General features: G+C 49.6%; 8 protein-coding genes across 9 annotated transcripts in view; 7 read left to right on the top strand and 1 right to left on the bottom strand.

The window, feature by feature from the left end:
• Nucleotides 1–3,862, top strand: part of KRT6A (keratin 6A) — a 5,440-nt gene extending 1,578 nt beyond the window's left edge. Inside the window, exons 2-9 of the mRNA XM_042944552.1 lie at nt 171–385; nt 732–792; nt 950–1,045; nt 1,167–1,331; nt 1,820–1,945; nt 2,802–3,022; nt 3,243–3,277; nt 3,389–3,862. Of these exons, the coding sequence (XP_042800486.1) occupies nt 171–385; nt 732–792; nt 950–1,045; nt 1,167–1,331; nt 1,820–1,945; nt 2,802–3,022; nt 3,243–3,277; nt 3,389–3,642 (1,173 nt within the window). The 3' untranslated portion in view covers nt 3,643–3,862. The remainder of the gene's footprint in view (nt 1–170; nt 386–731; nt 793–949; nt 1,046–1,166; nt 1,332–1,819; nt 1,946–2,801; nt 3,023–3,242; nt 3,278–3,388) is intronic.
• A 15,102-nt stretch (nt 3,863–18,964) lies between these two features.
• On the top strand, nt 18,965–24,171 carry LOC122224587 (keratin, type II cytoskeletal 6A-like). The gene is made up of 9 exons (XM_042946627.1): nt 18,965–19,504; nt 20,734–20,948; nt 21,281–21,341; nt 21,499–21,594; nt 21,716–21,880; nt 22,370–22,495; nt 23,342–23,562; nt 23,783–23,817; nt 23,929–24,171. Exons 1-9 carry the CDS (start codon nt 18,965–18,967, stop codon nt 24,162–24,164), a joined length of 1,695 nt encoding a protein of 564 aa, XP_042802561.1. The 3' UTR covers nt 24,165–24,171.
• An 18,032-nt stretch (nt 24,172–42,203) lies between these two features.
• On the top strand, nt 42,204–52,871 carry LOC122224586 (keratin, type II cytoskeletal 75). Its single transcript, XM_042946626.1, has 9 exons — nt 42,204–42,767; nt 43,283–43,497; nt 44,621–44,681; nt 45,037–45,132; nt 45,978–46,142; nt 48,029–48,154; nt 48,297–48,517; nt 49,865–49,899; nt 52,287–52,871. Exons 1-9 carry the CDS (start codon nt 42,270–42,272, stop codon nt 52,523–52,525), a joined length of 1,656 nt encoding a protein of 551 aa, XP_042802560.1. The 5' UTR covers nt 42,204–42,269; the 3' UTR covers nt 52,526–52,871.
• A 1,749-nt stretch (nt 52,872–54,620) lies between these two features.
• LOC122223574 (keratin, type II cytoskeletal 5-like) lies at nt 54,621–67,160 on the top strand. Its single transcript, XM_042944551.1, has 9 exons — nt 54,621–55,131; nt 56,936–57,144; nt 59,869–59,929; nt 60,999–61,094; nt 63,122–63,286; nt 64,060–64,185; nt 64,861–65,081; nt 65,643–65,677; nt 66,958–67,160. Exons 1-9 carry the CDS (start codon nt 54,652–54,654, stop codon nt 67,158–67,160), a joined length of 1,596 nt encoding a protein of 531 aa, XP_042800485.1. The 5' UTR covers nt 54,621–54,651.
• A 3,695-nt stretch (nt 67,161–70,855) lies between these two features.
• KRT82 (keratin 82) lies at nt 70,856–81,782 on the top strand. The gene is made up of 9 exons (XM_042946625.1): nt 70,856–71,260; nt 73,232–73,440; nt 75,729–75,789; nt 76,471–76,566; nt 76,924–77,088; nt 78,849–78,974; nt 80,521–80,741; nt 80,965–80,996; nt 81,541–81,782. Exons 1-9 carry the CDS (start codon nt 70,856–70,858, stop codon nt 81,780–81,782), a joined length of 1,557 nt encoding a protein of 518 aa, XP_042802559.1.
• A 9,097-nt stretch (nt 81,783–90,879) lies between these two features.
• KRT84 (keratin 84) lies at nt 90,880–98,294 on the top strand. Its single transcript, XM_042946624.1, has 9 exons — nt 90,880–91,431; nt 92,612–92,820; nt 93,425–93,485; nt 93,970–94,065; nt 94,997–95,161; nt 95,333–95,458; nt 95,563–95,783; nt 96,238–96,269; nt 97,951–98,294. Exons 1-9 carry the CDS (start codon nt 90,880–90,882, stop codon nt 98,292–98,294), a joined length of 1,806 nt encoding a protein of 601 aa, XP_042802558.1.
• Nucleotides 98,295–110,353: 12,059 nt separating this feature from the next.
• Nucleotides 110,354–117,326, top strand: LOC122223573 (keratin, type II cuticular Hb5). 2 transcript variants are annotated; one of them, XM_042944549.1, is made up of 9 exons: nt 110,354–110,773; nt 113,007–113,215; nt 113,789–113,849; nt 113,978–114,073; nt 114,787–114,951; nt 115,213–115,338; nt 115,760–115,980; nt 116,699–116,730; nt 117,133–117,326. In XM_042944549.1, the coding sequence occupies exons 1-9, from the start codon at nt 110,354–110,356 to the stop codon at nt 117,324–117,326; spliced, it is 1,524 nt and encodes a 507-aa protein (XP_042800483.1). The 2 variants fall into 2 exon arrangements, with proteins under 2 accessions (XP_042800483.1, XP_042800484.1); XM_042944550.1 differs by having other exon boundaries at nt 116,699–116,734; nt 117,140–117,326.
• Nucleotides 117,327–123,554: 6,228 nt separating this feature from the next.
• LOC122223572 (keratin, type II cuticular Hb5-like) lies at nt 123,555–134,831 on the bottom strand. Its single transcript, XM_042944548.1, has 9 exons — nt 134,409–134,831; nt 131,510–131,718; nt 129,956–130,016; nt 129,270–129,365; nt 128,358–128,522; nt 127,997–128,122; nt 126,915–127,135; nt 124,424–124,455; nt 123,555–123,715 (listed from the first exon to the last, which is right to left on the bottom strand). The coding sequence occupies exons 1-9, from the start codon at nt 134,829–134,831 to the stop codon at nt 123,564–123,566; spliced, it is 1,485 nt and encodes a 494-aa protein (XP_042800482.1). The 3' UTR covers nt 123,555–123,563.
• Nucleotides 134,832–139,726: the final 4,895 nt, after the last annotated feature.

The raw sequence follows: 139,726 nt of genomic DNA, 5'->3' as shown, positions 1-139,726 counted from the left end.
TGAGGTTGGAACGAAATAGGGTTGGGGGTGCAACACTGTCAGCCTGACCCTCTGTACGTGGTCTGTAATAGCCCAACCTGGGCGACTACCCAAAGTGCGTGGGCACCTGTCAGGTTACATCTCTTTCTCCCTGGCTTTCTCTGGCAAATAACAATCTTGTCTTCTTCCAGGTGCGATTCCTGGAACAACAGAACAAGGTCCTGGACACCAAGTGGACTCTGCTCCAGGAGCAGGGCACCAAGACCGTGAGGCAGAACCTGGAGCCCTTGTTTGAGCAGTACATCAACAACCTCAGGAGACAGCTAGACAGCATCCTGGGGGAGAGGGGCCGCCTGGACACAGAGCTCAGGGGCATGCAGGACATGGTGGAGGACTTCAAGAACAAGTGAGCACAAGGACAGAAAGGGCTCCATTCCCTGAAGTGCACACATCAAGACTATTGGGTGACTAGGTCAAGATGTGGGCCTGATTCCATAGCAAAACATGTGCATGGAAATGAAACTCACAATTGTTGCCGAAAACAACCCAAAATAGCAAAAAGGCCATAGAGGTGCATGGGGAGGGAAAAAGATAAAAACAATTTAGGGACCCCCAAAAATCATTTTTGTGGCTCACTGGCAGGAGGCTCTTTTTGGGTATATCTCTTTTATGGAAAGTTGGGATTCCAGGACACTTTTTCTGTATCATCCTTGCCACTGGCTCAATTATGTCTTACCCTCTTCTGTGTCTAGATACGAAGATGAAATCAACAAGCGCACAGCAGCAGAGAATGAATTTGTGACTCTAAAGAAGGTGAGCTGCTGAAGATCAGGGGTTCATGTTCCTTTCTAGAAAGAAAGGACTCTTGGCCCCTGCACACATCCAAGAGGGGAGTAGATGGGGAGACTAAAAGGTGTTCAGACTGGGAAGGAAGGCTCAGCTGACTCCAAGGTGTTGGCTTGTTCCCCAGGATGTGGATGCTGCCTACATGAATAAGGTTGAATTGCAAGCCAAGGTAGATGCTCTCATGGATGAGATCAACTTCACCAGAGCCTTGTATGAAGCAGTAAGCATCCCCACTCCTCTTTTTTTGTTGTGATGGGGCTCTGCCAAGGGTGGAGGATCCTGGAGTGGGGTACATCTGTAAGGCCAAGGGAAAGATGATCTGATGATCTTATGCTCTGCAGGAACTGGCTCAGATGCAAACCCACATCTCAGACACTTCCGTGGTCCTGTCCATGGACAACAACCGTAACCTGGACCTGGACAGCATCATCGCTGAAGTCAAAGCCCAATATGAGGAGATCGCTCAGAAGAGCCGGGCTGAGGCTGAGTCCTGGTACCAGAGCAAGGTGAGCCTTGAGTTGACAGGTGCCCAGGATTGCCTGTGTCCTCTTCCTAGACACCAGCAAGCCTACCCCCTTCGCTGGGAAAATCACCTCAAGGAAGCTGATGATTTCTCACAGGTGTGAACCCTGCACTCACAGAGCAGGCATTCACAGAATTTATGTGCTTTTTGAGTAAGTCAAAGAACCCCGCTGCAGGAGGCTAGCTACATAGATAGGGATCCTTGCTTTTGTCTTCACCCTGAGTTGGCTCCCTTGGAAACATAATACAGAATATTGCTGGCCTCCAACTGAACTAGGCAGCCAGCATTGCATGAAAAAGAGGGGCTGTGATCAGTGTACAGTATTCAGTGACCTTGCCCTGTCAACTTTCTCTAAAATGCCTTGGTGAGAAGTCACTAGCTCTGGGTGTGTTAAATGCCAGATTGAGAAGTCAGGTCACCATTAGCATGTGAAAACCCACATGCACCACCTTCTCTCCCTCTGGACTCCAGTATGAAGAGCTGCAGGTCACCGCAGGTAGACACGGGGATGATCTGCGCAACACCAAGCAGGAGATTGCTGAGATCAACCGCATGATCCAGAGGCTGAGATCCGAGATCGACCATGTCAAGAAGCAGGTACGGTGGGGGCTTCTGGAGAAAACAAGCATCGCTTCCTCACTCAACCACCAGGCAGCCATCAGCCACCATTTGGGAAATTCTGGGAATTGGGGGAAGAGCAAAGAGAGGGGTGCATGTGGCTCCCACCCTCAGTGAGTTCCCACATATGAGGACAGATGAGTGCTAACCCTACAGAATGACACAACCGCATGACAAGAGCAATCCCAATTAGTCAGAGTGTAGAAAGATCATCCAGGGACTTTTGAAAGAGATTACTTAAGGAGAATGCTTGGTTTAGGAATACAAGAAACAAGTGGGGAAAGAAAAGGGGAGGTCCAAAGGGGGGGGGCAAGATTGTTCTAAATCTGCTCAACATCGAATTGAAACACAAGTTGAGCAGTGACCCAGGATGAAGATCGGTGTTGCCCAAGCATGTTAGAAGACCTTAGGAGTGAGGAGGACAAGATCCCAATGGCCAGAAATGAAACTCATAGCCTTAAGTGAAGATGTTGGTAATTTTGTATAAATTAGGGGGCATCCCCATGAATCATGAGAATAGGTTCTGGTCTGGCTTTGGAGACAGCACTCAAAACAAACTGAGTGGGTCCATTTCTTTCAACTATGCTGGTATTTGGTCCAGTATAGGGTCTCTCACCCAGCCCTCAGAGAAGGTGGTTTAAAAAAGGCATATATGTCCTCATGTGCCTCCCAGACTAGATAAATTGTGCAGAACAGACAAAGACTGGGAAAAAATGTGGTAGAAGTCCCTTACCATCGTATCTGGGCTCTGGAACTGTTCCTCACTAGAAAGAAGTATGGCTACTCTCCTGGAGAACTACATTACGAGTTCCTTCTGCCTATCTTCTTGCTCTAGTGTGCCAACCTGCAGTCCGCTATTGCTGATGCTGAACAGCGTGGGGAGATGGCCCTCAAGGATGCCAAGAACAAGCTGGCTGATCTGGAGGATGCTCTGCAGAAGGCTAAGCAGGACATGGCCCGGCTGCTGAAGGAGTACCAGGAGCTGATGAATGTCAAGCTAGCCCTGGACGTGGAGATTGCCACCTACAGGAAGCTGCTGGAGGGCGAGGAGTGCAGGTGAGTAACTCACACAAGCTCCTCAAACCTCTGAATACATGTCCATGATGTCTGGCCATGAGCACAAGTTGAAGGCATTCTAGTTATGGCCACAATCATGACTCTCAGAGAATCTTAAAAGGCAGTTTGCTCATGGGTTATCCTCACATCGAGGCTTCCCACTCTGGTCCAGTGGTGGCTGTCTGAGGTCTCACGGTCCCTGTGTTTTCTCCCTTCCTAGGCTGAGTGGGGAAGGTGTTGGACAAGTGAACATCTGTAAGTACTTGGCTTGCCCCTCTCCCTTGCCCTTAGCCCTTCTGACGAGACTCAGACTGGCAGAATGAGCTCACTGTGTCCTGTGTGTCCTTGTCTCCCTCCCCTTCACAGCTGTGGTGCAGTCCACTGTCTCCGGAGGCTATGGCAGCGCTGGCGGCTATGGCAGTGCCAGCGGTGTGGGCAGTGGTGCAGGCCTGGGCGGAGGCAGCGGCTACTCCTATGGCAGCGGCCACAGCCTGGGAGCTGGCTTCAGTTCCAGCAGCGGCAGAGGCATTGGGGGTGGCTTCAGCTCCTCTGGGGGCAGCAGTTCCACCATCAAATACACCACCACCTCATCCTCCAGCAGGAAGAGCTACAAGCACTAAGTCCTGCCATCAGCTCTTGGTCCCACGTTGTCCCATCTGCAACTGGATTGCCCTCTCTCAGGCTGCTTCTCCTCTGCCGTCTCTGGTTTCTTACTCTCTGACTCTGAGCAGAAACTGCTGAGTGCCTTCATTTCTCATCACTGCCTATACCTGCTCCACCTGAGCTTCCACTGCTCACCATCCAAAGGTCACTGCCTGGGTCCTACTCCAGGACACAGCAACTTCTTCTTGCTTCCACGGGCCCATGAATTCCCCATCTCTCAAGTAGTGAGGCCTTCCCTCACAGTGCTTGTGAAAGCATAAGTGATCAGCTCTGTGATAAACAGGGTTTGTGTCCCTGTCATGTGTTCTTCTCCTTGCTCTCTTCCAATGCAATAAAGCAGATTTATAATATAATTCATGGTGGAGTAGTGACTTGCTTCATTACCTTTGGGTCCTGAGTGTTTTCATCAGACAAATGCCTTATCATGTGAAAAATACTCCCAATCCCCAGTACTTACTCCCATCCTCTAGACTGCTTCATCAAACCTCAGTCTCGCATCCTGATGTGCAGGATTCCTTGCCAGATTAGATTCCATGTAAATGCTTGTCAAGTGGAGTGGCAGGCATCTGGTCTACCATCAATGTAAAGTGTTTGCACTGCCTGTATTTGGGAGTAGCATCTTAGCCTCTTTGACTTGGTCTGTAAGATTCTCTGCCACCTGCCCCAGCAGCCACCCATAATTCCCAGAGAAATATAGTACTGTCCAGTTAGAGCCAAAGAATAGCGACAAGAGAATAAGAGATTAAATTTGACTTGCAATTGCCTTCATGACCCAGAAACGTGCCTGACAATAGCAATTAATATGTGTATACTGCTGAACCGGAAGTATACTTCTAGAAATGTATCTTAAGAAACTAGTACAAATGCAGGAGGTTATATGTACACGGATGTGAATTCCAATAATCTTCACAACACGAAAAACTTGAAAACACTAGATTGGAGCAATTAAGGATCTACAAACTCAGGCACAAATCTTAGATGCTGACCTCTTGAAGTCTGAAGACAAAACAAGAATGGAATCTCCCTATTCCTTACCTCCTAGACCTCTTAACAGAGGCTCAAAGAAGTCAAGTTCTGTGCTCCGATGAGGTGATCTTGCATCCCCTCTAGCTGTGCCCTGGCCTGCTCTGGTTTCTAAGAATGGTTAAGGGAAAACTCAGGATACAGTGCAAGGATGGTCTGTTAACTTCTGCTTCCCAACCACCAGTCACCGTTTTCAGTCCCTGTTTTCCCCATGCCCCTAGCCCCAACTCAGCACAAGGGAAATTCTCATGGATTGGCTAATTTATAAAGATATTTCTGGATCCTACTGTATCAGTACCCTGTTGTGTTCACTTGTAACCATTCCCGCAAGGAACAGTGTCAGCCTTCCATTTTGGCACTAACTTACTACACAGAATTTATTTAATATCAGATATGTGATCCCAGATCATGGATATGAAGGGCACCAAAGTATCATCAAATTGAATCCTACAGTGTATAAAAAGAGTTCTACACCACAATCAATGAGATTTAATGCATATAAGCGAGGCTAATTCAATATCAATTCAATATCAATCAATTTAATCCACAATTTCAAATGGCTAAAGAAGAAAAAATCATATGATTGTAATAGTTTATGCAGAAAAAAATTAAATAACATGATCCAATATCCATTCATGATTAAGTGAAAAACTCACCAAACAATGAATAGAGGCAAATTCCTCATATTTGAGAATAATATTTTTTAAAAACATGTAGCTAACATCACACTTACTGATGAGAGACTGGACACTTCACTTCTTTTTGTTTATGTTTATTTATTTTTGTGTGTGAGAGAGAGAGAGAGTGAGCATGAGTAGGGGAGGCGCATAGAGAGAGGAAGACACATATTTCAAAGTAGGTTCCAGGCTCTGAGCTGTCATCACAGAACCCGAAATGGGGCTCCAATCCACGAACCCTGAGATCATGACCTGAGCTGAAGTTAGACACTTCACCAACTGAGCCACCTAGGCGCCCCTGGACCCTTTAGTTCTGAGGTCAAGAATAAGATTAGCATGTGTTCTTCTCTCCACTTTTATTGAACAGTGTACTAGAAGTTCTAACTACACAATAAGATGAGAAAAAGCAATATAAGTTATACAAATTAGAAGTGAAGAAATAAAGCTGTCTTTATTCTCAAATGACATGACAGTCTATGTAGAAAATCTGAAAACCTCTTCAAATAAACAAGCCAGTATAGCAAAGTTGTAGTACACAAGATTACTACTTAAAAAGTCATTTGCTTTTTTATTTTTGTTTTGTTTTGTTTTAATATAATTTATTGTCAAATTGGTTTACATACAACACCCAGTGCTCATCCCAATAAGTGCCCTCCTCCATGCCCGTCACTCATCTTCCCATCTCCCCCAAACCTCACACACCCTTGGTTTCTGTATTTAAGAGTCTCTTGTGGTTTGGCTCCTTACCTCTCTGTTTGTAACTAATTTTTTCCCCTTCCTTTCCCCCATGGTCTTCTGTTAAGTTTCCCAAGATCCACATATGAGTGAAAACATATGATATCTGTCCTTTTCTGACTGACTTATTTCACTCAGCATAATACCTTCCAGTTCTACCCATGTTGCTGCAAATGGCATGATTTCATTCTTTCTCATTGCCAAGTAGTATTCCATTGTATATATAAACCACATCTTCTTTATCCATTCTTCAGTTGATGGACATTTAGACTCTTTCCATAATTTGGCTATTGTTGAAAGTGCTGCTATAAACATTGGGGTACACGTGCCCCTATGCATCAGCACTCCATATCCCTTGGGTAAATTCTTAGCAGTGCTATTACTGGGTCATAGGGTAGATCTATTTTTAATTTTTTGAGGAACCTCCACACTGTTTTCAAGAGCAGCTGCACTAGTGTGCATTCCCACCAAGAGTTCAAGAGTGTTTCCATTTCTCCACATCCTTGCCAGCATCTGTAGTTTCCTGATTTGTTCATTTTAGCCACTCTGACTGGTGTGAGGTGGCATCTCAGTGTGGCTTTGAATTGTATTTCCCTGATGATGAGTGACATTGAACATCTTTTCGTGTGTCTGTTGGCCATCTGGATGTCTTCTTTGGAAAAGTGTCTATTCTTGTTTTCTGCCCTTTTCTTCACTGGATTATTTGTTTTTTGGGTGTTGAGTTTGGTAAGTTCTTTATAGATTTTTGGATGCTAGCCCTTTATCTGATATGTTATTTGTAAATATCTTTTCCCTTAATGTTGAAATTTTAAAAAATTATCATTTATAAGTAGTACCAAAATATTAAATATACTTAAGCATCAATCTAATAAAATGTGAAGAGAACCTATTTGTGGAAAATTATAAAATATTGATATTTATGAAAGATACTGCATATTCATGAGTTAGAAGATTTGATATTATTAAGATGTCAATTTTTCCAATTTTGCCTTATTGATTCAACACAATCTCAACTGAAATTTTAGCAACCTGTTTTTTAGATTATCAATTAGTTGATTCCAAAGTTTATAGGGAAAGGCAAAAGACTTTTGCAAGGTTAAGTAAGTGTACACAGAAGGACTTTAGTCCTGTTTGATACTGCAATGGTGTATTCATGAAACTCTGAATTTGTCAAATCTCACAGAATTTTGTAGCATAAGACTGAACCTTAATATGTGAAATTAAAAAGGAATAATTCTTAAGATTGAGGAATCCTAGGTTGGAAGGTAGAATTTAAAAAAAAACTACTGTATTACAAATGTTTGAAACAACCTCACGGAAAGGAATGGGGATAAAAAAGGCTGACCGAAGTAACTTTGGAAATGAGTGGAATCTGTAAGACTAAAGGCAACAGGAACTGTACACAAACATTGTAGTTGATAAGGTTGATTCCCACAGAGGTATGGTGTAATACTTGGGATACCACTATACACATACACAGTGATTGGAAAATCAAGTAAATGGATGGCAGATGGTTGGAGCCTGGTTTCTCACTGTTGGTGCAAGTTTACATATAAGCAAAAGTTAAAAAGGTCCTTGTGATATTGAATTGGAACTGTAGACATCAACATGAGCTTATGGCTAGTTTAGGATAGATACACATGGTTTTACATATGGTCACATTTAAAGATGTGTGTATACACAGGGAGGGGCTAGAATATATACATCGGTTTTTTGCTCTATCACCTAAGGGCACCTAGAAACAATGACACTCCAGGAGCAGTGAGCACATCTAGCACCCAGATCTTGGTTTCTAATACCATGACCCAATATTAGTGTGATGGTTAATTTTATGTGTCAACTTGCCTAGGCCACAAGGTAGCCAGTATTTGGGCAAAAATTATTCTGTGTGTTTCTGTCAGGACTTCAGATGAGATTATCATTTACATTGGTCCTTTGTGTAAAGTAGATTGCCCTCCATATTGTGGGTGGTCCTCACCCAATCCGTTGAAGACCTGCAGAGAACAAAAGGCTGACCCTTCCCTAAATAAGCAATTCTCTTGTTTTGATGGCCTTCGAAGTGGGACATTGGCACTTCCTGGCCCTGCAACAGCCTGGCTGCCCTCAGACTTGAACTGGAACACAGCTATGCAGATTTTGGACTTGCCAGCCTCCATAATCACACAAGCCAATGCCTTAAAATAAATTGTTTTTTGTATATATATACATGCATACAAAGGAAATATATATATATAGTTATTTATTATAAATATTCATATTTATTATAAGGAATGTTTATGTATTAGAAGATTTATCATAAGTAATTGGCTCACCTGATTATATATCATATATATAAAACTATTTATTTATTATAGATTTATGATATATAATTATTATGTATTTATATGCTATTATATATTGTATATATTATAAATCCATGGATGTTTATATATATATAAATACATATATATATATGCACATATATGTGCATATAAATATATTTTCTTGTCTCCTTGGTTCTTTTTCTTTGGAAAACCCCAAGTAATACAATTAGGAACGAAGAAGTCTTCCTGGAGAAATAACTGATTGTAGGACTGGGGTGGGAAATATACAAGATAACCCTACTGCATCATTCAGGGCCAAATTTAGGAAATAATCAAGAAGCTCACTGAAAGAGTTCCAGTGGCCAAACTGGAACAATTTGTGCCAGTAGGAAGGAAGGAAGGAAGGAAGGAAGGAAGGAAAGAGGGAGGGACAGAAGAAGGAAAGGAGGGAGGAAGGAAGGGAGGGAGACTGGGTTGTGATGCAAAATATAAAATAAATATTCATAAGCCCATATTGATATGAATCAATGATTAGATTTATTAGTGAAGGAAGTTAGACTACTCTTATGCAGAAGAATTCCCAATTATTTTCCTACATGGTCCACCCTCCAGCAGGTAATGAATAACTCCTCCCCTCCCAAGTGGAGACTGGGCATAATAACTTTGTTCCAAAGAGTATAGAGGAGGAAATGGGTGGAGGAAGATGGCGGCGTAGGAGGATGCTGGGCTCACCGCATCCTGCTGATTGCTTAGATTCCACCCACATCTGCCTAATTTACCCAGAAAACCACCAGAAGACTAGCAGAATGCACTCTCCAGAGCAAAGCGTAGACGAGAGGCCCACAGAAGAGGGTAGGAAGGGTGGAGAGGCAGTGTGCACTACACAGACTGGCGGGAGGGAGCCAGGGTGGTGGAGGGGCAGCCAGCCCACCTGGCAAGGCAGAGCCCCCAAGTTTGGCTTGCAAAAGCGGAGGGGCCGGACGGAGTGTGTTCTGACAGCCAGTGGGACTTAACATCTGGAATGTTGTAAGTCAACAGCTCTGCTCGGAGAGCAGGAGGGCTAAAGGACAATGGGAGGGAGAGTTGTTGAGCCCCGGAGGACAGAGCTCAGCTTGGCAGGGAACAAAGGCGCTGGGAAGTGCCATCTCCCTTGCCCATCCCCCAGCCAAAATCCCAAAGGGAACCAGTTCCCTTCACGAACTTGCTTGCACCGCGCAAACACCCAATGCTGTGCTTCTGTGGATACATCCCTCCGACAGGTCTGCCTCCCTCCCGGTGCCACAGGGCCCCTCCCAAAGCGCACCACCAAAGGCAAAGCGAGCTGAGCCTGTGCCTCCTGCCCCTGTGCACCTCGTGGTTCCACCTGGCTAATACGCCAGATCCCATCGAAGCAGTGCCACAAGCCTGGCAGTGTGCAAGTAGCCCAGACAGAGGCCACACCACTCCACAGTGAGTCCTGCCCCTGGGAGAGGGTAAGATAAGGTACACACCAGTCTGGCTGTGGCCCCAGCGGTGGGCTGGGGACAGACATCAGGTCTGACTGCGGCCCCGCCCACCAATGCAAGTTACTCCAAACAGCACAGGTGAAGTTCCCCCGCCACTCCAGGGATTATCCAAAATGACAAAACGGAAGAATTCTCCTCAAAAGAAACTCCAGGAAGTAGCAACAGCTAATGAACTGATCAAAAATGGTTTAAGCAATATAGCAGAAAGTGAATTTAAAATATTAGTCATAAAATTAATTGCTGGGCTTGAAAAAAGTATAGAGGACAGCAGAGAATCTATTACTACAGAGGTCAAGGGACTAAGAAACAGCCAGGAGGAGCTAAAAAAATGCTATAAATGAGCTGCAAAATAAAATGGAGGCGACCACATCTTGGATTGAAGAGTCAGAGGAGAGAATAGGTGAATTAGAGGATAAAATTACGGAAAAAGAAGAAGTTGAGAAAAAGAGAGATAAAAAAAAAATCCAGGAGTATGAGGGGAGACTTAGAGAACTAAGTGACATAATTAAACGAAATAATATATGCATAATTGGGATTCCAGAGGAGGAAGAGAGAGGGAAAGGTGCTGAAGGTGTACTTGAAGAAATCATAGCTGAGAACTTCCCTGAACTGGGGAAGGAAAAAGGCATTGAAATCCAAGAGGCACAGAGAACTCCCTTCAGACATAACTTGAATCGATCTTCTGCACGACATATCATAGTGAAACTAGCAAAATACAAGGATAAAGAGAGAATTCTGAAAGCAGCTAGGGATAAACGTGCTCTAACATATAAAGGGAGAATGATAAGGCTAGTGACGGATCTCTCTACTGAAACTTGGCAGGCCAGGAAGGAATGGCAGGAAATCTTCAATGTGATGAACAGAAAAAAAATGCAGCCTAGAATCCTTTATCCAGCAAGTCTGTCATCTAGAATAGAAGGAGAGATAAAGGTCTTCCCAAACAAACAAAAACTGAAGGAATTCATCACCACTAAACCAGCCCTACAAGAGATCTAAGGGGGATCCTGTGAGACAAAGTACCAGAGACATCACTACAAGCATGAAACCTACTGATATCACACTGACTCTAAACCCATATCTTTCTATAACACTGAATGTAAATGGACTAAATGCTCCAATCAAAAGACACAGGGTATCAGAATGGATTAAAAAAACAAGACCCATCTATTTGCTGTCTACAAGAGACTCATTTTAGACCTGAGGACACCTTCAGATTGAAAGTGAGGGGATGGAGAACCATCTATCATGCTACTGGAAGTCAAAAGAAAGCTGGAGTGGCCATACTTATATCAGACAAACTAGACTTTAAATTAAAGGCTGTAACAAGAGATGAAGAAGGGCATTATATAATAATCACAGGGTCTATCCATCAGGAAGAGCTAACAATTATAAATGTCTATGTGCCAAATATAGGAGCCCCCAAATATATAAAACAATTACTCACAAACATAAGCAACCTTATTGATAAGAATGTGGTAATTGCAGGGGGCTTTAATACGCCACTTACAATATTGGATAGATCATCTAGACACTTGGTCAATAAAGAAACAAGGGTCCTGAATGATATACTAGATCAGATGGACTTGACAGATATATTTAGAACTCTGCATCCCAAAACAACAGAATATACTTTCTTCTCAAGTGCACATGGAACATCTCCAAGATAGGCCACATACTGGGTCACAAAACAGCCCTTCATAAGTATACAAGAATTGAGATCATACCATGCATACTTTCAGACCACAATGTGATGAAGCTTGAAATCAACCACAGGAAAACATCTGGAAAACCTCCAAAAGCATGGAGGTTAAAGAACACCCTACTAAAGAATGAATGGGTCAACCAGGCAATTAGAGAAGAAATTAAAAAATATATGGAAACAAATGAAAATGAAAATACAACAATCCAAACGCTTTGGGATGCAGCAAAGGCAGTCCTGAGAGGAAAATACATTGCAATCCAGGCCTATCTCAAGAAACAAGAAAAATCCCAAATACAAACTCTAAGAGCGCACCTAAAGGAAATAGAAGCAGAACAACAAAGACACCCCAAACCCAGCAGAAGAAGAGAAATAATAAAGATCAGAGCAGAAATAAACAATATAGAATCTAAAAAAACTGTAGAGCAGATCAATGAAATCAAGAGTTGGTTTTTTTGAAAAAATAAACAAAATTGATAAACCTCTATCCAGGCTTCTCAAAAAGAAAAGGGAGATGATCCAAATAGATAAAATCATGAATGAAAATGGAATTATTACAACCAATCCCTCAGACATACAAGCAATTACCAGGGAATACTATGAAAAATTATATGCCAACAAACTGGACAACCTGGAAGAAATGGGCAAATTCCTAAACACCCACACACTTCCAAAACTCAAACAGGAAGAAATAGAAAGCTTGAACAGACCCATAACCAGCAAAGAAATTGAATCAGTTATCAAAAATCTCCCAACAAATAAGAGTCCAGGACCAGATGGCTTCCCAGGGGAATTCTACCAGACATTTAAAGCAGAGATAATACCTATCCTTCACATGCTATTCCAAGAAATAGAAAGGGAAGGAAAACTTCCAGACTCATTCTATGAAGCCAGCATTACTTTGATTCCCAAACCAGACAGAGACCCAGTAAAAAAAGAGAACTACAGGCCAATATCCCTAATGAATATGGACGCAAAAATTCTCAATAAGATACTAGCAAATCAAATTCAGCAACATATAAAAGAATTATTCACCGTGATGAAGTGGGATTCATTCCTGGGCTGCAGGGCTGGTTCAACATTCGCAAATCAATCAATATGACACATCCATCACATTAATAAAAGAAGAGAACCATATGATCCTTTCAATCAATGCAGAAAAAGCATTTGACAAAATTCAGCATCCTTTCTTAATAAAAACCCTCGAGAAAGTCGGGATAGAAGGAACATACTTAAACATCATAAAAGCCATTTATGAAAAGCCCACAGCTAATATCATCCTCAATGGGGAAAAACTGAGAGCTTTCTCCCTGAGATCAGGAACACGACAGGGATGTCCACTCTCACTGCTGTTGTTTAACATAGTGTTGGAAGTTCTAGCATCAGCAATCAGACAACAAAAGGAAATCAAAGGCATCAAAATTGGCAAAGATGAAGTTAAGCTTTCACTTTTTGAGATGACATGATATTATACATGGAAAACCCGATAGACTCCACCAAAAGTCTGCTAGAACTGATACATGAATTCAGCAAAGTCGTAGGATACAAAATCAATGTACAGAAATCAATTGCATTCTTATACACTAATAATGAAGCAACAGAAAGACAAATAAAGAAACTTATCCCATTCACAATTGCACCAAGAAGCATAAAATACCTAGGAATAAACCTAACCAAAGATGTAAAAGATCTGTATGCTGAAAACTATAGAAAGCTTATGAAGGAAACTGAAGAAGATATAAAGAAGTGGAAAAACATTCCATGCTCATGGATTGGAAGAATAAATATTGTTAAAATGTCAATACTACCCAAAGCTATCTACACATTCAATGCAATCCCAATCAAAATTGCACCAGCATTCTTCTCGAATCTAGAACAAGCAATCCTAAAATTTGTATGGAACCACAAAAGGCCCCGAATAGCCAAAGTAATTTTGAAGAACACCAGAGCAGGAGGTATCACAATCCCACACTTTAGCCTCTACTACAAAGCTGTAATCATCAAGATAGCATGGTATTGGCATAAAAACAGACACATAGACCAATGGAATAGAATAGAAACACCAGAACTAGACCCACAAAAATATGGCCAACTAATCTTTCACAAAGCAGGAAAGAATATCCAATGGAAAAAAGACAGTCTCTTTAACAAATGATGCTGGGAGAACTGGACAGCAACACGCAGAAGGATGAAACTAGACCACTTTCTTACACCATTCACAAAAACAAACCCAAAATGGATAAAGGACATCTCTTTAGGGGAAAAACCTCTCTGACCTCAGCCGCAGCAATTTCTTACTTGACACATCCCCAAAGGCAAGGGAATTAAAAGCAAAAATGAACTATTGGGACCTCATGAAGATAAAAAGCTTCTGCACAGCAAAGGAAACAATCAACAAAACTAAAAGGCAACCAACGGAATGGGAAAAGATATTTTCAAATGACATATCGGACAAAGGACTAGTATCCAAAATCTATAAAGAGCTCACCAAACTCCACACCCGAAAAACAAATAATCCAGTGAAGAAATGGGCAGAAAACATGAATAGACACTTCTCTAAAGAAGACATCCATATGGCCAACAAGCACATGAAAAGATGCTCAACGTCGCTCCTCATCAGGGAAATACAAATCAAAACCACACTCAGATATCACCTCACGCCAGTCAGAGTGGCTAAAATGAACAAATCAGGAGACTATAGATGCTGGAGAGGATGTGGAGAAATGGGAACCCTCTTGCACTGCTGGTGGGAATGCAAACTGGTGCAGCCGCTCTGGAAAACAGTGTGGAGGTTCCTCAAAGAATTAAAAATAGACCTACCCTATGACCCAGCAGTAGCACTGCTAGGAATTTACCCAAGGGATACAGGAGTACTGATGCATAAGGGCACTTGTACCCCAATGTTCCTAGCAGCACTCTCAACAATAGCTAAATAATGGAAAGAACCTAAATGTCCATGAACTGACGAATTGATAAAGAAATTGTGGTTTATATACACAATGGAATACTACGTGAAATGAGAAAGAAATATGGCCTTTTGTAGCAACGTGGATGAAACCGGAGAGTGTTATGCTAAGTGAAATAAGTCATACAGAGAAGGACAGATTCCATACGTTTTCACTCCTATGTGGATCCTGAGAAACTTAACAGAAGACCATGGGGGAGGGGAAGGGAAAAAATGGTTAGAGAGGGAGGGAGCCAAAACATAAGAGACTCCTAAAAACTTAGAACAAACTGAGGGTTTATGGGGGTTGGGAGGGAGGGGTGGGTGGATGATGGGTATTGAGGAGGGCACCTGTTGGGATGAGCACTGGGTGTTGTATGGAAACCAATTTGACAATAAATTTCATACTAAAAAAACCCAAAGAGTATGGAGGAAAAAGGGTAAAAGAATAACTTTATAATAACTTTCCAAAAATCTGACAAACACTCCCTCAGCCAGGTGATCAAGGTTAACAACAATAGTAATAAGACACATCAAAGCATGTACCCTTGATACGATGTGATGAGAATGGAATATTACCTCTGTGGTCTTCCTTTCAAAACCCTGTAACTCAGTCTTATATTGAGAAATCATCAGATAAGGCCGAAATCTGAAATTCTGGAAAATATCAGTCCACTGCTCTCGAAATTTTCAAGGTCATCAAAACAAGGAAAACCTGACAACGAGCCTCAGGAAACAAGAGTTAAGGAGACATAATGACTAAACGTAATGTAGTATCCTGGATGAGAGCCTAGAACAGGAAGAAAAAAAAAAGAACATTGGTAAAAGCTAAAGAAATCCAAATAAACACAACTATTACTACTATATTTGTATTGGTTCCTTCATTGTGCCAGATGTACCATACTAACATGAGGTATTAATAAGAGAGAAATTGTGTGAGGTCTACAGGACCTCTCTGTACTACTTTTAGAAACTGTTTGTAAATCTAAAACTGTTCTGAAATGAAAAGCTTATGACAAAAACTGCTTAAGGTGTGGGGCTCAAAGTGACAGCCATATTTTTAACTAATACCAAATTTGTAAACAAAATTATACAACAACTAAGGTAGAGAAAGAGAGAGACAGAGACAGAGAGAAATAAATGAAGGACATATGCTAAAACAATATTGGTTATTTCAAGTTGTATTTCTTTTAATTTGTGCACTTTCTCAAAAGTTATCCCAAAACAAGAAGAACAAGAAACATAAAACCAAACTCCACCTTCAACCACTAACATGAAACAATCTAAAATCCATTAAAAAAAAAAAAAAGGAGCACCTGGGTGGCTTAGTCGGTTGAGCATCCGATTTCTGCTCAGGTCATGATATGGTTTGTGAGTTTGAGCCCCACATGGGTCTTGCTGCAGCCCAGAGCCCACTTTGGATCCCTTGTCCCCTTCTCCCTCTGCCCCTCCCCCTCTTGCACCCTCTCAAAATATATAAACCTTAAAAGAAATAGAAGAATATTCTCACAGACATAGAAAAATGCAAGACAGTTGTTCAGAAACTCAGAGAGAAGATGCCCACAGTTGCAAATCTCAGGGAAGAACACTCAACACCAACAAATCCAAACCAAACAACTCAATAACCACGAAGGAACACCAAACAAAGCCAACACAGGTTTTCCTACGTGCCAGACACTGTTGACTCACTGCACTGCTGCTAAGTCCCTGTAAAGGACACTTCATCAGGTGCACATCCAAGAATCCCTTGTTTGCAACAATCAGAACTGGGTGTGTGGGCTGGAGGCAGGACCCCATTTGTCATGAAGTTTCACAAAACTGTGAAGGCTGGGCTGAATAAGGAATCCGTCCAGGCTTATTGGCAGCATTTTGTTGGTGAAGCAAAGAAAGCAGAGACAAAATTGTGAGCCACTCTGTGGTGACCTTTGTTGGCTTGTCAGAGTTAAAGCTTAGAGGAATTATTCACAGAGCCCTGTGTCATAATGAGAAATCCTATTTGCCTGGATATGGCCCTGGCCCCCCTCCCAGAATACCTCCTGCAAATGGCAGGGCCAGAAAGGGCTTGCTTCATTCACAGATGAGCACTGGTCAGAAAGGAACCATTCCAGGGCTCCTGGGTGGCTCAGTTGGTTAAGCGTCCAACGTCAGCTCAGGTCATGATCTCACGGTTCATGGGTTCCAGCCCCGTGTTGGGGTCTGTGCTGACAGCTCAGAGCCTGGAACCTTCTTTGGATCCTTTGCTTCAGATTCTGTGTCTCCCTCTCTCTCTCTCTGCTCCTCCCCTGCTTCTTCTTCTTCTCTCTCTCTCTTCTCTCTCAAAAATAAATTAACACTCATTAAAAAAAAACAAAGGCAGAGATAAAGGAAGCATTCCAGGATCACAATAGGCACCTTCCATTAAGTAACACAGGGACAAACAAGAGGCATGTGAAAAACACTCAACAGAAAAAAATTCGAATAGTATATTTCCCAAAATTCAATGAAATAGACAACATGATAAAATCAGAGAACAAATGGGGCAATTGAATGAGATAATAAAGGAGAAAATGAACTGGAGGAGCTCAGAAAAGGAGCCAAGAAACAAGACAAAACCACACTAGAAATGAAGGCCATGCTGAAAACAGACAGGGAGGTGAAGGCATTGCTGAATGGGCAGTAATGGACATGGAAAGGGAGGTAGACAGAGGGGGAGAAGAGCTTGCAGGCATGAAACAGCCATCACTGAACATTAAAGGAGGACGAGGAGAAAACACATAAGAAATACATTAAAGGAGGACGAGGAGAAAACACATAAGAAATACAACACAGGCGTAACTGAAAAGAGGATATAAAGGTGGATATTATACAAACATGGATATGCATAAAATATATACTTTTTAACAATATGGGCACCCTCTGTACATATACACTCGCCCCAATATCTCTCTCCATCTCTTTCTTCTCTCTCTCTCTCTCTCTCTGTCTCTCTCTTTCTCTCTCTCTCTCTCTCTCTCACACACACACACACACACACACACACACACACACACCACATACCCCAGGAAAAACACAGAAACACCCAAATGAGGATACTACAAAGATACACAGGAACTGAGAACACCGCTTGAATCCATATATAGGAATTGGCTGCTTGGGGAATGACCTTGAATGTATATTTTATTCCTTGAACGTCTTCAACATTCTCCTTCAACGTCTAAACATTGAAGCAAGTGTGTAAATAACAATATTCAATATATGAGTAGGCAGTCTATACATCTACATCTGGAATGTTTAAACAGATAGCACATTAAGTTTCTAGCTTTACCTATCACTTTACAGGATATACAAAGGACACAGTAAGATGTTTAATGAGGCACCATGAACACGCAACTAGAAAAATCCAAGGAATGAAACACTGCACCTGACAAAGAACCAGTCTCTTTAACAAATAAATTGTATGGAAAAAATGAAGAAGAATATACTGACTTAAATGATTTAGAAGATATTATCTAAAAGACATTTCACACACAAATAACAGATATAGAGCATATTTGGATCCTGATTCTGACAACCAAAATAAAAAAATAAATAACACCAAGAGGTATATTGAAGACTGAATACATACCTGCTGATGTTAATGAATATATACATTTTTAATATATGAAAATGGTACTTTGGTTATATTTTTAAGTGTCTCTCATTCGGACATAAATACAGAATTATATACAAACAAGACAATATGATCTCTGACATTTGTTTTCCAATAATTTACAGTCGTCAAGGAATAGGGTAGGAATATGGAAGCTGTCATACTGGTTTTGAGATAATGACTTTTATAAAGCTGAGTGATAAGAATAGAGGGACCGATTATGTTGTTATGTTACTCCTTTATGTGGGTGAAATTTTACATAAGAGCAAAAGAAAAGTCATATTTAACTTCTGTAATAATGAAAAATAATGAGAATGTTACTATGAAGGCATATGAAATAGATTATTTCAGTATCCTATCTCTGCTGGGTACAACACAGGTGGAGAGGAGTGCACTTAATTTCTCATACACGAGCATAACATGCAGAACTTTGAGACAGTAACTACTCCTACCTCAGTGAATTGAGAATAGTCACGTTATACTGAGATCAAGTCAAAGCTGGAAGACTGGAGATATTTTCCCTGACTAAAGGAAGCCAAAAATGAAATTTTCATTATTTCATAACTTTTCTAATATACAAGATGTGACATTATTGTTTGTAAATGCCCAACCCTTCCCAATCTACAAGCTCACCTTCCAGGACGGAGCCCAGCCCATTTTCACCATATATAAACTGCTGCCGAGAGGCTCATCTCACAGATCTGCTCCTCTCAGCTCTACCCTCCAGCCTCTCACGCTTTCTTCAGCCTTCCCTCTTCAGGAATCATGTCTAGCAAATCCACCGTGAGGAGCCAAAGCGTCAGCTACCGTGGCTTCAGCACCAGCTCAGCCAGAGTCCCAGGGGTCTGCCGCTCTGGCTTCAGCAGTGTCTCTGTGTCCCGCTCCAGGGGCACTGGTGGCCTCGGTGGAGTGTGTGGAGGAGCTGGCTTTGGGAGCAGGAGCCTCTATAGCCTGGGCGGCTCCAAGAGGATCTCCATCGGAGGGGGCAGCTGTGCCATCAGTGGCGGATATGGTGGCCGAGTTGGAGGTGGCTTTGGCTATGGAGGTGGAGCTGCCAGTGGATTTGGTTTTGGTGCCACAGCTGGTGGTGGCTTTGGGCTCGGTGGTGGAGCTGGTTTTGCTGGTGGCTATGGGGGCTCTGGCTTCCCTGTGTGCCCCCCTGGAGGCATCCAAGAGGTCACCATCAACCAGAACCTCCTCACTCCTCTGAACCTGCAAATCGACCCCACCATCCAGCGGGTGAGGACTGAGGAGCGGGAGCAGATCAAGACCCTCAACAACAAGTTCGCCTCCTTCATCGACAAGGTGAGCCAGGAAGACCTGCCTCCACTGGGATGGCAGGCTCCCCAGACTAGACAATCAGTGAATGTCCTACTGGGGTGAGATTCAGGAAGGAGGGAGAAGGGGACTCAGAGGAGCTCTCCCCTGGGATGTCAGATGGCCTCCATGTTGACAACAGGCAGAAGGCGATGGAAATCACTTGAAACCACTGGGTCTCTTAAATGTCCTTCAACCCAGCCAGGGAACAATACTCAACTTGTGTTATCCATGAAGCAAAATATGGCAATGAGAGAATAGAATTGGTCAGCTTTACCTGCTGAATATTCTAAGAGATTAAATAATAATTCCAGTGGAAAACTGTTCTAGGGCTCTGGACATGAGGAAAAGGGTGAAAGAATAGAAAAGAAAAGAAAAGAGAAGAGAAGAGAAGAGAAGAGAAGAAAAGAAAAGAAAAGAAAAGAAAAGAAAAGAAAAGAAAAGAAAAAGGATTTCTGGCTGGATTAGAAAAAAAAGACTCAGAAATGTTTATATATCATAGAAATACTAAATGTATAGAACTAGAGCATGACCATTAGGACATTTGTTGTACAGGAAAATCATGCACTAAAGCAGAAGTTAATGGAATCCAATCATTAACTGAATTGGATTAAATCATTAGAGTCTGCACATTTAACAATCCCTTAACTGAGGTAAAATTTAAAAAAAATAACTTTGTGCAGTGGAATAGGAAAATAATATTTTTAATCTTTGTTTGTTTGTTTATTTATTTATTTATTCATTCATTCATTCATTCATTTATTTTGAGATAGAGCAGGAGAGGGGCAGATCAAGAGGCAGAGAGCCTAGAGCCCAACAGAAGGCTCAATCTAAAAACAGGGGGGGTCATGACCTGAGCCAAAATCAAGAGTCAGACACGTAACTGACTGAGCCATATAGCCACCTGGAGAAATACTATTTTTAACTAGATGTGTGGTTGTGCTTTTCAATAGAAAGAGAAGAAATGTTGAAAGTCACTGATGCGCTATATAGCTTAGTCAGTGAGAAGACATCATAGGTCTCTGGAAGAATTTCACACTAGGACTGCTAGGGTGGGAAGGAAATAGGTTTGGGGGTGCAACACTGTCAGCCTGACCCTCTGTACATGCTCCGTAATAACCCACCTGGGTGACTACCCAGATATGCCTGGGCACCTGACAAGTAACATCTCTTTCACCTTTGCTCTCTCTGGCAAATAATCATCTTCTCTCTTCCAGGTGCGGTTCCTGGAGCAGAAGAACAAGGTCCTGGACACCAAGTGGACTCTGCTCCAGGAGCAGGGCACCAATACTGTGAGGCAGAATCTGGAGCCCTGGTTTGAGCAGTATATCAATAAGCTCAGGAGACACCTGGAGAGTTTAGAGGGGGAGAAGGTCCAACTGAACTCAGAACTCAGGGACATGCAGGACATGGTGGAGGACTTCAAGAACAAGTGAGTTCAAGGAGAGAAAGGAGTTCAGTTCCCCGAAGTCTTCAAGATTATTGGGTGACCAGGTCAAGATGTGGGCCTGATTCCATAGCAAAACACGTCCATGGAAATGAAAATCACAATTATTACCTAAAACAAACCCAAAAGACAAAGGGTCATGGAGGTGGATAGGGAGAGAAAACAATTTAGGAACCACAAAAAGTCATTTTTGTGGCTCACTGACAGGAAGCTCATTTTGGGTATATCTCTTTTATGGAAAGTTGGGATTCCAGGACACTTTTTCTGTATCATCCTTGCCACTGGCTCAATTATGTCTTACCCTCTTCTGTGTCTAGATACGAAGATGAAATCAACAAGCGCACAGCAGCAGAGAATGAATTTGTGACTCTAAAGAAGGTGAGCTGCTGAAGATCAGGGGTTCATGTTCCTTTCTAGGAAGAAAGGACTCTTGGCCCCTGCACACATCCAAGAGGGGAGTAGATGGGGAGACTAAAAGGTGTTCAGACTGGGAAGGAAGGCTCAGCTGACTCCAAGGTGTTGGCTTGTTCCCCAGGATGTGGATGCTGCATACATTAATAATGATGATCTCCAAGCCTACGTGGAGGCTCTGAAAGAGGAGATCAACTTCACCAGAGCCTTGTATGAAGCAGTAAGCATCCCCACTCCTCTTTTTTTGTTGTGATGGGGCTCTGCCAAGGGTGGAGGATCTTGGGGTGGGGTACGTCTGTAAGGCCAAGGGAAAGATGATCTGATGATCTTATGCTCTGCAGGAACTGGCTCAGATGCAAACCCACATCTCAGACACTTCCGTGGTCCTGTCCATGGACAACAACCGTAACCTGGACCTGGACAGCATCATCGCTGAAGTCAAAGCCCAATATGAGGAGATTGTTCAGAAAAGCCAGGCTGAGGCTGAGTCCTGGTACCAGAGCAAGGTGAGCCTTGAGTTGACAGGTGTCCAGGATTGCCTGTGTCCTCTTCCTAAACACCAGCAAGGCTACACCTTTCGCTGGGAAAGTCTACTGCAAGGATGCTGATGATTTCTTGCAGGATATGTAACCTGCTCTCATAGAGTAGGCATTCACAGAATTTATGTCCAAGTTCAATTAAGTCAAAGAACTCAAGTGCAGGAAGGTAGCTACATAGATAAGGATCTAGTGATTCTTGCTTTTGTCTTCACTCTGATGCTGGCTCACTCAGAAACATAATATAGAACATTGCTGGTCTTCAACTGAACTAGGCAGCCAGCATTCCATTAAAAAGAGGGTCTGTGATCAGTGTACAGTATTCAGTGACTTTGCCACATCAACTTTCTCTAAAATGCCTTGGTGAGAAGTCACTAGCTCCAGGTGTGTTAAATGCCTGGTTGAGAACTCAAGTCATGAAAGCCCATATGCACCACCTTCTCTCCCTCTGGACTCCAGTATGAGGAGCTGCAGGCCACCACAGGCAGACTGATGAATGATCTGCGCAACTCCAAGCAGGAGATTACTGAGATCAACCGCATGATCCAGAGGCTGAGATCTGAGATCGACCATGTCAAGAAGCAGGTATGGTAGGGGCTTCTGGAGAAGATAAGCATTGCTTCCTCACTCGACCACCAGGCAGCCATCAGCCACCATTTGGGAAATGCTGGGAATTGGGGGAAGAGCAAAGAGAGGGGTGCATGCGGCTCCCACCCTCAGTGAGTTCCCACATGTTAGGACAGATGGGTGCCAACCCTACAGATAATACAATCACATGACAGGAACAATTTCAATTAGACTGTAAAAAGATTGTCCAGGGACTTTGGAAAGAGATTACTTAAGGAGAATGATTGGTTTAGGAGTATAAGAAACAAGTGGGGAAAGAAAAGGGGAGTTCCAGAGTGGGGCAAGACTGTTCCAAATCTGTTCAACATTCAATTGAAATAGAGTGTTGAGCAATGACCCAGGATGAAGACCCATTTCCCAAGCATGTTAGAAGCCCTTAGGAGTAAGGAAGACAAGATCTCAGCAGCTAGCAATGAAACTCATACCTTAGGTGCAGATGTTGGTGATTTTGTGTAAGTTAATGGGGCATCCCCATGAGATAATCAGAAAAGGTGATGGTTTAGCTTTGGAGACAGCACTCAAAACAAATGAATGGGTCCATTTCTTCCAAGTATGCTGGTATTTGGTCCAACATAAGGTCTCCCACCCACCCCTCATGGAGGGTGGTTTAAAAATGGCACAGGTGTTCTCAAGTGGCTCCCAGTCTGGGTCAGTTGTGCAGAACAGAAAAAGACTGGAAAACATGTGGTAGAAATCCCTTACCATCGTATCTGGGCTCTGGAACTGTTCCTCACTAGAAAGAAGTATGGCTACTCTCCTGGAGAACTACATTACGAGTTCCTTCTGCCTATCTTCTTGCTCTAGTGTGCCAACCTGCAGTCCGCTATTGCTGATGCTGAACAGCGTGGGGAGATGGCCCTCAAGGATGCCAAGAACAAGCTGGCTGATCTGGAGGATGCTCTGCAGAAGGCCAAGCAGGACATGGCCCGGCTGCTGAAGGAGTACCAGGAGCAGATTAATGCCAAACTGGCCCTGGACTTGGAGATTGCCACCTACAGGAAGCTACTGGAGGGTGAGGAGTCCAGGTGGGTAACTCACACAAGCTCCTCAAACCTCTGAATACATGTCCATGATGTCTGGCCATGAGCACAAGTTGAAGGCATTCTAGTTATGGCCACAATCATGACTCTCAGAGAATCTTAAAAGGCAGTTTCCTCATGGGTTATCCTCACATTGAGGCTTCCCACTCTGGTCCAGTGGTGGCTGTCTGAGGTCTCACGGTCCCTGTGTTTTCTCCCTTCCTAGGCTGAGTGGGGAAGGTGTTGGACAAGTGAACATCTGTAAGTACTTGGCTTGCCCCTCTCCCTTGCCCTTAGCTCTTCTGACAAGATTCAGACTGGCAGAATGAGCTCACTGTGTCCTGTGTGTCCTTGTCTCCCTCCCCTTCACAGCTGTGGTGCAGTCTACCATCTCTGGTGGCTATGGCAGTGCCAGTGGTGTGGGCAGTGGTGCAGGCCTGGGCGGAGGCAGCGGCTACTCCTATGGCAGCGGCCACAGCCTGGGAGCTGGCTTCAGTTCCAGCAGCAGCAGAGGCATTGGGGGTGGCTTCAGCTCCTCTGGGGGCAGCAGTTCCACCATCAAATACACCACCACCTCATCCTCCAGCAGGAAGAGCTACAAGCACTAAGTCCTGCCATCAGCTCTTGGCCCCACGTTGTCCCATCTGCAACTGGATTGCCCTCTCTCAGGCTGCTTCTACTCTCCCGTCTCTGATTTCTCTTACTCTCTGAGCAGAACCTGCTGAGTGCCTTCATTTCTCATCATTGCCTATACCTGGTCCACCTAAGTTTCCATTGCTCAGCATAGAAATTCAACCTCTGATTTATACCTTAATACAACCACAACTGGGGCCTCACTTTGTTACCAAAACATTACTCTTGCCTCTTTGTTTCGTTAGTAGGCTGAGCATTAGTAGGATATTACCTCTGCCCATTTTCATTACAGAAACCTGCCTGGGTCCTACTCCTGAACAGTGCACTTTCTCCCTGTTTCCATGCACCCATGAATTCTCCCATATTCTCTGTTTTGGGCACCTCCTCTCTTGTAGTGGTTGTGAAAGCACAAGTGACTAGTTCTACAGTGTAGAAATCTGTATCCCTCTGACATTCCCTCTGCTCCTTGCTCTCTTCTAATTGCTAAATAAAACAAATTTATTGTATAATTTATCATTTTGTTGTCTTGATTTGTCATCAGTTGTTCTTGAGCTCTTTCAGTGGACAAATGTATATTCATGTATTAAAAGATTTTCCCAAAACTGGTGGCACCTGGGTAGCTCCTTCAGTTGAGCATCCCACTCTTGATTTCAGCTCAGGTCATGATCTCACAGTTCATGAGATTGAGCCCTGTGTCAGTAAAGTGACAGCGTGGAGCCTGTTTGGGATTCTCTCTCTCCTCTCTCTCTGTTCCTTCCCCACTTGTGCATACATACTCTCAAAATAAGTAAATAAACTTTAAAAAATAAAAATAATAATAATAAAGACACTCCCAATCCCCAAGTACTTCACTGTCTTCCTTGAGAGAGGTGCAAAAGCCTATAGTTTGCCATCCTGACACTCAGATTTTCTTCCTAGATAAGATTACATTTAAATGTTTGGTAAGTAGAATGGGAAGAATTTGGTCCACCATCATTGTATACTCTGCTTTTTATTGCCTGTACCAGAGAGTAGTGGCTTAGTCTCACTTCCTTCATCTCTAAGACCACTTTACTACATGGCCTGGAGATGAACTCTAAATTCTCAGTTGGGGAAATATATTTCTGGCTGATCAGAACCAAATAACATTCAACAAGGGATAAGATATTTGATTTTTAGCTTGAAATTAGCTTCATAACCAAGAAACTTGCCTTACAAGGTGTATCAAGACAAATTAAAGTATACATACTTCCAAAGTGCAATGATACTTCTAGAAATGTATTGCAAGGAAATAGCACAAATGTCAGAAGTTGTATGCACATGGATGTGAATCCAAACAATCTTCACAACATGGAAAAACTGAAAATACTACAGGTTCTCAAATTAAGAATCCGAAGACTCAGGCATAAAACTCATATGCTTATTTCTTGAAGTGTAAAGGTAAAACAAGAATAGAAATTCCCAGGTTGTCACATCCTAAGACTCTCATGGAAATGGATGAAGCTGAGTCCTTGGTGCTTGGAAGAGATGTTTCCACATCTCCCTTCTGGTATGCCATGGCCAAGTTTGACTTCTATGAATGGGAAATGAAAACTCAGGATATGGTGCAAGTTTCATCCTTCAACTTGTTCTGCCCTTGGCCACATCAGTCCCTGTTTCTCTGTGAGTGATCATTATCTTCCTGGCTATCAGCCTCTCACATCACAAGAGAAAATTTCTTCACTTCAATAATATATATAGGGTGCTTCTGGATCCTTTTGTATCAGTATCTCCTGTGTTCTCCTCTGAGTATTCCCCCAGCAACATGGGCAACCCTAACATTGACACCTACTCATCCTCTGACTGAACTTCCCAACAACAGATAAAGTGATGACTGGGTTTCAAAATCTAAGCCCATTTAACTTTCATATTATCATGCACCCATGAGGAATAATGGAAAGGAAACAACTAACCTGGAAAATTGTATAGGATAAGCATCTAACAAAACATCTTGCAAAAACAGTATATATACATGGATTTATTTAAAATCTTACTGTACAGGTGATGATAACAAAGTGGCAGACTGGAAACCCCAATCTCTCCTTCTGCCCAGAAACATCAAAAAACAACCAGAAAATATCTGAGTAAACTCCGTGGGAGCTCTAGGAAACAGTCAAAAATTTACAACAACCAAACAAATGCCCAATCAAGAATATGCACCTTCAAAATTATAGCCAAGTTTTTCAACATTTTTCTTAGCACTTGCCCTACACTCTACCTGTTTAAATTTTGGTCTTGAGTAGGCAGTAGCCTGTTCCTGAATTCTTTCTCAACCCCACTCCTACCCTTCAACCCTCTGCTTACTTCCCACCCTCTGCCTCTAGCCCCCTCAGCACATATGCCTTGAACCTGACAGAGCAGCTGTAGACCCTATGCAAGACCCTGCACAAGTCTCTTCAAACATGACTGGAGGATTTCTGAAGAACTAAGGCAAGGTTCTTTTCTTTGTTTCACATAAATCCAAATGTAGATAAGAGAAGCAAGAGACATAGCAAGGAAAAACTGCAAGATTATAACCCACAGAGACCTGGAGTGAGAGACTATAGGAGGAAACACACAATGGACCATCTAACAATCTGATGTCTAGCGGCTAAGCTGGAATGAAATTCTTTGGAAAATTAGGACAAATTTCCCAAAGTAGCTCTGTGTGTGAGAGAATTTAGCAAGTCATACATGTATCCAGGAAGACACATGCTCAGAAAAGTCTTGAGAAGATTTTGGGTATTCACCTCGTGCTGATTTCTAGGTTCAGAGTAAGCCTAGCTAAGTGGTAAAGGAGTGTCCCATCTCAGCGACAATAGGCAAACATCAAGAGATGAGGTTTTCTCAGTTTTGTTATTTTGGTTTTTTTATTGTTGTTATTTGTTTCAGCTCCTGGAACACAAAATATTATCTGTCAAAACAATAGCTGAACACAAGCTAAAGAAGCAGCCTGATGTTGAAGTTCTATTATGTGCCAGGCACTGTTGACTCACTTATCATAATTAAGTCAATGTGAAGGATAAGTCATCAGTGGCAAATCCAAGAATCCCTTGTTTGCAACAGTCAGAACTAAGAGTGTGACCTGAGGCAGGAAGCTTCAAGAAGCCTTGAAGGTAGAACTGAATAAAAAAATCAAAGACAAGGGGCACCTGGGTGGCTCAGTCGGTTGAGCGTCCAACTTCGGCTCATGTCATGATTTCATAGTTCATAAGTTTGAGCCCACATTGGGCTTAATGCGGCCAGCCTGTCAGCACAGAGCCTGCTTTGGATCCTCTGTCCTCTTCTCTCTGCCCCTCCCCCACTTGCACTCCACCGAAAATAAATAAATTTTTTTAATGTTTTATTTATTTTTGAGACAGAGAGAAACAGAACATGAGAAGGGGAGGAGCAGAGAGAGAGGGAGACATGGAATCCAAAGCGGGCTCCAGGCTCTGAGCTGTCAGCACAGAGCCTGACACAGGGCTTGAGCCCACAAACCACAAGATCATGACCTGAGCTGAAGTCAGACACCCAACTGACTGAGCCACCCAGGCCCCACAAATAAATTTTTTAAAAAAAAAAAATCAAAGACAAGGCCTATTGACAGTATTTTGTTGGTGGGGAGAAAAAAAAGTAGAGAGACTGGGAACAAGCCACTCTGAGGTTGTTGGGTAGGGTGTTTTAAGGAGTAAGAATTATTCATCCAATCTGTTAGCCTACATATTGCCCACCCCATTCCCCCAGAATACTTTCTATAAATGACTGGTCAAGAAAGAGTTCATCTTATTCATGGATGAGCTGTAGTCAAAAAGAGACCATTCTAGGACCCCAAAAAGATAATACATGTTCAAAAATGAAATGAATATGGAAAACAAAAGGCAGATAATGATCACTTATCAGAACAAAGTCACTATAAAATGTTGCCAAAATTAATAAAATAAACCCTTTTTAAAATTTGAGAATAAAAGCCATATAATGAGAGGATAAGAATTAAAACATTACTTATAGAAGTCAGATATGGGATACCTGGGTGGCTCAGTTAGTTGAGCATCCTACTTTTGATTTCAGCTCAGGTCACAATCTCAGTTATGAGATTGAGCCCTGTGACAGCTCCATGATGAGCATGGAGCCTGCTTGAGATTCTCTCTCTCTCTCTCTCTCTCTCTCTCTCTCTTTCCCTCTGGTTCTCTTCCCCACTCATGTTCTCTCTCCATCTCTCTCTTTCTCCCTTCCTCTCTCTCTCTCAAATTAAAAAAAAAGAAGTCAGATATGAGACAGAGAGAAAAATAAAACCACAATGCAAATGAAGTCCAAATTAATATCAGTACAAAAGGCAATAGGTGTGCTAAACGCACCATAAAGAACAAATGGGAGAATATTGAGAAAACAGAATAGCATGAACTGAGGGGTCAAAGACAGTTAAAGGAGAGTCAAGGATGTGCAATAAAGGATATACAAATAAAGAAGCCAAGCAGGTCCAACACAAACATAATTGGAACACCCAAAGGAAGTGTGTACACACACACACACACACACACACGCACGCACACACACGCACACACGCACACAGTCCCTCCAAAGCACAGAAATATCTTCAGTTACATGGCAGGGGACTTGTCTTGAGCATTTCTTTTTTTCTTTTTTCTTTTTTTCTTTTTCAATTTCTAAGTGGTTTTCAAGTTGGACTTTTTAAATTTTTGCTTAGTTAACATACAGTGAAATATTGCTTTCAGGAGTAGACTTCAGTGATTCATCACTTACATACAACACCCAGTGCTCATTATAACACGTGCTCTTTTTAATATCCATCATTCATCTAGCCCATCCCTCACCCACATCTCTTCTTCAACCTTCAGTTTGTTCTCTATCATTAAAAGTCTCTTGTGGTTTGTTTTCTTCTCTCCTCTTTTATTCCTCCTTCCCTCACATTCATCAGTTCTGTTTCTTAAATTCCACATATGAGTGAAATCATATGGTATTTGTACAGTGGCTGCTGGAAGCCACTTCATGTTCCTCCTCCTCTCAACTCCACCCTCCAGCCTCTCACACTTTCTTCAGCCTTCTCTTCAGGATCCATGTCTAGCCAAATGAGAAAAAATATATGAGGTGCACAAATATTTATAATCTATTAAAAATAAACTTATTCTAGAAGCAGGCATTGGCCATCTATCAAGAATGTTTTAAAAGAGGGTCATCTGGGTGGTTCAGTTGGTTAAGCATCCAACTTCAGCTCAGGTCATAATCTAACAGTTCATGAGTTTGAGTCCCGCATCAAGCTGTTAACAGCTCAGAACCTGCTTCAGATCCTCTGACCCCCTCTCTCTCTGCACCTCCCCTGCTCTCTCTCTCTCTCTCAAAAATAAATAAACATTTAAATAAAAAAGAATGTTTTAAAAGAGATACTTGCACTAAATGGAAGTTTAGATTAGAATTGAATCATTAGGTAACATTCAACATCCCTCTACTGACATCTTTGTAAAATAGAAGTTTTGAACAGTGTATCAGATAAAAACTATTTTAAATTATATTTGGGATTCTGCTTGTCAAGAGAAGGAGAAGAAGTGATGGGCATGGTAACTTTTAGGGAAGGAACGTCTCAAAAGTCTGTTGGGGGAATTTTATCAGTGAGATCTGTGGGTTGAGAAGGAAAAAGATTGGAGGGGAACATACTTCCCAAACTGAGCCTCTCTTAGTAGAGAGAAAACTGAGCATTGTCTTAGTAGCCCAATACCATAGAGACCACCCTGGCCTGTTTGGAAATAGGATTGGTCTAAGAGAAATAATTGTATTGAGAATTGCAAAGGAGCAAAGGGAAGGAAAGGCTGGCCATAAGAGTTAAGAAAAGATGCTGAAAATCTGCTCATGATTCAAGAAAAGAGGGAGGAAGGAAACAAGAGAACAGTTCTCCCCAAAGTATATGTAATTATGAGGTAGGAGGAGGGCAAGGTTTCAATAGTCTCATGGAAAGTTCACTTTTTCAATGTACCATATTTGTAATGTGCAAATTTGGTCATGCCAAACACAGCTGTCTGTGGTCCAGATTTGACTTTGGAGATAACACTCAAAAACAACAACAAACTCAGTTATCCATTTCTTCTAATGTGTGGACTGTAGGGTTCTGCATCAGTCACCACCCACATTCTCATGCAGGTGGTGAATACAAAATGTGTAGGACTTTGATAACCGGCTCAGAGACTTGAAAAAGTAAGCAGATAGTCAAACATCTAGACAGGAAGATTCAGAGTTCCCTCTCCATCAATTCTACACCCTAGGACTCTTCCTCACTAGTCTCCCCTGGAAGTCCAGATTGGAAGTTCATTCTGTCTATTCCCCTTCCAGTGTACCAGCCTGAAGCCCACCATTTCTGATAGTGAGAAACATGGAAAGATGGCCCTCAAGGATGCTAAGAACAAGCTGACTGATCTGGAGGATGTCCTGCAGAAGGCCAAGCAGACACGACCCGGCTGCTGAAGGAGTACCAGGAGATGAATGTCAAACTGGCCCTGGATGTGGAGATTGACACTTACAGGAAGCTTCTGGAGGGCGCGGAGTCCAGGGGAGTAACTCACACAAGCTCCTCAAACATCTGGATGCATGTCCGGGATATCCAGCCATGAGCACAAGTTGAAAGCACTCTCGTTATGGCCACAGTACTACTCTCAGAGAATCATTTAAAAGGTAATTTCTCCATGGGTTATCCTCACATCAAGGCTTCCCACTTTGGCCCAGTGGTGGCTGTCTGAGGTCTCATGATCTGTGTGTTTTCTCCCTCCCTAGGCTCAAAGGGGAAGGTGTTGGACAAGTCAACATCTGTAAGTAACTTTGCTTGCCTCCCCTTCTTGCCCTTGCACTCTTCTGACAGGACTCAGGCTGGCAGAATGAACTCACTGTGTCTTGTGTGTCCTTGTCCCCCTTCCCTTCACAACAGTGGTGGAGTCAACCATCTCTGGTGGCCATGGCAGTGCCGGCAGTGTGGGCAATAGCTTAGGCCTGGGTGGAGACAGTGGCTACTCCTATGGCTTGGCTATATGCTAAATAAAATGCAAGAAAAACTTCCACAAGAAAAACAATAACCAATGCTGTTCTAATAATATTTTGCTAATTTGAAGCCATGGCAGAGACCCATCCCCCTGGGTCATGAATCAAGTGGCAGTCTAGCCTTATTCCATGGTTGTCCACAGGTGGGCAATGGTCTGGCTGCTGAACATGTTGTTAGGCAGAAGTTTTGTAACTGGGGGAGGCTTCTGAATATCAGTTACCTCCCTACCACTCTATTATGCAGCTCTAGAGTTTGAGGACAAGGACATGATGGAAGAAAAACTTAGGAACTGCCATGCTACAGTTCCTGCAAAATCCCAAAAGCTGACAGGGAAACTTCCCAATGAGCCAGGCTCAGACTCTGGTTCTCCCTCCCCATGTGAGAAGTTCCGGGACAGCAGTTACTTACAGGCCTCCTTCACACCCTTGAGTAAAGACCAGACGAGTCCCCGGTTCTATAGAGGCCAACTATATGCTAGCAGGCATTGTTATTCCAGTCGCCTATGAGTAGGCCACGCAGACAAAATACACAATATACAGTTAAATTTTAATTTCACGTAAACCACATAAAAAAATTTAGTATAAGGTGGCTGAGTCGATTGAACATCTGACTCTTGATTTCAGCTCAGGTCATGATCTCATGGTTTGTGAGACTGAGCCCTGCATCGGGCCCTGTGCTGACAGCATGGAGCCTGCTTGGGATTCTCTCTCCCCTCTCTCTCTCTCTCTGCCCCTCTCCTGCTCATGTGTTCGCTCACGCTCTATCTCAAAATAAATAAAATAAACATTAAAAAATGTTATAACTATGTCTCAAATATTACATGGAACATACTTATGCTAAAAAATTGTTTGTCATTTATTTAAAATTCAAATTGAACTGCACATCATGTGTTTTTATTTACTAAATCTGGCAACCTTACCTGTGAAGTAGATCTGCCATTATATTGAATTATAGACAAGGGCACTCACTAGTGGATGGGTTGCTGTTCTGAATTTCTACTGTAAAAGGGCAGACAGTAGGTGAGAACCAAACTTTAGGCCTTTCCCTCCACCCTACCCTCTCCTTGCCACCTCAGGCTTGGGCTCCAGGCTGCAACTACCCACCAACCCCTATAATCAGCTCAAGTAACTTCGGGCCCTCCCTGGGCTTTCTCACAGTTTTTGCAATTGTCATTGGTAGTTCTTAGTATCCATGCCTTCCATGTGTTTCTATAATTTCTTAGCATTGATCCTGAGGGAGAGAGACAAACCAGGACCAGCTGGTTGGCCATCTTAGCAGGACCTTGAGTCATGAATTGTTTTTAAAGGACACTGCGTTTATTTATTATGTATATGATTTATTAAAAGATGTTAACATGGAGGGCACCTGGGTGGCCCCAGTTGGTTAAGCATCCAACTCTTGATTTTAGCGTGGGTCACAATCTCATGGTTCATGAGATCGAGCTCCGCATCGGGCTCTGTACTGACAGCACAGACCCTGCTTCGGATTCTCTTTCCTCCTCTCTCTGCCTCTCCCCCCACTCTCTCTCTGTCTCTCAAAATAAATAAAACACATTAAAAAAAGATGTTAATGTGGAAAAAAGGATGAAAGCAAGTAAGTTAAAATAATAATAGTGATCGATTCTAAAAAGTGGGAATTTGGTAATTGCTCTTTTCCTTTTTGTACTTTTCTGCTACATGAAGATAAACATCCTCATTCCCACTCACACATATTTTTTAAATAAAGTAAAAATTAAATTTTACTTTATTTAAAAGTGAAAAATACCATTTTTATTAGATGCTTAATTTATACATTTTCTCTTCTGGTCATTGGTCTCTTTGTATGACCACACCACTGTAATTACTAACGCTTCCTATTCCATGATGCTTTCTAACCCAGCAATTTCTACTCTTTGTGTATTGTTTGCTTTTAATGTTTTCTGGTTATTCTTGAGCATTTTGTTTTATTGTAACTGTTACTGTCAGGTATCCCTAGGTACCTCCAAGTTTTTGTGATGAATGAGAACCCTTTCTTTTCTGTCATATTTTCTAATTACTGAAAGGCAGTGCATGAGAATTACTGATTTCTTTACTCACTTACATCACTAAACTTTATCCTGGTTATAGTGATGACGTTAAATGAGTAAGAAGTAGAACCAGCATCCAAGGAACGACCTGCCCCCTTTCAGAACCTGTCTCTTCGCTGGTGTTAGGGAGGTACGTGCAGTCTTGCCCAGGACTCCAGCTCCATCAGTTCCCCCTCTGGCCACAGGGACAGGTGCAGGAAGGGAGGAACCGACCTGGCATTCCCCCACCACTCCAGCCCTTCCTTGCTTTGCTCGCCCTCTGGTGGGGGTGCAACTACCCTGGGGTGCTGCCTCACCTAGTTGGGGCATCTGCCCCCATCTACCATATGATGACATCAGCTAGTGACATATTCACAGGCTGAGGGCAAACACCAAGCAGTGCTGCCCTTGAGCTTGAGAATCCCAGCCCACATTGGAAGGAAGAGGAATGACTGCTTTTGCCCAAGCTGGCAAGCTTACTGGTCTCTCCTCCCCCAGCTCTGGACTCCATCCAAGCTTTATTTTGCCTTGTCTTTTCCTGAGAGCCCTTACGAGTCTCTAAAGCATTATGTCCTCTACTCAGACTTTTCATTCATTCTTTAGTGATGAGGGAGTGATGAGTGGAATGTGACTGTCTTTAGCCAGTGTTACCCTTGCCTCAGATAGTGTCTTCCAAACCGTATATATGTCCCATGTGACTCAGCAACCCAGCAAAGTTACCCAGCCATACAGTTTAAGATGATCTGTGGCATAGCTGGGTTGTAGACGCTGCAAATAATTTTTAAAAAGGCGGATACACATTAAGTTCATGTTGGATTCAATGGAATTGTGTGCTTACCTTTCAAAAAAGCCCCTCTTACTCAGAAGAGAGAGAACACCTCCCCCCCCACACACACACACGTGCACACATGCACACACACACACACACACACAAACCAGAAGGCAAGGACAATATGTGCAAAGTATGAAGGTGTGTGAGCCATGGCAGATCCACTTTGGAGAGGCCAAGTGGAGGTCGGTTCCTTCAAGGGGGAATTTTTAAAGATGTAGGAAAATCATATTTTAAAACTAAATCCTTAAATACCATGATGTCTAAAGAATCTTATCAGGGTACAGAGTATAGGTACTCATCTTATAGAGACATCAAATGCTTCGAAAACTAAACAAAACAAACAAAATTCCATTTGTTGCAGAATCACACCTTCTAAATCATTCCAGCAAGAATCTACAGAAACCTCACCCCTTCTCTGGAGAGAGGATTTCCCTGTTTACCATCAAAGCACAGAGGCCCTTTGATTCTGAGTTGAATTCTTCTCACTGAGGTTTAAGTGTATTCACTGGTGGCTCAAACAACAACCAAGAAACTGACTGGTCTCCTACCCTGATGTCCTTCCCTGATCCCCACACCTCCCATTTCCCAATTCCCTGCTCATATTCATTAGACTCTGGGCTCACTCCAAGTTGGTCAACTCTTGCTTAATAAACCAGTCTTCACGGGGGAAGGGGAGGAGGGAATGAAAAGCACTTTGGCACATTCCTTTAAAGGAGTTAGTGTCTCTCATTGGCCCCATGGGAGCATATCCAGAATACCTACTGGAGGAAATCACTTGGAGGCCGCTGAGACACCTGCCTGTGAGGTCACACCCCTTTTCAGTCCTTTTCCAGGAAGGGAGGTGACAGCAGTGTCCTGGCTGCATCACACACGGTGCTGGCCCATTCAGTGGAACCTGCTTCATCCCATTGGATTCCAGAAATCTGCCTGGTTTTGCACCCAAGAAGCCCCTCTGCAAAGCTACATATCAATCCATTGCTCTTTGAGTGCACACAAAGAGAGCCAGCTAATTCAGAGTCCTCCGCTGAGTGGCTCCTCAAAGAGATGAATTCTTTTGTAATAATGAGTCATTAATTGGGCCTAAATTTTCACCCCCTGTCTCTGGGCTTTTGAATGTTTACCCCTCTTAAAACAGAGCACAGAGAGATACCCACTCTCCAGTTTACCTTGAGTCAATCACTCCCAGGTTAATGGCTCTCAGTTTCCCGACATCATCATCATTGTCACTGTCCTCATCATCCGTGTGTGCTCACGTGGGGCCCACAGGTCAGCTGGATGTCAGGCAGCCCAGCATGACACACATCATGAGGCAGGGACACCTAGGCCACAGATGGATGCACCATGGGCCCGGCCCTCCAGAGGATGGTGGAAAACACAGTCCCACATCCAGAAGCTCCTGCCCATGGAAAGTCCCAGGTAAATGATGCATCAGAGATGTCTCAGACAGGAACACAGCTTTACAGACAAGGTGGGTGTGTGTTCAACAGATAAATGCAATCCCACCTTAAGTATCCATGGATGGATTCACTCTGTGATTTATCCATGAGAAATGTTAAACCAAGCCAGTTCCCCCAGCCTCTCCCTTCGTGCTCAGGCTGTATCCTCATGTGTGTGTGCCAGAAACGTGGCCTTTGGAGCCAACAGGGAGAGTAAGGCACATGTGAAACCCTCAAGGTCCATCCTGCGATCGATCAGGACACTCACTGTCTGGACCGCATTTTTTTAAATATAATTTAATGTCAACTTGGCTAACATACAAAGTGTACAGTATACTCTTGGTTTTGGGGGTAGATTCCCGTGATTCATCACTTACATACAACACCCAGTGCTCATCCCAACAAGTGCCCTCCTCAATGCCCATCAGCCATCTTCCCCTCTCCCCCACCCCCCATCAACCCTCAGTTTATTCTCAGTTTTTAAGAGTCTTCTATGGTTTGCTTCCCTCCCTCTCTGTCTGTAACTATTTTTCCCATCCCCTTCCCCCACGGACTGCATATTTTAAATTCTGTTATATGGCATCTAAGACGACTTTCACTGTGCCATATGTGTCCATCTTACCTTTCTCACAGCCCGAATTAAAATATTGTCTCCTGGTTTTGCAAGTTATCCCAAGAGGTCAAAATTTTATTTAAAAAATATAAACAGGGGCGCCTGGGTGGCTCAGTCGGTTAAGCCTCCGACTTCAGCTCAGGTCACGATCTCACGGTCGTGCGTTCGAGCCCCACGTCGGGCTCTGGGCTGATGGCTCAGAGCCTGGAGCCTGCTTCCGATTCTGTGTCTCCCTCTCTCTCTTCCCCTCCCCCGTTCATGCTCTGTCTCTCTCTGTCTCAAAAATAAATAAACGTTAAAAAAAATTTTTAAAAATATAAACAGATTGAAGATATTGTCTCCTGGTTTTGCAAGTTATTCCAAGAGGGTAAAACTTTATAAAACAATATAAAAAGAATGATCTTCCTTGAAGCCCAGCAGGCCCCTGGGGGTGAGAAGCATACAGAACAAGGACTGTATGTTTGGCACACAGGGAGCATTGTGGCCCAAGCTCTGTGCGGGGGGCAGGAGACAACAGTCTCAGCTCCAGCTTTACTCTCAATTCTTTATGGGACTCTGGGCCTCACTCTCCTTATCCAGAAATAGAGAACCTCTTTAAGGTGCACTTTGTGAGCTTTTCTGGAGCTGAAGGTGAAGAGCAAGGGCCTGGGATCTCAACCCCAGATCACACCTGGCCTCTGAGGAAGACGTGTCCCTACCAGGTGTCTCTGAGCTCCCCATGCACATGCTGCACCTACTCGTATGCATATGGTAACCCTCTGTCATAATGGTTTATTTCCCTGAAACAGTGCTGATGATGGCGCCTCCTTCACGGTCCTTTTCCAGGACCTCACACATCGTGGGTCCCCATGAAGATTTGTTGAACGAATAAATGAGCAAATGAACAGATGTATGTTGTATGAAGTCTCCAGTCAGTAGTGCCTCCCAGGGATCACTCGGGGTAAGAGAATGACACTAGAAAGCAAGAAGGAGGGAAGAGCTTCTGTAATGTCCAAGTTTATGAGATACAAAGGTGATGCCAAGCCCGGTATGGCTTCTGGCTGCTACTGCCCAGCAGATTACACACACCCCAGACCTCAATGGGCACCCCCGAGCCCTGGAAGGAGCCAGAGGATGGTGTCAACAGCCTCCCGCCATGCACCAGTATCACCCAGACCACCCAGCCTATGTCCACAGGCCAAGGCTGCAAGCCATGTCCATCTTGCCGGGGTCTCTAGGTATCGAGTTCTCTGTTCACAGAGGCCCAGGAAGAGCTACAGGGGTATTCCTTTTGTCCCCCACTTTCCTCTCGCAATAGTGTCCCTGTTTGGAGGCTCCTCTTCAGCACCAGCCAGAGAGACTTGGTGAAGCACCCTGATCCTGGGAACAAATGAAGCCATTAAAGTGGTCGGAGGCAGCTGGCCAAGACACACCTGAAGCCGTTCTTGTCTAAATCCCTTCACCTGCTTTCTGCGGGGGCCCACGGCGGGGGGGTGGGGGCCCTTGAGACGCTGGCATCACACCACTCCCTCCCTCCAGGAGGGACCCCAAGTATGCTTCCCAGGCAACAGGTGATTTTTGCACTGGCTATGATGTGAGGGAAGCTCCAGGCAAATGTGAGCGTCCAAAGGAATCAGAATTCCAGCCTGGGTACCAAATGGCTGCATGGCTTTTGACAGTTCTTGCCCTGGGTTTCCTTCCTCATCTCTAAGGTTCCTTCAGGCCTCAAATGCCTGACTCTGCCCCTTCATGTCACTTCTCTACCCAGATGCACCCAACTGCCGCCATGTTGCATCTAGACCGTTGTTTTGTGAACATTCTTAAGACATGTGTGTCCATGTGTCCATGCTTTGCATGTCTGTTGGATGTGCCTGAAGAACTTGATTGTGGAGGGAAGGGGGCTGATCCATCTTCTCTCAGCCACAAGCTTGAATGAAAAGAACACCCCATTTTCTTGCTAAAATTGACAGAAGGGGACTTGAGGGCTGCCTGCCCACCTGCACAAGGCTATGCATCTGCCCATCAAACCACAGCCCGGTTATGTTGGCAGAAGGGAGCAGGTCAAATGAGTTTTTGTCCCAAGTGGATGTCCCAAGTCATGAATCTTGGTGATTTCTTAAGATTGACTGCCACATGCAGTGCCCTTTGGAGAGCAATTATTGCCACTGAATGCAGGAGCAAAGGGAGCCGTGGGGTGGAGGGTCTGACCACCTTAGAGGCAGGTCAGGTGGTGCCTCTTAGAGGTACCAAACATGAAGGAAGTCAGCTGCCCTGGCATGCATGAATAGCTAAGGTGGGAAAGTGTTCCTGCTTGCTTTGTCTCAGGCACTGCGACAACAGAATTATCTTTTCTCCTCTCAGCCCCTGGGGGCTGTAACTGGCAGAGCCACCTGTGACTGCCCCTGCAGCCTCAGCTCCCCTCTCTGCCTCAGTGTATACTCCAGGAAGAAGCGATTGTGCCTGCTTTGTTCACTGATGTACCTCCCATGCATCCGGCACGTAGTAGGTACAGGGAGCATCTGGCACGTGGTAGGGACTAATAAATAGTCATTAACTAAAGGTGAGACTCCCCAAGATAGTGGGAGTGGTCCATCCCAGTGTATTGAGCCATGGGGGCTGGGTGGCTTGGGGCCTGGGTCCTCTGATACTGTACGCAGGGACTTGGCTCTGTGCATCAAAACAGTCTGCCCTAAGGAATGACTTAATCCTCTCTGTCCCCATGCAGCCTGCCCTTCTCTGACCTTGGCCTGGTTGGAAGCCAAAGCTCCTTGGGGTGCCCCTCTCCCCACTCCTTTGGCCTTGGGAGGCCTGCCTCCATGTCTTCCTCTCCTTCTCTACCCAACTCCACAGCCCAGGTTGCCACCCCAGCCCAGTCTCCTTGAAATTCACCACAGCCAAGGGCCTCCGTGTCACCCAGGGGATGGGAGAGACCACCCTGAGCAGGATGGGCAGGGAACAGGGAAATCAAAGAGTTTGGCCTCCCAACCTGGGGCACCAGAGCACACACCATAGCTCTTGATCCAGCACTCCCAAAACTTCAAGAAAATTCCTCCGGACAGACCCAGTAACATTGAGTTGGAGAGACCCTGGAGAATCACAGAACAGAGACAAATATGTAGCTCTTCTCTAAACTAGAGAACCTAGGGGAGCCTGGGCAGTTCAGCGTCTGACTCTTGATTTCGGCTCAGGTCATAGTCTCATGGTCATGAGATCAAGCCCTGTGTCGGGCTCTGTGCTGACAGAGTGGAGCCTGCTTGGGATTCTCTCTACCCCCCCCCCCACCCCTCTCTTTCAAAATAAACTTTAAAAAATAAAAATAAAAATAAAAAAACTAGACAACCTAGCTTGGGTGAACTTCTGCCACATTCCATTTAGGGTGCTAGGAGGCAAGTTGGGGAGAAAGAAAAATACCCTTAACCCTCAGAGGTAAACCAGCCCCCAGATCACCAGAAAACCATAGCAGTGGAAAAATACACTGACCTGCAAGCCAAGCACAGAAGGTCTCAGGAAACAGGCATAAAGGGGTCAGTACTTGGGTGCAGTTTATCTGAGAAGCCTTCTTGGGGGTGAGTTTTGGGTGGAATTATAAACGAAGTGAAAATCAAAACAGAAAACTTCCCTTGGCAGAAAGGAAAGAAGACGGTATTAATAGTCTCAAGTTCTGAGGCTTTAAAGGGGACGGTGACGCAGGCCGTCAGGGAGTCCGGGGTGTCCTAGGTATTCATGACAATGTTGTTCACTGGGGAAAAATGTCACACTGAAGGTCAAAGGTCATAGACAAGGGAGTGAACCAGGAAGAGAAGTGAAAGACTTATCCATTTCCTTCTATGTCACCAAAGTCAGTGAGCGAGACAGTCCAGCTCTGGAAACAACAGTCCGAGTAGAAAAATTAGAGAGAGGAGGAAGAGAAAGAAGTGGGCAGCCCTGGATGAGAGGCAAATGGAAACAAAATGTGAGGGCAATGCCTGGGAATAGGGCTCCCAGGAGAGAGCATGGGGAAGAAAGGAATGATCCAGGAAGGAAGGCAGATAGGAGTCAGCTCCCACACAGGAAGCGTGATGGGAAAAAGCGGTGGTGGGACCCGTTCCCATGGGCATGGGCTAGGCACTCCCTAAGCCCTGACCCTCCACCGGCCTTTGTTCCATGGAAAGCTCTAGCTCTGAAGGGCTTACTCAGCACAGGTCAAGAAACAAATGCCTCTTCTCTGGGAGAAAAATTATCATGCAATGAATACAGAAAACAAAGACAATTATTTTTTCCGCCCCAGATGCGTGCACCACCCGGCTGGGACCTAGGCACACTGGCAACCAGGTGAGAGAGCGCCTATGCTCCTCTTGCCCTGTATCAACAAAAGCTATGATTCATAGGTTCCCTGTGGAAACTGAGACTCTCAAACAATCTCTCGATGGAGGCGAGCCTCCCCCCCACCCCTCCCGCCTCAGCCCCAAGGAGGAAATAGCTCAGAGAACAGAGAGCCACCGCTCCAAGTGCCAAGCTGCCATTCCAGGCAGGTGAGAGTCTGCCAAGCCATCATCCCATGCGTGTCTCTGGAAGGACACCTGTGTGGGAAGATCATGGAATCTGGATCTGCTTCTCCATAGCTAGGCACCACAGGTTCTGCTCGATTTACCATTCAGGGGCTCAGTTTCAAGCAGACTGAATGCATTTCGTTTCCTCTCTCGCTGTGCTATCTCTCAAAACCACTTCAAGTAGCAAGAAGCCAGCAAGATCAAAGAAAATCGAACAGTTTCTCTGTCTGGCTTCCCCCTGCGGTAGAGGCAGGGAGATGAGGCACAGGAAAGGAGGAGATAAGGAGCTTGGAGACTTCCTATTGGTTTAGACTGACGGGGAGGTGCAGCTCGGTCAACAAGATGAACAGGGGAAACAACACAGGTGTCTTGGGCCCCCTCCACGCTGCAACCACTGGAGCTCTTCTGGTGAAGATTGAGTGCCAGGGAGCAGGGGCCAGTCTGGGAGGCTTCTGGAATAAGGCAGCCTCAGACAGAGCTGGGGGGGGTGGGTAGAGCTTTATAAACACCTTTATTGAAAAAGCACCTTTTTATACATTAATGTGCTTCAGTTCTGTCTTCCCAGCAGGACCACGGGCCTGTTACTAAAGAAAAAGAATGTATATTGTGTTCCTTTTGAATCCCCACCAGAATTGCCATGGGATGGGCTCTCCTCTCATCTGTGCTTGATGGTCCCAGAGGGAGAGAAGACTCACCAAGCTTTCACTCAGCATTTGCACGCCCCTAGGCCTTGCAGAAGCTGTTTTCGCACATGAATCCTCATCACAGACCCCACTTCACAGACATCAGCACTGAGGCTCCGAGGAGGTTCGTGACTGGCCCAGGGTGTCACAACTAGTAAGTGGCGGGCGGGATTCAAACCTATCTCGGTCCACCCACAACCTTCCCCAGCAGACAGAGGGTCTGTTCCCCAGAGCACCATAATGGAACAGACAGGACGTACGTGTGCGTGCACGCACAAGCTCCTGCTCCAGAAGGTCAGGTGTGACCTGCACAATGGAGAGGGCAGCTTCTGAGGAAAAGAAAGGGGCAATCAAAACCGGGTGCCTTCCCAAGAAAGATGTGTGCAGTGGGCCTTTCAGGACCTGGAAGGCCAGCTGCGGGAGGGGGCGCAGGCGGTACTTCCCGAGGAAATGCTCAGGAACAGGACACCGGGCCAAGGAAGAAGGCCTGGGAAACGGGGAAGGGGAATCGCAGTCACTTGTTTTGACACACAATGTTTGCACAGGAGGGAGTGGGTCCCAGGCCTAAGAAAGCGGTTTAGAAATGAGGTGGTGTTTTTAAAGCCCATTAGGAGATGCATGATTAGGACATGACTGAAAGCAATTAGCGTGCCTCTCATTCGTCTGCTGATCAAGTTGCGACTGGAAAGCAGTTTCCACGTGGGGGAGGGATGCCAGGGGAACCAACCAGTGGCCTTGCCGGCGTTTCCGAGGGGCGCTGAGGGTGAGCTCAGGGTTGGCGAATGCCTGGGGGATGCCATCAGAGGCCTCCATCAGCAGTGCCCGCCCCTCCCCGAGACCCATAAAAGCCCGGGCGGCCCGGGGAGCCCCAGATGCCCGGTCTCTTCCATCCCCCTTCACGCGCACCCGTGTCGGGAGCTCTCGTTGCCAGCCTCGCTCAGCCACCATGTCCAGGCAGTCCAGCATCACCTTCCAGACCGGCAGCCGCAGGGGCTTCAGCACAGCCTCGGCCACCACCCCTGCCACCGGCCACTCCCGCTTCAGCTCCATCTCCGTGGCCCGCTCCACGGGAGGCAGCACGGGGCTGGGAAGAATGAGCAGCGCTGGGGCAGGCTTCGGGAGCCGCAGCCTCTACAACCTGGGGGGCACCAGGCGGGTCTCCATCGGGGGGTGCGGCGGCAGCTTCCGGAGTGGCTTTGGTGGCAGGGCCGGCAGCGGGTTTGGGGTCGCCAGTGGATTTGGCAATGGGGGCGGAGCCGGAGGAGGCTATGGGGCCTCGGGCTTCCCCGTCTGCCCCCCTGGAGGCATCCAAGAGGTCACCGTCAACCAGAGCCTCCTGACTCCCCTCAACCTACAAATCGACCCCTCCATCCAGCGGGTGCGAAAAGAGGAGCGGGAACAGATCAAGACCCTCAACAACAAGTTCGCCTCCTTCATCGACAAGGTGAGGCGGGGGGCTGCATCTGTGCCATTGGGTCCGGGTAGCAGGAACTCTTGGACAGGCCCCCACCAGCACACCCTATGGAAGAGCCGTCCGCTGGACAGGTCCCGTGCGAGTGGGGCCAGATCACCCCACAGGTCCTTGTGGAAATTTCCCTCATCCTCCCTGGGAGCCACCTGGCTGGTTCAGCCAACTCTGAAGGAAGAGTTAACTTGTTCTCCACGTGAAGTTTCCACTGAGCAAACTAACCTAACCCAGAGCAAGTATTGTCCAGACCCTCAACCCAAGAGTAGAGTCTCCCCAAAGAGACCTCTGAGCTGAGCACACCAGTTCTATGGAAGCCCCAGAGAACTGTGGGGGTAGCTTCAAGGGCTCTCTCATTTCCTTTTGGAGATGTCAATTATATAGCTGACAGATGGGTATCAGGTAAAAAGCATATTTTTCTTCTCTCCCTTATTAACTGGAGGGTCTGGCTCTGCCTCCCCAGTTTCTCAAGATTTCCTGCTCCCTCCCTGCAGGTGCGGTTCCTGGAGCAGCAGAACAAGGTCTTGGAGACCAAGTGGGAGCTCCTCCAAGAGCAGGGCTCCAAGACGGTGAGGCAGAACCTGGAGCCCTTCTTTGAGGCCTACATCAATGACCTCCGCCGGCAGCTGGACAGCGTCACCACTGAGAGGGGCAGGCTGGACGCTGAGCTGAGGAATATGCAGGATATTGTGGAAGATTTCAAAGTCAGGTAAGTGGGAGATGGGCTCCTGGTCACACACAGTCATCCCAGGGCTCCTTTTTATAAGGACCAGCTGGGTGCAAAGGAGCCAATGCCAGTGCCAGCAGGGTGATTTGGAACCTGCAGTCAATATCCCGTGAGATGAAGACAGCATGGTGTGGGATAACAAATGGACTCCCATCTCATGCATCACTATTAACAAGAAGTCTATTTTAATCTGTCCACATGACCTCAAAGGGATGTGTGCATCATCAAACACAACATTGCTACTCTGGAAAGCATAATACTATTTCACAGCCAGCATATTCTTTAGTTCTGCTGGATGTGGGCTCTACTATTGAAATGGTGCATTTCCAGGGCAAACGCTTTTGAGTGTAAACAAGGCGATCCTCCTGGGGGAGGCAAAAGTTCACTGGCCATCATCCAGGCTGCAGTACTTGAGGTATCCAACAAAAAGGGATGATCCTCCCTAACCCTTTAGCTGGCTTACCCTTGGCTTCCGAGGTGGAGCTACTACTCTACTTACTAAAAGCATACTACTTACACAGCTGCTCTGAGGTTTGGTGAAGATTCATCAGAATCTTCCAGAAGTTTCCTGAACAGACAAATTTTACCTCATAAAATTAATTTTTTTTTTCTTTCAGAGAGAGAACAAGCAGGGGAGGGGGCAAAGGGAGAGAGGAGAGAGAATCTTAAGCCCGACGCGGGGCTCCATCCCACAACCCTGGGATCGTGATCTGAACTGAAATCAAGAGTCAGATGCTCAACTGACTAAGCCACTCAGGCACCCCTACCCCACAAATTGTTTTTAAATATTGGAATTGTGCATCTCTAAGACGATGGAGTTGCATAAGTACACATTTCTGTTCCTATAAGTTCCATGCTCACCTTCTAGTCTTACAAAAGAAAGAAGAAAAAAAACTTCTGGCAGAAGAAATGATTTCCCCTTTTATAGAAGGAGAAATAGAGGTTAAGTGAATCACCCGAAGTCACACACAGGTCAGTGGAAGAGCTGGAAAGGCTTTGAGGTCTCTGAACTCTTGCTACACCAGAAGCAAGGGAAGATTTCAGCCTGGAAGAATTCAACCGAACACTTGCTCAACATCACGCCTCCTCTTCTCTGTGCTTACAGGTACGAGGATGAAATTAACAAGCGCACCACTGCTGAGAATGAGTTTGTGGCCCTGAAGAAGGTAGGTGGAAAAGTCTCTCAAAGGAGAAGATTCGAAACTGAATCTTGGAGTGTGGGGTGACTCAACCCTTGGGACTCCCAAGAAATGTCCCATAACCCTTGACAGTATCTGGAGAGCTCAAACCTGCCAAAAGGCTCCCTCTGTATTTATGGTCCCACTGACCCTGCTTGGGTTTCTGTGAGCTCAGGGAACTCAAGCTCCCATTCTCTGCAGTTGCCCACCCCAACCCCAAACCCCAGACTCAGAGTTTGCTAAAATTCAACCTGGAAGGGCCAGGGAGGAGTCCGTCCAACTTCTTCTGGACTCACTGCTTGGGGCCGTGGTGTCAGAGAAGGATCCTGTGCTGTTGTTCTAGGATGTGGACTCAGCCTACATGAACAAGGTGGAACTGGAGGCCAAGGTCAATTCTCTGACAGATGAGATCAACTTCTTACGGATGCTCTTTGAGGCGGTAAGAGCCTGCAAATGTTTTTGTCCCTCCTAGGTCTGGAGCCTGGAAAGAAAAAGATGCTGCAGACAATGTTATCTATATAGGGACTCCACCCAGCATCTTGCCCAGATACTCTAAGATGGGGCTGGGGTGATCATGGGGACCTGGGAGAACTGCTTGAAATCTTGCCACCTTAAACCCTACTCCAGCTCCAAGGCTTCAAACCTCCACCCCATAGCATAGCAAGGAGGGAGTGCCAATTCTCGAATCCCAAGTCCCTGGGTAGCATTCCCACAGAATTAAGACCACCTCTCCCTCTCCCCTCCCAAAAAAGTTCAAAAATGCCAACTGCCCCTCAGCTCATTGGTCAGGGTGCTTCTTGCCCTCTGAAGATGCCTCATTCTCAGCACTGCCACTGTGAAGGCAGAGACCTGGGTCTTTAAAGGGGAGAGAGAAGTAGAGAGTGATGAAGTCACATTGTATGGGGGGCAACAGGGTCCTAAACCTCACTCTATCCTAAAGAAACATTTTATGCTGGCATATCAATCAACATGTCATATTCAGCTTAGTATAATTTGGACCAGAGAACACTGAGCCACCCTTCATGCCCAAGGAAAACACACAGGTAGGGGTCTTGGGAAGCTATGCTGGGGGACACACCCCCATCACACTGATCTGTGACCCAGAAACTTCTCAGCGATTGGCATAGGAGTCCATAAATAGCTGTGAGTGCCCAGGGAAGGGTTGGAAGAATCCCTGCCAGGGATGCCAAAGAAAGGATTCTTGACCTAGATGGGTAGTCAATTGTGTGATTTCAAGATCCCTCCTTTTCATGCCTTGGTGACGCTGAGTTTACTGCTCTGCAGGAGCTGTCCCAGATGCAGACCCAGGTCAGTGACACATCTGTGGTCCTGTCCATGGACAACAACCGCAGCCTTGACCTGGACAGCATCATCGCTGAGGTCAAGGCTCAGTATGAGGACATTGCCAACCGCAGCCGGGCCGAGGCTGAGTCCTGGTACCAGACCAAGGTGAGTGTGGGCACCTCTATGATAGGTTCCGGGACTAGTATTATCAGAAGCCCCAAATGAGCATGTAACTATTAGCCACAAACCTCGGGAAATACATGAGCATTTCTGTTCATTTCAACATGGCAGATGTGTCTGGTGCTATGCAAAGTCAACTTGAAATGCGTATGGAAACCCAACCATACACATTAATATGTGGCCAGGCAATGTTGAGTGCTCAGGACAGCCATCGTCCCCACGTCACTTATGATTTTGTTGGGGCTGGGTGAGACTCTGAAACAACCAAGAAATAGTCATAAAGCTATTTCTAAATGGCTTATTCATTCGACACATGTATGTCAAGTAGGGTTACAGAGTTGTAACTAAATAAACTGCAAACAGTTTATTTTTGGTGTGAGAGACCATGAAGTAAATGGAAGGGGGGGCGTCAAGAAAGGGAAAAGACCATGTTAATAAAAAGCCTCCAAGAAGAGGTGGGTCTTCAGTCCATTTGGAAGCATCCAGGGACAATAGCTTACCAAGGACGGAGATGGTATTTAAGGCTGAATAAGCAGTCCTGTGGGGCTAGAAGGCAGAAATGGGCACTTAGCCAAGCAAGAGAGGTTGTATCAGGAAGAGGGGTGTGGGGATGACCATGGAGAGCTACTGTCCAAAGTCACAGATGGCCAGAAGAAGGTTTGGCTTTGGAGGGTGTGGTAGACTGGATAGTCCAATCCATGAGATCAGCTCCCTGACAAATCCAGACCCCTTTCAGACTCAGGAGCTCACTTGCATGTGGCATTCCATCTTTTGCCACGCTCAGTGCACTGCCTTAGCCCCTATCCTTGCAACATGGTAGGAAGGAAGGAAGAGGGTGTCAGGTGCCACGTGTGCACAGAGTGGAGGCAGAGACAGACAGTGAGTGGAGGTGGGATGCGCTTAAGCTGAAATTCATAGTAGCTGATTTACAGTGAACAATGCTCTTTGGGGGCGGGGCCTGTTGTTCCCTTTAACTGTGTATATCTAGAAACAGAGCAGCTGGGCCACTCAGCGCTTTCAAAGCCAGACAGATCTTCCTTCCAGCAGGGACTCTTCTTCCTTGGTAAAGGTGTGGGCAAGAGACAGGGGGCGTTTGTTTCTCCTAAATGACTGCATCCTGGATATGCACCACCAGATGGAGAGCTCCCTCAGATGCGGGATTTTGTTATAAAGTCTTCAGAACTGTGCCCCCCAGCCCGGCTCCATCCAACACGGATTCCCTGCAGCACACCCCTGCTCCCCCAGCACTGACATCTGGAGGGCTACCAAAATTCATGGTCACATTGGTCTGGATGTATGCCCCTTGACTGAAAGCCCCAAGGACAGTGACCAAGTCACCTTCCCACTCCTACAGTTCACCATGCTCTTTCCTGCTGTAGGGTCTTCACACAGGCTATTTCCCCTGTCTGGAATGTTTTCTCCCCAGCCTGTGACTTAGGTCACCCCTTCCCATCTTCCAACACGCAGCCGGAGCACCTCCATCTTTGGAAGGACTTCCCTGGGCCCATCCCCACAACTTCCATATCTGGGTCAGATTCCTTTGTTACACTCCCCTGTTCACTTCCTAAGGGGAACTTATCCCAATTTGGAAATATCAACTCAATAATATGCTAATTTATTTAAGGTCTATCTCCCCCAATAAACTCTAAGCAAGGATCTGATTATGCTGTCTTTGATATTCCCAGAGCCTAGCACATGCCTGGCAAGTAGATGTGCCTAAGAAGTAGCACCTCAGTGAATGAGCGAGGGAATGTGTGAATGATTAGTGAATGGGTGGGCCTGCTGGTGGCACTGAGAGCCAGGCTGTGCACACAGGGAGTGCCCAGCCCAGGCGTCCGATGCAGTGACTGAGTCTGCTCTAATTCCATCAGTACGAGGAGCTGCAGGTCACAGCAGGCCGGCACGGGGATGATCTCCGCAACACCAAGCAAGAGATCTCGGAGATGAACCGGATGATCCAGAGGCTGAGAGCCGAGATCGACAGCGTCAAGAAGCAGGTGGAGTTTGGGCAGAGCCAAGAGCTCCTTGCACACTCATTTCTCCTGGGTCGTTCTGCCATGCTTCCAGGACCCCTGCCCAAGAAGCACTGCACCTCCAGGGGCTGTCAGTAAAGCTCACGGCTTCCTCCTTTTCTTATAGTGTTCCAGCCTGCAAACGGCCATTGCTGACGCAGAACAGCGTGGAGAGCTGGCCCTCAAGGATGCGCGAGCCAAGCTAGTAGAGCTGGAGGAGGCCCTGCAGAAGGCCAAGCAGGACATGGCCCGGCTGCTGCGGGAGTACCAGGAGCTCATGAACGTGAAGCTGGCCCTGGATGTGGAGATCGCCACCTACCGCAAGCTGCTGGAGGGCGAGGAATGCAGGTGGGGGGCTATGCACCTGCTCTATTCCAGCTGCCGGAGCATTTCTAGGGGCTCGGGTTGCTGTGGCCCCCTTCCCTCCTGGAAAAGGGAGCAAAATGCAGGTGGAACTGGACTATGAGAAAGAAAAAGAAAACAGGCATAATTTCTTTCCAGGCCAGTAAATCATTATTTTAAGTACAACTGCTTTGGGCACCCTGTAGAAATCTAGGATCTGATCAGGTCCTAGGTAATCAAATTCTATCAAAGGAGAATTTGGGTTATGTGGCAGGTCTGGATATGTGGTATGAAAGGCTCTGGGCTGAGAATAAATTGTCCCGGGATCTGGGTGTACAGACCTACCACAAACTAGCTGCATAACCTTAGGGAAGTTAGTATCCCTTCCCTGGTCCTCAGTTTATTCAGTGATGGAATAAAGAGGCCAAACCATCAGAGCCCCAAAGCTCGGTGGGACCTTTGCGCTCTGCCGATTACCAGCTGTGTGACCGAAGGCAGATTACTTTACCATTCCATTCCTCACCTGTAAAATGAGGACAACCATGGTTTCTATCTCGTACGTTATTCAGAGGGTTGAAACAAGGAAATGCACATAAAGTTCTTGGAACAATGCATGGTACATAGTAAGTGTTGAGAAAATCTTAGCAATCAATCAGTTTAGTGGCCGGAGATACGGCTTTGGACCCAAATGAGTCTGGCTTCAAAACTGGGCAACTTTGTCAGCTTCTCTGTGCTTCCATTTCCCTATCCATCAAACTGAGATCATAATACCTACTTAATGGGGTCACTAAGAGAATTAAACAGCATAATGTAGGTAACAGGTCCTTTTAATGTTCTAAGTATGTGTTTATGAATGAATGCCAGTTCTGTCCTTAGCATGGTAAAGCAAAATTACTCTAGTTGCTACAATAATAGGCTGATTATTGTTATTGTTATGTTTATGACTCAAACTCTTCTCCACACCTATAATCACTTCAGCACTGCCCAGTGCATGACAACAGTCCATTGTTGAGAGAAAAATCTCCTTGTTCCTTAACAAGCCCTGCCTTTCCAACTGACCCTAGTGTATGATTAGCTTTAATTTTCTCCAGGTGTCTACCTAGTTTGAACCAAAAAAATGTGTCTTTGAGATTACAGGGTTTACTCCTAAGAACCTCAAACTCCACATTATTTCATTCATTAGATTATTGTTTTCAATACTACTAGTATTTAAATAATTTCAACCTCCATTACTTCTGCAATAAAAATAATAAAGGGTTCTTGAATGCGCTTAATTGCAGAAATGTTGTTTCAAATGCCCACAAGCTGCTGGACGTAATAGTAACCTTCCTTCTCCCCCTTCCTCCCAACCAGGCTGAGTGGTGAGGGTGTTTCTCCAGTTAACATCTGTGAGTATGACATCCTCTCACGTCATTCGGTGTGCATGTGGTTGGGGACAGGCATCGTGTGGGAGGGTGGAGGGCGTGCATGTGGCATTGGAGGGGAGCCCACGAATCAGGTTCATTTTGAGGTCTGAGGTCTTAACTTCTTTAAAATGAGAGCCATATTGGGAGTCTTTTTTTTTTTTAAGAGAAAGTGTGTGTGAGCATGCAAGGTGGGGAGGGGAGGAGAGAGCAAGACAGAGGGTCCAAAGCGGGTTCCCCACTGACATCAGAGAGCCCAGTGTGGGGCTGAACTCCAGAACCATGAGTTAATGACCTGAGCTGAAACCAAGAGTCAGATACTTAACGGTTTGAGCCACTCAGGCGCCCCTGCAATTTTTTTTTATACTTATTTATTTTTGAGACAGAGAGAGACAGAGCATGAACGGGGAGGGCCAGAGAGAGAGGGAGACACAGAATCTGAAACAGGCTCCAGGCTCTGAGCTGTCAGCAGAGAGCCCGACGCAGGGCTCGAACTCACGGACCGTGAGATCATGACCTGAGCCGAAGTCGGACGCTTAACTGACTGAGCCACCCAGGCGCCCCTGCAATTTTTTTTTTAAGAGAGAATCTTTGATGTCCCAAGTCTAACCTCTTTGCAAGTGAAAGACACCACAGAGAGGGTGATAGGAGGTTTGCTGGAACTCTTCTGCATGGGTTTAGAAAACACACAGCTTCCACCCCCCACCTCCCGGGATTCCACACCTTTCTTGCTGGGGGTGCAGGTCTAGCTCAGAGATGAGCATTTAGCACAGACGGAATTTATGAAACCCTGGTCTGCCCTTGGCCCTCAAAGGGAGCCTTCGCACTGGGTCCAAGGTCCTTGCTGTAAGGCAGCCCCTTTCCGGAACAGTGTAGAGAGAAGCCCTACCACTCAGTTATGCTCTGCAGAGGATAAACCACAGAAGGTTACCAAGGTTTTCCAAGGTAGCGAGAGCACATAAGACAGGGCATTTGGGTGCCACTGCTCAGGAACAAGGAAGGGTGTTGGCAAGCTGGAATGGCCCGGCAGTGTGAAGAACACTCATTCACAGAGCTCAGTGCTGGCATTGTGAGGCTAACAGACATGACTTTCACAGTGTATGAGTGAGTTTGGTTTTCATTGATGCGGGATTCACAAAAGCACTGATTATTGTAACCGATGATTCTAGAAGCCAGAGCCCTCTGAACTACCCAGGTGTGCTCCCTCACTGATACCCTTGGCTAGTGGCTCCAGAGACCCCCAAAGCCAGTTTTGGGGATGAATGGTGTAACCTCTAAAGTTTCTTTTCTCTTGAAAGCACCTGAAAGTGTTTGTTATCTAGGGCTGCAGCACAGTACCACAAACTGGGTGGCTTAAAACAGAAATGTAGGGTCTCATGGTTCTAGAGACTAGCAATTCAAAGCGGAGGTGTCAACAAGGCCTTGCTCCCTCTGACACTTGGAGGGGACTCCTTCCTCACCTCTTCCTAGCTTCCAGAGGTGGCTGTCAACTCTTGGTGTTCCTTGCCCTGCATCATTCTGATTGCTGTCTCTGTGATCACCTGACCCTTTCTCTATGTGTCTGTCTTCACGTGGATGCCTTTCCTCTTCTTAGAAGGACACCAGTCATACTGGGGTAGGGCCCTCCCTAATGATTTTCTCTTAACTTGATTCTGTCTGCAAGGTCCCATTTCCATATAAGGTTTCATTCACAGCCATTGGGGTTAAGATTTCAACACATTTTTTTGGAAGACACAACTCATTCTATAGCAGAGTCCATTTTTATTTTAGTTTCCCTTCTGAAGAGCCCCAGATAGGGTACTGAATATTGAAGGTGATTGGGTGGTTATAAAAGTTAGGAAAAGACAGGTTGGGGGTAGAATGGGAGCAGAGTTGGCCAGCCAGTGGCTCATCTGTCCCTCAGTCTATCAAGATGACTCCAGCCCCACTCTGGGATTCAGGGTGTGGGGGCTGGGGACACTAAGGGAGGCATGTACATGCCGTTGAGAAGGAAAGGAGACACCAGAGCCAGGCCCACGGAGAGAGACGGGGACAGAGCCACAGGCGAGTGTGATGGGATAGCGGCCTGGAGGACAGAAGTCTCCATTAAGTTCTGGAAGGAAGCGAGGCACCAAAGTAGCAGAGGGGAGGCAGGAAGCCATTCCAGACTGGAAGGCTGCCTGGCATTACAGCCCAGGGAAAACCGGGCTGAGCACAGGACAGAGATCTCACCAAGTGGGCAGGGAATAAAGCAGCCGCCTGACCAGACAACCCTATCCCCACCCCCACCCCCACCCCACCCCCCACCCACAGACTTAAGGGCACAGGCCCTGACACCCTAGGTGTCTTCTCTCCTGCCCTTGATTCTAACTATGTCTCCTCTCCTCTGGCAGCTGTGGTCACCTCCACCGTTTCCAGCGGCTACGGCGGTGGTAGCAGCACTGGAGGTGGAAGCCTGGGTCTAGGTGGGGGCAGCGGCTACTCCTTCACCACCAGCACCGGGCACAACTTGGGTGCAGGCCTGGGTGGCTCCAGCTTCAGTACCAGTAGCAGCCGGAGCCTCGGGGGCAGTGGCTCCAGTGTCAAGTTTGTCTCCACCACATCCTCCAGCCGGAAGAGCTACAAGCATTAAGTGCAGCCACCTCGCTTCCTCACCCCTGCCCTGAAGCCTGCCTGCTTGCAGACCTGGCCTGCCTGCACTCGTAGACAGGATACCTGGGTCCTTCTCCTTCTTCTCCCCTTCCACAAGGCCTGCCCGTGCTGCTGGGAAGGAAGCCTGGTGCCCTGGCTAAACCCCATTCCCCAACTTAAGCCAGCCTCTGCCCTCCTGGCAGTCCCCACAGTGCTCCTGTCCCCTCCCTGTGCCACTGCCCGCCCTCCTTCAAGATTCATATTCAGCTTATCATGCAGAAACCTCCCCCGCTTCAGCTCCTCCTTCCTTCTCCCTACCTTCCAGTTGCAGAGTTAGGGAGTCAGTGTTTTCCAGGCCATCTCAATGCCAGGTTGTCAGCCCCACCTGTCTCATGGTGCTTATGAGCTGCCTGCTGGGAGTGAGACACATTCCCTCCCTGGAATGTGTCTATTAAATGCATGTGGAATGTGTTCGGTGTCCAGCCCTCTGTTTGGAATGGGGATGCAGTCCCCAGTGCACATCAGACCCTCCCCATTTCCCTCAGAATGGAGAATGCTGGACTCGGGAGATGGGAGGGATGGAGGGGGCACCAACTGCTGGCTAGACTCCTTCCTGGTCTTTCTGCCCACTTCCTCTGGCCTCATGCTGGGATGCCTTCCTTGAGAAGCCCAAGCCCCTGGGCAGAAGCTGTGTCCATCCTCCCTACTCTGTATGTCATTCAAGGTGATACTATCCCCTCCCAAAACCAGACTGTTTTCTGAGGACACTGACGTAGGGTGGGCGGCCCAGCCCTCCTCCAGCAAAGGGGCTGATTGTTCCCTGACAGCTTCAAACTTGCAGACCTGAGCAGAGAAATAACAGGCCAGGAGAGGAGTTAAAAGTCAGCCCTGGGGGCAATGCTTTCACCAAGCAGGGGAGCCATTTAGGCCCATAATTGCAGGCAGCAGTGAGACATCCAGGATGTCTAACCCACATTCCTGAGTTTAGTCTGCTGAACCCCTCCCATAAGGCCTGAGCCCGGCATCACCCAGACTAGGGACAGCCCATGTGGGCTCAGAGGAAGTGGGCTCCAGGCTCAGGACCACGCGAAGGACTGGTGGGAGCTAGGAACTGGGAGTCTGAACCACAATCAATGAGGGTGCTGTGCAAGAAGTTAAGTGGCAGGAGGGGAGAGGCCATGAACCAAGACAAGAGAAGACGAGTCTAAAACCAGGGGCTAAATAAAATCAGGAAGGGCTGGGAGGGATGGCAGGAAGAAGAGAAATGACTCTGAGGGCAATTGTTAAATGTCCCTGGTCCTCACGGACGAGAGAAGACAAGGGGACAGGAATGTGGCAAGAAATCCTGTGCCTGCTACCCTCAGATAAGCCATCTCTCTTCCACCAGTGTCAGGTGCAAAGATCCAGAGTAACCTGCTGTCAGACCACTGCGCCCTAACATCGGCTCAGCAGGCATGAGCCACGTGACCTCAGCCAAGTTTCTCAATGACTCTATGCAGCTTCATGAGCAAAACAAGAATAATAACGGCTACCCCTGGTGCTGCATGGTGATTAAATGAGAAGACAGGTGTAAAGCAGCCACCTCTAGCAGCTGCTCAATACACATTGGCAATTATTACTCTTGTCATCCACACTCACAAGGTTATTATGAGAATCAAGTGACATAACGCTGGCAATGACCAACCACGTGGCCTGGCACAAATGGAATCCTCAGTAAAGGAGGTTTCTTTTCCTTTCCCAGTGACAGGAAGGGCCTAATCAAGTTCAGAGTCTAAGACCTGGGAATCCAAAGAGAGGAGCAGCTGGGAAAGAGTGGGAGTGTCTGCAGCGTGAGCCTGAGAACCTGGGTGGGTGGGGGGCTCGGGACCTGGTCCTGAGCAGGACCTGGACCAGGCCTGGTCCTGCCCTGGGTAGGGTGTTCCCCATGATGATTAGGGGGCAGGAAGATGGGCTGTGACCAGACATGCCATTGAGATGAACTCAACAGAGTGGTCTTTGATGTTCTCTGGCCAAGCCCAGTTCTCGAAAGGCATAAAAGTGAAGGAGAGCCTGGGACAGCTAGACTTGGAAGGCTCCTCGTTCCTTTGATACTTTCGCTCCTCTGCCTCTTTGGCACCAGCTCCCACCATGACCCAACGATCTTCTGTCACCATCAAGTCAGGAGGCACTCGGAACTTCAGTGCTTCCTCGGCCAGCCTCCTCCCAGGCTGCCGGCCCAGCTTCAGCTCTGTCTCTGTCTCCCAGGGTGGAAAGAGCTTTGGGGGTGGCTTTGGGGGTGGCTTCGGGACCAGGAGCCTCCACAACTTTGGAGGCAGCAAGAGAATCTCCATCAGTGGAGGCTACCGCTCCAACCGGGCCAGCGGTGGGGGCGCTGGCTATGGGCTGGGTCTCGGAGGCATGGGCTACAGGGTTGGGGGAGCCTTCGGTGGGTATGGATTTGGAGCCGGGATGATGCCTGGCTCTGGGGGCATCCAGGAGGTCACCGTCAACCAAAGCCTCCTGACCCCCCTCCACCTGGAGATAGATCCCTCTCTCCAGCGGGTACGAAAGGAGGAGAGGGAACAGATCAAGACCCTCAACAACAAGTTTGCCTCCTTCATTGACAAGGTGAGAGGCAAGTGGTCCCCACTGGGAAAGTTGCTGGTACCCAGGGTATGTGTCTTTTCTGTGCTTTTCTGAGGTCTACTGTGACTTGCCCAGGACCTGTGATCCTGGGGGCTGGGGAGACTGCCGGCCAGATGAAGGAGGGAGTGATTTCCCACCCTGTTGTGGTGGGAGCAGAAAAATGTTCATCTCTGCACTCTAGAGCTGTCTGACCTACTGCAAGGACATTGTTCTTTTGATGGATAATGAATGTGTACTTGGCTTAAAATTAGACAGCAAAAATGGATCGTTTTGAAGGGAAAAGGACAAAGGAAAGAAAGGTTATGAGTTCAGCTCATGGAAGTGGGCTGGGGTCACTTTATCCTGTGCAGTTAATAGAGGCAGTTCCTCCTGTGGTGGCCTCCCTGGTGATTTGGGTATGTCTGTGACTGGCGAGGGGCCGGCTTTCCCACTTTTCTTCTGGTGAGAGCTAAGCTGTGATATCAGCCCTGAGTGCACCCTGCTGGATGCCTGGACTCTTAGGGGTTTCCCCAGGTCCAGGGAAAGAAGCTATTTTGTTTTGCACCACCACTGGTTTACATCTGAGCTGGTTGCTTTTGTTTGGGAAGAAGCCGTTCAAGGGTCTGGAAAGAAGAGTGCCAGACTCTTCCAGCCCAGGCTCTACTGCTAGGAGAACGTTCCCTAACTTCTTGGGCCTCAGTTGGGTTGGACAGACAGACTCCAAGGTGACTGTGCAGGTCTAACAGGCTATGAAATGCTTCATCATATGGTCCCATATCTAACCAAAGGGACTGTTGAAGCAGTGCTTCTTGAGTTTTATCACCCATCCCAGCCCACTTGGCCTGGGGTTTGCACCAAAAGATGTGAGATTTCCAGGAGGCCGGCTCTTAAGGGAACCGTGGGCCCTCCTTTTCTTGGTTTATCTGGAGGATAGTGGAGAAAAAGGGATGTGCTATGGAGGGACTTGGAGTCAGGATTGCCCTCTGGCCTGTGATAAAGGAAGAGAAAGGTGGGAAGGGGAAGTAGGGTGTTTGTTAGAGGCTCTCTGTAGGCACACTGCCATCTTCTCTGTTTGGGAGGCTCCTCTGTTCCTTCATTCTGAGACTGCGTGTCATTCCAGCTGCTCCCAAAGGAAGGACTTTGTTTAGCGAGAAAGTATTCACATATTCACAGGACTGCCTCCCAGACAAAGGAGCAGATGAGTGCAACTTAAGAAAACCAAATAAGTAGCACAAGACCACAAGGGACCTAGGTGCAGAGGGGGCTTGGCAAGGCCACACAGCTGGCTGTCGACATGGCTGGGATTGTGCCCAGTTCCCCTTAACGCGACGTTAGAGTGACCCATTTCAGCATTCTTGGACTGTATGGGCAACTGAGTTCAGATTCTAGATCTAGAGAAATCACGTAAGAAAGGAAGTGGACAGATTACACTTTCTGCCAAGAACCTCCTGCCCATTTAAGGGGAATCAAAATCCCACCCAGGAACATGGTGGTGGAGTGTTCTTTCCTTTAGCTACCACACATCAGCATGATTTGGTGTATATGGATGATTTCTAGCCTCTCTGGTCCTGGTCTTACTTCTCCCATCTCCAAACCAAGCCACCACCTGCCTCCCAGGCCATTGCACCAACATTTGGGTGGCTTTTGACATTCCAGGCTCCTTCCAGAATGAAGAAGAGGAGCCTGCTACCTGGACTCCAAGGTCTTTCAGGGCCTCTCTGCACTGTTGGTGGGTCCTGTATCCCAGAGCCCTCTGGGGAGGCTGCACAAGGCAGCCCTCACAGTTTCTCTCCTCTGGCTGGGACAGGTACGGTTCCTGGAGCAGCAGAACAAGGTCCTGGAGACCAAATGGAGCCTCCTGCAGGAGCATAAAACCACCAGGGCCAATATCGAGCCCATGTTTGAAGCCTACATCAGCAACCTGAGGCGGCAGCTGGACTGCCTGGGTGGAGAGCGGGCACGGCTAGAGACGGAGCTCAAGAACATGCAGGATGTGGTGGAAGACTTCAAGAACAAGTGAGTGGACCCTCCACCAGCTTCTGGGAGGTCCCTGCTCTGAGGCTCCTGGGAGGCCCTGCTCTCTAGAAGTGTCCAGCCCAGCAGAGAAAGGGGACACAGGCTCAGGGCAGTGAGATGGAATCAGAAAAAGCAAGGGGACCCTGTGGTCAACAATGTTGAGGCTCTGGGGAGGGGTGGGGCTATAGAGGGTGGTAACTGACATGGTCACAAACAGCAGGATTTGAACAACAATCTGGTAAAGTCTGCAGACAGGAAAGTAAGGCTCTGAGAGAGCAACTATTTCATCCAATGTGATACAAGTGGCAACTCATGAGTTAGGACTTAAACCTCTAGAATCTCACCATCACATTTGTTCCACTTAGTCCCACGGCTAACTTGCACAATGTTTGGGCATCCACCCCAATCCTGGCCAAGACCAGGATCAAAGCAAGAGGAGACCTATCTTCTGCCTCCTCCACGGAACCACACACACACACACACACACACACACACACACACCCCACTAAACATGATGGCATGCTCATGCCTATACATTCAAGCAGCTCCTTATTTTTATTGATTTCATTTATTTCTGATGTTCTTTGTCCACACAAAATAAGTAATTTCATAAGCAGTTTCGGTTACGCTTTGTATAATGTAATGAGAGTTCAGGTCTGAACTGAGTTGAAATGGTAGCCACTACCCGCATGCAGCTATTTTAATTTAAATTAATTAAAATTAAATAAAATTTGAATTTAGCTCCTCAGTCACACTAGCCACATCTCAAGTGCTCAGTTGCCACACGTGGCTAACGGGCCCCGTAGCAGATGCAGATATAGAGCATCTCTATCGTCGCAGAAAGTTCTACTGGACAGCACTATAGACTCTAGAGTCAGTGGATTTAGAATCTTGGCTCAACTGCTTACTAACTGAATGACCTCAGACTCTCTGAACCCAGGTCCTTTGTCTGTTAAAGAGGATATTAATAGTGCCCACCTCATAGGGATTGAGAATATTATATCAAAACTTGCATATGAAATACTTGGTAGGGTGACCAGTGCCTGGCACATAGTAAGTGTTAACTATTTTTATTATAGAGATGATTAGGTATGTAATGATGCAGACATAGGCAAGAGAAGCAATTGTAGATGGCTAATTTATAACATGTATGCAAACACGAGGTAACCGTGTTTCAGTCCAAGAAGGCTTCCCGGAGGAGGAGATAGAAAGGTGGAGAAGGAAAGAGACACAGGGGAAAACTACTGGGGCGGGCGGGCTGGGGATCTGTTGAAGAGCATGCTCCCGGCTGATGGACAGCCATGTTCCTATGGCAGGAATCTAAGAGGCACATGAAGGGAGAGTGACTGTGAGCTGGAAAACACAGAAGACAAGGACAGTTGCGTGGAGTTAGGTGAAGAAAACATGTTCAGGGGCACCTGGGTGGCTCAGTCGGTTGGGCAACTGACCTCGGCTCAGGTCATGATCTCACAGTTTGTGGGTTGGAGCCCCATGTCGGGCTCTGTGCTGACAGCTCAGAACCTGGAGACTGCTTTGGATTCTGTGTCTCCCTCTCTGCCCCTCCCCTGCTCGTTCTCTGTCTCTCAAAAATAAATAAACGTTAAAAAATTAAAAAAAAAAAAAGAAAACATGTTCAGATTTAATTAAAAGGCAGCACGAGAAAGCAATAAGGAAAACCACAACAGTTCTCCCAGAGGACTTGGGAGAAGGCATAGTATTGGAAATTCAACGGCAGGAAAGAGCTTCCCTCAGATCCTACTGGACAGCTGAGGCAACATCAAAGCGGGGAGATTCTGGTTATATACATAAGGCGGGATTGTGCTTGGTGGTTTTAAAAAAATAAGGACAAGCCATTCAAAGATGAGAAAAAACCTCTGAGAGGTTAAGTGACCTGCCCCTGGTGACTCAGCTGGTAGGTGGAGGAGATAAAGCCCCAACCCCAGCTGCCCAGAGCTGCTAAAAAGGGTGGGGTTCACTGATGCTCAGGAGGGTTGGGAGGAAAAGGATCACCTAGAGCAGAAGGGGAGCTTCCTTCCCAGAGGCCAGTGTCCCCAGGGGGCGGGGCGAGTGGGGCTGCTCTCGAGGGCCAAACTGAAGAATGAGAAACCTGGGCAGCTGCTGGTGGGAGGGACTGCTTCCTCTCCATGGTTCAGTGCAACTAAGAACAGAGTGGCAAGGCCACATGAGGGCAACACAGGCCACAGGAGCCAGCCAAGGCCTGGGACTGTCTGCCCTGGGTCAGACCATCCTCTCTGTTCTCTTCTGTTTGGCTTGGGGCAATACCAAGGGGGTGAAAAAGGAGGCATGCTGGCCCCTTTATGCAGCCTCAGCCCTCTAAAGATCAGAGCCCTGAGAAATGCAATCTCAGGAGGAATGAGGGGGTGACTCTGCTTCATTGTTGTCTTGGGTTTGAGTTTTGTTTGGGCAGAGGTGGTTGTGTGATTGATTTGGGATGGGAGTGGGGCATGTGTAACACAGGAGCTATGCTTCAGTAGCACGTTCTCCATGTCCGTTCTGGAGACCCACACTATCTACCCACCTACAGCCCCCACTGTTTGACCTCACTCCCAGAACCCTGCTCCTAACACCAATCCACTTTTTTTAATTGATTTATAATTAGTATACAATATTATATTAGTTTCAGGTATACAACATGTTAATTCCATATTTTTATATGTTACAAAATGGTCACCTTGACAACCCACTTCTTGATCCTTCCCGCAGGTACGAAGAAGAAATCAACAGGCGCACGGTAGCAGAGAACGAGTTTGTGGTGCTCAAGAAGGTAAGGGGACAGGGTTTCTCCCTCCTGGCGCTGAAGCCCAGGTAGCCCCTTCTGGGAGTGACAGCTGCCACTGAAGCCAGTGGCCTTACAAGTTTTAATCTGTGCAACTAATTTTTGAAGCAGGTTTTACTTCATTTTTTAATGTTTTTTAAAGAGAGGGAGAGATTTTGTGTGGTGTGCACACTCATGGTTGCGTGTGCACGCACGTGTGAGTGAGGGAGAGGCAGAGAGAAAGGGAGAGAGAATCTCAAACAGGCTCCATGCTGTCAGCGCAGAGCCAGATGTAGGGATCAATCCGACCAACTGTGAGATCACGACCCGAGCCAAAATTAAGAGCCAGACCCTTAACCAACTGAGCCACCCAGGGGCCCCAAAGCAGGTCCTACTTTAGAAGTGAGAAAACTCAGGCTCAGGCAGGTTAAGTAAGTTGCCCAAGTTTACCCAGATCATCAGCAGTGAGTCAGGATCTGGGACTCCAAAGTCCCAGCTGTAAATCATGACACCAGCTCCTCCCCATGTGGAGTCCCTGTGGGGAGAAACAAGCAAAATGGACCCTGTGCTGAGCTGAGTCTCCAGGACATCAAGTCAGGCTCAGGAGGACAGGGGCAGGACAGGGATCAGCTCCATGGAGTTATGGATCTTCCTGCTCAGCGGGGGCAGGCAGAGGGAAGGGATACCAGCCAGAGCAGGGAGAATGGAGCAGCGGTGTGTAAGGTGCAGGGAGCTGCTGAGAGTGTGAGGAAGGGGGGAGGCCACGGAGGGCGTGGGGAGAGGCTGAGAGAGCCCAGAGGCAGCAGAGGCCCAAGGAGCCAGGATGGAGTTGACCTGATCACATGCAGGTGACAAAAGATATCTGTTCATGTGGCACCAGCTGATGAGTGAGTGGGCATTCCCCAAGAGCCCTGGTCCCCACAGAGTATGGGCCCTCCTGCAAGTTCCACTCCATATCCTGGAACAAAGAAACACCCTCATCCCCGGAAGATGAACTTCTCCAGCCTAACTCCCAGTCAGAGAGGCTGGCTGACCCACGAAGGATGGGATTCAGAGTGACAGCATGTTCTGTGCCCAGGACGTGGACGCTGCCTACATGAACAAGGTGGAATTGGAGGCCAAAGTGGATGCCTTAATGGATGAAATCAACTTCCTGAGAGCTTTCTATGATGCGGTAAGCAGTGCCAGGTGCTCTCCCCACAAGCGTTGGAGGCTGGGGTCCTGGGCTGGGCACAGAGCCTGACACCTCCTTCCTTCATCTCCTCTCTGCCCTCCACCCCATCCCTGGGCTGGAATTCATGGAACAGATGCTGCCTTCCCTACTAAGGAACAAAATGAGGTTCCCTAGGGCAGCTGGGGGCTCAGATGAGGTGAGAAATTCCACCTTGACCATTTGGACCAAACATGTCTGTTGGTCAGACAAAAAATCCCTATCATTGAATTATACGTGATTTCCACAGACATATCTGAGCAGCCAGGCTCACCCAGTCCAGCTCAGACTTATCAGCTACTCTTCCTAGAGAGGCTGTAGGGTGATGCAATTTCACAAACCAGGTGGCAATTAATGAGCCCTTGGGTGCTTCTAGAAGCACACAACACAACTGCCTGGTTCTTCTGAAGACACATGTTGTCATGCACTGCTGTATGCCAGATACTGTTCTAGGGGCTACAGGGGCAGTGCTGAGCAGACACAACAAGGCGCCTACATTTTTTGGAGCTTCTGTTACAGTAAGAGAGACAGGCAGCACAGAGAGGATCGAAAACTATACCATTTAAGGCATAGCAGGGGCAATGGAAAGAAACAACAAGGAACCGTAGAAAGTAGGAGGTGGGTGATAGTTGAAGAGAAACTGAAGAACTGAGGATCAAAGAATGCCAAGAGGAGGCCATGGTGGCTGGAGGAGAGTGAGTGAGGTAGAGTGGTAGAGATGGGGTCAGTGATGTCAAGGCAGGGGTGCAGGGTGCATTGTGTGCCTCCAAGTGGGCCTGGTAAGGACCCGTGATATGCCTGTGCATTGCATATGTTTGGTGCCCAACAGAAGTTGGTCATGTTCTGGGAGCAGAAACATGGGGTCCATGTATTTGGACAGGCTCAATGACCACCCTGCAGCCCACATAAGGCAAAAAGGCATCATTTTTCTCTTTTTTTTACTCACTTCAATGCTGACAGCTGCAAGCATGTGGGCTGAGACCCCCTGAGCTAGGTCAGCTATCAGAAAACTACTTGGGAAAAACAGATTGTGAAACAACAATGAAATAATAATTTCTTAAAGCAGGAAATACATGAGCGGGGAGAATGGAGCAGTGGCGCTGTTTAATAAACAAAGGAAAGGAATAGTTTCACTTAGATTTCTGCTTTGGACCGATGACTTTCAGGTTTCAAAGTGTGTCAGAATCTTCTAGACATCTTGTTAAAACACCAGTTCTGATTCAGTAAGTCTAGGGTGGGACCCAAAATGTTGCGCTTTGAGCAAGTTCCCAGGTGATGCTGCTGCTGCTGCTGCTGCTGGTCTGAGGATCCCATTTTGGGAACCACCACCTTAGATGATCCTGGAAAGTGATCGTTAGCAAACTGATTGTGGTTTACCTTTTCAAAAATCGTGTTATGTGGATATGAGTTGATTTAATCCTCACGGAAAGCATATGAAGCAATTCTAGGATGAGCCCCTCTGAGACTCAGAGAAGCCATCTAACCTGCTTGGCAGACCTGAGACTCGAATGTGTTGTTCCGGTGCCCTTTCAGCTGTCTCGAGCTGATTTCCATTTCCCATCCCTGAAGGAAGGAGCCAAGTTGGGAAACAGGATTGAGATGCAGCAGAGTTTCTGGCTCCTCCTGACTCAGTGTTCTGTCATGAGAGGATTTCTTTATCTGGTGTGAAAGGCTGTGTTTTCTCAGAACATGAGACATCCTGGCACTGACAGGTCACAGCAAGGTGCACTCCCTTGATAGTGGGAGTGACTTCTGGAGGATGCTGGCTAGAGTTACTGTGAGGCTGCTCTCTGTCTGCAGATGAGGTGATGATAAGGCTATGGCATAAACTCAGCCATCTCCCTAATGTCCCTCCCATCCCTTCGGGCCTAAACAAGGTGCTGCACCCCAACAGTGCAAGTGAGGTCCTTGATGCCGGGGTCTGTTCCCCTGGCCACCATCTCCCAACACACACACCCTGCTTCAGCTCTTTATTTTGTCCCCCAACACAGGAGCTGGCTCAGCTTCAGGCCCAGATCTCAGAAACCTCCGTGGTGCTGTCCATGGACAACAACCGCAAGCTGGACCTGGACAGCATCATCTCTGAGGTCAAGGCCCAGTATGAGGACATCGCCAACCGCAGCCGGGCCGAGGCCGAGTCCTGGTACCAGATCAAGGTGAGGGGTCAAGGCCAAGTCCATGAAATAATCTTAGAGAACTGGGATTTCAAAGGCGAATTAGGTCAACAGCCTTGTCCTCTCAGGTGTCCCAGTCTGATGGGGTCAAAGGGATAGGCGTTCAGCCTGGGGCTGTCCCTCCATCAGGAGCACCCCTTGGGCAGCACTGTCAGGACCTGAGGGAACAGCCAGATGAAGGCAGGAGGCAGTCAGTCCTCTTCCAGGGAGGAGGATAGACACACCTCCAATGCCCTGTGGAGGACAGCAAGGGACAGCTGGATGGTACCACCCATCAGCGCCAGCAGGAGCAAGACAGGCAAGATGGGAACAAGAGCAAGGCCTAGTCTCCTGGATCCAGAGAAGAGAGGTTCAGCTGGCAGTGGCTGAGGGACTGGGAGCAAAGGCTGGACATGGGCTACACAATAAGATCTTCCAGGTTAGAGCTGGGTGGGGGTCACAAATGTGAAAAAAGCTTTAAAATCAGAGAGTGACAAGCACCCCTGTATGCTGCCGAGCTTCTGAGGATAAGACCTCTGATGTGGAGGGTCTTCCAGGCACAGACAGGAAGGGTCCAGCTGTGGGCTGGAGCCCGCGGACATGGAGAGTAAAGGACAGAGCCAAGAGACCATGCAGATGGAATTAGATGGAAAGTAGCAGTGGGGGCAAAAGGAGGCACCGCCAAGCAGTGTGCTGGAAGCTGTTGGGCCCTGAGAAGCCACGGCCATGCTTTCTCTGGCCTGACGGCCCCTGCCTCTTGACTCCCCTGCCCCCAGTACGAGGAGCTGCAGCGGTCTGCTGGCCGCCACGGGGACGACCTCCGCACCACCAAGATGGAGATCTCCGAGCTGAACCGTGTGATGCAGAGGCTGCGCTCTGAGATTGATAACCTGAAGAAACAGGTAAAGCTGAGCTCCCAGAGGACAGTCTATTCATGTACCTGCCCGCCGGCAGACCTGGGCCTGGTCCCAATTCAGCCCATGCACAGAGAAGCCTCCCCAGATACGTGACTGCCCAGGAATGTAACTGTGCAGTCTTCCACCACTCCGGGGATGTTGGGCCCCCCTCTAGGGAAGAGTCTGTCCTCTGGGGGCATACAAGACAAAACTATCCAGAGAAGTGTGGCATTGGAAAGGACCCCCCCGCCAAATCATTTTATCCATTATAGCTAAGTCTCAGATTATCCAAGGAGGACAGAGATTGCTCTCATTTTTATTTTTTATTTTAATTTTTTAATGTTTATTTATTTTTGAAAGAGAGAGATAGAGCATGAGTGGGGGAGGGCAAGAGAGAGAGGGAGACACAGAATCCAAAGCAGGTCCCAGGCTCTGAGCTGTCAGTACAGAGTCCAACACGGGGCTCGAACTCACAAACCACAAGATCATGATCTGAGCCAAAGTCGGACACTCAACCGACTGAGCCACCCAGATGCCCCAATTATTTTTAAAGATGATGAGGCTCCCACTTCCTTTCCATGAAATCCATTTCAGGAAATCCTCCCATATTTTTAACCTAAAACGCACATCTTACTGCACTGTCTGTGGGCGAGCTCACAAACCCTTGTGTGCTCCTGGCAGTGTACCACGCTCCAGAACGCAATCGCTGATGCCGAGCAGCGTGGGGAGCTGGCCCTCAAGGACGCCAAGCACAAGCTGGCCGAGCTGGAGGATGCCCTTCAAAAGGCCAAGCAGGACATGGCCCGGCAGCTGCGGGAGTACCAGGAGCTCATGAACGTCAAGCTGGCCCTGGACATCGAGATCGCCACCTACCGCAAGCTGCTGGAGGGCGAGGAGTGCAGGTGAGAGGCTCAAACAGATGCCACTAGGGCAACAAACACCACAGACACCAAGAGCCCTACAGTGTCGGCCCCAGACAGAAAGTGCAAGGGCAGAAACGAGGTTAAAATGCAGCTGCTCCCCAGAGGCACCCTGCAGTCTCAGCCATTCCCATAGTTCCTTTTGGACCCACGGCAGAGGGTCGAGGAGACAGGTGTCGGGGAGAGGTGGCCCACGACTACCTAGAAGGCCATAAGCAGAGCCGTTCCAGCCCACACCCATGACAATGACGCCACACAGTCATTGAACCTCAGGGGCTCTGTGTTTGCCCAGAGATACCTACAATCTGACTGTCCCTTTCTAGTGAACACATGTCCTTCCCCATTTCTCTATGTACTTTCCCTTGGTCGGTCTTCTAGATTTCCCTCATGGATTCATATTAGCTAGATGAACAAAAGGCTTGCTAAGCACAGGGCCTGGCACACAGAAAGCACTCCGTGCTGACAGCTATAAATGCAAAGAGGCCAGGGCTCATCAGCTTCTCAGCAAATTAAAATGTCTCTCTCTCTTCCCCCCTGCAACAGACTCACTGGGGAAGGTGTCGGACCTGTGAACATCTGTGAGTAAATGTCTTGGGATAATAGAAAAGTGGGAGTCAAAACAGAAAGCAGTAGCATCAGTACCAGGGATTTGGTGATAGATGTGGGCAGGGATGCCTTTAAGACCCTCTCAAGGGCTCTGTGAAGACCCCTTTCTTCTTTGGCCTTTCCTTTCTGGGGGGTCAAGAGAGACCTGTGGTGATACCTCACCCCCCAGGGCCTGTCCCAGTGTGGTCACGTGTCCACAGGAAGGACTCTACTGTGGTCTCAGAGGACCTGAGCTACAGGACAGGACAGACAACTCGCAGAGTGGTGGCTTAGCTAGTTCTGGCAGGAAATCAAACGCACCCAGCTAACAAGAGGCTACCAAGCTGGTTAAATGGAAGGAGGCATATCTAGAATTGAAGCAAATTCACCAAACAAGTAGAGCAGTGACTGACCCGGCTCAGCCTCAGCTCGCAGAGGGGAGAGCAGGAAGAATCATCTCACGGAATAGTCCAGCAGGATGAGGGGACATTCAGGGAGCACTGAGTCCTGGGCACGAGAATTAGAGTCTCCTTGGGCCCCGTGTGGCTCAGACCACCAAGGGAGGCCAGAAAGCCAGGCTGGGGAGAGCTCAAACCCAGCTGATAACAGGGACGGGTTTGCTTCACCTGGAGAAATGGGCACACAGAGGGGAGGTCAAAGAGGCATCTTCAAATGTTTGACAGGCAGTGGAGAGCCACATCCCAAGGTAGTGAGCTCCCCATCACTGAACATATTTGAGCAGGTACTACAAACCATTGACTTTCAGTGATGTGGCAGAGGTGATTCCAACTGGGGGAGGTGCATCTGGATGGCCTTTGGGCCTGTTCCAGTGGGGAGCTTAGGATCCCGCCTAGGAGAGGAGAACTCGTGCTCCATCCAATAGGAGAGGCCCGTGGAGAGGAGGAAGGAGCACAGAGCAGGTGTGACCCTGGGCATGCTGCCTGATGTCTCTGCACCTCCGTTTTTCCTCTGTGGCACGGAGGCGATGGGAGTAATAGTGTCCTCTCGGGCACGTTGAGATCAACGTGCTCACAGCTGTGAAGGTGCTCTGAAAACTGCGCAGTCCCTCAATTGGAATGCTCAGTGTGGAGCAGCGTGTGACGGGGACAGCGAGTCCGTGCCCACCCTCTCTGACCCCTGCCCCGGGTCCGAGGAGTCTCCTGTTCCCTAAGAAAGCACCGCAGGAGGGAGCCCACCTGGGCTGAGAGCCAGGGAGGGGGGTCTTGGGGACTCGGAGGAGAGTGCCAGCGTGCCCTGTGCCTTCTCTCCACAGCTGTGGTCTCCTCCACCGGAGGCACAGGCTACAGTGCAGGTGGCGGTGGCCTCTGTGTGGCCGGAGGCGGCTACAGCAGCAGCCTGGGCTACGGCGGGGGAGGCGGCTTTAGCTCCACCAGTGGCCGCAGCATGAGTGGCAGCAGCTCCAGCATGCGTATCATCTCCAAGACGTCATCCACCAAGAAGAGTTACAGGAGCTAAAGGGCCCCGCCAGCCTCGGCTGCCCCCTCAAGGTCCCCAATGCCCAACCCTAAGGCCTGCCGCTTTGCTGATGCTCCATGCACACAATCAACAGCCAGAGGCGAGGGGAGTGGTCTGTGAGGTCTAAGGTCACCTTGCCCATCCCTCTGTCTCAAGGAGGTACTCCCCTTGCTCCTCATCCCAGAGCCCTCCAAAGTCCCCAGGCATCCAATCCAACTAACGCTGACTCAACTGCTCTGTGCCAAGACCCAGGCTAGGACTTTGCCCGTCGGTGGCTTCCAGAGCAAGGATGAAGAAGTAGGGTCTTCCTCTCCCCATCCAAGCCGAGTCCACTGCACCCATACTCCTTTATGGGGGAGGGGTGAGTTTAGGATTGACCTTGGTACCCCCAAAGAAGTTGAGTGTAATCTCGGCCAGAGTTCACACGTGTGTGCTCTCTCACCGCACACAGAACCGTCTCCTGCATGCCCCCCTCACACCAGGGAATGTTGCCAACCTGGCCGGCATATTGTGTCCTCACCTCCTGCCTTCTTGTCCCCACCCAGCCACCAGCCACTTCCCCTGACAACTCCCACCATCAGAATATTGGAATAAGAAATCAACACCACACAAAACATTACCAACTCAATTATTCATGCTAGAATAGAATAATTTTATCAAGAACCCAAAAGTTCTCCATGGCCTAGGACTATGTTCCATGATCGTTCCTAGCCAAACGCCTTCAAATCAGCCTCATTGAAGCCAATATTAGAATTACTGCCCCACACAGAACCGCCCTGCTGCTGAGTGGGAGGGAGGCAGGCTCACGCCAGGCTGTGGGAAGGCAGCGAGGCAGAAGGTGCACCAGGTAAGGGAGTCCAGTTGGCCTGTGTTAGAACTGCCCTGGGAGAATCCCCCTGCAGAATAATCCTCCGGGCTCAGGAGTCTTTCTCCATCCTCTGTGGTAGCCATGTCCCTTTTCTGGAAAGTTCTCTTTCCTGCTTACTTTTCTCTTTCCACCTTCTCATCCACCCTCCCTCCTTATTCTCCTCCTTCCCCACCATATGTGACTCCTCTCCCGGTCCCTCCTCTCCGCCCCTTTCTTTTCTCCCTCTCCCACTCATCCGTTTGGCAATAGATCTCCTGCTCCCTCTCTCCTGACCTTTCTTTCTCTATCTCCCTGTCTCTGAAATATCTACAGTGTGGATTTTCCTGTCCCCAGCCTTGGCTGCAACCACAACTCTTAAGGCAATCCACCAAACCCCCTGCCCCACAGGGAAGACCTAAGAGGGCAGACACGGGAGAGGGGCAGTCCTCCCCCTGTGTCTTTCCTCACTCTCAGAGGATGCTTGCTCGGCCTGTGAAGGAAGCAGAGGTAGGGGAACAGTGAAAGAGGGGAGCCACGTAGGCACAGAGATCTTTCCCTACTTGAGGAACTGTGAGCCTTCCCAATACCTGCCACGTATTCAAGACCAAAATGCATTCCAAAAGCAGGCAGGGACTGGCTGCCAGCTGTAGACATGAAGACAGGAGAGAAAAAAGTCACCCTGCTCTGATCGTCTCAAACCCTTCTGAACTGCCTGCTCCCCATGCCTGCTTATTTCCTAAAATCGCTTCAATAAAGTGTCACCGAGCTCTCTAGGTCTTGGTGGAGTCTGTGTCCTATCTCACATTCTGGGCAACATTGGACCTGGTGTTATCCTGGAGCACTTGCCTTCCACCCACAACAAATCCAGGGAAGCATCCTACTCTCTGTTCCCAAGCTCTGGTCCTGGGCTCCAGGGAACCCAACGCATCATGGCAACATAGTCTGGTCTACCTAGGGGTGGAGGGGGAAGGCTCTCCAGTCTGGCTTCTTGGTGTCTTCAGCACTGTCTCCTGGGCCCACCTCTGGGACTCTTACCCGAGGGTGGAATGGGAATCCCCTTTTTCTGACATCATGCAACAAGACCCACCCCACCCCACCTCTGCCTCCCACCATTGCCCACAGCCCCTTGTTATACCCCTGACATCCCCAAGCCCTGCTTGCCCTCCCCATCACTCTAGGACCCAAAGTTAAGACTATGAAAAAAGGAACTGTGTGAAATGTCACAGTTAAACCAAAACTGTGGGGTCCCAATCTCCTAATTTACAGGTGGAACCAAGAAGTCATAGGCATATTGGCAGGAGCCTGCATTCTTTTTTTAAATGTCTATTTATCGTGAGAGAGAGAGCACATGTGGGGAAGAGACACAGAGAGAAGGAGAGAGAAAATCCCAAGCAGACTCCATGCTGTCAACACAGAGCCCCCATGAGGGGCTTGAACTCACAAACTGAGATCATGACCTGAACCGAAATCAAGAGTGGGACACTTAATTGACTGAGCCACCCAGGTGCCCCAGGAGACCCCCATTCTTAACCAGGCTTCTCTCCACCAGAGCAGCAGAGCATGGTGATGTCAGAAAGAATAGGATCGAATCCCAGCCTACCACAGATAAGCTGTGTGGTTTGGGGTACTTTAATTAAGTCCTTTAATCACTCGGCTCCTTATTTTCCTCATCAGTAAGGCAGAAACTGCTTCACGACGTCATCATACAATTAAATGAGATAATGGATGTAAGGCTTATGGTGGTCCCAGCAGACAGTAAGCACCCCAATAAGTTGCTATTATTATTGTTGGCTTGATTTTGACCTGGAGAACAGCCAGTGAGGGAGGGAAAGACAGCTGGCCCCAGCGGAGGTCTCACTGATGGAACTGACAGAAAGGGAGGAAGGAAGAGAATCGGGGGGCATTTCAAACATCTCCAAAGAGCTGTGACCTGGGTGCTGGGGAGAAAGCCTGTATCCCGCATCCACTTGAACAATTCCTGAGGGCAACAAATGTCCCCAGAAATGTCCTCAGGCCAGAGCAGACTCTGATCTACCTCAGGGAGGCCAGGGACGGTGTGAGGAGAAAAGGCAAAAGAGTAGTGACACAATAGTATTGATCTGATGGTTGACCACAATGCGTCCTTGAGGGCCCAGAGATTCTTGGGGAGAGCATCCCTTCCTCTCCCCTCCTCAAGCACAAAGCATCTCCTCTGGAGTCCCCTGTAGGCCTTTTTTTTTTTTTTAACTAAATGGGCCCAAAGACAAGAGTCAATGTCAGGAGCCCTCGTGGCACTGAGTCGGAACCAGTACCCGCCTGGCCTGAGCCTGTTTGTGGAAGCTTCCCCCACCCCAAATCCTCCCTCCCAGAAAGCCTCTAGGATCACCTAGGAGCCCATGATGAGCCTTGCACATCAGCAGAGAAGCAGAAAAGCAGCCTTGGGGAAATAGAGCATCCCCAAGCATAGTTAATTTGGCCTCTAGTCCTGGGGCAACCGGAGGGTATAATTCATCCCCCACATATACCATGAAGTGACGTAAAGTCCCAACTCTCCCTTTCCTTGAGGCTGAGACACCCAATATGCCCACCGTCTGTCTGGCTGGCCCCTTTCATCACCCCCATAAACGAGGAAAGGGGACACCAGCACTGCCCACTGGCTCCCTCCCTTTGCTCTCTGCTACCCTAATTATCCACCTTGGTACTTAGCTGCTGCCAACAGCCCAAGCTTATAAACCTGTTAATGGTGGTTTGGGCTTTGACCCTGCCCAGCCCTCCATCTCCCACCAAATAAAAGGGCAGAAGCTGGGCTGACTTGGTAACTCGCACCACCCGCTCTCCGGGCCAGCCACCTCTCTGCCTCTGTCCTGCCATGTCGTGCCGCTCCTTCCAGCAGGGTTCCAGGTGTGGCAGCCGGAGCTTCAGCTCGTGCTCAGCTGTCCTTCCCCGGATGGTCACCCACTACGCAGTGAGCCAGGGGCCGTGCCGGCCCGGGGGTGGGGGGGGCCTCCGTGTCCTGGGCTGCCTGGGCTCCCGGAGTCTGTGCAACGTGGGCTTCGGGAGGCCCCGGGTTGCCTCCAGGTGTGGCCTGCCTGGCTTCGGCTACCGCACAGGGGCCGCCTGTGTGCCCTCAGCCTGCATCGCCCCCGTCACCATCAACGAGAGCCTGCTGGTCCCGCTCGAGCTGGAGATCGACCCGGCCGTGCAGAGGGTGAAGAGGGATGAGAAGGAGCAGATCAAGTGCCTGAATAGCCGCTTTGCATCCTTCATCAACAAGGTAATAGGCAGGCCCCACACTCTGGGGCTGTGGGATGCAGAGAGCACCTTGTGTCAGGTCCAGGCAGGCAGGGACAGACCGGTGATGGAGAAGCCACAGTTGATTGGCTCTCCTGAACTGTATGACCGCTAATCGTTGAAAGCTGCTTACATCAGGCTCAGCACTAGACATCTCTGCCTGCTCGCTCGTTCTTTTTTCACGATGTCATTTCTGTCTCTGAATATTATCTGGTAACATCACCAAGGCTGCCTGAGGTCAGACTACAAGAGGAACTTCCAAACAATGACAGATACTGAAAAGAAAAACCAAGGAGGTAGATGAGGCTTTAACAATAGAGCCACCTTCTGGGGCACGTGGGTGGCCCAGTAGGTTAACCATCTGACTTCGCCTTAGGGCATGATCTCCCAGTTCATGGGTTCAAGCCCCATCCTGGGCTCTGTGCTGACAGCTCCGAGCCTGGAGCCTGCTTTGGATTCTGTATCTCACTCTCTTTCTGTCCCTCCCCTGCTCACACTCTGTGTGTGTGTCTCTCTCTCACACTCTCTCTTAAAAATAAATAAACATAAAATTTACGAAAAATACAAGAGAGCTGTCCTCTGAGTGCCTGAGCTGGCGCGAGACCCTTGGGCCTGGATTTACCACCAGCAAAGGCCCAGGGTGAGGAGAAGACGGAGAAGTCAGAGCTGGGAACACAGGGAGCTAGCTGTCACCAAAGCCTTGTCTCTTTCGTCCTCAAAGCCACAGCTCTAGAAGACTACAGGGAATAATGGTGTGCTGCCTTTGAAAGGCACTGAACTGACCAAGTGGAAGTTCATGCAGCTGCCTCCGTACCTGTCCACATACCCCAGGGAGGCTCTCGGGATGACGATACATGCCAGGGGCTGAGCCAGCGTTTCTGCTGACCCCAACGTGTAGGGCAAAGAATCCTGGGTCAGCAGTCGGGAGGCCAGGGCCCTGGTGTCGGCCCTACTCCCGCCTGACCCCCTGAGGCCCCGTGCAAACCTCTCACTTCCCAGCCTCAGGGCCCTTGCTGCCCAGCAGGGAAGGGGGCCGTGATGGTGGAGAATCAAAGGTGGTAATACACATAAAAGTGCTCCAAAAAGAAACTTATTTCAGTAAATGGGAACTGTTACACTTACAATTTTATCTTTAAACCTCCTTAGGTTCTGGGCTCTGAGCTTCAGCAACATCACTCTACCTTCTGTAGGTCCGGTGACCAGAAGTAGGGCAACATTTCTTCCTCTGCAGGTTTCTTTTGAGGATTGGATGCCGTCTTCCCTCTGCCAATGGCTAATGGGGTGGCAGTGATCAGCTCACCCAGCTCCTACTAATCTTGGTTTCCAAGCCACCAAAAGGGAGAAGCTGAGCCAGCAGATCTCCCCATTGCTGTGACAGGGACACTTTTTGGATGCAGCCACGCAGGGTGCAGCAGAGTCGGGGAAAAGAGCTTAGAGCCCTAGAACGAAGCCTTTAATCTGACCTCCCTGAGTGCCCCTGGGCTGTGACCAAAGAAAGCCTGAACTCCGAAGCATAATGTCACCAGCTGACATTAGTAGGAAGATTTCTGAAGTGCTTCCCATATACAATACCAAGCAGGAAGCTTAGGACCAGGATGTCTCAGCCAAGGTTACCAGGCTAGTGGGAGATAGGCAGGCAGGGCTGGAAGGGGGACCTGTCCCAGGCCTCTTGGGACAGTAGCCCTCCCATGACAATATGCAACCCCTGGGTGGAAGGTGGGGGGGGGGGGTGTCCCATAAGCTCCCCGAGGCAGGGGAGAGATGGAGATATGCTGTGGTGCCAGTCTACGCGGAGAGCCTCATCTGAAAATGTTAGCACACTGGCAGCAGTGTGTTGGGAGTAAGAGCACACGCTGATCCCACTGCCCATCCACCCCACCACCACCGCTGACTCTCTCCCAGCCGTGGTCCCCAGGCTCCCTGCTCTCCAGTGATAGCCTGTTCTTGGCTACAGGTGCGATTCCTGGAGCAGAAGAACAAGCTGCTGGAGACCAAGTGGAACTTCATGCAGCAACAGAGGTGCTGCCAGAGCAATATAGAGCCCATCTTTGAGAACTACATCAGCACCCTGCGGAGGCAGCTGGACTTTGTGGCGGGGGACCGGGCCAGGCTAGAGTCAGAGCTCGGCAGCCTGCAGGACGCGCTGGAAAGCTACAAGAAAAAGTGAGTATGGCCCACTTTCACCCTGCCAGGGGACCTGGAGCAAGCTACATAAACCACCTGGGCCTCAGTTTCCCCATCCACAAGATGAGAAGCCTAAAGCTTAGTTGATTAGGTGGAGGAACAGTGCAGTGGATAAGACAGGCAGGGCATTTAGACACGGCAGAAGCTCTGAAATGGTGTTTGCCTTCACCACCCTTCCCACCACCTTCCCTCAGTTAGGCCCTCCTCACGTCTATGTGATACAAGCTCTTTCTCCTGCCTTCTTCCCACGTTTCAGGGCTCTGTTCTACCACTCGTCCTGCCTTATCTTCCATCAGTCCCCATTCAGATCCGGAACTACTTCTTATTCCCCGAACAGGCCCCCAAACCCTCTTCCCTCCAAACTTTTCCTCCCGCTGTCCCTTCCCCCTGATAGGCCCCTCTCGGCATCTCTTCGGACCACATCCAAGCTAACGCAGCCCACAGTTCCTCTCACTCCCCGACACTCAGCTCCCGGACTTCCTGCCCACAGCTGGAAGCCACCACCCATCGGGGCTCCACGTCCCCAGTTCTTGTGGTCAAGGTTATGTAGACCTGCTACACTCGCCCTCCCTGAGGGCAGCTCCTGGCCTGACTCACAGGAGAAGGCAGCTGAGAAGCAGATGTTAATTAAGGGTTTGCAGGCTACTAGGTCCAATGCCCGCAAGAGGCTTGAGGCCCAGATAAACTGCCTCACAGGTCCTAGGTGGGTCTATCCAGGTCTAGGGTCCCATGGGACCACATGTTGGGGGGAGGGGGGTTGAGAGAGACACATTTCCATAGACAAGAGGCGGTGAAAATACGCTCAGAGCAATGGTTCCTAAGGGATGTGGATCAGTGGAACGGAGCCACATGGGGGACACTTGTGCTACAAGTGTCAGTCATATGCTTACTTGGTGCCAGATGCTGTGCTGATCTGGCTCCTTCCCTCATGATACCCCAGTCCGGCACAGATCCCCATGCACCCCCACCCACAGCAACAATAGGGTACAAGGCAGAAAGAGAGAGGAATACCCAGAGAGTGAGAGAGCAGGCAGGGCCCAGGGAAGCTTCCCAGAGAAGGTGCCATTTGCTTGGGGCCTTGATGAAGTTTCATTCCAGTTGGGTCTTCCAAAATGGGAGTCCAAAGTAGACCCTAGGGAAGGGGAAGGGACAGGAGCAGGTGATAGGAGGACCAGAGTGTGCCAAGTGACACAGGACAACTCAAGCAGACTGTGACAGGTGGGACATGGCAAGGCCAGCCCTCTCAGCAGGAGCAGTGCCTTTCTCGGTGGGTAAGACACAAGATGGTCAGGAGACATGGTTTGCATCACAGGATGAAGACTTTGGATTGGGAAGGTGGGGAAGCATAGGAGGAGTTAAATGGTGTTAACTCACAGCAGCTCTATGAGGCCGCACAAGTGTTCCTCTCTTGCTGTACGTGATGAATGAGAGGCACCAAGAGGCCAAGTCCCTTACCCCAAATCACATGACTAGCACCTGACTGAGCTGGGGCTCACACCCAGGCAGCAGACTCCAGCTTCCGGTGGCCGTGCTAAGGCCAAGCTCTGCCACCAAAAGGAAGGATGGGCGTCAGGAAGCAACGTGAAGCTTTTAATGGATCAGTGTCGCTCATCAGACTGAGTCATTCCAGCCAGACTGAACCTAACCCTGATTCCACTGCCCAGGGGGGCACTGAGTGGGCGAGGAGCTCCCTGGGAGCCTAGAGGAAAAGGTCAGGCTGTCTCTCCAGCTCTGGTAAGTGGGTCATTGCTACCTCTGCAAATGAGCTGCAGGTAGAGGCCAGGCTCCGAACTCTCCTGGAGGGGAGGGGCCCCGGGTCGGCTGCAATTTCAGTGACTGTAGCCAACCCTCAGAACAACTGAGAGAGGACAGCAGAACCAGCAGCAGACAGCCCAGTCTGCACCACCTTCCCAGAGGAAACAACTCTGGGACAAAGTGGGCTTCCTTAGCAGCAAGATAGAATGCAGGTAGCCTTAAGAAGGACTTCCCAGAAGATGACTGATCATAGGAACAGGCTACTGGGGAGCAGGGAAGGAAGTAAACATGCAAAGTGGCTAAAAAGAGGCTATGATAACAACCATCTGTTCTGAGTGGCTGGAAGAGCCAGAGGTGTCCAGTGACAGGGACTGGACCTGGCGGTTCCTTAGGGGATTAAGCCAGTGAGAGGCAGATCTGTCCCAAAGTCCCCCTCCCTCAGGCTGGATGCCCAGGCGGCTTCCGAACGGCCCCAAGACAGACTAAAACATTTCTTCCTGCTCACCCGCCAGGTACGAAGAGGAACTCTCCTTGCGGCCTTGTGCTGAGAACGAGTTTGTCGCCTTGAAGAAGGTGAGGGAGGGCGGCACAGGGAGAGAGAAGGCCCCCGGAGCTGGCCCAGCCGGCCTTGCCACACTCGGCCCCTGACCGTGTCCAAACATGCCTGCAGCCCACCCACCCACCCCCAACAGGGTCTCTCATCCCTCAGCCCCCGGGGGCCATCCCCAGTGACCCTGGGAAACAGGAAGGCCAGCCCCCACCCACTTCTTGCAGAAAGGCAGAGATTGACCTGGCCTCCACCTCCCAACTCATGGGGGCCCAACCTGGCTAAGGGTTGTGTCTACACCTGCCCAAGAAGCTGGAGATATGACGAATGCCAAATCAAAAGCAAAACAAGAACTCTGCCTCTAACCACAAAAGATAAAAACAATAGTGATGGTTTTTCAGACAGATGCCTAGGTACTTTATGGCCCATGCCCTGCACAGTGGGCTTTGAGAAGCTGCATTCAGGGCTCCTTCAAAATGCACTCCCTCAAATCCTTCACCCTCAGGGTGCCGGGCCCAGGCATGGGGTCCTGGGACTGGGACCCCTCCCCCTATCCTTGGCTCTGTCCCCTTTTCACTTCCACGTGGGCCTACACATGGATCCCACACTGCCACCAGCTTGCCTGGGAGGTGGCCCAGTTGGTGGACGGGGTGGCCTTCGCATGTTCCCCCGGCCCCAGGTTATGGCTGTCACTGCTCTGGCTGCAGGACGTGGACACAGCCTTCCTGATAAAGGCTGATCTGGAGACCAACGTGGAGGCTCTGCTCCAGGAGATCGACTTCCTGAAAGGCCTGTATGAGGAGGTACCCACAGCCCCGCTGCCCGCAGGTGCTCAGTCGGGGCCAGTTCCGTGGGCAGGACAGAGTAGGGGAGCTCCAGCAGGGACGGCCCCGGGCTAGCTGACTCCAAAGTAAGATGGGGAGGAATCAAGCAGACAGCTTATGAGACCCCCAGAAGACACAGGGCCGAGACCTTGGCTCTTAGGTCTACGTAACTAGAAGGGGAACAAGGAACACGTCGGTGATAGAAGGCTCGGGACAGCCTTTCAAAGGGCTGTGCAAATCTGCTATGGGAGGATCGGAGTTGCTTCCACCTCTCCCCTGCCCCCACCTTTATCCTCAAAACGCTCACACATTCCCATCTGGGGCCCCTACCCCCAGGAGATCTACCTGCTGCAGTCTCAGATCTCAGAGACCTCCGTCACCGTGAAGATGGACAACAGCCGGGATCTGGATGTGAATGGCATCGTGGCTGAGATCAAGGCCCAGTATGACGACATCGCCAGCCGCAGCAAAGCTGAAGCCGAGGCCTGGTACCAGAGCCGGGTGAGGCCCAGGCAGGGCGAGGCCGGGGGTGGGGCTGGGGGACCCCAGACCCCCTCTCCCCCAGGAAGTGAGTGAGGAGATAATGAAGGCAGAGGGAATCCCATAAACCCAGTTCCTGTTGTTCCTGCCAGGCCCCAGGCCAGGGCCCTGCAGAGCGTGTGGGAGGGGACCTCACAGACAGCCCAGGCCTGTCATCAGGGTGTCAGCGCACCCCAGCTTTACCCACCCACGGACCTACTGCAATGTTCCTCTAAGCAGCATTCAAGAAACGCTAATTGGCAATGACTGCAAAGAGGGGCTGTGGGCACTAATGGCAGGGCAGGAGCCGTCATTAAGGCGGCCCCAGACTTAGGGAATTAGGGGCTGGCTGGGAGGGAAGGGGATGCCCCCAAGGGCAACTTGACTCCACAAATATTTTCATGTCTTTCTCACCTGCCCTGTCTGAGAAAGGCACCACGCACTCATTCACTCATTTATTCATGTAGTAACTTTATTGCCATGCACTGCTCTAGATGCTGGATTTCAGCAGAGAACAGAATAGACAGCAATCCCTGCCTTCATGTCACATTCATCCCAGAGGCAGGGGCGGGGTGGCGGGTGCAGACAAGAAATGAGGTGAGTAAGTACAGTGGATGTACGTTAGATGGTGATGTGTGCCATGGCGTTACTGAGGCACGTGGCACCAGGATGATGCTAAGAGTCACACCATCCCTGTCCTCAAAGAGGTTACAGAAATAGACCATCCACAGGTGACACGGAGGCTCTATGTTGCCATCAGGAACACAAGCTCCTTCTAGCTTTTTATGCTGCCACCCTTAACATGGCTTTAATCCTCACTGTTGCCTCATGTCCCAAGAAGGCTGCCGTAGTGCTAACTTCACATGTTCATTCCAAGGAGGAAAAAGCACACGGCAAAAGAAGCATGCTGAATGAGTCATCTCTCACTTTAAACAGCTTTCCTGAAAGTATTACCCATAGAATTGATTATGAAAGGGCCAAGAAATACTCTCTTAACTGGGCTCACTGCCACCCCAAACAAAAGGAGAGTTCTGCTTGAAGAAGAGGAGAGTGGATATTTTTTAGACAGCTGCGGGCTTTGTCACAACAGCCAAACAACAAAAGAGCCAAAAGAGAGTGATATGTGCTTATCACTTGTTTTGCCTTCTCTATGCAAAATGCTCCCATCCATTATGTGCAGAAAATCTAAAGTTGGCTGCTTTTTTAATCTATAGGTGTAGTCGATAAGACATTATTCAGAAATTGAATTCAGAGTTGCATAGGTTTAAAAAAAAAATGTTAAGCCAAAGTAGGAAGTAATATTGCATTTCGTCTTCAATTGTTTTGAAGGAGAATAGACAAAAGTACTCACCTTGGTGGTCTGTCCTCACTCCCAGATGTGTTAGGCATCCCAGGCTGAGCACAGAAACCCCTTCTCAGGTCCAGAGGGAAATCTAATAGGGAAGGAGCCCTCAGCAGACCCCCGGGGTGGGGGGAAGATGAGCCACAGAACAGCTAAAGAGAGAAAAGGAGAGCTTGGAGAAGCATTTAATAAGGCTGAAGGTTCAGGGCTGGGGAAGGAAATAAGGAGAAGCCCAGAAAAGGGCCAGAAATGGAAAAAGGAATGGGGGAGAGAGCAAGCATAAGAATCCAGAGAGCCCTGAGCTAGGAAACCACTGGAGAGACTCAGGACAGTGAGAAGGGGGGCTGTGAGGCGCTACAGGGTGGGTGTTGTGGCGTTCTGACCTCCCCGGTCCCGGCAGTATGAGGAGCTGCGGCTGACAGCGGGGACCCACTGTGACAATCTCCGCAACCGTAAGAACGAGATCCTGGAAATGAACAAGCTGATCCAGCGGCTTCAGCAAGAAACTGAGACCGTGAAAGCCCAGGTGAGGCCAGAAAGATCTTGTTTCCAGACCCCCGTTAGAGGCTGCCCTGCTGGCTGGTCGGGGGGGCGGGGTGGGGGGGGGGGTGGGTCCACTCTCCCTGGGAGCATCTCAAAGAGGCCATGAACTTGTGCCACCCTCGCTTAAGAGGGAACAAGCTCTTTCCATGAAAGCTGACCGACAGCAGGAACAGCCTCGGGAAACAGCGAGTTCCCAGCATAGGCTAGGCAGCCTTTGGTCACAGATGAAATAGCAAGGGTGCTTCACTAGATGGGGGCTTAGAAAAGATGCTCGCCATGGCCCCTCCCTACCCAAAGTCTCCAGTCCTAGGATCCTACAATTCATGACTCCCAGGAGTCCATACACGTGGCCCCACTCCATTCTCCTAGGCTGGTGAAGACCAGCCAGACACTCCAAATCTATTAGCCTCTAAGAATTCGCTCGGATCTCCTTGAGGTGTTATAGATGGAACTGGCCCCAGTTCTCTGGAGTTCAGCTGTCACAATCCTAAGACGAAACGCACAGCAGCTGTGAATCTGGCACATCACCATGACTGAGAAGGAAACCTCCCTCCTCCTCCTGTGTGTCCCTTTTACTGTCACATTACTCCCACATGCATGAAGTTGCTCTCACAGCCAATTCAGCCACCCCAGCTAGTGCCCAACAGTTCCATTCAACTCTGACACTACCTACCTGGAGAGAGGGTCAGATCCCACAGGGTTAGGGCTCAGTCCCACACAACTGCCCTTGTTTCAGATGCTGATTGTGGGTCCAGGTTGTCCCCTGTGCTTCTGATCCATCAGCTGTAACTCGGAGGTTCCCATGACCCCCTCTTCAGGTTCCATTCATTTGCTAGAGTGGCTCACAGAACTCAAGAAAACAGCTTGCTTATGTTTAGCAGTTGGTATAAAAGGATATGACAAAGAATACAGATGAACATCCAGAGGGAAGAGACGCACAGGGCAAGGGAGGGAGGTGGGAAGGATCCAGAGCTTCTGTGCTCCTCTCTGGGCACGTGATGCTCCCTATACCTCCTCACGTACACCAACCTGGAAGCTGCGTGAACCCCATACTTCGGGGACTTTTATGGAAGCCTCCTCTCGTAAGCATGATCCATTATTAACTGCATTTCCAACCCCTCTCTCTTCTCCAGTGAAGGCAGGGGGGAGTGGGGCTGGAAATTCTAAGCTTCTAATCATGGCTTGGTCTTTCTGGTGACCAACCCCCTGTCCAGGAGCCATCCAGGACCCACCCAGAGTCACCTCATTAGAACAAAAGACATTGCTCTCATCCAGGAATTCCAAGGGACTCGGGAATTCTGTGTCAGAACCAAGGGTCAAAGACCAAGTATTAGAACAAAGGATGTTCCTAATGCTCTTATCACATGGGAAATTGCGAGGATTTAGGAGTTTTGCACCAGGAACTGGGGCAGAGACCAATATACATATGTTTTATTATCTCACAATGGCCATGTTCTCCCTGTCCTTCCAAAAGTCAGCCTCAGGCTCCAGGGGCCCCCAGTAACGCCTTTCTGTGCCCGCTCCCCCAGCGCTGCAAGCTGGAGGCCGCGGTGACCCAGGCAGAGCAGCAGGGCGAGGCGGCCCTCAGTGACGCCAAGTGCAAGCTGGCAGGGCTGGAAGAGGCCTTGCAGAAGGCCAAGCAGGACATGGCCTGCCTGCTCAAGGAGTACCAGGAGGTGATGAACTCCAAGCTGGGCCTGGACATCGAGATCGCCACCTACAGGCGGCTGCTGGAGGGCGAGGAGCACAGGTTAGTCAAGGCGAAGCACCGAGGACTACGTGTTCCCCCGCCCTCTGGTCGCTGGGGCTACGATTGCGCGTCGTGCTAGTCAGGGAACATCCGAGACAGTGCATAATCCACAGGCCCTTCTCCTTAACATAGTCCACAGTGGGGGCAGGAGAGGGGTGCCCCACATTCATTGACTTTGTTCTCTGTGATGCAGTGACCTTGTGCCTTCTTCTTTCCACTCCAGGCTGTGTGAAGGCATTGGGCCGGTGAATATCTGTGAGTAGACCAGCACTCCTGTGGAGCTCTGGGGTTGTGGGGGCTGATCAACCCAACAAGTACAGACCACTGTCCTGCCCAGACTTCAGAGTGCCTCCCCCACCCCCAAGGAAGGGCTCTGTCTGCCAGGAGCTCCTGGGCGGACAGAAGCTCTACTTCAGGACTGTCCAAGTCTTCGGGAGTCAGAAGTAGGAGCTGATATGCAGCAGGGCCTCGGTGCTTTGGGACCCAGACGCTGCCAGGAACCATCATGACAAGGAGACGCCTCTATGGAGGAAATAGTTCTGAAGCAGGCTCAGACAAGTAGAAACTGACAGCATGAAGTGGAGGCCAAGGCTTTGGGAAACAAGGAGAGGCAGAAGGGGGGCAGAGGGGAAGAGGCAGAAGGCTAAGCACTTTTTATGGCTAGAGTGGGAAGTCGGTGGCTGGCACGGGGGTGTCCTTATTGGTGAGTGGCAGCAGGTGGGGGGCATGGCCTGGTCTAGGGCAACGCCCTTCCAGCCACCCAGTGCAGGACCCTGAGCATCCTTCTCTGTTCCCACAGCCGTGAGCAGCTCCAAAGGCGCGGTCCTCTACGAGCCGTGTGTGGTCAACACACCCGTGCTGAGGACCGAATACTGCCCGGGGGGCACCAGTGTCCTCAAGAGCAGCGGGGGCTGCAGCGTCGTGGGCACCGGTGAACTCTACATCCCCTGCGAGCCCCAGGGGCTACTGGGCTGTGTGAGCGGGAGGAGTTCTGGCATGAAGCTGGGGGCTGGGTGCGGCTCCTCCCGCCACAAGTGTTAGCATTGCCCCAGAAGCTGCAAGCCCAGTGACAGGGCGCTAGCCCCCAGCCTGGATGTTGTCCACCGATCAGCTGAAGACAAGGATATTCCTAAACCCCTTCCTGTATTGAACACACGTTTCCCTCCTGTTTTCACACTGGAAGCCGCCCCTTGGGTATCTTTAAGGGTCACCTTTCACTTGGCTATGTGCAGAACCTGAGCTAGGCCTTGGGGGTGGACACATAAAAGTTCTGCGTTGTGGACTATCCCCTGGAAGATTCCCTACAAAGCCAGTCTCCCACCCCCTATCCCTGGAACTTCCCCACCTCCCTTACCTCTGGCTCTCACGCACTTAAGAAAAGAGAACTTCTTTTAACCCCCAGCTAACACATGCACTGTCGCAATTATCAAAAAGAGGCACCCCCAAATCTCCCATTCTGAATTCCAAAGCCAAGTGCCAGCATTTCAGGATCACTCCAGACCTGTCAACGGTCCTCTCTGGTACACAGAATCAAGAGGGGGTTCTTTAGGGCAGTAGATTTACCTGCCCGTGTGTGCTAAACTCACACTATGAAAATACATTTTTTTCCTGAACCACATCGGCAGCTGATGGGCAGGGAAATGTCTAGAACAAGGGCAAGGGAACAAGGAATACTTACTAGACGGAGAGAGTCAAGACCTCTTGACTTGACAAGAGTCAAGGACAAGCCCTTCCCCCACCTTCTGTATATAGCCCTCCCCCCCACCACCCCATCTACCTCCAGTCCTGCTCCTTCTCCCCTTAGGTCCTCTTGCTTTGGGTCTGTTATAAATGTGTTTTCCTGGCTACGGTGATGTGGGGCTGCCCAGAAACTTGGAGGCTTTGGCTCAGGGGCTGTCACAAGGGGTTGTGCTGACCCCCTCTCCCCAGAGGCCCCTAGTGCTGCATCAGGCAGTAGTATCACCCATCTAGGGAGACACCACCTCTGCCATGAGCCTCTGGGTTTGTCTGTTCCCAATAAATGGACTGTTCACAGGCGGCAGGAATCAGGATTATTCCCTTTGCCCTGTGGGGTACGAGAAGGCTGAAGGGGAACCAATGAGCAGCCTTTGGGGTCTGGGTGCTGGGAGGCTTGGGAGTGGGAACCAAGGCTATTATACAAACGGAAAAGCTACCTATGAATAATTTGCGAGTAGCCTGTGGAATAAAGGTGGATCCACACAAATCACATTTAAAACCGGCATATCCCACCCCTATAGACTGTGAGTCACTTGCCTTGTTGAAAACCATGGCCTTGTGCACATAGGCTTCCTCACCACATGGTCGCCTGCACACCTCCTAGAGAAAGCCTGTGGGCCCCTATCATAGCTACACTCAGTGGCCTCCAAGCCTTGGGCTCTGTGCCCCGCCCCATCCTGGACCAGTCTCTGTGCAGATCAAGTGATGGCCTGGGGACAGCAGTGCGGATGGGCAGCAGCCCACCCAGTGGGGAGGACCGCCTAGTCTCCTCTCCCTCCTAGGGAGCCCTAAGACCCGGAGCTGAGGCTTGGTGTTAGCATTTCCACCCTCTGTGGGGCCCCCAAACCCTTCCTGCTGACTCACTCATGCCCTGGAACAATCCCCCCACCACAATCCCCTCTCCTGAGTGTTAGGGTGCAGCTGCCCTTTCCCCACAGCCCCATGCAGAGCATCTATTCTGTGCCAACCCCTGCATTAGAAGCTGGTGATACAGAGGTGACTAAGACACTCTCTTAACCCTGGAGGGACTCTTGACCTCATTGAGGAGTCATAGATAATGAGAGGCAACGAGCATGGAAACAAGAAAAGACAACTAATGATCATGCCCAGAAAGGGGGTCAAGAGAGACGTTCACAGAGAAGATTGTAAGGATAGAGCCTGGGTGAAAGCGTAGGGCAGCAGATTCAAGAGAACACGTTCATTCACTTTTTCATTCCTTCAATACACACTTAGGAATCACCTGCTATGGGTCAGGCCACCCAGGGGTGCTGGTGACACGGTGATGAGCAAGACAGCTCCAGTCAGGGTTGACTTACTCAGCAGACAGGGTAGATACAGTTCCTAGAGCCCACAGCAGGGCCTGTAAAATGGTGCAGGCACTTTGGGAAACAGTCTGGTGGTTTCTCCAAATGGCAAATACAGACCTGCCATTCGACCCAGCAATTCCTCTCCGAGGTATATACCAAGGAGCGATGAAAACACGCGTGCACACAAAAACTTATATGTGAACACTCATAGAAGCGTTATTCACAACAACCAGAAGGTGGAAACAACCCAAATGTCCACCAATGGACAAACAGATCATCAAAATGTAGCGTATCCACACAATGGAGTATTATTTGGTCATGAAAAGGCATGAAGTACTGATCCGTGCTACCACACGGATGATCCTTGAAAACATCATAGTAAGGAAAAGAAGCCAGACACAAAGACCACGTGTTCTATTACTCCATTCCTATGAAAGCCCAGAATAGGGAAATCTGTAAAGACAGAAAGCCAACTAGTGGTTGCTTAGGGCTGGAGGGAGGAGAAGATGGGGGGCAGGGGGTGATAGCTAAATGCTTCCTTTTGAGGTGGTGAAAATGTTCCAAATTTGGCAATGGTGACAGTTTCGTGAGTCTGAGCATATACCACCACACTGTGTATTTTTAAGTGAGTGGATTCCATGATATGTGAATTATATCTCCATCGAGCTCTTTGGTTTTTTTAATGAGACCCTGGCCCCAGTCCGTGCCTCCCAGGGCATACAGCCTAGCAGGGCATAGAGACCTGGAACGGGAGATTACACATGTGAGAACTGCTGTGGAGGGGGTCATAACTGAGGGTCCCACCCAGCCCCAGGTTTTGGGATGGTCCCAAGGAGGAAGGCAGGCAAACTGGACCCTGAAGGGAAGTAAGACTCAGGGGAAGAAAGCCCGGTGGCAGTTCCAGGCCAAGGGCCCGGCAACTGTGAGCCAGAGCACACCGTGCGTGAGCCGGTGAGAGTCAGGAGAGTGGGACATCCGCACAGGGGGCAGGCAGGCGGGCACGCAAGAGCAAGGCCTCCCAGCATCCGTTCCCACTTGCAGCCCCGTCGCTCTGGGCCTGGCCCTAGAGCCCTGCTAAGAAGCAACTTGCTGATGAATATACAAAGCTCTGAAAACTACAGGGGTGCTTTGGCCTGGAGTCAGCAAAAACAGAGATTCCAATAGACCACCCACCTCCAGCTCACAGATGGCTCCCTGAGGCCCAGGAAACACCCCACCGGAATAAAGGAGGGGACGGGTTCGCCACCCTCACTGTGAGGTGGGCTCCACATGCCTACGGTCCCTTTGGGACTTCCCTTTCAGAGGGCAGAGGCCCAGGGAGAGAGGAGGCTATCTGAACAGTCCACGAGGCAAAACTGGCCCCAGTGGTGGGAGACCCAAGCTCTGTCCTGGAAGGGAGCCCAGAGGCATGGGCCATCCCCCTCCAGACTGCCCACCATGCAGTCCCCCTCAGTGTTGTGCAGCACCACCCCCATTCTTCCTCCCTCCTCCCACTAGGAGCTGACTCAAGGCAGATGGGACAAAAGTGCCTCCTGGTGGTGGCCCGATGGTTCACATTCCATTCACCTAGGCACCTGCACCCAGGGCCAGCCCTGTGCAGAGAGGGTGCTGGGATACAGACAGAGAGGATCTGCGAGACCATCGTCTGCCTGATGTCTGAGTTTCACTGCATCCCTCTGGGCCTCGGGAATCCAAATCCTGGCCTCTTCCAGAGCACCCCTCTGAAGACAGGACGGGAACAGCCCAAAGGGGCCTGGGGACAGTGGAAATACCCAGAATGAAGCTCCTTGTTTCCGTGTCTGTCTCCCCAGAATGTCTCCCATTTCTTTGTCCCTCTCCTCACCAGGACCTCTCTTCTCCCCACGAGACCATTCCCAGCCCCACCTCCTCCTCCCTCAGGTCCCCTCTGCCCTGCCCCAACGGCCCTTGTCTGGCCAGGATCCCTTCCTCACCCCAGTCCTCTCAGTGGCCCCAGTGCACCCGCCACTGCTGCTCTCCACCAGGGCTTGGACTGGGGGAAAATGGCCTCCGAAGCAGCCCTGCGAACAGACCAGGGAACAGGATCGCTGTGTCTGCTGGAAGGCACCCAGCTGGGCCCCAGTCATCCCAGGAGCTAAACGCAGTGCCAGGCACACAGCAGTGCCCAGCAAGGCTGTAGAAGCGCCTTGACCGGTGCACCTTCCAGGAGCGGCATTTTCACCCTGGTCAGGTGACAGCTGCCTGGGCAACGTAAGGAACTGGGATTACACCTGAGAAAAATCCTCCTGCCTGGAAGAGTGGGGATCCCCAAACAAGAGGGGTGCTCTGTCTCTCCGGGGGAGGTGTTTAAACTCCATCCAAGTGTCATTAGTCTGAGAGGGTAGAGGGGTGGAAGGCCTAGGCAGGGGTGGGCTCAGCCTCTCCCCACCACTCCCCTCTTTCTGCTGGGGGACTCCCAAGCTTCCCTTCCCACGGGGGGGCTGCAGGTCCCAGCATGAACACCTCCCAGGGAGTGTCTTTTTCCAGCACAAACTTGTCTCGGGGCAAAACGGAAACATTTGGAAGAAGGCGGCTTTAAGCAAAGCCTCTCAGCCTCTGGGATTTCCCTGTCCTTCCCTCCCACACGCACACACAGCCACAGCATGCCCAGGGTTCCCAGACCCAGGACAGGGCCTCTCCCCACGCTTCAGGGGCTCTGCCTCCCCCCACGGCACAGAGGGCAGATCGCTGGCACCCATCCCACAGCCATCCTGGGAGGAGCCGTGGCTGGGCTCAGGCCCCAGATCTGGGGATTGCACCCGGACTGACTGACAGCAGCAGGAAGGAACTGTCAGGGCAGCAAAAGCTCCCGCCAGCCCAGAGTTTCCAGGGCACCTGCTGCCTACGTGCCACCCCCCTACCCTGAAGAACCTGCTGAGGGTTGTGTTCTGCATCATCTGGTGGAATGACACCTCAGAACTATAAACTGCTGATGGTGATAGCTCATTCCAGAACCGGAGTTATGCCTGACTGGTCCCACCTGCCCCGCCTGGTCAGGCCCGCAGGAAGCAGAAGCCAAGGACAGCCCCAGAATGGCTGGGCTGGCGGGTGATGAAAGTGAAGTGTGACTGTGGTGCAGGAAGAGGCGGTTGCTGGATAGGAGCAGGGGTGGCCGTCTAGCAGGGAGGGGAGGCTTGTGCAAAAGAGACGGGAGGAGCAGAGAGAGGGAGGGAGGGAGGAGAGCGAGGGGGAGAGATGGACTGCAGTGACCACACCAGCTGCCACAGCGTTGCCCCAGACATTTTCACATGTATCTCCACAATACTGTGAAGGAAAAGGAGGTGTCAGTACATTTTACGGATGAGAAAACTGAGGCTTAGAGAGGTTAAAGGACTTCCCCCAGGTCACCGGTATACCCCAGAGGGGGCATGTTTGCTGCCCAACACTTCGAAATGGCCAGTGAGCAGTGATAGTAACAAGCAGACTGACATTCAGTCAGTTGTATTATAGTTTTGAAGTTCTCTACAGACAAGAACCCGCAGCAGAGCCCTGTTCCCCATCTGCCCTCGGTGCACCACCGTCCAAGGTCACTCTGCTGGCAGGTGGCAAAACTGGGAATGAACCCAGGTCCATCTGACTCCAAGGACTGTGTCAAGTCCCTGTCGTTGGCCTGGCACACTCACCGGTGTTCTCAACTCCTCTTTCCCACTTTCACATCCCCAGGGGTCCTCCATTCTCCTTCCCAACCACCTAGATCCCCTTACTCACAGCCCCAGAGGCCAGACCTGGAGGACAAACTGGGTTGGGTCCCCAATAAGCACTTGAGATTCTACCCCGCCATCATCCTCAGGGCCATGCCTGTCCATTTTGGAGCCCGGAGTCTCCTCTTCATGAAATATCCCCAAAATCAAATGCTCAAATTCCTCTTCTTCCTACTTCCTGCTCCTTTCTCCCCCTTGTCCTGCTTTGAATCTTTGAGGTGTATTCATGCATTCTACAAAACTAGGCATTCTCATCATGTGCCCCACTCTACTAGGCCCTGGGGACACAGAGTGCACAAAATGCACAAGTGCCTGCATCCTGCAACTTGCATTCCAGCCAGGGAAGGCAGAAGACCAGCAAGCAGACCCATACAGGAGAGGCCCCCTGATGGCAACAATGAGAGGAGGGATCGGGAAAGCTTGGGGAGGGGACTTTAGGGGATGACCTATGAACAAAGACCTTGAAGAGCTGAGGGACTGGGCCACGAAGCTATGTGAGGAAAAGAAGTTCCCAGTGGAGAAACAGCAAGTGGGAAAGTGTCTGAGGCAGGACTTTTCCTGTCTGTTTCATGGACAACCAGAAGGTCAGGGTGGCTGGAGCCTGGTAAGCACACAGATGGATAGAGGGAAATGAGGTCAGTGAAAGGGGACCATAGACTTCTGCATGCCATTTACTCCGTGGGATGGGAAACCAGGAGGGCATAGAAATGACATGATCTAACAGGTTTTTAAAGGATCACTCTGTGCTGTTAAGAAAGACTGAGGGGGAAAGGGAGACTAGCTGGAGGGCACACCAATGGGCCCTGTGAGAAGTGATGGGCTTGGGCAACATGGTAGCAGTGGGGTGGTGAGAGGGAGTAGGAAGCCTGGAGTAGGATTAGCCAATGAATTGAATGTGGGCTATGAAAACAAAGCAGAGGAAGCAGGATGACGCTCAGATTTTTGGCCTGAGCTACTAAAGGGATAGTGAGCTTGGCAAGTAGAATGTATTTAGTGGGAATGGCATTGGGAAAACAGTGTTGGATACATTAGATTGAGACACCTATTTGATATCCAAATAAAGATGTGGATTATTAAAATGTAAGTGTGAAGGACAGAAGGGATGTTCACCATAGCGATATGTCTTGGTAGTCATCAGTGGATAGACAGTTTTAAAGACATGAGACTTGGGGTGCCTAGGTGGCTCAGTGGGTTAAGTGTCCAACTTCAGCTCAGGTCATGATCTTGCGGTCCATGAGTTTGAGCTCTGCGTTGGGCTCTGTGCTGACAGCTCAGAACCTGGAGCCTGCTTCCGTTTCTGTGTCTTCTCTCTCTCTCTCTCTCTCTCTCTCTCTCTCTCAAAAGTAAATAAACATTTAAAGTTTTTTTAAGGCATGAGACTGTATGATGTCACCAAGGGAATGCATGTAGATAAAAATGTGAACAGGTACGAAGCTTGGGCCCAAGGATGCTGCAGTGTGTAGAGGTTGGGGATACGATAAGAAACTGGCAACTGAAAAGAAGCTGTCAGTAATATGGCAAGACAATCAGGATAGCATGGTGTCTGGAAACCAAGAGAAGAAACGATTTCCAGGAAAGGGGAATGATCAACGACGGCAAATATAGCTGAGAAGGTAAGTGAGGGCTGAGGACAGACCACTGAAGTTAGCAACATGGAGATCACCAGTAATCTTCACAAAAAGAATTCTCTCATTATTACTTTCCTGCTTCTCTCTTTACTCATGCACCTGATAGCTGGGTCTATGGAATGGAGTAGTAAACTAGGAACAGAGGGAAACTTCCTCAATTTGATTTTTTAAAAATCTACAAAAAACCTACAACTAACATCATACTTCATGGTGAGAAACTTGAAGCTTTCCCACTAAAATTAAAAATAAGGCAAAGATGCCCCCTTTTACCCCTGCTTTTCAACATCATACTGGAAGTCCTAGCTAATGGACAAAAGGAAATAAATGCTGTAGAGATTGGAAAGGGAGAAAATAGTGAAGCCTCAAGCTGGATAGCTCAGGGCAAAAGCACACACCTCCCTCCAAGTAGAGCCCCAAGCATCCTAAAGGATCCCAAGCATCCAGTCAAGCACAACAACCACCAGGCACAGGGCAAGTAGAATGAACCATGTGTCACACTACAATAGAAATGGCAAACACTTGTTTTTGGATCCTGAAAGAGCTGCAATATTGATAACAATGATAATATCCAGTTGCTTATAACTTTCATTTTCTGTCCAGATGCTTATTCTTTGTCTCCCATCCAAGTACCAACCAGACCTGACCCTGCTTAGCTTCTGAGACCTGATGAGATCAGGTGTATTCAGAGTGGTATGGCCATAGGCCAGACACTTATAGCTTTGGATCTCTCCAGCCTAACCAAAGATTCATCAATAATGCAAGAAACCTGCACACAAGACTATAGATCAGCCCTAATGTGTATTTGGGGGGTTCAAAATCATGTGGTTAACTTTCCACACAGGTACATGGCCAAACCATTGGCATGCTTTGGCCTCATATTATGCCATGGAAGTATTGACTAGTGGAAGTCCTTAAGCTAAATCTTCCCCCACCATTGAGACTGTCTATCTGTGTTCCCTCAGCATCATGCACATTGCCTGGGACAGAGTAGGCAACTGATAATTTTTGAATGAACTAAAACTTAGTGAATTAATCTCTTCTGAGTATCTCAAATCAGACATGCATCTGTACTAACCCAAATGAGCTTTCCTGAAGGTTCAACTCTTACATAGGCAGCCAGACTGGAGCATGGAGAACAGATAAGGCAGTACAAAAGGTTTTTGGCCTACTTAATCCATCTATAGAGATGCAATAAACCGTATTCTTGCCATACCATTTGTTACTCGGAACTGTGCAGACCCTGTCTTTTCTGTACACCCCCATCTATTCAGGAGTTTATATCTGTATGGATGCATCCTTTTGAACCTCTTGCTGGAGTTGTTACCAACCTAACTTTCTGGTGGTTAGCCACAGTAACAGTGAAAAAGTCTATTGGATTTATGACCAAGGCAAATTAATGTCCCCATAATGGCAATTGTGGTGGACTTGTGGGAAAAAAAAAGACCATAATGTTTGTGTTTATGTGTTTTTAATGTTTATAGGTGTGATGTTGTAGCCGTGATCTTGAGGAGAATAGGTGTGTCTGAGATTAGCTCATTATTAATAAACTTACAGGCATGAAGAGTTTCTGCTAACTACCCAAGCTCATAAATGTGTCCAAATGGATTTTTTTTGTTTTTATGGGGCCAATCCTCAGATCCCCAGACACATAAAAGGGGAAAGAGGGATCCACTAGCCTCAGAGGGACTCCCAGCTCAAGCTTGCCCCACTCTGCAATCCCTGCTCTGTCCTCACCCAGGAAGTCATCATGTCTTGCCGCTCCTACAGAGTCAGCTCTGGTCGCCGCATGGGCAACTTCAGCTCTTGCTCAGCAGTGACCCCCCAGAACCTGAACCGCTTCCGGGCCAGCTCTGTCTCCTGCAGGAGTGGGCCCGGCTTCCGGGGTCTTGGCAGCTTTGGTAGTCGGAGTGTCATCACTTTTGGATCGTGCTCACCCCGGATGGCAGCAGTATGCCCTCGTCCCATCCGCTGTGGAGTTGGCTTTGGTGCTGGCAGTGGGATGGCCTTTGGCTTTGGTGATGGGAGTGGTGCTGGTCTGGGGTTTGGGGCCAGCGGTTGTGTTGGTCTGGGATTTGGAGCCCACAGTGGCCTTGGTTATGGCTTTGGCGGCCCTGGCTTTGGCTACAGAGTTGGAGGAGTTGGAGTCCCAGCAGCCCCATCTATCACAGCAGTGACTGTTAACCAGAGCCTGTTGACCCCCCTCAACCTGGAGATTGATCCCAATGCCCAGAGGGTGAAGAAGGATGAGAAGGAGCAAATCAAGACCCTCAACAACAAATTTGCCTGCTTCATTGACAAGGTACTTATAACAGCTCAGTCTCTGGGTCTGGGATGGTGAGAGCTAAAATGCATTGGGGTGTCCTCTCCCTTAAGAAGAAACAGCCCAGGCCTGGGGAATCAACCTTGACCCAGAACCTTCAGGCACCGCAGTATGATTTCTGGGTCACTCTGCTGCAAAACAAGGACAAACTTGAGGAAATGCTGCAAGGTGGAATAGACTAAGACAGAGGTTGTGTCTTCTTGAGGAGAGAGGAGCATCCAGCCAAATCTGAGGGAATCTGGACAAACTAAGTCCTACCATCTAGTCACTTAGAAATATCTCCCAAATAAGCTAGAAATTAAGACTTTGGCCAGATGTTGGCTACATGTTTAAAAGGTTTTATCCTTTGAGATCTTGGTGCCCTTTTTGAGATTGTCATAGCTTCTGAGGCTGTGTGACCACATCTGTTCAGGCTCAGGAAAGTGGAGTATGGAGTAATTTTTGCACAAAACAAATAACGTATACTCCCCATGTGGGATACCCAGGTTCAGCTGAGTTGCCTAGATTGAGAGAAATAGTAGGGAACTACCAGAGGAAGTCATGATGGTCAGACTCATGAGAGAAACAATGATGTGGAGCTGACATCCCACAAACCATGTCTCCATGGAGCAGGAATGCTCTGTGTCTGAGAATAGAAACTCACCTCTGTGAGCTTCAGGTTCCTCATCTCTGAAACAAAGTGTTGGAGCAAATGATCTCCAAGTTCTCCTCCAGCTGATGGAGCTCTTCATTTCTCAGTTGATGGAGTATCCGGGATGGTGGGTATGACTTATGGCCTGAGAATTCCTACCTCCTAATGCTTTATCCCACTTCAATATACTTTATTTTGCACCTCATTCCCTGTGAGAGATGGCCAATATCAGTTTTTAGATACAGGTAAATCCCTGCTCCCCTTTCTTGGAGGGTAGAGGCAAAATGGTACTGTGGTGCTTTGGTTCGAAAGTTTCTGTTTAGCTGAGCCTGGCTGAGCATGAGGAGGGGGTCACAGACCTACTCTTCCAGCTTTTACTGAGCTAGAGGATGAATGAAAAGCCAACAGGCAAGAGGACAATGTCAACATGGGGCTGAGAGTCATCTATGGCCACCTGAAGAGCCGGTCAACGTGTAGGCGACTCTATCAAGCTCTTCAGGTGCCATTTCTTTGACCCTGTGGATTTAGGTGCGGTTCCTGGAACAGCAGAATAAGCTCCTAGAGACCAAGTGGAATTTCCTCCAAGAGCAGAAATGTGCCAGGAGCAACCTGGAGCCCCTCTTTGAGAACTATATCACCAACCTGCGGAGGCAGCTGGACATAGTGAACAGTGACCGGGCCCGGTTCGAGGCTGAGAGAAACCACATGCAGGATGTCCTAGAGGGTTTCAAGAAGAAGTAAGTGGCATCTGGACTGCATAGACCAAGGATAGGCAGGGTTTGGTCCCCAAAGCAGCTGCCAAGGTCAGATAATAGCAGCTGGACAGATCAGAGTTGAATGCTGGTTTCAATACTCAGCCTAGAGATAGGAGTGGGGAAAATGATATGTAAGACAGCAGGGGGACGCCCTCTGTGGTTCCTGAGTAAAAACTAGTCTTGGTATTGGGCATGATTTGTCCCTAGTCTTGCCTGTGGGAATGGGTCCGTTGACTCCAGAAAAATAGTACTCAGGTGCAACAATGAGTTGGGTCCTACATCCTCTATGTTCAAGTGCAATGACTCCAAGTCTTTTCTAGCAGAGGAGCATAGCAATGGTCCACATTTTCAGACCCCAAATCTAATTTGAGAAAGTAAAAAGAATTTGGAAAAACTGAGGGTCACAGGCTCATAAAAGGTCTTAAAGATGAGACAAAGATGAGATGTGAACATGTAGGTGCCAACAAGGACCTGTGCTCCTGGATGCAGCAGAGATGTTTTAAGAGGCTCACTAGGAAGAGGAGAGTAACTGGCTCTCAGCTCAGAATGAGAATGAGAATTCACCCTCTCCATCCTTATCATCCAGGTACGAAGAGGAGGTAGGATTCCGGGCCAACGCTGAGAATGAGTTTGTGGCTCTGAAGAAGGTAAGGGAGAGCCATAGGTCCAAGCAAACTTCTCCTCCAGACAGCAGAATGTTCCAAAGACACCTTCTGCCCTGGAAACTGCCCAGGCAGCCCTGTGGAGTCTGGGACCACTCGCACAGAGTGGGACCTCTAAGGTCATAACAGGTTCCCTTTGGAGTTCTGATTTGGCCTCAGATTATTTAGGACTGGGTCTTCACGAGAGCAGAGGTCTGAAGAGATGACCTTTTAAGAGTCTTAGATTATCCAGATTCTCCTTGCCTCTAAATAAGCATCAGAAAATGTCTACAGCCCCCAGGGGAGTTTTCATGTTGTAGTAGGGAGAAGAACAGTGGTCACTAAGCTGCATTCCAAGGACTCCACCATCCATCGCAAAGCTGGCCTGGCCCAGTGGGGAATGGCCTGATTTTTCCACCCATCTCCAGACCCTGCCAAGCTTAAACGGTGTACAAGTAATGGCCATTTTATCCTTCTTTCTTTTATGTAGGATGTGGATACATCTTTCTTAAATAAGTCTGATCTAGAGGCCAACGCAGATACCCTAACTCAGGAAATTGACTTTCTCAAAGCCTTATACATGGCGGTAAGCATTCATCCCCTTCTGAGCTAAACAAGGAGATCAGTGCTTGGCCTGAACTCCCAGGAGGAGGTGGGGGGGGGGGGGGGGGTTCATCTGGACTGGCATAATTTCTAACATTTGGTATTACACATCTTCCTCCCATTCAAATCTATATCCTCTATATGTTGATGTGTCTACAAATGGATAAGGGAAGGTAAGCAGGCAGGCTTCTTGGCTGCCTGACTCAGCTCTATGATAAATTCCTTGGATCTATGATCCAACTCCTTATTGGCCAATCCAAAGACTGGGGTCTAGGAGTTTCACTTCCTCTCTACTGGTCGAAAGACTCCAGAAAACTGATTTGCTAGGAGGTGTAAGAAAAATTGTGGTTGACCTACTTAGCTGGATGAATTAGTTACGTTTTGCTTTGTAAGTGGTCTGTTTGGTCAGGTACAGAGCCAGCCAGTGCTAATGTCTGGCTCCGAGTGGAAAGGCTGAAGAAAGCTCCCTCTGGAGCCCTTATAGTCCAAGCCACTGGTTCTATTAACGACTTGGGATATAGGAATTCCTAGACCACCATGTTCTAGAATATTATCAACTCTCAATGATCCATGAGCAGCACAGCCACTTTGTGGATATGCCAGGGAGAAGTTTCGGCCCTAGCACGGCTCTCACTCCCCTCCACTGAGCTCCTAGGCACCGTGTATTCACCTAAGCAAATGAAGTGTGAAAGGGAGTCTTCAAGTATATAATGAGCGTTTAAATTCAAACTGAAATGGTTTGCAGTTCATGTCCTTTCCTTTGCCCTCGGTTTGGATGGTCCACTCCGTTGCTTTGATCTGAAAAAAAGGAGCAATTCTCTCTGCTCCTAAAGCCACTCCTGGGGCCCCTGGGGCAGAGTCCTGGCCACTGATGGGATGCTGAGCCCATCTGTCTCACTGATCCCCCAACACAGGAAATCCAATTGCTGCAGTCACACATCTCGGAGACATCAGTCATCGTGAAGATGGACAACAGCCGGGACCTGAACTTTGATGGAATCATCGACGAAATCAAGGAGCAGTATGAAGAGGTTGCCAGGCGCAGTCGGGCTGATGCTGAGGCGTGGTACCAGAACAAGGTGGGTGGCGGAATGGGGTGGGGGGCACTGAGGAAGAGGTGTGGGCAGCCTCAGAGTAAGACTCATGTACAATGGAGTGGATGCAGCGGAGGTCTCAAGCCCCCATCTCAGCTGGGGCTGTGGTCTTGACTCAGACTTTGGATCCTCATAACATCCCTCGCTTGCCCCCAGTACGAGGAGATGCGGGTGACAGCCGGCCAGCACTGTGACAACCTGCGCAACACACGGGATGAGATCAATGAGCTGACCCGCCTGATCCAGAGACTGAAGGCAGAGGTTGAGCACTCCAAGGCTCAGGTGGGCAAAGGATAGGGGAGGAGAAGGAGGGGCAGTGTTTCTAGGCCCACCTAGGGATCTGCTAGTCCCCGCCAAAGCCCACCTGCACCCTGCCCTTCCTGCAGCGGGCCAAGCTGGAGGCCGCGGTGGCCGAGGCAGAGCAGCAGGGCGAGGCGGCCCTCAATGACGCCAAGTGCAAGCTGGCGGATCTGGAGGGCGCCCTGCAGCAGGCCAAGCAGGACATGGCCCGGCAGCTGCGAGAGTATCAAGAACTGATGAACGTCAAGCTGGGCCTGGACATCGAGATTGCCACCTACAGGCGCCTGCTGGAGGGCGAGGAGATCCGGTGAGAGTTCTCCGCGGGAGTGAGGTCAGACTTAGGCATCTAGAAAGACTCAGTTGGGGAGGGGACCAGGTGAAGAACCGCTAACTTGAAGTTAACAGTCTCTTCTCTGCAAACATTAGTCCCTTTGCCCTCACCAAGGAGTTAGAAGACGGTTCTAGATTTTCGCCCCCCAAATGAGAGTTTGTAGACAGGCTGCACCAGAATCACGGGGAGTTCTGCTTCACTGATTATCTGTTTAAAAACAATAATAATAACACATTTCCTCAAATATTTTGATTCAGTGGTTTGGGGGCAGAGTCTAGGAATGTGTATGTTTTTTCAAAGCTCCCGGGATGCTTGTACAGCTAGGGGTAAGAACCATCGGTCCACTCTGCCAAGAAAGCCCTTTGGAGAGCAAGCGGGTTTTCAGGGAATAGCACTGGTTGTGAGCTGACTTATTCCTTTCCATCCCCAGGATCTGCGAAGGTGTTGGACCAGTAAACATATGTAAGAACCTTAAGTCTTTTCCTCTTCACATTTCTCTCCTGGGGCTCTGCAAATTTCCTTTCAACCCAGGCCCACGTTGGGATCAGGAGCCCATGGCTGGGCTGGCCATGACAGTCAGGGAAGCAAGGACCAGCAAGCCCCTGGACTGGGGACATCGCCTTAGCTGAGGTCCAAGATCTCCCCAGAGCCTTCCTTCCCCAGGGTTAAGCAATCACAAAGGTTTGCAGGGCTTAACAGATGGGAGAGGGTTCTGGAAGAGAGTCAGCCTTTTTTCTTTGAGTGGTTTTGCCCTTCAGGGACAAAGGCCAGAGACAGAATGAAAAGATCTGTGCCAACGAGTTGCCCCATGCCCATGGCTGGGGATGGGACAAAAATGAGCGGATGTCTCCCTGCTGCTGCTGCTGCTGCTGCTGCTGCTGCTGCTGTCAAAGTATTGTTTGTGGCCGAGCGTACAGGGGGTTATGCTGGGCACTGCAGGGTGGAGGCACAAAGACCAGGAAAGACCAGCCCCTGCTCTCTAAAATTACAATCTTCTTTGGAAGACGAGCCCTCTCCACTGTCCACCTAACCCTCAAAGCCCTGAGGAGATGAATAGGCATTAGTACCCCTTTTTTATTCACTTAGAGAAAATATGTGGTTTGCCAGAAGCCACAAAGCTAGATTTCTGATCCAAAGGTTTAAATCTACACAGGTGCATGGTGGAGCTGAATGCTATCCTGGGTGGGTCGGGTAGTCACAGCTACTTGTCCTCGGATGTCCCTGCCCTCAGAGAGGGGGAGGCAGCAAGGAGTGGCTTTCTGCAAGAGGTCAAGCTTGAGTGAAGGTCACAGATGGTAGGAAGGATTCTGGTAAAAGGAGAGGAAAGGAGGGGCGCCTGGGTGGCTCAGTCGACTCAGCATCTGACTCTTGATTTCGTCTCAGGTCATGATCTCATGGTTCATGGGATCGAGCCCCGTGTCAGGCTCTATGTTGACAGAACAAAGGCTGCTTGGGATTCTCTCTCCGCCCCTCCATCTCTCTCTCTCTCTCTCTCTCTCTCTCTCTCTCTCTCTCTCAAAAATAAATAAACATTTAAAAAAAAAAGGAGAGGAAAGGACCGGGAGCCCTCTGCACAGACGGGGCTGAGCTAAGGAAGCTTTAGTTGGATTGACATCCTGGGGTACAGAGGCAGGCCCAGGGGATACCAGAAGGCTACAGAACAGAGCCATCAGTGGGTGGGAAGAGAACTGACTAGCGACTCTTGTTGGAGGGACCACCAAGGGGACCCTTGTTGGTGGGGACCACCAAGGGGCATGATATAATCGGGAGAGAGAAGCCCCAAGCTTTATAGGAGCTACTGCTCCGGTATCTGGATAATCCAGCTCATGCCCAACCTGACTTCAGCCATATATAAATGACAGCCAATTTATGGCTATATGCAACCTGGGGGATTGGCTGAATTCTTCCATTTTAATCTGAATGTGCAACTTCAGTTGAGTCACGGCCTTTGAGTCACCCAGACAAGAGAAGGGAAAAATGGGTGTCATCTGTGTGGACGATAGGGACCACTTGCCCAGGCCACTTCCCCTGATGTCGCCAGTCCTGTCCCCTCCTCCGCCCCCCTCAGTGGGGAGACCACTGGAGGACTGGGCCCCAGGAGTGGGCAGCCCACCTCGCTGACAGTTTCCCCTCTCTCCTACAGCCGTGAGCAGCTCCCGGGGTGCCGTGGTGTGTGGGCCTGAACCCCTGGTCGCCAGCTCCACCCTCTCCCGCGGTGGGGTCACTTTCTCGGGCAGCAGCAGCATCCGGTCCAGCAATGCCTGTGGCTCCAGCCTGGGTGGGACCCGGATCATCACGGCTGGGGGGGACCTGCTGAATGTGGGCTCCCGGGGTGGCTCCGTGCTCACGGGCGAGGCCTGCGTCCCCAGCGTCCCCTGCCCGCTGCCCACCGAAGGGGGCTTCAGCAGCTGCAGCGGGGGCCGTGGCAGCCGCAGCTCCAGCATCCGCTTCGTGTCCACCACCACCTCCCGCCGGACCAAGTACTGAGAGGCCAGTGCCAGCCAGCCACTGCCCAGGGAAGAGCCATCTCAATGTCACCTGCTTCTGTCCCCAGAGGCATCTGGACTCTGGGCCAGAGGGGATTCCAGCTACCCCTCCTGCCAGGAGGCCGACACTGCCCTCCCCAGGGATTGATCCACCCAGCCCCTGTCCTCTGGGGGGATTTTCTCACTACCTAGATGCTCTGTCTGCAGTCCCAGTACACTGGCTTCTCCCTGACTCCCCATTCCTGTCCTTTGAATCACTCTCCACCATTGAACAGCCTGAAGAAATGCACATTCAATACAGTCACACAAATCAGTGCGCCAGGGAGAAAAGGAACCGTCCAAAGCCAAAAAGAATGTGCTTGGGTAGCATTGCCACCTTGGACTAATTTGGAGAATGGAGAGTTGGCTGTCCACACTGCAGGCATCTTTAGCCCACTGTCCTTTGCTTCCTTCTTCTTCCTTTCCCTGGCAGGAGAAGGTTCTTTCCTTCTCTTCCTCCCCCAGAAGGACTCTCAGTCCTTCATGGCCCGAGGATCTCTAAGTCCCCTGAGATGGTTCTTCTCCAAGTGGCAGATGTCCTAGCTGTTTCTCTCCCAGGGTCATTGGTTTAATTCCAGCATGTGAGTGCACGAGGTGGGTGGGGTGCAGATGGGGAGGTGGGCTCTGCTGTGCTGCATGTGCCCCGTCCCTGTGGGTGGTGTGAAGGAGGCCCAGCCCTGTCCGCTGTAGCGGGTTTTATGTCTACAAGCTGCAGGGAGGGCCTGGGTGGGGGCACAGGGTGCCTGTTTATACTTTTCTTTGCGTTGCTGGGTTTTCAATAAACTTGCCAAGCTAACATCACCAGGACTCTGGCCTCTCCTTCCAGATCACACTGCTGATGGGGGGAGACTGCCTCCTAGACTCCACCAGCCCAGCCCCCTGGGGACTTGCCGAGGGCAGAGGCTGCTGTCATGGGCACAGAGGAGGCACAGAGGAAAGAGGGCTCGGGACCCTCCCTGGAAGACCTCACAGCTCAGGGAGGGAGAGGAAAAATGCAGCAAAGGCCCTGAGAACAAGTGCCCAGCAGCCCACTTCTCTCCCAGAGAGAAGTGCCCTGTACCTCACGACCAACACGAACCCTTCTACCTGTTCCCCAGCCTCCCCAGCCCCGCTTCTTCTGGAATCATTACAGGACCCTCATCCTTCTGTCCTCACTCTTGTCTCCAACCGGCTCACTCACCATGGCACTGTTAGAAAGCCCTTACTCACATAGAAAACTGATCATGGCTCTCCCCTACTTATAGCCCTCAGTGGCTCCCCATTGTCTTCTAGTGAAAGCCCAAACTCTTTAACATGGCGGAACATGAGCGTTCTGCACATATACTTCCTCCCTCGCCATCCGTTCCATGCACCCCACGCTGGCTCTCCTCCTTTATTCATTCATCCAGCAGACTTTTGATAAACGCTTAATACACGTCAGACACAACGCTGAGAAAACAGCAGTGAACAAGACTTCGTCCCTGCCCTCAAAGAGCTTATAGTCCAGGCTGTGACCGGTAAAGAAGCACTTATGACTTGATATGCTAAGCGCTGGGTTAAGAGTGGAATCCATGCTGCGATGCACGGAGGAGAGGCCCGACTTAGACCAGGAGCATTATTAAAAGCTTCCTGGAAGATGTCATGTCAGAGCAGAGATGTGAAGGATGATGAATTAGCCGTACTGACAAGGAGGAAGTACTCCAATCAGAGGAAACAAGGTGTGCAAAACCCAGGAGGTCGGAGAAAGCACGCCCAGTTTGGGGATCTCACTGGGGCTGAATATAGCATAGCCTGCAAGGGACAGCACAGGTGGGGGCAGGAGGCAGCCCAGGTGCGCTCTCACCTTGAGAGTCCTCCTTCTCAGAGAGCAGGAAGCACACCCTTCATCTTTATAGATACTACCTTGCCCACTCCTCAGCCAGCAACCTGAGAGCTTGCATGTTGCTCTGCTCACAGCTGAAGGCCTATCTGGCCCTGGACTCACCAGCCACCCACCCTCCTGCTTGCAGGAGCTCCATACCACCTCCACACCGGTAGGCATTTCCAGAGACACCGGAGACACATTGCAGGAGTAGGACTTTCCTTCCATTGAGCTCTCTCAACAGCTTCTCTACTGCCAGATTCCTGCACCCAGACAGCTGCTATAATGTCAGCCTCCCACAATGCACAGCAGCAGCACCCAGCAGCCAGGAGCTTCCCCAGCACCCTTCGTGGGAAGTTTCATAGCCAGTGCCCCCTGAAGAATACCTCTTCCTAAAAAGCTTTCCCCAGCACCCTAGAGGGTAGATTTCTCCTAAGTTCTGGGTGGGAGATTTCCAGCAAGTTCCATTGATGTGGCATCTCAGTGACTTCCTTGGAATACAGTGAGCAGCGGCTGTGCCCTCTCCAATGAGACCAGGAGCTCAATAATGGTTTTTCCTTGGGGCCCTAGAGGTAGTGACTGTCCCTTACATCTGTCATTCTATACTCTCTAGAGTTCTCTGGACTTCTTACTAGCCACTCTCTCATGACTCCAGTCCTAATATTATCTATATTAAGCTTCCCCTGTTCAAGTTGCTGTGCAGTATTATCCCCCGATTGGACCCTGACTAACACATGCCACTTGGACAGCATGGTTTCCAATCTCTAAGACCAGACAGCAAGCCAACATGGGGACTCCTCAGGCTCCAGTCATTAGTTTCGTCTCTTCTCTTTCTATCCTACCCCATAGGTGATCTCACCCAGTCAGTGTTATGGCTTTAAATGTCATCCATAGGTCAATGACTCCTGAGTTTATATCTCCAGTCCACACCTCCCATTAACTACAGGCTGGTATATAACAGATTGCTTATTGACATCTCCATTTGTGTATCTAATGGGCATCTCAAACTAAACACATCCAAAAACAAGCTCTTCTCCTTCCTTCTTCCCCCTCCATACTGTTCCTTCCATATTAACAGCATCTCCTTTCAGTTGCTTAAGCCAAAAAAACACTTAACAATCATCTTTAAACCGTTTTTCTATCTTGTATCCCCATATTAAATCCATCAGCAAATCCTGTCCGCTTAATCTTCAAATAATATCCAGAATCCAACTGCTTCTCACCACCTCCATGACTACCACTGAGGTCCAAATCACCACCATTCTTGCCTGGACTGCTGCAGAAACTTCCTGTCTGGACGCTCTGTTTCTCTTCTCATCTCCCCTCAGTATGTTCTCAAAATGCAGCCAAGGTGATCCTGTTAAAACTAAGTTGACTTTCAGTTGCATCCATGATGAAGTAAGCCTATTATAGCCTGTCTCTCCCACTGATAACAACTAAAATCTCTGGATAAAATCCAACACACTAGAGGACTCTGAAAACTAAATAAAAGCAGGTAGATCATGGCAGGAAGACAAAAGTGAAGAAGCAACCATGTTTTTCTTTCCCCTCTGCCCACATGGCAGGCCCCCGTGGTAAGGCTGTGAGCCATCAGCACAATCAACTATAACTTTAATAGAAATCCCATCTTTCCAGCCAGAGGAAGCAGGAAATGGGGCCACTGTGGACAGGAAAATATGAAGGGGTAATCTTCAGGTTTTCCTCTTTTCTCTCATAGGTTTGGCCTGAGAGCAGATTCCAGTCATGAAGCCATGCAGCAGCCATGATATGGCAGCAGAGACTCCAAGATAAAGCTGATATTTCTGGAAGGAGGAGCCAGGAAAACAGACCTCACAGAGGAAGGATTGAGAGAGGAAAGCTGGAGAAGGGGATTCCTCTGTGTGTAAATCCACAACTCGTATAAGTCTTGGGCTCTCCCTTGAGCAACACATGCATGAAAAGACCCAAATAGCAAGCCAAAGCCTTGAGAACTGAAGTAAGATTGAAATCATTGCACATGTTTCAGACACACCCCTAAGTGGAACAGACACAGGACAGACACAAGTCAGCAAGCAAAGAAAGGCTTGGAAAACTGGACTAAGTTTGGAACTGCTTCCCGCAGATGGAGAACCTTCAGTCTGAACCTAAGTAGGCAGATGCCCTACTAAAACAAACAAAACAAAACATAAACTTCTTCAGAGGATTTTAGCAGGACCAAGAGTCTATACATCATAATATTTAAAATGTCCCAGATTCAATCTAAAATTTTTTTGATATCAAGGAAGCAGGAAAATGTGACCAAGTTTTAAGGGGTAAAGAAAATCAACAGATGCCAATCCCAAGGTGATACAGATGTTGGAATGATCACACAAAGATTTTAAATTGCTATTATAATGGTGTTTCATTAGATAAAACTAAACACATTTGAAGTGAATTAAAAGGTAGGAAATCTCAGCACAAAATAGAAACTATAAAAACAGAACGAAATGGAAATGTTAGAACAAAAAAAAACACTACATATAAAATTTAAAAACTACTAATGGGCTCTACAACAAAAAGGAGAGGACAAAAGAAAGTCAATAACTTGAAGACAGATCAATAGAAATTATCCAATATGAAAAATAAAGAGAAACAAATATTGAAAAAATATTTTTAAGTTAGAGAAAAGGGGCTATTCAGCAAGAAGACATAACAATTCTAAATGCAGATGCACCTAATAACAGAGCTTCAAAACACATAAACCACAAACTGATAGAACTGAAAATCAACATGGGCAAATCCACAATCATACTTGATTTAAACACTTTTTTCTCAGTAATCAACAGAACAAGTAGACAGAAAGTCAATGGGAATACAGAAGACTTGAGCCACACTATCAATGAACCTGACTTAATTGACATTTATAGAACATTCCACCCCAAAACTTAAAAAAAATACATATTCCTCTCAAGTGACAACAGGGAACATCTACCAAAATAGCCCATTTCTGGGCCACAAAACAAATATTAACAAATTTAAAAAAGCCAACCCCATACAAAGCATGTTCTCTAACCATATGGTATTAAATTATAAATCAGTATCAGAAACATCTGGAGTATACCTCCAAATAGTTGAAAATCAAGCAGCACACTTCTAAATAACACAGAGACCAAAAAGGAAGTCACAAGGACAATGAGAAAATATTTCCATTGAATGACAATGGACACAGCATATCAAAATTTTAAGATCCGGCTAACCCAGTGCTTCGAGGGAAATTTACCACATTGGATACTTAAGCTAGAAGTAGGGTCTCAAATCAATTATTTAAGCTTCTCTCTTAAGAAAGTAGGAAAAGGATAGCAACATAAACATACAGAAAGCAGAAGAAAGGAGATAAGAAAGATAAAAGCAGAAAACAGACATTGAAAAGCAGAATGACAACATCAGGCAACTGAAAAGCTGGTTCTTTCTGAAGACTGGTAAGATGGGGAAACCCCCAGCCAAACTGAGCAAGGGGCAGGAGAAAGCAGACAAAAATTAGCAATATCGGGAGTGAAAAGAGGGACATCTCTACAGACACTGCAGATATTAAAAGGATAATAAAGGAGTATTACAAACAGCTCTATGCCCATAAATCTGGGAACTTGGAGGAAATGGATTAATTTCTTGAAAAACACAAGTTCCCAACTCATTCAAGATGAAATCAATAACCCAAATACAGGGCTGGCTTTATGGGCACGTGTGGTATTGTGATTTATAATAAAAAATAGATATTTGGATTTGCCCCTTCCTGGCATAGGGATCCTAAAACCCTTGGAATTTCCCAAGTGAGGAGAGTGATAAAGTTGTCTTTTGTTATGTTAGTAACGTGACTTTTAGGCTGTACCTAAGGAGAGAGGCTAGTTGCCAGGAGACCAAACCAGTGATTACAGGGTTGAAACTTCCCAGAGTCGGGATAGGGGCTGGAGGTTTAATGGATAAATCAGGACGAGGTACTGAAGCCTCCATAAAAACCCAAAAGGACTGGGTTCAGAGAGCTTCCGGGTTGGTGAACGCATGGAGATGTGGGGAGAGTGGCGAAGCCCTGTGCCCTAGCATCTCTTCCATCTGGCTGTTCCTGGGTTGCATCCTTTTATAATAAAACAATAATCTAGTAAGGAAAATGCTTCTCTGACTTCTGTGAGCTGCTCTCGCAAATAGAAGGGATCCAAAGAGGGGGTTGTGGGAAGCTTGAATCTATAGTTTAGCAAGGTTGCAGAATGCAAGGCCCAGATACAAAAACCAACTGCCTTTCTATGTCCAGGCAAAGAGCAGTTGGAAATTAAACATTCTTTATGTATCGTTTGCAATAGCACCCCCAAAGTGAAATGTTTTGGTATACATAAGCCTTTACGAAGTATGGGAAGGATCCATCTGTGTGCTGAAAATCACAAAACAACAATGAAAGATATCAAAGATGACAAATAAATGGACAGAGAAGCTCTTCATGAACTGGAAGACTCAATATTGTTAACAGGTCAATTGTCCCCCAAAATTCTCCCCCAAGGATCACATAGGGGTCAAACCCGTGGACTCTGGTGTGGGCAGAGCCACTATCAGGTGCTCCAGGTACCAGCTGCGTGGCCAGTGGTCCTAAATAATAGGCAGGAATTTTTCATGCTTTAACTCACTTCATTCTCTCAATAACATTATGTGGTAGGTACTTGTATTATTCTCTCTTAAGATCCTTCATGATTATTTGACAGATGACAGAAGCAAGTCCCGGAGAGGCTGAGTGAGTGGTGGACACAAAGGCGCTCTGACTCCAGAGCCCATGCCGGTCACCACATAGTTGTTGTGTCAATCTCAATAAGCCTCTTGCCTCGTCTGTAAAGTGGGAAAACATTCCTTCCTTCAAAGAGTCGTTGTGGATGTGACACACAGTGACAAAACTGAGGGGCTCAGCACCCAGCCTGGCGCACAGTGGGTGCACAGCAAATGGCTACTGTTTTCATGATGGCGGTGGCGGTGGTTCTGGTTTTATAACTAATGGAGAGTAGCTGTGTTCAGCAGTTCTGCCAATCCGGTACCAAACATGGGCGGATGCTGAAGTGTCAGCAGACTCTTTTTAGCATCTTCTCCCCGGCCTCTCCCTTTCTGCATCCTGGGCTCAGACTCGCGGGGCCAGTGGTGGGGGTTTGCTGCCCTCTGCTGGCCACCAACCTTCCAGGAGGCGCTGCATGGGATTTTCCAACTACATTCCCCTAATGCTCTTGTGGGCAGTTTAGAATCTTCTAAAACAATTTTGTCCTCCAAAATCGTGCTTGCGACACAAATATTACAGCAACGCATAGCATTTTTAACAAAGAAACCCACCCTCTCTCTCACCAGCCCAGCATAGCCCTGTTTACACCATTCTGTGTCTCTGTAAGTCTTTGTTCCCTACAGGCGTTCAAGAAACCACCACCTCACACAGGAAAAAGCCTCGGTGGGCTCTGAACCCTGAGGGCTTCAAACTGGGTGTGCTCCTTGGGGCTGAAAGGCCAGTTCTTCCCACAAGGCTTCATTTTCTGCCAACATTAAATATCTAACATATCCAAGGTATCTATTCACTTACACAGTCAATAAATATTTACTATATTTACTATTAAATATATAAATATATTTACTATTAAATATTTACTATTTACTATATTCCCAGTGCTGTTCTAAGTGCTTGGGGGCCACCAAGAACAAAACAGACAAAGTCTCTGCTCCTGTGCACTTTTGTTTTCTTGTTTGGGAGAGTAAGAAGAAAGACTGGCAATAATCAAACAGAATAAATAAGTCAATTACTGAGTGTTAGAAGGTGTTAAGTGCCATGCAGAAGAAAAAGATCAGAACAAGATAGGCCTGACAAAGAATGTCCTGGGGATGGGAGGCCACAGTTGCCATTTTATAAAGAACCATCAGGGAGCCTCTTTGAAGGCAAGAAAAGACCCACAGGTAACAATGGAGTAAGCCTGAGACTGAGGGAAGAACATTCTGGGCAGAAGGAACAGCCAGTGCAAAGGCCCTGAGTTAATAGTGTTGCAGGGGTGTCCGGGGAGCAGCGGAAGGCCAGTGTGGTGGCCGAGAGTGAGATGACGTGAAAAGGGGGACAACAGGGTCAGGTGGTACAGGACCCTGTTGGGCATCCTGAGGACTATGTCTTACTCTGAACAAAATGGGGAATCACCAAAGCATTTGAACAGAGGAGTGACAGGCTCCAACTTCCTATTTTAAGGGGATCACTCTAGGTGTTGAAAATGGAGCAGAGGGGAGCAGGGCAAGCAGAGAAACCACATGCCAATCTTACCTGTTTTATAAATAAATATATATGTGTATACAGTTACAGAGTTACATACTTATAGCTTTATATAGCTGTTTTCCTGTTGTGATTTAGGGAAATGGTTCTAGTGCCAAAAAAAAAAAAAAAAGTCAAGAAGGGGGCACCTGGGTGGCTCAGTCGGTTTAAGCATCTGACTCTTGGTTTCGGCTCAGGTCACAATCTCATGGTTCGTGAATTCCAGCCCTATGTCAGGCCCTGCGCTGGCAGCTCAGGATCTGCTTAGGATTCTCTCTCTCTCCCTCTCTCTCCCTGCTCTTCCCCCTTGCACTGTCTCTGTCTCTCTTGCACTGTCTCTGTCTCTCTCCAAATAAATAAATAAACTTTAAAAAAATGAGTAAAAGAAAAATTTTCCAAACCATTACTAAGGTCCGATTCTGAAATTAGAGGCCCTGTATTAATTGATGAGCTGACCCAGAGTGGCCACAGGCAACAGCAAAGCCACCAGGGAAAGCCACCTGCAGGAAGGCACATGGATAGGGTTTAGGAAGAAACTACGGGGATTCTTGCAGTTCCTGTAGGGAAGCCTGTGAGAGGGAAGGTGGGCAGGCCTGGGAACGGCTGTACTGACTGCATGGGCCCTGCAGGGCCCTGTCCTGGATGCACTGGAGACAGCACAGTGGGTCATCCAGCTCCTCCCGGCTGCTCAGACCTCACTCCTCTCACCTAGGGTACTGAGTCATGCCCAAGTTTTATAAAAGCCAAAGAAAGTGTCACGCGGCTAGAAAACCCTTAAAGATCGGTGTCCCAGCACCAAGACATGGTGTTGATTCAAAAACTAAAAAGTGTGGAGACCAGCAGAGATGATGGACGATGCCCAACTTGAACGGGCTGTGCGGGCAGTGGGCAAGTAGCCTGGGTCTCCAGGGTGGGGTAAAGCATCTCTCTCACTCAATTAGGTCTCGAAGACTTCCTGGAAGAAGTGACCTCTTAGGAGCATTTCACGTTGCAAGAGAGATGTGGGTTATTAAGTGCACATTCCTGACACTGGGTGTGGCCTTCAAAAGATATGGGAGCAGGAGGGGACAGGACCAAAGAGGGGGATGAATGACAGCACCCAAGACAAATGGGTGTGGAAGGAGATAATTGGAGTTACCTGGGAAGCCCTGGAAACGGCATTTTACAAGCTGTCTGCTGAGACAGGAGGAGAAATCACAGCCTCCCTCTGACTAGTTCACAAAGGCTTCCTGGAAGAGGTGGCCAGCCATTTAGGAACATTCCAGGGAAAGGTGTGACCAGAGAGGAGGCTTGGGAACCTATAGGGCTCAGTGGCAGTAAAAGAGAAGGAGGCCGGTGAAGGGAGGTCGACCCTCACCCCAGAGTTGGTCCCATAAGCAGAGGTGGTCATGGGTAATGAGTAGAACCAGGCATGGGTCTATGGCTTCTCTGTCCCTTTCTTGGTAGAACCAGACAGCAAAGACCCAGGTCCCATGGGTCTACGTAACCCCCCACCCCGCCCCAACCGAGGCAGCTGTGCCAGACTGGCCTGGTGGCTCCAGTCCAAACCACCATGCAGACAGACTTCTCCAGCAGCCCCGGCCAGCCCTGGGCTCGGCTGCCAGCTACAGCAATGCAAACTTTGCCCAGTTCCCATGCACACATCCCTATGCCAGGCTGGAGCCTGGCCTCACTCCTGAAACACTCAAGCCCTTGTTCCCCACATCTCCTGAGTCCCCCAGCATCCCCTTCCCCATCCTCAGTGCCCAGGCCCAATTCGAGGTGGAGGTTTGGGAGGGGTGTGTGTGTGTGTGTGTGTGTGTGTGTGTGTGTTGGAGGCATGGGGAGCAGCTGACTCAGGAGCCTCCCTCTGGGACAAAGCCTCCACTCCCTCCTGCCCCCCTGCCCCCATGGAGAGGCAGAAATGGATCTAGGTCCATCCTTTTCAACAAGCTGAAGGAGAGTAGAGGCTTACTAGAGTTGAGAAGAGTTTTGTGGGCTTTCCAAGCTGGCTGAGCAGAAAGTCCACCCACCTTCCACCTCCCACACCTGCCCATCCTCCCTCCCCCTGGCCCCCACCATGTTCAAAGGGCCCAAATCCTTTTTGGCCTACACACCAGATCCAGGTCTACACAACAGGCAGTCAGGAGCTTACTGTCCAAGGTGCCAGAATACATCCCTGGACCCAGGACAGCAGCACCCCCACTAAGGCGGGGAGGGGGGGTGGAATCAGCCCCTGAACTCCTCTCTCCGCCCCCAGACTCCACCTCCAATTTTTATACTAGTGAAATCAGGTTAAAGGAAACATTAAAAGCAGCCTTGAAAGGGTAAAGAAGTCATAAATGTGCAGAGGAGGTGAAGACCATGGGCGGGGCAGGAAGTACACCCACTCTCTGCTGGGTGCAGGGGTGTGGTAGGGGCATTCCCGATGGGAAGCAAATCTGAAGATCTTTTGGGGCCAGCCGGTAAGGCTGCCTGCTCCTCCCCACCAGCTGCCCAAAGTCTCTCTGCCCTCCTGAAAGAACACATGGGGGGTGTGGAGATAAAGGGCAATCAGCCTGGTCCTGGGTAAAGACTTGGTGGGGGGGGGGGGGGCATCTGTGGAGATGAGAGCAGGCCCAGGACAGACCTTCAGGCACCTGAGGGAGGATGCAGGCAGTGGCAATGATTGGCTCTGGGAGGCTCCCTGGAGGGGTTGTCACCCCTCCAAGGAAATTCCTCTGCCCTTCTTCCCTTCTAGAAGCTCCTAACACCTCGGGTGCCTAGCTGGCCTCCCTGGGGGCAAAGACCACATCCTCCAGCTTTGTGCTCAATGAACCTTAAAAGAATAGCAATCATTATCCTAATAAGTGGCTCCAGGATAAACAGGAAAGCAGGGACGTTAGGAGGAGCTAGGCTCCCACAGCCCCTAGGAGCCAGAAATCACAATGTCCTCTGAACAGAAAAAAGCCTCTTTCCCGCCCCCATCTCTAAAGGTTTCTCTAGGGATGACAGTGACAAGATGTGCCCCTCCTCTGGCTGGTAGTCTTGGCCGGAAGAGAGACTCAGAGAACCCGTTTCTTCTTAAAGAGCCAAGAGAAGGTGCCCAGAGCAAGTTCGCAGAAGCCAGGTTATCCCAGGATTGGCTTCTTCCCTCCTTGCCGTCCCTTGGGAGAAAGTGGCTAAGAGGGAAGGTTCCCCATTATCCGCAAGTGGCCATTATTGTGGCCACTGAGAGTTGAGTGGTTTGCAAATTGCTGGGTGAGAAGCAAAGGCTCTGAAACAGAGCCTCTGGGCCGGAATCCAGAAGGTTCTAAGAGACCATGTGCTCTAGCCCTCTGTCCTGCAGGGAGCATGGTCAAAACGGTCCCACAGATCTGAACCACGTTCCAGCCAATCACGCCTGGGTGGGTTCGACTTGCCCAATCCATCACAGTGATTTACTTGAGAACATGTCCTGCGTGGAGCCCAGAAGGACAGAGGTAATGCATTCGTGGGATCTCGCCCCAACTGGGGCCCTAGACCTCCCCGCCTTGAGACAGCGGCCACGGCCTCGACCCCAACGCCAGCCACCTCAGACAGTTATGGAGTTCAAATCCGTCTCCAAGTGTGGGTTGGGGCCATCTGAGACTGAGAGAAAATTAATTACTTAATGTACATAAATGAGCTTTGAAGATGAAAAGTGCAAACACAGTGTCCCTAATAACATCTTCAATACTTTTACGGAGGCCCCGAGTCGCCGCTGAGCTCACCTTTAAGATGAGTCTTTGGGGAGTTGCTGGCAAACTCCCCAAGCCAATAAACAACATAAAATGGCTTTTCACTCCTTTTATGCAGCCAACCCCAGCTCTCCCCACCAATAAAAGGACCAGGGAGGATCAGAGAGGCCAGAGGATCCTAAGCAGCGCACTGAAGACTTGGCTCATTCCCGCGGCACTCAGCCTCTGCTCAGACCCACACGATGTCCTGCCGCTCCTACCGGATCAACTCAGGATGTGGGGTCACCAGGACCTTCAGCTCCTGCTCGGCTGTGGCCCCCAAAACTGGCAACCGCTGCTGCATCAGCGCGGCACCCTACCGAGGGGTGTCCTGCTACCGGGGGCTGACGGGCTTCGGCAGCCGCAGCCTCTCCAACCTGGGCTCCTGTGGGCCCCGCATGGCCGTGGGCGGCTTCCGCGCCGGCTCCTGCGGCCGCACCTTCGGCTACCGCTCCGGCGGCGTGTGCGGTCCCAGCCCGCCCTGCATCACCACCGTGTCGGTCAACGAGAGCCTCCTCACGCCCCTCAACCTGGAGATCGACCCCAATGCGCAGTGCGTGAAGCATGAGGAGAAGGAGCAGATCAAGTGTCTCAACAACCGGTTCGCTGCCTTCATCGACAAGGTCAGTGAGGCCTGGGATGATGATCCAGAGAAGGCCCTGGCCTGCCCTCCCCTCGGGAAGGTCCCCGTGTGTTGGGGAGACAGCATGGAGCCAGGTTTGAGACAGAGGGAGAGAATTGCAGGCCAACATAGGCAAAGGATCGGTTTCTGTCTCTTAATTCCAACAAAGTGCAACCGAGGGCCCGGTGTGGTCCAGAAACGGAGTCTGTGATCTAAAGTGTGTGTGTGCTTCTGGAGACAAGACAACACAGGAATATCAGAGGTGCCCCCCCCAAAACTGGATTGGGCACTGGCTGCTGCGAGAGTGGGAGAAAAGGGGGAGAGTTAAAGAGTAAAAGGCATATGGCTCCCCACCAGGCAGCTCGGGGGAAGTGGGGGCGGGGGCACGGCTCACAGCCACGCCACCTCCCTATCTTTGCTCTGCCTCTCGGCAGCGTGAGACCTCGGGCTTGTGACTTGTCTGTATAACAGAACCAGCCTCACATGCTTGTTGTGAGCATTGATGGGTTCGTGCTTGAAAAACGCTGGCATGTAGTAGGTGCTCAATGAACATTCGCTGTTAGCATTATTCTCCCAGGACGATAGTGGACGAGGGAGTGTGATACTTAACCAGCCAAGGTTGGCACAGCCGCCTTCATGGATGGAAGGCTGGGAATGTGGAAGAGGGGCACCCAGTCTGGTGGGAGGAACGCCACAGATGCCATGAGGCTGCCTCCCAAGAAAGCCACCCATGCCCCTCCCTTTGTGCTGGCCCCTCTGTCCATGCAGCCTCACTCTGGCAGAATAGATGGGACCCAGCTCTGGGGTTGGAGTCAGGGGATCTTAGTGAGTTTAGTTCATCCTCAGAATGACCCAGTGGGGTAGGTATTATTATCTCCTTTTTGCTTAATGTTTGTTTATTTTGAGAGAGAGAGCATGCTCAGGCAGGGGAGGGACATAGAGAGAGGGAAAGAGAGAGAATCCCAAGCAGGCTCCGCACTGTCAGCACACAGCCCAACGTGGGGCTCGAGCCCACAAACCATGAGATCATGACCTGAGTTGAAACCAAGAGTTGGACGCTTAAGCAACTGAGCCACGCAGACGCCCCTTCATTTTTTTTTTTTTTTTAAATATCAAATTGAAGCTGAGACAGTTTAGAGGAGCTGCTTAGGCATACTATGGTGGGGCAGGCAAAGGAGACTCCAGAGACAGCAGACCCCGACTCTCACTTACTTTTTGGGGCAATGAGCTAGGCATCCCAGTGTCCCCCATCTGTACTAGAAGGGTTATAATTTCTGCCCCCCCCCCCCGAAGGGTTGTGAGAATGGAATGTAATTGATAGACGGGTAGGTAGAGACCGATAGACATACACAGTTGACTCTTGAACAGCACGGGTCGGAACTGAACAGATCCACTTATAAGAGGATTTTTTCTGATAAATACAGTGCAGTGCTGTAAATGTATTTTCTCTTCCTTGTGATTTTCTTAGTAAGGTGTTTTCTCTAGCTTACTTTGTCGGAAGAATACAATATTTAATACAGAAACAAAATACATGTTACTCGACTATTTACGTTATCAGTAAGGCTTCCCGTCAAACAGGAGGCTAACAGTAGTTAAGTTTTAGGGGAGTCAAAAGTTATATGCAAATTTTCAACTGTGTGGGGGCGGGGAGGGGAGGTGTCAGTGCCCCTAACCCCTGCATTGTTCCAGGTCAACTGTAGATATAGACAGATGTGTGTGTGTGTGTGTGTGTGTGTGTGTGTGTGTATCTTAGCATGGGCCCTAGCACCACACACTAAACTTTCAATAAGTGTTGCATAAATTAATAAATGAGGAACTGTTAATTATAGTCATGGTTAAATTAGTTGAGCATTTACCATGTGTCAAAAATGTTCTAAGCACTTTGCATGTATTAACTTGTTCAGTCTTTCCAACTCTAAGGGAGGCACTATTATCATCTCTGGTTTAGAAATGAGAAAACAAAGCCCCAAAAGGTTAGAGGATCTGCCCACTTAAAGTGGCAGACCTGGACTTGAACCAGACCTCTGGCCTCAAGCCCCAGGGCGCTTTCCCCCATACCCACAGTGCCTCCTGGAGGCCGGGAGCGGGTCCCCTTGAGTCACAGAGACTCAACCCCATGCTTGGCCCTTGGCTGGCCCTGGCTATTCAGTGCGGACCAAGGGCAGAAAGATCGCCAGGGCACCAGGCACCTCCTGGGTTCCCCCTGAATCCCATCCTCACACCCTGGGCGGCAGGTGCGCTTCCTGGAGCAGCAGAACAAGCTTCTGGAGACCAAGTGGCAGTTCTACCAGAACCAGCGCTGCTGTGAGAGCAACATGGAGCCCCTGTTCAATGGCTACATCGAGACGCTGAGGCGGGAGGCCGAGTGCGTGGAGGCCGACAGCGGGAGGCTGGCCTCGGAGCTCAACCACGTGCAGGAGGTGCTGGAGGGCTACAAGAAGAAGTGAGTGCGGCCGGGCTGGGGGAACACAGGGAGAGTAGGAAGGCTCCATCCTCAACCTTGTTGAAGCAGCTTAAGAATCCTGCCTGTCTAGCAGCAGGGGCTGCCTGGAACCTGAGGAAGGGACTGCCTGGGTTTCTTCCGATTCTTTGGCCCCACTCTACACCTTGGAGGCCCTGTGGAGCTTAGAGCTGCTTTCACGGGGAGTGAGGAGAGGAAACCCAATGGAGTTCTACAGTTTTCTCTGCTCCTACCCACCCCAGCTGGCGTTATGATGTTCGCTCTGTGTTCTCACTGCCCAAGGCACTGGCTCTCTTTGGCTCTAGGATTCACAGAGGGAACAGAGTATGCATTCCCTGATCTCATCCCAGACACAGCAGGACTGGGATGGATTGAGCCAGGCTGGGACAAGGGCTAGCCCAAGTGAAATAATGCACAAACTAGACCATGGAAAGGAAAAGATAACGTTCACAGGGACAATCCCTTTTGAGCCCTGGAAGAGCTTGCCTGGAAGCTGGGATAGTATCCAAGCCCCAACCCCTCAGCTGTGACCCCTCTCTACCCTCCCAAATCCAGGTATGAAGAGGAGGTGGCTCTGAGAGCCACGGCAGAGAACGAGTTCGTGGTTCTGAAGAAGGTGAGAGGGCTGATCATGGAGCAGGGAGGGAGGGGACCCATCTGGCCAGCCTCCGTCGGGGCACGGTCACCACACTGACCGCAGAGGCCTCCCACACACACACGCCCTCCCTTTCCCTCCACCACCAGGACGTGGACTGCGCCTACCTGCGGAAATCAGACCTGGAGGCCAATGTGGAAGCGTTGGTGGAGGAGTCTAGCTTCCTGAAGCGCCTCTACGATGAGGTAAGGGGGCCCCTACCGACCAGCCAGGGCAGGTAGAGGGGAGGTGGGGGACCTGAGAAAGAGGGGAGACAGTGCACCATGTGCACATGTTTTCCCGATGTGGGTGATGTACGCACGAGAGAACATGCACACACATCCGAGAGAGCCATGTTGCACGGCTGTGACAGACACGGGTATGTATGTACCCAGGGAGAGCCTGGCACGCATGTTTCAGGGCGGAGGAGAGTGTGTGCGTGCTTGGGCTTCTCCACGTCTGTGGAGTTGTTGTTGCAGTGTGTGCCCGTGTGCTGGTCTGGGGGCGTGTCAGTCTGTACATGGATATGAAAGTACATATGTGAGGGTGGCGGTGGTCAGGGTGGGTCTCCGGTTAGAGAAGGGGTCTTAATGAATGGACAGATCACTGGTCTCGGCATTCAAACCCCAGCTACCCAGCTGGGTGACTTTGAGTCAGGTCTTTTCCACATGCTGGGCTTCAGTTTTCCCATTTGTTAAGTCAGGGGCTGTCCCCAGCTCCTCTTTGGGACCCCTCCCAGCTTTCTTGTTTTATGACGTACCTGTGTGTGAATGAAGGGGGGAAAGGGAAGCACGTGGAGCAGGAGTCATGTAACATGCATGACCAGTGCCCCCTCCAGAGAGTGGACACTGCCCCTAAGGGTGGAACCCATGGCCCAGACCAAGCACCAGACCCAAACGCATTGACTGTTGGCCCCCAGGAGCTCCAAGTTCTCCATGCCCACATCTCAGACACCTCGGTCATCGTCAAGATGGACAACAGCCGGGACCTGAACATGGACTGCGTTGTGGCCGAGATCAAAGCTCAGTACGATGACATCGCCAGCCGCAGCCGGGCTGAGGCCGAGTCCTGGTACCGCAGCAAGGTGAGGGGCAGAGGACACCTGCCTTCTGGACGTGACAGTGGGCAGGTTGCCAGATATATGTTAAAGAAGGCCTCTGCTGTCTGGGGATTTTGATTTGTAGGGATAGTAAGAGGACAGACATCTCTCAGTTTGGATGGCAGAGCAGGGCTGCCATGTATAGTTGCACAGGCTGAGCACTGTACAACCTACCAACCATCTGTGGTGTCTGAATGGGTGGGAACCTCCATCCTGAGCCTCAGGAGCACCTCTGCTTCCCCCCAGTGCGAGGAGATGAAGGCCACGGTGATCCGGCACGGGGAGACCCTGCGCCGCACCAAGGAGGAGATGAACGAGCTGAACCGCATGATCCAGAGGCTGACCGCTGAGATCGAGAATGCCAAGTGTCAGGTATGGTACGAGAGGGTTGGGGGGGGTGGGGTGAGGGGGTGTAGATCACAGTCAGCACAGGCAGACTGCAGCACCAGGCACCTTGCCCCCAGGAGGGCAAAAGCCTGGCCCAAATGAGGCCTCACAGCGTGCCTGTGAGGAAGCAGAGACCCAAGCAAATCACACAGCACTTGAAGCAGGAGAAGCCATATCACTGATGTCACCCCCCTCCCCTTGGCCACTCAGCAACCACCACCAGGGAGAGAAGGTGAAAGCTCCCATCTCCTTCCTCATGTCCAAGGTCTCATTAAATACCTGGTTGTATGTAGTTAACCTAACTTCTCTCTGGACCCTGCTCTCCTTGCCCCCGCTCCCTCAGTCCAGGTGAGCCGAGCTGTGCCTTCTCTGTCTCATCCTTGCCCTCACATCTCCTTCCTCATAGCGGGCCAAGCTGGAGGCCGCCGTGGCCGAGGCAGAACAGCAGGGCGAGGCGGCCCTGAGCGACGCCCGCTGCAAGCTGGCGGAGCTGGAGGCCGCCCTGCAGAAGGCCAAGCAGGACATGGCCTGCCTGCTCAAGGAGTACCAGGAGGTGATGAACTCCAAGCTGGGCCTGGACATCGAGATCGCCACCTACAGGCGGCTGCTGGAGGGCGAGGAGCACAGGTAGGGCTAAGGAGGATCTGGCCCATAGGAGGCCCTGGTCCCCTGGGAGGGGGCTTCCCTCAGCCCAAGTGTGAGCTACATCTCTACCCACTGCTAGGACAGCTCAAGCTTTGAGAATAGTCATAATTTATCAGACACTTACTATGCGTCGGCCTATGCTAAGTGCCCCTTGTAATCTTCACAACCCAATGAGGTAGGTGTCACTTTTCACATCCAAAGACGAGGAAATAAGGCTCAGTGTGCAGTGACTTCCTCGTGGCCACAGGTAATAAGTGCAAGAGGCAGGACGTGTGGCCAAGTCACGTGCCTCTCAAACCCAATTTTTCCAGAAGCTTCCTACACGGGGCTTGGGCACCATAAGGACAATGCACTCCGTATGTACTAGCTCTTCACTGGCACAAAGCCCTTCCACACACACTGCTGCATTTGATTGGACTCTCCTTCCTGTGAGCCTGACCAGCACTAAGGGTGAGGGGTCGCTCAGACTGGCGGCAGCCGGCAGAGTTCATCATGGCGCCCACCTCTGCTGGAAATCAGAAGGCCTTGTCTCTGTGCTCAGAGAACGGTTAGAGAGAGAAGGTGATTGCGAAACGTAGACTATGGGGACCCCTCCGTGCCTCTCGGGCGGCAGGATCCGGACATAAGAGGGCCTTCTCTGTCCCTGCCTCAAGGACTCCAGCTCCGTGTCCAGTACTCACCGAGTTTTCTTTCCCTACAGGCTGTGTGAAGGTGTGGGCTCCGTGAATGTCTGTAAGTATCTGCTTGAACATCCTCCAAAAAAATGGCTTTGTGAACGGGCAAAGCTGAACCTGGAATGCTTTCCCGACAGGGAGGGGGTTGTCTCTTCCGCGGGCTCCTCACTAGGGAGCTCCTCCGGAGTTAGGGATGGATGCATTGAGCGCCCTCAACTGGTGGCGATGTGAACTGCAGGCCATGGAAATAGGGCCAGGCAGCTTTGCGCCTCTGGATGGGGGTCCTCGCTTCCTCCCTGTCCCAGCCCCCTAGAAGGACTGAGATGCTGAGAGGAGCCGGACCTCAGTCATTAACCAGTAAACTTCTTTCCGGAGGAGGAAGCTCCTGCTATGCGGAAGTCCCTTGGTTGGTGAGGTCAGGGCAGGCCACTCACCCTCTGTGTCCCCTCTGTCCCCACAGGCGTCAGCAGCTCCCGTGGCGGAGTCTCCTGCGGGGGTCTCACATGCAGCACCACCCCGGGGCGCCAGATTGCCTCTGGCCCCGTGGCCACCGGAGGCAGCATCACGGTGATGGCGCCGGACTCCTGTGCCCCCTGCCAGCCCCGCTCCGCCAGCTTCAGCTGCGGGAGCAGCCGGTCTGTCCGCTTTGCGTAGAGTCCCCGGCCGCCTGCGTTCCCGTCCCCAGAGCTCGGGATGGTGTGTGAATGGAAATCGTGTGCTTGCTTCCGGAATCTTCCACATGTTCCTACAGAGGGAAAGACCCTCGGCCGCACTCTGCCACCTGCTCGTTTTAGGGAGTTGTTTCCTGGTTCTCCTCCGGCCTTCAGTTAGAGAGTCATTCCCAGCCCTTCCCATACCTCCAATCTGATTCCAAAATACCCGGGGCCAAACCACCCGTACTATTCTCCGACCTCTATGGGACACTACCAATCACCCAGGGTGGCTGGACTTCATGGGAGCTTGACCTTCCCCTGAGACAAGGAGTGAGCCTGACATCCAGCCAAGTGTCCCACAACCTGAGAATCTGAGACCAAGTTCTCCCTCCCAGCAGCTACCCCCTCCTGGCAGGGAGGTCTGCGGGAAGCACTTGCCCCAAGGGTTATTTCCCTTTGAGTTTTGCTTGTCTCTCTAACTGACTGCCTTCTTCGGGTTAACCTGTCCCAGCCAAACTCCTCAGGTGACCTCCCAGTTGAGGGGCCCATTACAGAGGGGAAATCTTTTTGATTTGGGACAGGTCTTGCTATTCATTGCACCTGTATACATTTCAAAGAAAACTCCAAGGTTGTTCCAGATCTCCCCCTGCCGGTGCAGGAGGGGGTCTGTCCAATGCAGAGCCGGTGGGATGGAGAAGGTGAGGCCACTTCCTGAGTCTCCCTCTTGTTATGACTGTCTGTGGGTGCTTGCCTTCTGGGTTGTCTCAGCCTGTGTTTCAATAAATGCTGCTTCCATGCAAGAATATGTAGTCTTGCGAATGACAGTGACTCCGCCCCACCCCCACCCGTGAGACAGCCCGGTCTCCAGGGGGCCAATGCTTTCCAGCCCCAGAGCAACGTTTCCCTAGCCCTCCAGTGATTTTGCCTCTTCTCCTCCGCTTCCACAGCCTGATTCCAGCTCATTCCTCCTCAGTCCAGTCAGGCCTGGACCACAGCTCCAGCTCCCCCCTTGGCCTTTTGCTGTCTGCCCCCACCCACCAGGCCCCAGCAGCCAGAATCCCACCCCAAATTCATTGTTCTCACCTCCCGCCACCTGGTTCAAACCACTTCCCAGCATGCATTTGTGATCCTTATGCTAAGCGCAGGCTCCCTCTTTCTCCTCTTTCCACACCTGCTCCTCAGCCCTGGGCAAGCTGGCCCTTCCCAGTGCTAATCTTCCCAGATGCCAGCTCCATCCCACAGAGACAAGCCTACCCTCTAAGCCACCCCTGACCATCCTACCTGGACACAGAGGCCATCCCACGCCTCTCCTCCCTTTGCCCAGTGCTCTCTGCTCTCGCCCTTTCTACCCTCCATCCCCCACACACCACCCTCCTACCCCTGCCCCACACCGTCCCCCACTCCGAGGATGTCTGGTTCTGACTTTGTGGCTCAGGGCCAGGGAGGTCACTGCGTGTATCTGGAGACTGGATCAAGCTGTGAAAGTTCCTTGAGGGCAGGAAGGATCTCCTCCTAGCTCTGACCCCCAGCTAAGTCCCAGGATGGGGCTCCAGGATATGTCAGGCCAGGGATGGTTGGATGAACTCAGGCAGCTGGTAGAGCAGAAGCCACGTGGACTCACTTCCATGTCGCCATTAGGAAAACAGATTGGCTATCACCATACACACCTGCCAGTCCCTCTGCTCCTCCACCCCCCAGTCTTTCCCTGGGAGGAGAAGTTGAGGCTCTGTGCGCTCTGACGAATGCTCACTTCAACCAAAGGGTTGCAGATCCACTGAGCAGGCGGCTGGTCCCTTCTGAGTGCTCAGGCTGCTGCCATTTGAAGTTTGCCCGCTGACACTGGGCAGGCCTCCTCCAAGTTTCCCACTGGCCTCCCTCCTTTCACTCCCTGGGCCTCAAGGGCATGCTCATAACCACAACAGGGCAACGTTCAATGTAGGGCACATCATTCATCCACAGGAAAGGTTAAAACTCAGGAGCCGAAAATCAAAACCTGAGTGTGAACTCTGCCATGTCTCAGTGAGACATCGGGCAGGAAGTGGCCCCCATGCTTTTTGCATCAGTCCCGGGGGACTGTGCGATGAGCCCTCGCTGGTTCTGTTAGCTCCTGTGGTTCTGGGTTACCCGAGTGAGTCTGTGCTTGGGGAAAACACTTTGATGTTACTATAGGTCTGGGACAAGCATAACCAAGGTGCCAAATCTGATTAGCCCCAAAATAGGACATTATGCACTGAAAAAGTCAAACAACCACAAACTGGGAGATATTAACAAGTTTTTTAATAAGTTTCTGTGCTTTGTGTGCAAAGACCAGTCAACTGACTCATCCAGCCAGAGCTGCCGGTGCTTATAAGAATGAAACCTCCCCTCCCCACTCCAGCCTTCCCTTGCAGCCAACAGCAAAAATGCCAAGCAAACTCTAGTTCAAAGGATTCTGTGGCTCCCATAGCCCTATCCTGATAAAAGAACAAAGCAAAGGATATAATCCCAGGGCAACTAAGGATTAAAGTTTTATTAGAAAAAAAATTAAGAAACTCTTTTAAATGTTTATTTTATTTTTGAGAGAGAGAGAGAGGGGGAAGGTGGGAGGGGCAGAGAGAGAAGGAGACAGGATCAGAAGCAGACTCCGCGCTGTCAGTGAAGAGCCCGATGCGGGACTTGAACCCATGAACCCTGAGATCATGACCTGAGCCAAAGACAGATGCTTAACTGACTGAGCCACCCAGGCAACCCCCAAAAAAATTTTTTTTAAGGAGAAGTCAAGTGGTCTGAAATCAAGAGATCAGGTAAATTCCAGAGGGAGTGGCCCAAACAATAAAGTTGGCCCATGTAGGTGATTCCAGAGTTCTTTCCTGGGCTCCTTTCCCCTCGAAACTCCAAAATCAGACATTCTGTTTGTATTCTACACTTATTCAAATAGTCAATGCCCCCACACACACAAAATACAAGAATCTCCAAAGGAAGATGGAAGTATGGATTATAGTCCTTTCCAAAAAAGTCAGGTCAGTTTGGGCTTTGGCGTTTCTCCTTTGCTCTCTGAGGCCACACGCTCTCCTCTGCCCAGTCTCAAACACCCTCCCCTTGCACCTGCTTCACAACACTCACTCCCAGGTCGGCTCCTTCCACCAGCCCAGTATCTCCAACTTCCCTGCTTTTGGTCTTTGGGATCCCAGGAAATACAGATGAGTGCTATCATTCACCTGAACAGACACACAGTGAGATATGTAAATTCACCACGTGATCAAGGAAATGGCTAAGTGTATCAGTCTTTGTAATGGACACTGGAAATGGCTATCAGGGAATTACTCCCTGTCCGCATCTGCATGCCACTGCCACGCTCTGGGAATGTGGACTCTGAGAAGACACTGTATTGAGTGTTTTGTTCGTTGTAAACTAGAGCAGCGAGGACATCTAACGAGGTTCTGCTCTCTTGGGGTCGGGAGACTTGCACTGGGGAGAGGCTGAGTTCACAAGTGCCTCACACCACTTTGCTGCCCCTCCTCCAACCCTCACCACACCCCCTTTGGGCCCCCTGGAGATCCCTGCCTACTTCCACTTTGTTCAAAAACCAAAGGGTCCCCCAACAGGCCCACTCTTCCTCTCTTGGTGCTGTTGGATGGGGGCATTGAGAGGTGGGAGGTGAGAAGCCAGGGGATGGAGCGGGATAGAGGCAGCACTCAGAAGAATGAGCTTTCGCATTAAAAAAAATGGAGAAAACAGGGGCATCTGGGTGGCTCTGTCGGTTAAGGGTCTGACTTCAGCTCAGATCATGATCTCATGGTTCATGGGTTCAAGCCCCACCTTGAGCTCTGTGCTGGCAGCTCGGAGCCTTGGAGCCTGCTTCGGATTCTGTGTCTCCGGCTCTCTCTGCCCCTCCCCCACTCACACTCTGTCTCTCTCTCAAAAATAAATAAACATTAAAAAAAAATTTTTTTTAATGGAGAAAACACCAGGGACACGAAAATGTGTACACAGGCCTCCACCACCACCACCAGAAAGGAAAGGCAGACCCCTGCTCCCACCCCCTGTTCTGCCACTTGGGACTCCTTTTCCTCCTCAGAGCAGATCTAGTGGCCCTTTGAACCTGATTTTACCTCCACTCAAACTTGGTGGGCCCCAGACCGTGGTGTGCCAGGGGGCAGCCCCTGTGGGACGCTCCAAGGCCAGGAGGCAGAGGCTAGGGGAGCATATATATATATGTACTAAGAAAGATCTTGGTCCTCTCCGGGGCCCACATGTGTCCCAGAGGACAGACTCTGAAGGCATTAGAAGGACTGCATTGCCCAGAGAACTGTTCCAAGGTTTTTCTATGTCTTAAGATCAAGTGTATATTCTTATGGCAAAATATCTTCTGCCCGGTCAGGCTGTATTTAAATCTTTTTTTTTTTAATCCCAAATAAAATAAAGTGGAAGAAGTAGAATTTTTCCTATAAATCAAATGAAAGAAACTTGTCCATCAGAAACCCCTCTCTCCACATCATCAGGCGGGACATCCCTTGCATCAGAAGGGACTCCAAACAGACTTCCCCAGGTGGGACTTGTTGGGGACTGTCAGTTCAGGAAGAGGCCAGAGACAGAGTTCCCCAATCAATTGCCCCGTTCAGGCCGTCAGGGAAAATGTCCTCTAACCAGAGGTCTGGATTTTATTTCTGGGTCCCCACATAATTAGCCTGTTATTAACTGCCCCATAATAAGATCTGTCCAAGATTCTTGGAGAGCAGACTGAGAGTTGTTCTTACAGACGGTTCCAGGGGGTTCCTTTAAGTCATCTTCATGTCTTATTTCTGAAGGGTCTGACTAGCAAGTAGGATCAGTTAGAGTGCCTCCTCCAGGAGTGTTGCAATAAGCCAAGATGCTTAGTCTGAAGGAACAACTGGGGGTAAGACAGTGTAGTATTGCAATATGAATATGAACTTTGACATTCCCTGAACCTCAGTTTGAATGCTGGACTAGCTGTGTGACCTTAGTAAAGTTGCTTCACTTCTTTGGGCCTTAACCTCCTTATCTATCAAATGATATACATGACCCATGAATGAAATACATATGCTGTGTGCCACTTAGCAGGTGCTTGTGGATAAAGGCTCCTGTCTCCTCCCCTCTTCTAGCTTTCCCTCCACCCCACCCAGGCCTGGGTGACTCAGATTGGCTCCGACGTTTTGGCAAAGTCAAAGGAGAAATGCAAAGAGATGACTCTGATCCTGTGAGAATCAGAGAGGAAGTCAGCTCCTCGGTCAGAATTATCTGACCCTCTTCTTCTGTCTGCGCACACAAACCAATGGTTCTCAACTTTAGTTCCTACAGAAATCACCTGGGAGCTTGTTTAAATTCATATTCCTGGGCTCATCCCTAGAACTTCGGATTCAAGAGTTCTGGATGGAGCCCAGGATCTGCTTATTTAAGAAGTCCCCTCCACCCCTCACCCCCATCCCGGCGACCCTGATGTATGTGGTGGTCTGTGGACCACATTTGCAGAAGCGTTGAAAAGGTCAAGGCTTTGAAGGGGGCTGGGAAAACCACAAAGGAGGCAGACATTAATTTGTTTGCTGGGAGAAAACTTGTTGCCATCGATATTTAATCACGCACACCCAAAGAAAGAAGGAGCCATAACAGGAATCACCCAAATACAAAAAAGAGAAAAAAAAATCCAAACTGCCAACCATAAACACCTCAGCTGTTAGCTTCAGTCAATCTTTCCATCCTGGCATACAAATAGCTGGGGGTCTCTCTGGGAACACACAATCTCTCAGAGTGTGAGGGGCCTCCCGGACCCCTAGTCCACTTCCCCTTTGCTCCCTCAGTGCTGAGGTGACATGTCCCGCCCCTCATCCGGGGGCAAAGCACAGGTGCACTTACCCATCGCCATTCTCCTACCTGGCTCCCTGCCCAGAGGGTCTGGCGCACGGCCAGTACTTAGTAAGCAGACTTAGTAAAATGTTTGCTAACCTGAAATTAGCTGGGGAAGAAAGCGGCTGAGCATCTTATATCAAAAAGCCTTTACACGCCTTTCCTGGACCACAGGGAAGGGGGAATTAACAGAGGTGGCAGTAATGTTAACACCCAGGGTTTGCACACAAAGAGTAAATCATAACTGCAATAGGAAGAAAACTGGAGAGACAGTCTGGGTTCCAGCCAGGGGAAATTACTAAACGGGCATGGGGGTCTGGGAGAGAAATGATTTTCCCCTCCTGCTCCCTACCCCTGCCCCTATCAGAGGGGGGCACCCGCCGGAGTCCCCTGCCCACTATGCAAACCGCACGGATCTCACACCGGAGCAGGCCCCCACTACAGAGGGGGAGCAGAGGGCACCACTGCTGGAAGCCACAACCCCTGGGCCACGAGGGACAGTGGCACTGAGGTCACCGCAGATCACGCCACCCTGGGAACGGCTCACACCTGCGGGAGGAGACACTGGGTCAGAATTCTCCTCCATCCCCGACACGACATGACCCAAAACCTTTTGCCACCAACGATTGACTTTCATGTTTCTGAGGGATCAGCATCATGAATCTTTAGACCTATCGGCAAATCCAAAGCCATTGCCATCTGCTTCTTGAAGGAGTGTGGTTAGCAAATTGGACACCAACTCTGCTTGAACCAGACTAATGTTGAGATGTGTTTATACAATCTTTGAGCAAAAACTGATGGGTCATAGTGAAGGAATCATCTAGAACCATGGTTGCTGGAAAAATGAGAACAGATAGATACCTAGCCTAGGGACTGTGTACACATTGGATTATTCAAGGTAAAGAGTTGTCTGAAGTGGGCCCAAACGGTCAGAATAAACATCAAAAATGTTTCTTCCTATTGAAATATTGTGCCACTTGAAGAGTATCCTGTGTGTAACTGAAAGACTTGAGCTATTTTTGCAGAACCAGTCAGCGGGGCAGAATTTCCCCCAGTCATTCACTTATGCTTCACGGATATTCCAGATGGCTCCACGTAGGGACCAAATATTTTGGACCATCCATTTGTCCAGATCCCAGAGACCTCAGCTCACATCTCCCCTGCCCGGTGCCCCACAGACAGAGATTCAGTCACCGATTAGATGCAACCCAATATTAACACCCAAAAGAACGATGCCCACACATGCACACAACTTACAGATATTGACGGAGCCCACGCCTTCACACAAGCTGCAGGAGAGAAAGAGAGAGTGAACATTTAGAATGGGGTTCCTCTGTTCTTGCGGCAGGTCTGTTCTGGTCCATCCTGAGCGAAGAGAGCAGGGCTGGGGGGAGGGGACGTGTTGCCCACCTACCACAGAGAGCATCAGTGTCGCCACTGCTCCCAGGGACCCCAAAAGGACAGGGGAATGTTAGGTTGCAGGACCCAAAGACCACTTCATATGCCTTGTTTGCTTCTTGGCCATGGAAATGTGGTGTACTGGAAGGTACACGTGGGGTGCAGTGGGGTTATCCACCTTGTCCCCTGGCTGGAAGTTCCAGCATGGCCAAAGAGGTGATGGGAATAGCCACTGCCTAACTGGGACACCTTCAGGTGGGAAAGAGCTTGCCTAGCATGCTAATTGAGCCATTTTTTTTTATCCCACGAGCTTAAATGCTACCCCGGATATCTATCTGACTTGATACATGCAGAGGGGGCAGGAGGGAATGGTGGTCAAGAGCCTGGCGTCCTGGGCGCAAATCTGGCTGAGCCAGATCACTAGCTGGGTGACCTTGGACAAATCACCTAGCCTTTCTGTACCTCAGTTTCCTCATTTATGAAATGGGATGATAATACCCACCTTCCAGCACTGTTGCAAGCTCTACATTGCAAAGTGCCTACAGGTAGAGCCTGGCACACAGTAAATCCACTGTGTTTGCTACTAACATTATGAACATCTCATTGATGATGAGACATTTATATCACTGCCATGGGTCCCTCCTCCCTCACGCCCACCTGCACTTTCTCTTCTACATCACCTTCTTTTTTTATCCCCCAGCTTCAAACCATCTCCTCCAGTAAATCTCCAATCTGATTCCTTCTGCCCGACTGAGCACTTCAACATACCACAGCTTTTCAGTAAGGATCTATGCTTTGGGCTCACTCTCCCACCACGTGAATCTGACCCTGCCACAGCCTTGGAACTGTGCCCTTCCAGAAGATTCTAGCCAATGCCCATCATGGTGCCTGTTGCTCCACAATGCTAGCAGCAGCTGTCACCAAGTTGAGTGATTACGGCTGCTTTGTTTTCTCATTTTCTGTGTTTTCTGCAGTGAGGGTTACTTGGGTAATCCAATTACACTTGTTAAATGCCAAGAAGAGAAGATCTGTCAAAAGGTCAGTGGCCACAATATGCAAAGCTCCATACACCCAACCATCTTGTAAAATCTCATGTGTTGGAGACAGTGCCTCATGCGTTATAGAATTGAGTTCTTAATACATCAGTGATGATGATGATGATGATGATGATGATGAAAGTAAGTTTCACAGCACAAATGCTGAGTGCCTTACTGAATGTTGATGAGTGGGCCAGAGGCTTAAGTGTAAAAGGAGGAGATCAATCTGGTGGCTTCACCCGGAGTCCCGAGGAAATGGACAGAAGAGTTTACCTGCTTTGGTCAAGCATGGCACAAATCCAGCAGCATGGCCAGCTGCCTAGGGGGCGACACACATCAGATTTCTAATGCTAACCTGGTCAGTAAGGAGCCTTTCCGTGGTACAGCCCTGCCTGGCTACCCTGGATAGAGAGATTCTTGTTCTGACCGTAACCTGCCCCTACTGGTGATTTCCATTCACACTAACTCATTTAATCCTTGCAACAGCATAAAGTGCTGGGTTTTATGACTATCTGTTGTACAGATCGGGACGCTGAGGCCCAGAGGTTCAGAGCTAGTAAGTGGTAGAGCTGGGATGTGAATCCAGGTGGTCTAGATGGCTCACAACCTGTGATCTTAACCTTTCTATGCAACTGTCCTCCCCCCCAGTCTAGCTTGCTCCCCCATGATGGGACCCAGCTAGGAGGCAGTAACGATGTGGCTACCTCCAGGCTAAATGCTCGTCACTACCCCAGGTGTAAATCCACACTGCTCCTTTCCTTGCTGACTTCACTTGCCCCAGTTCTTGGCTCAAACTGTCAGCAGAGCCCGATTTATGCTGCCCCTGCCTTTCCCTACTAAGCAAGGACCCTGTGCTGGTCATTTCTATCTGCTGCTCCTGAACATGAGACTATAGGGTTCCTTGTCTGTACACGCCAAGTCAAATGGCCTTTAGCAAATCCTCTGAATGATTCCAGCTTTTACAATCCACTGTGATGTGATTGCAAAAACCCCTTTCCAGTCAACAGGGTAAAGTAGTTGCCTTGGAATGAGCTTAGTTGCATCAGGAGGGGCAGTGTGGGAGGGAAAAAATCACCGGAGATGGTAATTTTAGCATAGCCACTACCTAGCTGTCACCTTGAACAAGTTCCTTCCCCTCTTTAGGCCTCGGTTTCCCCATCTGAAAATGGGAAAATGGTTAGACTTCTTGATTTCTAGAGTCTTTCTGGAGTCTTTCCCAGTTTGAACACTCTCTGCCTGGAGGATGATAGTCTGTTGAGGCAGTCCTCCAGCCCTGAGTGGGGATGTGAAGAGACCCTAAGCCCTGTCCTCACCGGCTCTCCTCGCCCTCCAGCAGCTTTCTGTAAGTGGCGATCTCCACGTCCAGGCCCAGTTTGGAGTTCATCACCTCCTGGTACTCCTTGAGCAGACAGGCCATGTCCTGCTTGGCCTTCTGAAGGGCGGCCTCCAGCCCCGCCAGCTTGCATTTGGCATCACCGAGGGCTGCCTCGCCCTGCTGCTCTGCCTCAGCCACGGCGCCCTCCAGCTTGCACCGCTGTCAGGGAGGGAAGAAGGGGAGAAGCTTGAGAAGGGGACCTAGTGGGTCCCCAATGGCCTCCATCAACCTATTTCACCTCTATTCCAAATGGTCCACTTGCAAATTAACTAGGCAGGAAAATAATGGCCCTTTGGAGCTTTCTTCCTCCATGTATGTGCCTCTTAATTTTATTGTAAAACTCAAGTCCCCAGTGAGCCATTAGAGGGAGGAAATGCTAGTGCTGGAACAGGACTGATAATAATTAGTGATAGTATCTTACACTTGTTTACCATTGTTGGTTTACAAGGCACTTTCACAGATGTTGCCTATCTGTTTCCAGTTACTCTGAGCGTGTCAGAACAGGCACAGTTATTTCCCATTAAACAGATGAAGAAATTGAGACTCAGAGAGGTTGTGGGGAATGGAATGAGAGGCAAGCCATGTTCAATTACAGAGATGCACAGACGGTGCTAGCGTGCACTGTGAACAGAGTGGCGTGGGACCAGGTCACGTCTGTGCACCTCAAATCCATCTGGAGAGGTGGGGGGAGAGCCAGCAGAACACAACCTGCACTAGACCGCATTGCCTAATGTATGTTTAAAGGAAAGAAACCTTGGAGGGATATGAAGGGAAATAGGAGCAGAATTCAGAGAAGGTAGACAGACCAGCCCTCCCCCACAATGCTCTGTGCAAACAGTGCTTGTCGGTCCTTCAGATGCAGGTGGTTAAAATATAAGCCTCTCCAAAGACAGCAGCAGCCCCTCAAGGCAGGAGGAAAGCAGAGAGCAGATCAGAAGCAGCAGGAGAACAGATCAGAAGCAGCAGGAGAACAGGTCAGAAATAGCAGGTACACCGAGCAAGGTCTCAGCACCCCCTGACCTGCTGCTTGGCATTCTCCACCTCTGCCGTCAGCCTCTGGATCATGCGGTTCAGCTCATTGAGCTCATCCTTGGTTCTGCGGAGGTTCTCGCCCTGCTGGCTCACCGTGGCCTTCATCTCCTCACACTGTGGGTTGGGAGACAAACATTCAGGACCAGCCAATGGTTGTGACATTGCTGGAGGGGTGCTGGGTTGTCACTATGAAGAGCCAGCCTGCTGTTCTACAGTGGTCCCATCTCCTACCCCTGCTCTGCTTGGGCCTGTGATGGAGCCCCTCTGAATGCATGGGTGCATTTCCCAGAGAAGCTTCAGGTTCTGGCTATCTTCCCTGCCCAAAGGGCAGCTCGGCCCTCCAGTTCACCTTGGTTTGGTACCAGGACTCGGCCTCAGCCCGGCTGCGGCTGGCGATGTCGTCATACTGAGCCTTGATCTCGGCCACCACTGAGTCCATGTTGAGCTCCCGGCTGTTGTCCATTTTGACGACCACCGAGGTGTCAGAGATTTGTGACTGAAGGAGGTAGATTTCCTGTAAGAGACAGCAACCAGTGCCCTCAGCTCCAAATCCCCCTCTGATTCCCATTGCTGTAGGTAAAAAACCATCCCCACCTGAAGCTTTAGGAAATAAAATTGGAGAATTCCAGAAGTGCAGCTCTAGCTATCTGCATAAATCTAATCAACCAGACAATGGAAAGATTTAGAGTGCTGGGTTTTCTAATGAACTTTTCATACTACCTGAATTAATAAGATGTTATTACATCTATATACCCACACCTATATTGTCATATCTCCACTTCATGCTGTGCTGTGTAGATAGGCAATGAATCACAGTCCTTCAAATCATCTGTGTGGGGTTTTTTTTTTGGGGGGGGGAGAGAGAAAAAGAGAGAGAAAGTGTGCAAATGGGGTAGGGGCAGAGGGAGAGAGAGAATCCCAAGCAGGCTCCACACCCAGTGCAGAGCCTGACGTGGTACTTGATCCCACAACCATGACATCATGACCTGAGCCAAAATCAAGAGGATGCTCAACGGACTGAGCCACCCAGGCACCCCACAAATAATTTTAAAGGAAGGGAATCACCCATTTCCATTTTGAAAGGAGGCCTAAGCAAGAGAAAAATCTCCTCTGATCACAGAAGGAAAGGATGTTTAGGTTCTAAAAGTGTTAGGGATGGACAATACTTTCTAAAGCCAAAGGACCAAGACAACCCACAACTCAAAAAACCCTCTGCCCTCTCCTCCCTCACTTGCTCTTCTGGAGAAGGGGAGAGACTCACCTCCTCATAGAGGGCCTGTAGGAAGCCCATCTCCTCCCTTAGCGCCTCCACATTTGCCTCCAGGTCAGCCTTGCGCAGGTAGGCACAGTCTATGTCCTGGTGGACACACATGGGAAAGGGTGGAACAAGGGTCACTCAGGGCCCCTGGACCTTTGCCCTCTATATGGGGCCCCGAGGCTATGTTCTGTCCCACTTTTCTCCTATCACAGAAACATCCATGGGGCCACCTCAAATAGGGACTAGAGAGAAGTCTGACCTCGACAGATTTTTTCTCTTTCCTCCAGAATTAGAGACCTTCCTGAAGCGAGTAGCCTAATATCACAGCCCAAAATGCCAGGCTGCTACTACTAAGTTAGATTGGCCCATGGAGCATGACCACGTGGTGGCCACAGAGCCATGAGTGTGCCCCACCCACAGGCCGTCCTTGGCACCCAGGCTGGGCAGCATCCAAGTAGCTGACTCTCGGTCCCGAGGTCTCACCAAGCTGCTGTCTGGCTGATTAGCCACAGTGGTCGCTTAATCAGTCTCCCTCTCATGCGGGCATTGCCAACCAAGTGGTCCCCACTGGTCAGGGGAGTCGAGTGCCTGGCCACCACAACTGGACTGCCGCAAACTTGGCAAGTTGCTAGTCTCAGAGGTCCAGAATCTAAGATTTCACTCTTCCCCATGTGGGAGGACTCACTCACCTTCTTCAGCACCACAAACTCATTCTCAGCCGTGGTCCTGAGGGCCACTTCTTCTTCATACCTGAGGAGAGAGAGCACAGATGGAGAGGCCCTTGGGGATGAAGGCTTTGGGTGGGCCAACCAAGCCCTAGCTTTTCAAGACTCCTTAGTTCTGCCCTTGACTTGCTGTGTGCTTTGGGGAAAGAGGCTTGGCCTCTCTGGACTTCTATTTTGCAGTCACGAAGAACCCACCAAAAGGACACTGGACATGAAGTTCAAGCCTCTGGTTTCTGGTCCAAGCTTGGACTGAAGTTTCTGGAAAACGTCAGGCAAGCCATTTAATCTCTCTGCATCTTGGGCTACATTGCCTGATGTGCAATAAGGCATGCTGGAAATATTTGTGGGATGAGCAAAAGAGAGATGCTCCAGGGGACGGGGGGGTGTCTTTCAACCCGAAAATTGTACAAAACGTAAAGCTTCATGAAACCATCCCTGTGATGTTCTCTTCCCTTCCCCCAATACTCAAGGACTTGAAATCCTGGAAGCACCCCATTATGCCCTGACTGCGGCGGGGGGGGGGGGGGGGGAGGCATTTCCACAGCCCTCCTGCACTGCCTGGCACATTCTCTTGTGCCTGCCCATGAGGTCATTCCTGCAGCAGCCCTGCCCAGCCCACAGGGATGACCAGAGTCCTCATAGCATGATTTTCATGACTTTTTAATGACAGAGTAATTTGGGCTGCTATAAACTCTGGGCTATGTAATTACTGGCCCTCACACCCCCCAGACTGGGAGACAGGCCTTGACACCTGCAAACAGAATTGTGTCTGCATTTGCATCCCCCCAAGGAAAGTGTAAACCCATTGCTGGGTCCATCTGGATGGTAACACCCGATCTCCCAAGATCCGAATTCCGGTTACTTCCAATTAGAATGATCAGGACAGATTATATCAGGATCACCTTTCTCTCCATCCCTATCAACAGGGAAAGAGGAGCAAGGTGTCAGTGACCCGGTGAGTTTAAACTAGGCAATGGCCAACCTAAACAAGTCAGGTTACAAGGGAAGATTGACGCGGGCCTTTGAATTGCAGAGCCTTGCAGAACAAGAGCCTGGTGATTTATCCACAGAGTGAATAAACGACTTCTCCAAACTTATTGGCTATCTTGAATGGCATTGGCCGGATCATCTTGGAGATACCTCCCCAGGGACCTTTCCTCTCCCCACATCCTAGTGCTGACTATTCCCAAGTTCTTTCCTCCAGTCTGTTGACCTCTCTCTTCCCATTCCGTTGTTGTTCCTCTCTCTGTGTCTCTAGGCCACTGTGTGCCCTGGATGTGTGTCCTACCCTCCCAGGCTGGGAGTACCTCTTCTCCCCAGCTCTCTCCCCATTTCCCAGGATGGGGCTACAAGACCTGGGAGCTGAGACCAGATAGAGCAGGCTGAGAAAACAGAACCATCAGAGAGGTAGCCTGGGCTGGCCCTGACCTTCAGCCATCCCCACCTCTGGTAGAGTGGTGTGGACCAAGCCAAGACCTACCCCACACCCATAACCACCCCCAGCCCGGCCGCACTCACTTCTTCTTGTAGCCCTCCAGCACCTCCTGCACGTGGTTGAGCTCCGAGGCCAGCCTCCCGCTGTCGGCCTCCACGCACTCGGCCTCCCGCCTCAGCGTCTCGATGTAGCCCTCGAACAGGGGCTCCAGGTTGCTCTCGCAGCACTTGCGGTTCTGGTAGAACTGCCACTTGGTCTCCAGAAGCTTGTTCTGCTGCTCCAGGAAGCGCACCTGCCGGCCCAGGGTGGAGGAAAGAGACTCAGGGGGAGCCCTGAGCCCTCTCTGCCCTTGGGGATGATCTCTGACCCGCAGCAGGCTGTGACCTTCCCCCAAAGGCCAAATCATTTGGCAAAGTCTGAAAGTGCAGGTCACGGCTGTTCCCCCAGGAATGTTCCCTCGCCCTATCCCCCTCTCCCAGTAGAGCACACAATTTATTTGTGGCATTTATTCTGCACAGAATGAAATAACATCTGATCTTGCAAAAACACTCTCGACCGTGTGTGGTGGGCCAAAAATGGCTCTTCAAAGATGTTCACGTCCTAATCCCTGGAACCTGTGAATCTGTTATGTTATGTGGCAAAAGGGACCCTGCAGGTGGAATGTAGGTTATGGCACTGAAGATCAGGAGATCTGGAATTATCCAGGTGGCCCCAAGGTGTCATAATGGGCCTTTTAAAGTGGGAGAGGAAGGGGGCGCCTGGGTGGCTCAGTCAGTTGAGCATCCGGCTTCCACTCAGGTCATAATCTTGCGGTTTGTGAGTTCGAGCCCCGTGCCAGGCTCTCTGCTGACAGCTCAGAGCCTGAACCCTGCTTCAGATTCTGTGTCTCCCTCTCTCCCTGCCCTCTCCTGCTTGCGCTCTGTCTCCCTCTCTCAAAAAATAAATAATAAACATTTTTTTAAAGCTTTTAAATAAAGTGGAAGAAGAAGGCAGAAGAGTGGAGAGGTGCACAGAAGGAAGAGGTGGAGGAGAGACTTAAAACCTGAGGCAGCCTTGGCCACGATCACCGGCTTTGGAGGTGGAGGGAGAAGGAGCCTGAGTCAAGGAATGCCAGTGGCCTCCAGAAACTGAGAAGGAGCTCCAGCCAGCCAGCCAGCCAGCAAGGGAACAGGGACCTCAGTCCTACCATCACACAGAACGCAATTCTGCCAAAAGCGTGCGTGTCCCTGAAAACAGGTCTCTCCTACGGCCTCCAGAGAGAAATGCAGCTATGCCAACACCTTGGTTTTGACCTCATGAGATAAGAAATTTGTGTTGTTTTAAGCCACTAAGTTTGTGGGCATTTTTATGCCAGTGATTTAAAAACGCACCCACCACGACTCTCCCTCACTCTGATCCTGGGGCAGGAGAGCCCATCCCAGGGACCCTGGATGGGGAATGAGGAGACCTTCCCCTGCCTGACTCTGCCACCAACCGGGCCCCTGTGCCCCACTCTCCCGGAGCCTCATTGTAAACCAAGGCAGTGGAAATGCATCAGCAATGTCCCCTGGCAGGCCCCAGGCTCTTTCTGCCCTGCAGGCACGTTTTACTTGGCCCGCAAACCGTGTCATAGAAATGTGATTTGTTGCCGAGGTTTAATAACTGAATAATTTCAGGCAAGAATCTGGATCTCGGACCGGAACTGACTGCTCACACAGACTGCATACCTGTGTGCTGTCCAAAAGGCTACGTGCAAAGGTCCTTGCATGTTCGGGGACCTTACTGTGCTTTCAAGCAAATTAGGCAAAGGGGCCACTCCAGGCAGACACAGCCTCCTTCCAGGGCATACAGCCCGGTGAGCCGAGCATGGGCTGGATTTCAACCTCATCCTGCCGCCCTTGGTGGGTGTCCTTGCATAATGAATGACCCACACGATGTGCTGGCGGAAGGGACGAGCCAGCAGCATGTGAAGAGTAGGTGTCCAGGGGCGCCCGGGTGGCTCAGTCGGTTGAGCATCTGACTCCAGCTCAGGTCATGATCACGTGGTTCGTGAGTTCGAGCCCTGCGTCGGGGCGCTGCTGACAGCGCAGGGCCCGCTTCAGATTCTCTGTCCCCTTCTCTCTCTGCCCCTCCCCTGCTGGCGCTCTCTCAAAAATAAACGAACATTAAAAAGAAAAAGAATAATGGACAGCACCTTCGCTTGCAGAGATGCTTATTTCTGATGGTGGCTCTTATCAGAGATAAAGGCCTCCATGCACCGTCACTCTTGTGTGTGTCCACTTACAAAGACCCTTGGTGTAGATGCACACAGCACTCAGCCCTAGAAGGGGACCCTTTCCTCTCCTGGACTTCAGGGGCTGTCCTCCCCTAGAGAGGCTCGCCGAGGGGGTGCCACTGAGTTAGGGGACACCAGAGCTATGCGTCCAACCAGAAGGTGGGCTCAGAGACCCCAGCATCTGAAGAGTGCAATTCAACAGCCCCTCCAGGGGCTGCCCCCTTAAGTTTCTCAACTCACTGTGTTTAATCTGTGTAACGTTGGGTGGGGAAAAGCGCCTGGGGCAGAAATCCCGGGAACTCACAACCTTCCTACTAGAAGGAGCAGGCAAGGAGCTTCTGGCCCCTCCTCATCCTGGATCCTTTCACCCTGGGGAGGGCGGCACCTCCACACAAACCTAAGCAGACATCCCACCCCACCCACCCCCCCTCTCACGGGGTGATGGCTGAGATCCCGAAGATGGAGCCACAGACACACACGCAGCTCTTGCTGGGCAGGGAAGCCGCCTCAATAAACTTCCCGTTCTGTCTGGTTTCACATTCATCGTTGTGTTTGACTCTCCTGGTAGCGTTTGAAAACCAAGAGCCCGATTCAGTCATGCTCCCAAGGCCACGTGCTGACGGGTTGCAGGCCTGGGACTAAGAGAACGTGAAGACGGCTGGTGATTGGGTTCCAAGTCCCTCGCCCCTTCCTGTGCCACAGCCCCAGGGAGCAGCCCACAGACCCACCTTGTCAATGAAGGCAGCAAACTTGTTGTTCAGGCACTTGATCTGCTCCTTTTCCTGGTGCTTGACGCACTGCGCATTCGGGTCAAGCTCCAGGTTGAGGGGCGTGAGGAGGCTCTCGTTGACCGACACGCTGGTGATGCAGGGCGGGCTGGGTCCACAAAGGCCCCCTACGCGGTAACCAAAGCTGCCCCCGCTGCGCAGGGGCCATCCACAGCTCACCGCCATCCGCGGGGACCCCACTGCGCACAGGCTCCGGCTGCCAAAGCCCCCGAGGCGCCTGTAGCCGGGCCCCCCAGGACTGCCCCCACGGTAGGCCATGGCACTGGAGCAGCTGTGGGCCGACAGCTTGGGCAGGACGGCAGAGCAGGAGCTGAAGTTCCTGACCCCATAGCCGGAGCGGATGCGGTGGGGACGGCTGGCCATGCCTCCGCGGTGCAGGGCAGTGCAGGGAAAATGGAGAGGCCCGAAGCACACAGGTCTCACGCTGGAGACCTGTCCGTGCCCCTGCCTTTTTATCGAGCAGACGATGGGCCTCCCAACAACATAAAAGGCAGGAGAAAGTTATTAAAGCTATTTATGAGCGTGGGAATCTCCCGCTAGGCAGACGGAGAAGGAAAGCTGAAACTTGTCTCCTTTAATGAGCATCTCAGGGAGACCCTGCATCACAATAAACCTGTCCCCTGCCTTTGCAACCCCACAGGCCTAGACATATCTATTTGGCCCCTAATTCCCCTCCCACCCTGTGAGTCCACCTGGGATCATTATCCCACAGGGGCAAGTGGAGGCTTGGGCCAGCACATTCCTGAGACTCGAAGGGTCCCATGTCCCATAAGGTCCCACGGGCCCGCCCTTGCAGGCAGATCACGTGTTTTCCCCCCTAAGGCTGCAAGGATGCCTGGCTCATCTTTCCAGGGTGAGCACAAGTAGAGTGAACCCTTCAAGCCTTCCCTGCACCTGCTTTTCCTACATTCTGTCTGACAGTAGAGTGACTGGGGTCGGTACAGCCTCCTTGAGTCAGAAAGCACGTCTTCTCTACTTTGATAGCCTTCATGGTAACTGACACATAGTAGGTCCCTGGGAAGCACGGCTTGAATTGAATAGACTGGACCCAGGAAGGAATGGCCAGTATCTGGACAGCTTCCTCATCTGGTCCACAAATAGTGATTGAGCCTCCTGTACGCCAGGCCCGGGGGCCGTCCTGGAGGAGGTGTCTCCATTCACAGGCCAGTGCTGAGGCCCCACCAGAGTGAGGCCCTAATTCAGATGCCGAGGGAAATAAAGCTCGGTGGACAGAGCTCGCTCTTGAAGAACCTGGGTCTCATGGGGACCCCAGACAGAGGCAGGAAAGATCCATGGCAAGAGGGGGAAAGACAAGTGATCGTGTAAAAGGAATGCTGAGGATTGAGGAGGGCCGCTCATGGCAGGTGGAATGTCACAAGGAGGCGAGACCCGAGGCAGGTCCTAGAGGATGGCGACGTGTGGCAGAGAGAATAGAAGCAGAGGTGCCGGGGACAGCCACCACCGCAGGCCTGGTGACGAGACAAATACCCAGTTCCTCAGGTCCTTTGCAAAACTGAGCCATCAGCCAAGACTGCTCACCCCCAGCCTCCCACCCCGATCGTACAGGATGCTTTCCCTGTGACACCCCAGAACAGCAGGATGGAAATGGGACCCAAAGGGGAAAACCCCTGCCTGCAGCCCCAACTATCATGATACCCAAACCCCCAGCAACCCAGTCCTTGGAGTAAAGCTCTCATTACAGAGAATCTCTGTGCACAAGGACCAGAACGAGGAGTCATCTTCCAGAACTCCCTCTTGGGGGAACAGGCTTGGCAGGGGACATAAGAAAAGAGCCAAACAGAGCCAGAAAGAATGGGAAGGGTCTTTCTGCACTCTCTCTCTCTCTCTCTCTCTCTCTCTCTCTCACACACACACACACACACACACACACACACACACACACACACGCACCTCACACCAGGAAGACACAGAGGACAGAATCGCACTCGAGGTAAGGAGTATAAGGATGAATCCAGAGGGAGCACCGGTCTGAGATGAGGACCTGTTTCTGAATCTGGAGGACAGAGCTCCAAGGGGGAACCAAGTCTGGGGTGAGCCGGGGGAGACACCCCACAAACTGCACTCCTGCAGAAACAACTTGCTCTACGCTTTTGCTCTTGTGGCCCCCGAAGCACGGCTCCCACGCTAACCCTAACAGGTGGGAAGGGGAGCTGAGTGTGCCAGAAGCTGAGAGAGTTCCTCCACGGGGGGACAGGAGGACCAAGGAAGCAAAACAGAAACCTGATGGTCTGGAAGGGCCTGTCTCACACTGGGCCCTATTTGTTTCTTTTTTTCATTCAACAAGGACTTATTGAGCACCTACTATGTGCCAGGCACCTTTCTATGAGCTGGGGATACCTCAGTGAATAAAATACACAAAGATGTATGTTTTCGTGGGTTCCCATTCCAGGGGGAGAGATCGACAATAAACTTAGCAAGTGAATGGATTGTATATTTGATGGTGGTAAGTGTCCTAAGAAGAAACAGAACAGGAAAGGGGAACTCTACAGAAGTGGGAGAAAGATGGGGTCCAATTTTAACAGGCTGCCCTGCTCCCCATTGAGCACAGAGTTTGAGAAGCTGAGGGGACGAGCCAGTGCCAAGACCAGAGGTGGGAACAGGCCTGGTGGGAGCAAGGAGGCCAGTGTGCTTTGAGCGGAGAGAGTGAGAGGGAGGCCCGGGCGTGGCAGTTTCGGGGGATACAGGGAGGGAGCTGGGGACCAGTGGGCCGTGTGGGTTCAGGCCTGCTCCTCACTCGGCCACGCGGCTTACCTGTGGGTGACTGAGCTGCTTCCGGTCCCAGCACTGCGTGGGAAAAATAAAAGCAAACTCACTTTGGTGTCTTTGGAATTGAAATTATGTGGCCCGCCTTCAAAGTGGGCCCCTCCAGAGTGTGCAGGAAGGCGTGGCAGAAAGCTTCCCACCGGTCGGGACCAGCAGCATCTCTGGTGACCCAACTACAAATGTCTGGCCTAATCTTGCTAATCTTGTGGCCGGGGTCACAGGGCACAAAGATAAGCACCTGGGACCTCTTTCTCCACAAGGGCCTACTTTCTGGAACAGGCAGAACTCCCAGGATTAGTAAATGTGTTCCTGTATTCCTGTATCGTAAAGGAAGCTCACTGTGTTAAAAAAAAAAAATGCGTAATGGCTCCAGCGATGGGGGGGGGGGGGTGGGGGGGGTGGGCGGGGGGGGGGTGCACTGAGCGGGTGGTGAGGCAGTGCACTCTGATAGGGAAGAGTACTTTGTCACTGGGATGCCTGGGTGGCTCCATGGGTTAACCATGCGACTTTGGCTCAGGTCATGATCTCGCGGTTCGTGAGTTCAAGTCCCATGTCGGGCTCTGTGCTAACAGCTCAGAGCCTGGAACCTGCTTTGGATTCTGTCTCCCTCTCTCTCTGCCCCTCCCCTGCTCACGCTCTGTCTGTCTCTCTCTCTCAAAAATAAACAAACCTAAAAAAAATTTTTTTAATAAAAAAATAAAAACAAAAGAACTGCTCCTGCTGCGTGATAACAAAAGCTAACTGATTTTTAGTCCATTTTATTGTTGTTTTTAAATTCTCTACAAAAAAAAAAAAAAAAAAACGCACCCCTATGGCCTCCAGCCAGGGTGGACCGGTCTCACGGCACCCCCACTCCATCCCATACATCACCGAATGTCTCAAATACAGTAAGAGTTTATTCCTTGTTCACGGAACTCTGCTGAGGGTGTAGATTTGTGGGTAGGGTGGCTTCCCCCAACATAGTTATTCAGGGACCAAGGTTCTCATAAACGTTTGTGATTCCCCACCTCGCCCAGCATATGTAGAGCGAGCCTGTGGGTGTAGGATGCTGGGTGAATCGCCAGAGGAAAACTGGGGATCTTCTATTATGGGCCCTGAAGGTACTACATACATGGTCTTTCCATTTTGTCTCCAGCTTAAGGACGCTTGGATTTCTTGCTGATATCACCAACATTATGAGAGTGCCCCCCCCCCTAAAAAAATCCAGAAGGGAGGATCTCAACTTGAATCTTCTGCTATGTTCGCTCCTAAAGGAGAGTTGGCGATTCTTGGCCGGATTCTTCAGCTGGAACACCAGCAGGGTTGGGAGCGTGGGAAGCCCCTGAAAACCGAGAACGTGGCCGTGGATTGAGCCCTGTTCACAGTCCGCCCAGGCTGCCCTGCCTGGCATCCGTCTCCAGCAACAAGCCTTTCCCTAGCATCTGAATGTGTCTGAATGTGTCTGGCAAGCGGATGTTCTGTGGTTTGGGGGGTAGGGGAGCAGGGTGGCCCCTGAATACCCATCTACCCCCTCGTCTGCGAGTCCTTGGTCTTAGCACATCCACTGATCCATTCATTCAGCAGTTGCTTATCAAGTGTCTGGCGGTGGTGTGTTGGGCTCGATGCTGGTGACCTCAAGCCGGGCAAAAGCCAGTCCTTTCCCAGTCCAGTGGCCCACAGCCTACCGGTCACAGTGGGAAGTCAGGCATCTATAGTACAGTGTGGTAATAGACATGGGCAAAGATACTGAGCTCCTTTTAAAGGAAACACCCCTGAACCAAGCCTTGAGTTGCCCAAAGCCAGGGGACACTGTGTGCGAAAGTATGGAAGGACATTCAGCTGGCTGAGTGTGGCAGGAGGGCAGGGCATCCCCTGCAGAGTGATGAGGGGGGCGGCAGGAGGGAGCTCAGGCAGGACCCAGGAGTTGACGCTCACCCTGCCAGCGGCAGAGAATTTCAACTCTCGGTGGCAGGCGGGTTGGGCTAGACAGTGAGGAACAGGTAGGTGGGTGGGAGGAAGGTGACTGCATGTACAATGGGATCAACTAAGAAGGAGGGTGAAGAGCTGCTTGTGGGAACATGATAAGAGGCAGAAAATCCAGCTAGCAAGCTATCATGTGAACAAAATGAGAAATAACACAGCCTGAAAGAAGACCGCGTTGGAGGGAGTGCAGAGGACATGGAAAGGACCACAAGGTATCAGAAGAGCGTGGCAGTTTATTGGATGTGGGAGAAGCAAAAAAAAAAAAAAAAAAAAGACGGAATGGCAAAGAGCAAGTGACCTGCCCATCCCTGAGCCGCAGCACCCCCGTCAGCCCTGCAGCAAGACGCCCCGATCACAGCCCTGCCTGAGCGCGTGGAGAAAATCAGATGAGACGGCTGCACAGTGCACTTAGCACAGCGGTCAGTCAGTGGTCACTTGTGCTGTCCTTTCCCCCTTGGGGACCCAAGCCAGTGTGTACTAGAAAATAGCACAGACAGGGGTGTCTGGGTGGC

Source organism: Panthera leo, chromosome B4, assembly GCF_018350215.1.
Source record: "Panthera leo isolate Ple1 chromosome B4, P.leo_Ple1_pat1.1, whole genome shotgun sequence".
In the NCBI taxonomy this organism is placed as follows: Eukaryota; Metazoa; Chordata; class Mammalia; order Carnivora; family Felidae; genus Panthera; species Panthera leo.
Note: the sequence above shows the minus strand (reverse complement) of the source record. Positions and strands in the feature narration are given on the sequence as shown.

Bases quoted from the DNA above. Each gene is read 5' to 3' on its own strand.
- LOC122224587 (XM_042946627.1), top strand. From the start codon at position 18,965: ATGTCTAGCAAATCCACCGTGAGGAGCCAAAGCGTCAGCTACCGTGGC. The intron at 21,881-22,369 runs GTGAGCCTTGAG...TCTGGACTCCAG, and splicing joins AGTCCTGGTACCAGAGCAAG to TATGAGGAGCTGCAGGCCAC. The intron at 23,563-23,782 runs GTGGGTAACTCA...CTCCCTTCCTAG, and splicing joins CTGGAGGGTGAGGAGTCCAG to GCTGAGTGGGGAAGGTGTTG.
- KRT84 (XM_042946624.1), top strand. From the start codon at position 90,880: ATGTCTTGCCGCTCCTACAGAGTCAGCTCTGGTCGCCGCATGGGCAAC. The intron at 92,821-93,424 runs GTAAGTGGCATC...CTTATCATCCAG, and splicing joins CTAGAGGGTTTCAAGAAGAA to GTACGAAGAGGAGGTAGGAT. The intron at 93,486-93,969 runs GTAAGGGAGAGC...TCTTTTATGTAG, and splicing joins AGTTTGTGGCTCTGAAGAAG to GATGTGGATACATCTTTCTT.
- LOC122223574 (XM_042944551.1), top strand. From the start codon at position 54,652: ATGACCCAACGATCTTCTGTCACCATCAAGTCAGGAGGCACTCGGAAC. The intron at 59,930-60,998 runs GTAAGGGGACAG...TTCTGTGCCCAG, and splicing joins AGTTTGTGGTGCTCAAGAAG to GACGTGGACGCTGCCTACAT. The intron at 64,186-64,860 runs GTAAAGCTGAGC...TGCTCCTGGCAG, and splicing joins TTGATAACCTGAAGAAACAG to TGTACCACGCTCCAGAACGC.
- LOC122223572 (XM_042944548.1), bottom strand. From the start codon at position 134,831: ATGGCCAGCCGTCCCCACCGCATCCGCTCCGGCTATGGGGTCAGGAAC. The intron at 130,017-131,509 runs GTGAGTGCGGCC...CTCTCTCCTCAG, and splicing joins CTGGAGGGCTACAAGAAGAA to GTATGAAGAAGAAGTGGCCC. The intron at 128,523-129,269 runs GTGAGTCTCTCC...TGTCTCTTACAG, and splicing joins TACAGGCCCTCTATGAGGAG to GAAATCTACCTCCTTCAGTC.
- KRT82 (XM_042946625.1), top strand. From the start codon at position 70,856: ATGTCGTGCCGCTCCTTCCAGCAGGGTTCCAGGTGTGGCAGCCGGAGC. The intron at 76,567-76,923 runs GTACCCACAGCC...CCCTACCCCCAG, and splicing joins TGAAAGGCCTGTATGAGGAG to GAGATCTACCTGCTGCAGTC. The intron at 80,997-81,540 runs GTGAGTAGACCA...CTGTTCCCACAG, and splicing joins CATTGGGCCGGTGAATATCT to CCGTGAGCAGCTCCAAAGGC.
- LOC122223573 (XM_042944549.1), top strand. From the start codon at position 110,354: ATGTCCTGCCGCTCCTACCGGATCAACTCAGGATGTGGGGTCACCAGG. The intron at 110,774-113,006 runs GTCAGTGAGGCC...CCTGGGCGGCAG, and splicing joins TCGCTGCCTTCATCGACAAG to GTGCGCTTCCTGGAGCAGCA. The intron at 114,952-115,212 runs GTGAGGGGCAGA...GCTTCCCCCCAG, and splicing joins AGTCCTGGTACCGCAGCAAG to TGCGAGGAGATGAAGGCCAC.
- LOC122224586 (XM_042946626.1), top strand. From the start codon at position 42,270: ATGTCCAGGCAGTCCAGCATCACCTTCCAGACCGGCAGCCGCAGGGGC. The intron at 46,143-48,028 runs GTGAGTGTGGGC...TAATTCCATCAG, and splicing joins AGTCCTGGTACCAGACCAAG to TACGAGGAGCTGCAGGTCAC. The intron at 48,518-49,864 runs GTGGGGGGCTAT...CCTCCCAACCAG, and splicing joins CTGGAGGGCGAGGAATGCAG to GCTGAGTGGTGAGGGTGTTT.